This window comes from Coloeus monedula, assembly GCF_965178545.1.
Source record: "Coloeus monedula genome assembly, chromosome: 15".
Taxonomy (NCBI): domain Eukaryota; kingdom Metazoa; phylum Chordata; class Aves; order Passeriformes; family Corvidae; genus Coloeus; species Coloeus monedula.
Genome location: NC_138795.1, coordinates 964,247 through 1,086,957, shown reverse-complemented (window position 1 = coordinate 1,086,957; position 122,711 = coordinate 964,247). Strand labels below are relative to the sequence as shown.

Here is a 122,711-nt window from a genome sequence, read left to right as displayed (position 1 = left end):
CTATTTCCCAGTCTTTATTATTTTTTTTTAAAAAATGTATATTAAATATGTAAAACTATTAAATAAAATAATACTATTTATATTAAATATATATTTAATTTTTTTTATTCCTGCTTCCCATTAACCAGTTTTATGTGAAATAAAGAACTGATCTCTGGCACTTATTAAGTGCTCTCTTTTTGGGGGAATTCTCTCCAGGGCCAAAGCTTTCCTCTTGCAGTCTCTCCAAATTAGGGTGTTTACCATAACAAGGTGAATTTTGGCAACGAGAAACTCCTACAAAGCCACTTTTCCTCTTTGGAACAATCGCTGAAGAGGGAAGAGGGGGAAAAAGTGGCTCTATAAAGGTAAGAGAGGTTTCAATGAAGGAAAAGGTGAATAAAATGACGGAGCCGGGAAAATCCTGCAGGAGAGGGAGGCGCAGGGAGGCTCCGGGGCCGCCAGAGGGCGGCGCGGAACCGCAGCAGGCGCAGCTGGGCACAGCTGGATGGAGGGGGCACAGATGGATGGAGGGGGCACAGCTGGATGGAGGGGGCACAGATGGATGGAGGGGGCACAGCTGGATGGAGGGGGCACGGCTGGATGGAGGGGGCACAGCTGGGTGGAGGGGGCACGGCTGGGTGGAGGGGCACAGCTGGATGGAGTGGCACAGCTGGGTGGAGTGGCACGGCTGGGTGGAGGGGCACGGCTGGGTGGAGGGGCACGGCTGGGTGGCGGGGCACAGCTGGATGGAGGGGCACAGCTGGATGGAGTGGCACGGCTGGGGCGTAGGACAAAGGGCGATGGCACAGCCAGGAGCACAGCTGGACTGGGGCACAGCTGGTCTGGCTGTGGCACATCCAGCAGCCACGGGGCATCTGAGGTGCAGGTGAGAGTGCAGCATCCACAGCTGAGGCACGTCTGGGTGGCAGCAGAGCTGTGCGCTCTGGCCCAGTGGCAGTGGGCACAGCTGTCCCTGTGCACATCTGGCGCCACACCCACGTGCACATCTGGCAGCCCAGGGCACCTCTGGGGGCTCCTGAAAGCAGCTGCAGCTGCCCCAGGCGTGGGTTCTGTTCCTGCAGGAGCACGGGTGCAGTCGGGGCTCTGCCCCTGGAAGCCAGGCAGGAGCCTGGGCCTCATTAAGATCCTCTTGCGCTGATCTCTGCCAGAGCCTGTCACTCGCCCAGGCAGACACAGGACAGTAATTCTGTCTTTGCCGTGGTCTTGAATATGACTCTCAGTCCCGGCTCCTTCGCCAGGATCCTTTCGGTGTTTCCCAGTCCCCGTTTCCCCGGAGGGAGCCCCTCCTCCCGAGGAATGGCTCCCAGCCTTTGTATTTTAACAAATGACCTGAGACACTGAACCCAATGTTGTTTACTCGGCTGGGCATTAGCTCAGAGTCGAGAGGTGCCTCCCAAAGGGCTCTCCTGGATACGCTGACCCAACGAGGCCTCTGCTGTAATTACATTCCAGGGAAAACAGACATCTCCTGATTCATTTAATATGTGCCATGTTGTGTTTAGATACGTAACAGAAGCCCCATTACCTTAAAAGTCCTGCTGTTATCAAGTACTGACTTAATTACAGTTTTATCTAAAAATAGATCAAGTTAGCTTGACAGAACCCATTTGTCCTCCTTCCCTGCTTCCCAGCCATGTTTCCTCCCTGCAGTTCTTGCTCCATCCTGACCAGCATCAGTCCACTGCCACAGCCTTTTTCCAAGAGATGCTGAGATCCCACGGGCATGTTTGCTATTCCCTCACCACAGCCTTCCAAAACTTACCAAACACAGAATCACAGACTCATGGAATGGTTTGGATTGAAAGAAACCTTAAAGCCCAACTTGTTCCACCCCCTGCCATGGGCAGGGACGCCTCCCACTGTTCCAGGTTGCTCCAAGCCCATCCAACTTGGCCTTGAACACTTCCAGGGATGGTGCAGCAACAGCTTCTCTGGGCACCCTGTGCCACTTATATTAATACAAATATATAAAAATAAATATACATGTATAAATACCTAAACAAGGAGAGCCCAGGAGGCTCCTCAGGCTCAGGTTATCCAGCTCTGGCTGCTTTTGACCTTCCTGACCTTGGGAGCTGCTGCCACGCAGGGAATTCCTCCGGGCAGGATGTGCTGCATCGCCCGCTGCTCCTTTGCGACAGCTGCTGTTGTTCCCAGCTCCCACCCAAGGTGAGGCCTGGAGCCAGTGTCTGCTCATCAGCATCACTTTCCTCTTTCCTCTGATTGTTGTGTGGTTTTTTGTAGCTGCCCCACTTCCCTGGAAGCCAAGCCAAGGCAGCTTTCTTCCCACTTGGGAAGGAAAAGGCTCCGAGCGGTGTCTGTCAGCAGCAGTGGTGGCTCTGAAGGAAAGATGGCAAAGTCCCCTCTATGAACGGCCTCTCAGAGCTTTCCCAGCTGCTCCCTGGGCTGTCCTGGGCACTCTCTGGCTTTCATTTTATTTCCCATGTGCTTGACAGCAGTCACGGACTTTCCTCTCCTTGTTTTGGCACAAGCAGGACGGGGCCGTGCTCCGGCACTGCCGGGGCACTGCAGGTGCTGGTGCTGCAGGGCCACACCTGGCTGGGCCAAGGTCCCACAGATGGATGGACTTGGAGGATCCCGGCTGTCCTTGTGTGCCACTGGTGGATCTGTCTTTGCCTCGCTGCCTCAGAAGGCTTTTGCTCCCTTGCTGGGTCAGGGAGGGCAGGGAGGGCAGCCCAGGACCCGTCACCCAGGAATGTCAGCTCCGCTCATTGCAGCATTGGATTTTCTGATCTGAACCCATGAGGAAAACAGAACTGGGACTTCTGTGTCTGAAGGCTGCTCCAGGAGATACCTCACTGCCCAAAATCTCCAAGAATTCCTGATTTTGTCTTTGTCAGCTCAGCCGCTTGCGCGAACAGCGTCAGGCCAGGGCTGGGCACACAAAGCAAGGTCGGTTATAAGCCGTTCTCCTGGAACAGAGGCACTTGGAGCTGGCACAAAGGAATCTCTGTCTCTCCCCTGCACTGGCATCCTGGCAATTAACCCGGAAAATTGCAGCTTGGCCTTGTCCTGGGCGCTGAGTGTGGGGCTGTGCAGGGCAGGGGGCGGCTGGCCCGGCCGGGGTCTGGCTGTGCCGTGGCCTCGGCTGCACGGGGAGATGGAGCGGCCAGATGAACGGGAAACTCGCCTGCTTCCAGAAGAAGTGAGGGAAATCATTTGGGTTTCTACACTGGACTGGGTTTAAGGGATATATGTCCAGAAAAGAGCAGAATTAGGAGTCACCTGGATCAGAGCGCCATGGAAGAACCTGAGCTGGAAGGGACCCACAAGGACCATCGAGTCCAGCTCCTGGCCCTGCACGGGACATCCTCACGAATCACACCATGGATCAAACGTGGGCAACCTGACAGAAACACTGAGCTGGTCCCATCCCCATGGAGCAACGTGCCACCCTCCTGGGGACATGGCAGTGCCAGGCGGAAATCCAGCCCTGCCCTGCCAGGCTGCTGCTGGAAACAACAGCCATCAGAGCTAAACACGGCACCCTGGGAAGTGCTGGTGAGGCAGATAATCTGCAGGCAGAGGCTGTGACAGCCTGCTCGAGTATGTCACAGCACTGTCACCATCATTACAAACACGGTAATTGGGTGCCCAGGCTGGGCTCATGTATGTGCAGGGGAAGTACTCCTGAGTAATTAAGAAATATTCTGTGTTTGGTTTGCCATGGCACTTCCTACAGACGTGAGAGACAAAGCCAATTTCAAAGCAAATTTTAAAATTTTGGGGTTGTTATTTTGACTTGTTTTTGTTTAATTTTTTACTGTGTAAAGTCCCTGGCAAACCTCCCTGCAGCTGATAAAGGCACAAGGAATGGGGGAATGAAAGGTACAAAAGGGAGGCAATGAGGAAGAGCGTAAGTCATGCTAAAAGGGTATTGTAGAAACTACAGTTCACCCAAGTCCAACCCACTAGGAAACAAATATTTAATTGTACAGTAAATAACATATCCAAACCATATCTCAGAAGCCACATGAATATAAACAGGCGTGAGATCAGCTCAGGCCCCGGCCCTCCTGCATCTGCTATGGGATGGGGACAGCAAAGGGACAAGAACAGAAGGGGAGTGAATAGGGCCAGACCTGTTAACTGGAAATTGTGACTGGTGTTGGGGGACAGGTTTGTAGGGAAAGGGACCACCGCTCTGAGGAGCAGGATTGGAAAGTGTTGTGAGGGGATGGGCATTTTGATGCTGACCCTGGGAAGGTGACACGCAGCTGGGCACAGGCAGAGTGGGCAGCGGTGCCCATGGGGGTCCCCTGGCGCTGCTGTGGTGCTTGGGGCAGGCAGTGGACCCCTCGGGACCCCCTGGAACTGCTGCAGTGCCCGGCACGGGGGCAGTGCCCGTGGGACTCCCCGAGGCTCCGCGGTGCCCGGCGTGCCCTTGCAGCAGGTATCAGATGCGCAGCTCTCCAGGCGCTGGATGTTTTTAACAGCACATGGAATTGCTCCCCATCATCAGTATCTTATCTGCACGTTTCAAGGACACGTCCTCTGCCAGCAGCGCTGTGAAAGCAAACACGGAACCGTGCCCGAGCTGGCTTTGCTCAGCGAGGTGAGTGCGAGGGGCGGCTCTGTGCCCGCCCCGGGGGCTGCGTGTGCAGGGACGCAGGACACCTCACACCATAACCTTGAGCAGATGAAATGTGTCCCTGGACAATAATCGAGATGATGAGGATAATTTTGTTCCCCTGCTCCCACAGCTGCCACCTGACGTGCAGCTGCTGTCCCCTTGTCCCGGCACAGCGAGGCCACCGCGCTGGGCTGTGGGGACGGGCAGGTGTCCTGGCTGGGTGCTGCGCTGCGGGGCTGACACGGTGGAAGGGGGTTAGGGAAGGTGCCAGGATCTGGCCATGCCACCACCGCAGCATGGCTGGAGTGGCACCGTCCATCCTCATCCCCCTCCTTGGAGGGCTCTGCGCCATCGAGGGATGTCACACGGCCGAGCACTGCGATCTTCACACCCCCACAACCACCTTTACACCACCTGGTGTTTACTGGGGCTTTGTCCCACCCCACGGCGCTTCTCGGGGGCTGCTGTACCCCACAGCCCCCTCGCTTTTCAGGCGAAGCCAGTCCTGGGAGGGCGTTTGCATCCCCCCGTGCCTCAGCGAGGTCCCTGTGTCCCCCCCGAGGCTCTGCGGGACGTGGAGCGGGGAAGCCGAGCTCCGGTCTCTGATGATGCTCTCGGCTGGAAGGAGCCGCCTCCCTGGACAGGACAAAACTTCCTTGAATTCAAAGCTACAGCCGCACTCTGCCCGCGGTGTGGGCTGCCGGACACACGGACAGGCTGGCACAGCGACACACGGACAGGCTGGCACAGGGACACACAGGCTGGCACAGGGACACACGGACAGGCTGCCACAGCGACACACGGACAGGCTGCCACAGCGACACACGGACAGGCTGGCACAGCGACACACGGACAGGCTGGCACAGCTCCCTGCAGGGCAGCTCCTCGTTTTTCTTCTTGTAATCATTAACTTAAAAATGCAAATCTGTTTTCTTGTTTTTCTTCCCATTTCTTGTAAGTCAGCCGGGCTGCAGCCTCTCCGTTCCTGCCTTTCCGGCTCCTCCAGGCCGGCTGGCTCAGCCCTCCAGGGGTTTCCCCACTGCACCCAGCCCTTGGGGACCGTCACGGTCACCCGCTCACTCTGCCACCGTTCCCTGTCTTCCCCTGAGAGCTCAGAGCAGGGGACAAACGATGTGCAGAGCCCAGGACAGGCAGAGGCCACACGGGCACAGAGTGTGGTGACACCCGGGGGGTGCAGGGACAGCGGGGGGGGCAGTGACAGGGGGCTGCAGGGTCAGGCAGGGACCGGCTCCTTGAACCCCAGCCCCAGGAACAAACCCTTTGTCTGGGCTTCCGGGCACGGCTGGGATAGTTAGTGGGGATTTCCACAGGAATTTCGAGAAGCTGTTTGAAGATATTTTTATGCAGGAAAGGCAGTGGCCTTGCTTAATTAGGAGAATTAAAATGATTTGCACTGAAGCCGGCAGTAGGGAGTTGCTGTGAAGCGGCCCATGTGTAGGGCTGGTCACCGAGTGCTGGGGAGAGGAAAATCTCCCTCCAGATTCCAGGAGCAGAGACAGAAAAAGAGGGAACACTGAGGGCTGGGACCACGGAGCAGCACCAGGAGGAAATTACTATTTACACAGGGAGAGGCAGCGCTCACATCCCTCGTACGGGTCGTACCAGGGCTAATGCACAGCAGACATCTCTGGAGCCCCTCCAAAAGGAAACTAGAGTTTGGTTTGGGAACTTCTGGTTCTAATTCCTGGAAACACAGCTTCGGCTCAATTTCACAGTGGTTTGTGACATTTTCCCGGTGGTTATACAAATTTTAGGAAAACATTCCTCTCCTTGGAATTGTCTTATGATAATATAACCCCACTTAAGTGGTTGGAGGTTCCATATGGCTTCACACCCCTGCAGAGGTGCCTGTGAGAAGCAGCCCCCATCTGCCTGGCATGGATCCTGCCCCCTTAGGCACAGGAATCATGAGGGTGGGTTGCCCTTGAAACTTTTATGATGCAGGTGGGGAGGCCCTGGCACAGGGTGCCCAGAGCAGCTGTGGCTGCCCCTGGATCTCTGGAAGTGTCCAAGGCCAGGAGCAGCCTAGGACAGTGGAAGGTGTCCCTGCCCATGGTGAGGGGTTGGAATGAGGTGTTCTTGGATCCCTTTTGTGTCTCTGGGCTTCCAGGGGCTCTCTGGGAAGGGGTCCCCCTCCACAGGTGCTGCTGGGAGAGGGAGGAGTTGCAGGGTGTCAGCGCTGATGGGATCCAGGGTGGAGTGAGGTATAAATGCCCTAAATGCTGCTGCTCTGGCCACCTCCAGCTTTTGGGGGAGCTTTGCAGAACTCCTGGCTGGGGCAGCTGTGCTGGTCACCCAGCCTGGGAGCACTGGTGCCTGTTGGAATTCTCCCTGGAGGCACTGGGACTTGCCCCCAGCTCCTGTGCGGCCGGAGGCAGGGGGTGGTGGGTACTGGAATGGGACATGCGGGTGTTTAATGCAGGTGGTGGCCAAACCTCTCCTGCCCTGGGTTTGAGCTCGGTGCAGGTTACACCTCTGGGTGCTGCTGTTCCATCTCCAAGGGACACATCTGGGATTTTCTGGAACAGGATGAGGCACTCTTACGCCCCCAGCTCCCTGGGGTCCTGCTCCTCTGCCTAGTGCCCCCTCTCCTCCCCACACCCCCCTGTGCCACCCCTGTGGAAGAGTTTCTCCATGGAGCATTACGGGACCAAAGCTCCCATGTAGAACATGGACAGAGGCTGATCTTTTCTGTTTGGAGAGGAAATGAGTGGCAGCTGCTTGGCTGGGCCTTTGAGGGGATTTAGTATTTCCCCAAAAATGAGACTAAGAATAGGCAGACTGTTTAACCTTTCCTGACAATGAAACTTTGTCATCTTTATAATTAACCCTGTTATTTAAATACTTCTTCCATGGATATCATTGAAGATTTCATAGCCCTTGGTTCCTTTACTTTTCCATTTCAGCTTCCTGCACTGCAGTGACTCCCAGGGGCGTGACTAATTTCACTTTTCCATTTAATTGAGAGCTTATTTCTGACTTTGCCTTTGTGTGTTTAACTGTAGCTTGGGCAGCTGCTTGATGCCTTGTCGCTGCCCAAAATGCACCTGTCAGGCCTTTTCTTTTCCTCCCAGGGAATTTAGAGAACATCTATGACCAGCTCTTTCTTCAAAAACATTTCCATCACAGTGATGTGCTCTGGGTTTTCTGTACTGTGTGCTGTGTGTCCACCTCCCCTCTCAAGGAATTCACCCAAAAAATCCTAAGCTTGAAACTCTTCTTACTTATGTATCACTTCTACTTTTCTGACAGTAAGGACTTTCCTGAGGGCCTGTAGTGATGTTTCCTTTGCCACTTCTCTGGCAGCTACAGGGAGTACATTCCCTTCTTCCCCCCATTTGATAAATATCCACACCCTGCTCTGCAGAATCCCTGTGCAGGTGATGCCTGGATGAGAAAGGAACCCATGAAACTTTTGGACAGCACAGTGAAAGACCATGGATGAAGGGAATGATGATGCTGGAATCCACCCTCCTCTCAGGATGAGATGTAACCTGGACCATAAGCAAGGGGACAGTGATCTTCAGCACCACTGACGCTGTCTTTGCCTGGAAGGTAACTAAATATACTGATACACATGTGAAATCAGGGGGGTGGTGGCTGCCCCATCTCTGGAAGTGCTCAAGGCCAGGCTGGACCAGGCTTGGGGCAACCTGGGATGGTGAAAGGTGTCCATGCCCGTGGTTGGAACTGGATGATTTAAAGGTCCCTTCCAACCCACACTGTGCTATGAAGTTCCTTTGCATTCTTCCTGCATCATGTTAAATGTGCTAAATGCCTCCAGACATCCCAGCTCCCTGACCCAGCAATGTCCCACCCTCATCTTTGTGCCTGAGCAACCATCACATCTCCAGAAGTTGTGACCTTGCAGCCGCTGCCTGCCTGATGTGTAGCACAGACGGACTGGTGCCGCCCCAGCGGGTGATAATGCAGAGCTTTGTTCTGTCCCACATGTGTGCACAGCCCTGGTAACATTTACAGTGGGAATGCTGCTCCCAAAGGACACAGAGAAGGGTCATTGTGGCTTCAGTCAAACGGGGATTTGTGCTGCCGGGAAACCGAGCCTCTGCAATCTCCCCACGGAGGCATTACTCTTTAAAATGATGTTTCTGGTTCGTAAGTTATTCTGTGTCCTGTTCCTGGCCAGGAGAGGGTGAGCACAGACCCAAGCAGGGCAATTCTAAAAGCTGCTTCAACATAAGGCTCTCAGGGTGCCTTTGATCATTGGTCATCAATACCTCACTGAATTATGGGGACACAAAGCAGACACTGAGAGCAGAAGCCTGGCTCCGGAACCCTGAGGATCATCCTGGAAACAAAAGTCAAACTTGACACTGGGCTAGGAAAAGCCACAGGGGTTTATGAGTGTCCCCATGTTCTGAGGAGGATCCTGGCCGGGTTGGGGTCACACATTTGGACAGGAGGAGGGAGGTTTGCAGTTGGGCAGGTGTTGGAGTAGAGTTTAAACCTTAATGAAGCAGTAAAAATGTGAGTAAGCTGCCCCTGAAATTGGGGAAGAGAAGCTGCGCTCTGGGGAATTGTGCCAAAAATCGACAGAGTTGGGCAAAGCACCACCCGTGCAGTGTGAGAGGACTGGCCCAGCAAAGCTGAGGGCAGCTCAAGGGTCAGGGTGCACATGGCTGCTCAGCATCTCAGCTGAAGAGTACTGAGAAGTTTCCTTCTATTTTTAACAAGGAATCAAAGGAAACCTTCCTCACTGGCTAAAAGCACAAGCACCAGAAACCTCTCTCAAGCCTGAGGAGTGTCCCTGTGCTTCTGCTCTATCTGCTCTGACACCTGCCAGGGAGATGAAAGGGAGCAGGGCCTCTTCTGGAGACAGCTCCCCTCGGATGCACGGCCTGGGGGCTTTGTCCTGGAGATTCCTGCTCTCCATGGTGCTCCCAGGTCTCTGAGAGGCACGTGCCAGGCTTGGCAGAGGCGGCACTGTGAGGAGCTGGGCATGTCCAGGCGGGTGTGAGAGTGGCAGAGCACGAGCAGGAGGTGAAGCCAATTAGCTGAAATAGATGAGAGGCTCGTCAGCCACGGTTGCAGCAACGTGCTCTCTGTGGGGGAGAGGAACTCATGGCCCAAGGCACGAACTGGAAGGAGCTGGAGGTGGAGATCATTGTGGCACCACAGCCTGACTAACAGGAGATGGCATCGATATCTCCCTTCAAAGGGAAACCAGTTCCAAAACCAGTTAAGAACCTGTGGTGTCTGGGGAGACCTGGCAGCACAAGTGGCTGATGATGAGTATTGCAAAAAATCATTGGAGGTTAACAAGTGTGAGCTGGGAGCTGAAGAGGGTTTGGGAGCAGAGACCCCAGCCCAGCTTGCTTTTCATTTCAGGGGCCTCTGTCCCCCTGCAGAGGCTTGGCTGTGTCCCTGCTGTTCCCATCTTCTGCCTTGTCTCGCCCACCCCTGCAAAGCTGCCTGAGGGCCAGGAGGAGGGACTGCAAGGAGAAAAGTGAGCTGCAGAAGGGAAAAAAGGAATTGAGTAGGTGGAAATTCATGTGTGACTGTGAGAGGTGCGACTCAGTAAGGAAAAGTACTGTTCCACTCTGAAATATATATATATATATCTCTGAAATCATGTTGTATGGAAAGCTCATGAGTGCTCGGTGGAGGGAGCACTGTCATGGTGAAGGTGTCACTAAGGCTGTTTGCTGCAGTCACATGGAGAAGCATCAAACGAGAACACACCCACAGCACACTTCCAGGATAACATGGGAGAAGGGGAAGCCCTTGGTGTCTACCCTAGAGCTGTATTCACAGACAATGAAAGGTCCAAAGTCAAGGATCAGATCCCTTGGAGGGTTGTCAGTGCAACAGGTCAATGCATGCCCTTTGGTTTACAACAGGGAATTCAAGGAGATTAATTATGATGGTCTAATGTATTATCTGGAAAAGGGTTGTTTTATTTTATACAATGCCTCTTCTGTGTCTAGCCTGGTAAAGAGTCCTGGGAGCAAGGAGGATGTGTGTGTGATACACAGCCACATAATAAGTAGACCTTGAACATTGCTGCCTGAGGGCAATTCCAAGAAACCTCTCATGTAGCTCCTGGATTCTGGCAGTCAGGATGCCTGTTGTCTCCTGGGGTTTGATGAAATGCATTAGTGCCCCAGCCTCTGGTGCTGTGAGACCCGGATAGCGGGTGGTTTTCCGCCATCCCTCACCCTGCAACACAGGTTCTGATTTTCACAGCAGTGGGAATGCTGCTGGGACCGGGTCAGCTGCTGGGGGGAAGCTCCAAGATGCCCGAGGCAGGACAGGCACGGGATGAGGGGTTTAGCTCCCACGGCGAGGCCCGGGGTCCCTGTGTGGGTGCTGGGCTCAGCCCCAGCCTCCCTGCAGGGCTCTGTCACTCTGAGCTGCTGAGACAGAGCCGTGAGGTGCCGAGAGCTGACACGGGGCCCAGAGCTGCCGTGTGGGGACAGGACTGGCTCCTCACCTCCCGCTCCTGCTGTCACTCCGGCTTTCCCTAATTGGCAAACTTAACTGGCAGAAAGCCTTCCCAGGGGAGAAGGGGCTCCTTCCGCCGTGTTAGCAATGGATGTGTCATGGGCACCTGGTGACAACTGCAGCCGGTGTGAGGATGGGGCAGGAATGTGGAGGTGGGAAGATGCTGTGCTCAGATGAGGGAGCTGATGCAGCTGAAAGCTCACTCTGGAAAGAGCTGCTGTTTTTCTAACAAACCGGTTTAATCTGGCTGGTTGTGTGACCCACCCAGAGATAACGCTGGTGGCAAGAGAGGGCTGGGAAGAGCAGCTGGGGCTGCTCTGAGCTGATGCTGCTGCAGTCAGAAAAGCCCGGACTGGTTTGTGCTGGAAAGGGCCTTAAAGATCATCCAGTTCTAACCCCCTGCCATGGGTAGGGACACCTTCCACTGTCCCAGGTTGCTCCAAGCCCCAATGTCCAACCTGGCCTTGGCACTGCCAGGGATCCAGGGGCAGCCACAGCTGCTCTGGGCACCCTGTGCCAGGGCCTCCCCACCCTCACAGGGAAGGATTTCTTCCCAATATCCCATCTAACCCTGCCCTCTGGCAGTCTCCCTCTTCCTTCTGCTTGGCTGTGGCCCCCACCCCTGCACCAGCAGTTATTTGATCCCAGAGTCGCCTAATCTGGGTAGAAACTGCTCTTTTCAAAATTTTTATTTTAATGCTAGATTAGTTTCCTGCTGATGTTCCCTGAGTGATTGAGCTGTGGGATGTGGGTTGGTGAGTGAAGGAGAATGTGCTAATGTGTGGTCAAGGACGGCTCAGGGGTGGGAGTGCGGGATTAGGGCAGCCACAGCTTTCATCTGTGGGAAGGATGTGTGAGCACAGCCCTGCAGAGGCTCAGAGGAGGGCTGGCTGTGGCCAGTGGGATGAGCTCTCAGTGGCCAGGGTTGTGTCCAGCTGACCTGGCTCACTTGGGGTGAGACAACCCAGCTGCTTAAAAAAATAAATCAAAGCAGGCAAATGTGGCAGGGATTACAGAGGGAGGCAAGCTGTTGTTATCCACAGGCAGGAGGATGTGGAAGTGTGGGGGGTTTGTTTGCTTATTTTTCCCTTCAGTGATACACGTTCTCAGGAATGTGGTGGGATTCTTGGGGTGTCCCTGTGCAGGGCCATGAGCTGGGCTCGATGATTGCTGTTGGTTCCTTCCAACTCAGGATATTCTGTGATATTCTTTTACAGTTTGGATGCACAATCCTAGGAAAACAGGGCTGGAAGATGTCCAGGGCTGTTCCTCCCCAGTCCTGCTGCCCTGCTCTGCTCCCAAACTTGGAGCTCAAACACAACAAGTGTCTCCTGATGCATGAAGCCAGAAAAAGGAGAGAAGATTCCTCACTGCCTGCCAGAGGCCTCGATTCCAGTGGTATTGTACGGCCTCAAATCTGTCCTCATCAGAAAATGACAGCCTGAGCATCATCATTTTCTGTGGTTCTGGAAAAGTGCTGAAAAAAATTCAATTTCGAGCCCCAGATATTCGGATCCTCTAAGGCAGTGTCCTATAAATCTAGTTACAGGTTCTTCTCTATTAGCAGTAAGTGCTGGAACACTTTTAAACACGAACAATGGTGATGGATAAAACCAAAATAGTGCTCCCGTGGCTTTGTGCAGGGTAGAATTAGGGAGCATAATCCAAATAATAACATCTCATGCTTTTATGGGGCTGCGTGCATATGGCATAAATGACAGCTCATTAAACTTTATATCCTGCCTACAAGATAAGCGTGTAATTAGTATTACATCCTTTTTTTTTATAATTAGGAGGCCCCATCCAAAAAAATGTGGCTCGCAAACCACGTTTGAAGGCAGTGACTCAGCCTGAATTAGGCTGTGGTGTGAGGATGGAGAGAATCGTGCTTTAGAGGATAAAAAAAACCAGAGACAAAAGGTTGAGCTGGTGTCAGGTTCCTGTGCCCGCCCCCACCCGCTGGAAAACACAGGTGGATGAACTTTTTAACATCAGGCGTGGGCTGGAGCCCGTCCTGTGAGGGCTTTGTGCGGGACCATCCCCTCCCGCAGCTGCGAGAGCGGTGCTGGCCCGGGCCCCGGTGGCGTTTCACGGCTGAGCTGACAGGAATGCCCGGTGCGGGATGGCTGAGCTGGGGCAAACGGGGAATTCCAGCCACTCGGGGATTATCCGCAAATGTGTCTGCTTGTCACAGCCGGGGGGGAGAGGTCACCGCCGGCTCGTCCGTGCGCGTCTCTGCCGGGGGCGGCTTGGGGTGCTTCGTTCTTGACTTGGTGCCGGTGTTTGTGTTGGGGTTGGGTTCGCTCAGCTCCGTGGGGCTGGTGCTGATGGTCCCTCTCCCTTTCCTGGTGATCAGCTGCCACCATGCACCTTATGGCAGCCAGACGGAGCCACGAAGAGGAGCAGTGGTTTTGTGTGGCTGCAGTTTGCTCCTGGAAGCTCCCAGCTGAGGCAAGGAGGTGACGAGCCAGCTGCTACGCCCGGGCCAAATTCCTGGCGTGTTCCTGAAGGAAGCGGGCTGTGGGGAGAAGGCACCGGGTCTGCGTGTGCGGCGACAGCCATCGTCTGGGGGGAGAAGTGACGACATCCCGCATCTGTGGAGGGAAGCGGTGACAGCCATCGTCCGTGGGACGATGATCTTTTGGGGACACAGCGCTGGGACGGGGCCCCACAGCTTCTCGTTGGTGCCGGCGTCTCCCTCTGCCCCTCCACATCCAGCCCTTCCAGGAGATTACGGGTTTATTCTCTCAGATCACACCACTAAACCCGGGCAATAATCTCCTGCACAGATGTGCGATGGGAGGAGAAACGTGCGAGTCGCCACCGGGCCGGAGCGGCGCTCCCGCAGGCCGGGCGCGGGTTTGCCGGCAGGGTCGCGGGGCAGGGTCGCGGGGCAGGGCCGGGCGGCAGGGTCGCGGGGCAGGGCCGGGCAGCAGGGTCGCGGGGCAGGGCCGGGCAGGGTCGCGGGGCAGGGCCGGGCAGCAGGGTCGCGGGGCAGGGCCGGGCAGGGTCGCGGGCAGCCGGGCAGGGTCGCGGGGCAGGGCCGGGCGGCAGGGTCGCGGGGCAGGGCCGGGCGGCAGGGTCGCGGGGCAGGGCCGGGCAGGGTCGCGGGGCAGGGCCGGGCCCGGCGCCGCCGCTGCGGAGCCGCCTCTGCCCGGGGCGGGGCCGGCCCAGGTGCGGGAGCGGCGGGGAGGGCGCGGCCCCGCCCCGCCCCCACCCCCGCGGCTGATTGGCCGAGCGGACGGAGGGGGCGGGGAGAGGAGGCGGCGGGGCGCTCCCATTGGCTGGCGGCGCGGGGGGCGCGGCGGCGGCGGCGGTGCGGGCGGGCGGCGCGGGCGGGCCCGGCCCGGGCGGCGGCCCCAGAGCGGCGGCAGCTCCGCCCCCGGCGCGGCTCCTTTCCCCCGGCTCGGCTCGGCTCGGCTCGGCTCGGCCTGGCCCGGCACCGCGCTCCCGCCGCCCGCCCGCACAGGCGGCTGCGCGCCGCGCCCTGAAAGCCCTTCCGCTTTTCGTTTTCTCCGGATTTTTGCGTGCTCTCCCCCGCCGTGCCGGGCAGCATGGGGCTGCCGGCGCTGGAGTTCAGCGAGTGCTGCCTGGACAGTCCGCAGTTCCGGGAGCGGCTGCGCTCCCACGAGGCCGAGCTGGACAAAACCAACAAGTTCATCAAGGAGCTCATCAAGGACGGGAAGTCGCTCGTCGCCGCCCTCAAGAGTAAGTGCGGGGCTGGGGGCGGCCCTGCGGGACCCCGCGACCCCTGCCCGCCCCCCGGCCCCGGCCCGCCCGCTGAGTCCCGCCCGCCCCGCGCCGCCCCCGGGCCGGGGGCTCCTCCATCCGGGACCACCTGCGCCCACCCGTGTCCCCCCGGCGAGCTGTGGTGCGGCTGGGCCGTGGGGACGTACCTGGTCCTGGTTCTGGTCCAGCAGGACGTGCGTGGTCCATCAGGATGTGCCTGGCCGTGGTCCATGGGGACACGTGCGGTCCCGGTTCTGGCCCATCGGCACATGCACGGGCCTTGCCCCAGTCCATCTAAACATGTGTGGTCCATCAGGGTGGATCCATCGGGATGTGCAGGGTTCCGGTCCATCAAGGATGTGTGTGGCCGTGTCCATTGGGACGTGTGGGATTCTGGTCCTGGTCCAGCAGGTCCCGGTCCGTGGCCCTCGGGGGTCGCGTCCTTCGGGAGTGGTTTTCTGGGGTGATGGGTTAGTGCCGTGCCCCCTCCGGTTATCCTCTCTCCCCTCTCTGCTGAGGGTGGGCGATGCCCGGTGTCCCCGCTGTGGCTCTGCCCGAGCTGACCCCTCCAGTGCCGTCCTCTCCGCCTCAGTGGGGAAGTGGAGGTGGCGCAAAGCTGCAAAAACCAGTGTGGAGGGGTCTGGGTGGAAGGGGGATGCAGCGACGCAGGCTGCGGCTCCAGGGCTGGGGAGACCCTCACCTGTGGCTGGCAGCATCCCGGTCCCCCTTAATGCCCAGGCTGGGCTGGCTCCTGTCCCCACGGCTGGGGTTGGGGACACCTCAGCATGGCCACTCGCTGCCAGGGTTGGGGGGGGCTGTGCCCTCGGGGTGCTGTGCTGGGTGGACTGCTCCCTGAGCTGTGGCTCTGTTCCTGCTGTTCCTTTATGGGGTCATTTGGGTTTTTTCTGTTTTTAAGTTTCTTTGGCCCAAATCACAGGGCGCTTCCCCATCCAGGGGGGTTCCTGTACCCAGCACACTGGCAGCATGCATGGTCACCGGTCTGTGCCCTGGGATGACAGGCACGTAGTGAACACGGGTGCCGTGGAGCCCCTGCAGCATCGCCTGCCATGAACCAGCCTGGCCAGGGTCATTGTGGGGGCTGTGGGACAGGGAGGTCACCCCAGGGTGCACAGGCAGGTGATGCTCCATCCATTCCCACCATCCTGTCCATTCCCAGAAGGGCTGATTCCTGCTCCCTCCCCTTCTGATCTCACACCAAGCCCCATGGGTGTAGTTCCTCTGTGTTGAAGTAGCAGCTGGTAACATCTGGCTTACAGGGACTCCCATTGTGCCAATTCTTGGCATTTGGGGTTAAAAGAATCTCAAACCCGACAGCTGTGGGTGCGTTTATGGTTCTGCAGGTCTGAGCTGTGTTCTGCTGTGGAGCGTTTGCTGAAAGCAGCCAGTGCCTGGCCCTGCCTGGGGCATTCATTTTATCCCAGAACAAATCTGACAGCATTGTTCTTCACAGAAAATAAGAAAATACATTTTGGGAGTGAGCTGGTGGGTCCCGAGGTGTCTCTGGGCTTACTCAGTTAGCTCGTAGCAGTGCTGGCTGAAGTGACTGGCTGTGCCCTCGCCCTTGGGCACGCTGTGTGCAGGTATTTTGGGGTGTGCTGTGAGCCCCTGTGGGCTCGTGGCTGCCAGTGGGCTCCTGTCCCCCGGCCGTGGCTGTGCCACATGGCCCCACGCCCCAGGCTGCTCTCACCGGGCAGGAAGAACGCTCTCTGGCCTCTGGAGATAAGGATGTTTTTATGGCTGAATTGTTTTGTAGCTTCTATTGAATGTGTTCCTGGATTAGCCCTTAATTCCTGCACAGGGCCGGGGGGGAGTTCCAGTGGTGCCCAGGCTGCAGGGACAGGAATAACGCTGATTCTGCCAGAGCGTAAATCAGTGCCCAGGCGCCGCCACTGCCTGCCCTGCCGCCACCTCCCCTGCTCGTGTGGCACTGGGGTGATCCCCAGGGTACTCTGGGGGAGTGTTTGGGGGTGTGTGGGGCAGGGAGGCTGGGAAGGGGTGTCCCCTCCCTGGCTGGGATGCTCAGCCCTCTGTGCATCCTTCTCCTGCTGTAGGAGTGACTTCAGTGGCTGTGTGCCTGCTCCAAGCTGTGATCCCTCCGACTGATCCTGCAGAGCCCTGGTGCTGGATGGGATCTGGCCCAGCTCTTCCCACGTGTCACCCTCAGTGTGTGACGGGTCCGAGGTCTGATGTGTTGCATGAGCCCTTACAGACCATTCCAGTGTCCAGCAGCAGGGATGGAGATGCTCAGGGGTGAGGAGCTGCTGTGCTGCCTGTTGCTGGTTGTTGTACCTGTGTCACTGCTGCAGGGGCTGGGATGTCACCCCTGTGAGCCTGTGCAGGTGGTATCTGGGGGCCATTCCTGGCTGTAACTGGGCGCTTGCTTCTCTTAGCTGGCTTTTATTTTTTTCTGATGTTTCCAAGTGGTTTTGGTTTGTCTGCCCATGGCTGGGCATGGTGGCCTTATCTCACTGTCGTTGTCTCCATGCTGCTCCTCAGCTGTTGTTGTGGCACGTGGCTGTGGAGCTGGGCAGGCCTGGGGGCAGCAGACCCCTGGCTCAGGACATGCTGCCCACGGAGCGAGGGGTTCCGAGGGTGTCTGGGCCCTTGCACAGTGTGACAGCCTGCAGCCGGAGTTACGTGAGGTCTCGGCAATATCCTCTCTCATTTTCCTTCCTCTTGCCTTTTCTGCTGAATGTTTCACATCCTCTTTCTGTGAAGACAGGCGTGGGGGGAATGTGTAACTGTGTGTTGGTGAGGGGCCGCTTGGACGGGGCGGTGGAGGGGAGGAAGATGAAGAGAGAGGAAGAGCCCTCTGCAGAGCTGGGCAGGAGCAACACCACTGGCATGCAGGGTTGGTGAGACTGGAGTGAGGACACGTAACAAAGTCTCTGCCAGGGTTTGGTGAAGGGGCTGCTCTGCCCTTCTTTTGCCCTCAGTGTAGGTACAGAGAGAAATAGGAATGATTCACAGCATTTTCTCCTTCCCTTAGAAGAAAGAATAAATTCAGAAGGTTGAAAATGATCTCCATTTGCTGAAGGGCTGGTCTTGCTAAACATCCTCAGATGCCAAGGGCATCTCTGAAGTGTGTGTGTCTGTGTGTACATAAATGCTGTTGGATCTTTTTCCCCCAGTGAGTTTCTGTGCCCGTTTCCATTGTCTCCCTTGGCTGCTTGGCTGGTATTCAGTGACCTGGTTTTCAGCAAAACGTGTCCCTCTTCCTCCCTGATCCACCATCCATAAATTATTCAGAAAGTTTTGCAGATGCAGAGACTTCAAGTGTGACATAAATAATGAACTCAAAGCCTGGATGCCGTGAAGCTCATTCTCCAGCGCAGCAGCTGTGGTGACCATCAGGTCCAGGGATGCTGAAGGATTTTGTCCCTTTGCGTGTCCCTGTGCCCGTGTGAGGGGCAGGCAGGGAGCCAGAGGCTCGTCCCTGTGCTGGCATCGCCTCCAGCCCCTGTGCTCCATGGAGGGGAAGCTGGAGCCCAGGCGCCCAGACGGGGATGTGGGGATGCCCACAGCTTGCTTTGGGACGCAAGCAGCACATGTAGGGATAGAGGATGTGGGGGTGCAGGGGCTGCCAGCCATCGCCTCCCCTGTGCTGTGGCACAGGGCTGAGCCTGGCACCCTCCTCCTCCCTGTGCCCTTCTCCCTGTGCTGCCAGGCGCTGTGTCCCGGTGGCTGTGGGGCTGTTGTCCCCTTCAGGCACTGACTGCAGCCCGGTGCCCTGCCACGTTTCTGCTGGGTTATTTTCCTTCTTCCAACTCCCAGGCACTAATTTGAAGCCACCAAACCCGTCCACGCCCCGGCTGCTGCCGTGCTCCCACGGCACAGACTGCAATTTGTGTGCTGGGGCTGGGCTGGGGTGGCTCTGTGAACCCCCTCCCCACAAGGGGCACAGGGGCTGGGCCCCATGGTGCTGTGCCTTGCCCCAGGCTCCCACGGGAAAGGCAGAGGTGCCCATGCCCCAAAAGGCACAGCTGGGCTGGTTTGGTGTTTTGGATCACTTTTCCTTTAGCTGTTTTTTTGGCCGGGTCACAGCAGAGCTGTGAGGAGAGACAGGACCGAAGGGGTGCTGCTGGGGTGGACCTGGATCCTGCAGTGCCTGGGAGCTCCTCTGGCCCCGCCGGATTCCCGGGGCGGATGCTGTGGCACTGTCCCACAGGTCTCATGCCAGCTGTGCCCCCCAGCAGCGTGTCCCATGCTGGCTGTGCTGAGCAGCTGGGGCTGCCCCTGCTCCCAGCTGAGGTTCCCAGCCGGTGCGTGCGGCTGTCAGAGAGGTTCGGTCTCTCTTCTGTCTGTGCCTGCAGGGTGTGATTTTAATGAGTTGCCCCTTGGGCTGACCCCAGTGTGCCTGCTGTGGCCTGTGCTGCCACCACAGGTAATGCCAGCAGGGTTTTGGCTGCAGCTGTGGGGTTTTTCCTGGGACACATCCTGCTCCAAAGCTGCTGTGCAGCTTAAAATGTGAACTGGAGCGGTGGAGTGGTTCCTGGTGGTGCTGCTGGTGTTCCAGACTCTGGGATGTGCTTGCACACAGGTTCTGTTCCACATCTCAGGAGCGTCTTGCTGAAACCGAGCCTTTATGAAATGTCTGTGCCCATGGCTGTGGGGCAGCAGTGCCAGTCCCGGATGGAGCTGGCACTGGATCTGCAACAGTCTGGAAGCGAAAGTGAAACTTTTGCCCAGTGTTTACTTATTTCCCTTTTTACACAAACAAGGCTTAGGCAGGTGATAAGGAAACGTGACAGCCAATGCTGCCAACTGCCCGCTTTGTCATTGCCTTTCCCTTCCTGCTCCCCATGACCCCTGGTTCGGCACACTCGGTCCCCCTGGGAGTGGGTCTGGGGGAGCCCTGCCTCGGGTGGGCAAGGGGCAGGTACATAATAGGGTGCTGTGCACTCCAAGTGCCCTTGTGTGCCTCTGCAGGGAGAATGCCCTTGGGTGTGTTGGAGCATGATCCCAATCTGGGGCTGCTTTGTAACCTGGTGCCATCTGGGGTGACAGGTCCTTGTGTGTCCCAGGTGCCCCAGGTGTCTGCTGGTGCTGGGGAGGAGGAATCCAAAGCCCATCTCAGGTTATTTTCATCCTTTTTGTGCTTTTGGTCCCTGAAGAAAACAGTCACAGCGCAAACCTTCCCACCACCTTATCACAGAGGAGAGGAGCGATCAAGGTTCAGAGGTTTAGGTCTGGCCTTTCCAGGAACAGTCTCTGCTTGTGCAGGTGCAAACCTGAGTGCTCAGAGCTGTGCTCCTGCCCAGGAGAGTGCTGGACTTTGCAGGCTCCTGTTTGGAGGGAAAGGAGCGTTGTGCTTTCTGGAGGGTGCAAAAACAACAGTAACCACCTGGCTGGGTTGCTGTGACCGCTGGCACTCGGTTCTGTGGGGCTGTGCCATGAGAAATGGTGCATGGCTGCTGCCACCGAGCGCTGGGTGCCGGCTGCCCACGGGCTGTGAGGGTGCGGGGCAGCCCAGGTGAGCCACCTGCAGCGCTGCACAGCCTGGCTGTGCCTTCCCAGCGCCGGGGAATCGCTGCCTTGCGGCTGGAGAGGATTTCCTGTGGCATCCATGCGTTGCCCAAGGAGGTCACTCCGTGCTTGGAGGGGCGGGGGGTCCCTGCCTGCCCCCCCAGCAGCGCTGGGGCATGGCCAGGCCCCCCCGGGCTCTCCCTCCGCCTTGCAAACCACAGGGCTGGGCTGGGGAAAGCACGTGGGTTTGGGTTTGGCTGCTAAAATGATTTACTTTGATTTTTTCCTGCTTTGTTCACCCAGCCAAGGTGTAACATGGCTCTTCTGTGTCAGGGTGCATTTTTCCCCTCTTCATTCCTGTAGGAAACTTTTGGTGTAGGGAATACTTTGGGCTGTGGAGGAGGGACATGGTAATGGCTCAGCCAGTCCTGCACCAGCAGAGCCAGAGGCACCGAGGACCTTCTTTGCATGACCTGTGTGGCTTGTGCAGCCACATCTTTAATAACTTGTCTGGGATTTTATTCAAATGAGGGGTAGGACAGGTGATAATACTGTGTTTCATTTCTAGCACAAGTTGATCCTCCTCTTCCTCCCCAGTGGAAATTAGCAAGCGGAGCGTATTCCTTCCTGGGAGGTGCTCTTTGTGGTGGTGGGTCTGCACTGTGAGCCCTGGAGGGATCGTGGTGCTGGCAGGGCTGGCCCCAGAGGGCTGCACACTTATCCCACCTGTCTTTGCCTGGCTGTCAGAGGGAAACTTGCCGCGTGTGGATGCTGCAGCGGTTCCCCCGTGTGCACTGCCGTGCTTGTGATCCATGTGGGAGGATCCTCACAACATCCCCAGGGAGCATTCGCCCGTCTCCCAGGGGGATCCCACCCCAGCCACGACCCCGCAGTGCTGGCAGGTTTGGGGACTGATGGTGGGAGCCAGGGAGAGCGGGGTGGGCTCCTCGGGTCCTGCAGCAGGCACTGAGCAGGTGCTGTGAGAGGTGGGGCTGGGCTGGAGCCGAGTCTGGCTGTCGGCAGCACTGGCAGGGAAGCTGGTGAGCACGAGGGTTTGGGTGTGCAGAGGAGTCTGTGTCCGTGATTACATCTTTTACATTGTGCTGACAGAAGGCTCATGAACAGGGCTGGGAGATCTCAGTAACTGGGAGCGTGCCACAGAGCACCTCTGGGCACATGTCCCGATACGCTGGGGTGGGGACAGAGCCTGGAGGAGCTGCGGGGCCTGCACTGAGCACGTGTCCTTTGCCAGGTTAAACCCACCCTTTTGGGATGGCAGGCGATGGACTGGGATAAAGAGCAGCTCTGAGAGGCAGGGGCTGGCACTGCTGGAGCTGGTGGAGACAAGAATGCACACCTGTGTCCAGGGAGGGACTCTGAGCAGTGGGGGTGGACTGGGAAAGGGGATGCCAAGGGCCAGGTTGGATGTCCCAGTGTTCCTCCAGCACTGGGAGTCTACTACATGCTGTGTCCTGTTCATGCTTCCAGCATGGAGCAGATTTGCCTGATTTGGGTCAGGAGGCTGTTTTCCCCAGGCTGCAGATGTGCTGGCACAGCTTGAGTCATCTGTCTCCATTTGTTTCTGCAGTGCTGCCAGACCGAGAGGTGTGTGGCATCACCTGTGTGCCCTGGACACGAGCTGGGGGTGGTGGGCTCGTTAGGTTTCCTTTTTTTCCTTTCCTTTGCTGGCAGCAGCTCACAGTGACGTTGGGAATCCGTGTGAGGAGATGCCGTTCCCATGGTTGCTGAGGGGAGGGTGGGAGGCAGCGGCGGTGCCCGCGTGTCCCTGTGCTCTCTGCAGGTTGGCACACGTGGTGCCTCTCCGGCTGATTCAGTAGCAGGGGTGGGATGGGGTGAGTCGCTTCTGCCCTTGCTGTGCTGCCAGACCCCTCCCCGGCTGGCAGAGGAGGACCACCAACCCCTTTGTTTTCATCCTCTCCCCACAGGCACCCTAAAATCGTGGTGTGCTTCTCCCTGAACCCCAGGAGCAATGCCAAAGCCAGGACAGCATCCCTGCACAACCCGGGCAGGGCTGCTCAGGGGCTGGCATTCCTGCACCCTGGCAGAGGGGCTTCAGTCCCCGCACCGTATCCGAGGGGCAGCAGCGGTGCCAGTGTGCCCAAGCAAACCCTGCTCACGCTGTGGTTCTGGTTTGGGGCATTCTGGGGCCCTTCTGCAGCATCCAGGAGCAGTACAGCGGCAGGACGCGCTGTGCCAGGGATCCATCGCTGGGCTCGGGTTACTTCATCCCTCACTTCCCAGGAGCGCCGGGATGAGTAGCTGTAGCGTGACCGTGATGGGTGGGAGGGGAGGCAAAGCGAGGGGGAGATCGTACGAGAACCTGCACAGTTTGTTCGCTCTGGTGTGAATCATCCCCCTCGTCCTCCCCCGGGCACGCGAGCGGCTGTCACCGCGCCGGCGGGGACAGCGATGTTTTCCCCGTTTTCCTGGTGTGCTCCCCGCACCAAAGGTGCTTCCAGCCGGTGTCACCGCGCTGGTGGCCCTGGGCTCGTGGGCTCCTGACAGGGCGGGATCTTTAGGGCATCGCCCCAGCTGTTAATGGCAAGGATGGTCTCAAGTGTGGCGTGGAGGAAGCGGGAATTGCGCTCCTCTGCTCCCAGCTGCTGGTGGGAGCTGGGGAGTCACGGCCCTCCTGGGGCGCAGGGGGTGCGCTGGGGATGCTCTGTGGCGTGGGCACCGTGGCGCCGAGGGGGAAGGGGATGTCTGTGCCGCGATGCCAGGCGGGTTTCTAGCTGGAGCTGTGGGAAGCACACCAGCCTCCGGACCATCTGGCTCTGGCACGTGGAGCGGCGGGCGCAGCCGTGCGCCGGAGCCGCCTGTGCCAGCGCGGGGGCGACGGGACAGCCAAGGGCTGGGTGCTGCTTCCTCAGCCTTCCCTGCACTTTGGACCTCAGGCAGGGCTTGGAGCAGCCTGGGCTAGTGGAAGGTGTCCCTGCCTGTAGCAGGGGGTGGAATGAGATGAGCTTTAAGGTCCCTTCCGACCCAAACCAGTCTGGGATTCCATGATCCGCAATGAGGGAGGTGTGAAGGGTTCTCTGGGCCGAGTGACCTGTAAAAAGACTTGGCATGTGCCTTTTCCTGACACTGCCTGGTACAGCGTCCCTTTGCTGGCTTTTTATTCTTTTTCTCACTGAAGCAGCGTCTGTCCAGAGCGATGCCCTCGTTGAGTGCTGGTTGCTAAGCAATGCTTTACAAAAAGATCCAACCATTGCAGAGCATTGGGTGTCTCTCCCATGAATTCTGGGAGAAAGCCCAGGTTAAAGGCAATGATTTCTTGCTGGAAAGGATGGTCAGACACTGGCACAGTCTGCCCAGGGCAGTGGTGGAGTCACCGTCCCTGGAGGGGTTTTACACATGAGGACAATGCTCAGTGTTGGCTTTGGCAGTGCAGGGGGAGCAGTTGGACATGAGAATCTTAGAGGGCTTTTCCCACCTAAACTATTCCATGGTTCTGTGCCGCGCCCTGGGCTGTGCATCCCTGTTCTCACCCTGCGTGCCTCCCTAGGCTCCGCTGGAGATTTTAATTTATATTTCTCTTTTCCTGCTGAAGCAGGAAAAATTGACTCACTTCCACTGATGTTCCTGTGAGCGCAGTGGGATTTTTCCTGTTCTTACAGCTGAGGTGGAGGAGCACCGGCGACAAAAGGATTTCCGCAGCCTCCTTGGGAGGAGACGGAAGGAGGTTGTGCAGAACCTCTTCTGGAGGGTTGGGGAGCTGACCCCGCTTCCCTGCCCTGGCTGTGGGTGAGAGCTGCTGCCTCTGGGATGGGGATGAGAGAGGGGGCACAGAGGAGGCACTGCCCCATGCCATGGCCTGGCTGGGATGTGCCAGGAAGGCCTCCTGTCCTGCCCGCAGGGACAGGGCACTGGTCCCCTCCCCACCTGGGGCACGGGGGTCTCTGGGCCCATCATTCCCCTGGGGGCCCTGATGCTTTGGTGCCTGTCCCTTGAGAAATCAAGTGGGCTCCCTGTGGCCCACCTATTAACTGATGAGATTTAATAACAAAGTAATCCAGAAGCGGGGCCAGTGCCTGAGGCAATCTGCTCCCCCCCAGTGGTGTCTGGTGGGGGCTCTACCACAGCCCCCCCTGTGCAGGGACCCCCCTCCCTGCCAGACCCCCTTCTGCTCCACTAATGGGCATTGCCTGGGTCAGGAGCAAATTTCTTCTGGATTAGTGTCCTCTAAATCGATTAGCTGTCTCGGGCAGGGCATTCTGTCCTAATGAAATGTGATTCCAGGCTCCAGTCGATGAAATATTGTGGTAACAAGGGTAAAGTCATCTGCAGCCTTCCTGTGGGTCGTGCCAGGGTTTGGAGAGGAGAGGAATCACAGAATTGCACAATGACTGAGGATGGAAATGACTGCCAAGATTATCAAGTCCAACTTGTGACCCATCACCATCTTGTCCCCAGCCCAGAGCACTGAGTGCCACATCCAGGCCTTCCTTGGACACCTCCAGGGATGGGGACCCCAAACCTCCCTGGGCAGCTTCTTCCAATGCCTGAGCAGACTTTCCAGGAAGAAATTCCTGCTGATGCCCAACCTCCCCTGGCACTTGGAGGAAAAGGCTGGGAGGAGAAATTACAATTATCAGAGCAGTGCTAGGCTAATGGGGGCTGACCTGCACTCCCCAGTGAGGCAACTGGGGGAAATGGGGAGCTATGAGTACAACATGGCATTTCCATCCTGCCCTTGGAGGCTCTTTTCTCGCAGGTGTAAGGCTGGAGGCATTTACATGACCTGCCTGGAGCAGTGGCAGTGGGGCAGTGTGCAGGTGGAGGGGAAATGCGATGTTCAAAATCCTTGTTTTGGGAATAGCGGTCAGGGATTGGGGTTTGAAGGTCAGGCAGCTCCGTGCAGTGGGACAGCCGTGCTCAGCTGGTCTGACATCTCCCTCTCTGAGCCAGCACTGTGCCCAAATCCCTGGCTTGGTTGGGACACAGGGATTTTCACTGCTGCATCCTCACATTGTTCACTTGTGCAGTTGGCTGCCTGTGGAAGTGCCAGCCGGGGCAGTAATTTTCCATTTCATTACCATGTCCCTGATGTTTTCCAGGCACTTAAGCTGTTGCCTGTGTTTGCTGTTTGGATGCATCCCTCCTCTGTGCTGGAGTGGTGAATATTTACATTTGGTTTTACTTGGAGACCTTGCCTGCTCCCACCTGAGCTCCCGTTCTCTGACGCCTGGCTGCCTGCCCAGCAAACTCTGTGGCTGCAGGTTGGGACGGGCCGGGGGCTTCTGCCATAAAACAACACCAGGATGTGAACAAAAATAAGCACAGGGAGAAGTGCCAGACATGGGAGCTGGGTGGGGAAGTGGAGAAATCCCGTTTTATTTTGTTTTGCTGCTAAGTGCATGAAACACTCTGTGTCCAGTGCAGGAGAGTGGGGATGGCATCCGGGGAATGCTGCCTCGTGCTGGGGGGCAGATGGGCTGTGCCCCACCAGGAGCTGTGGGCAGCGATGCTCTGGGGGCTGTGGGAGGACTGGGATGTTGCCATGTTCATGCAGAGCACCAGAAGCCCCCTGGGCAGGGGGCAGCAAGGGCTCTGCTCAGTGCTGGGGGGTTGTGCTGGTTCTCTACATGGTGATGGTCAGCCTGGAAGCTGCCTGCCAGGATGGTGGTACCTGGCTTCGGGCCCTCTATCTTCCAGGACCATCCTGGGGGTACGTAGTGGTGTCCAGCACTGCCAGGAGGGCTCTGGCAGGCCCGTGTTTCTCTGAGCCCCACTGCTCCTTGCTGGGAGCGAGGCCTCCCTGCAGCTGCAGACATCTGTGTCCTCAGCCTCTCCAGGAATGGGAAGCCTTTCCGGGGATCGTTTACATCATTCCTGGGTTTTGTTTCCTCCGTGTCCTGGCTGCAGGCAGGGCGGGCTCGGCTGCCCCGGCACCTGCGGCGGCACTCGCAGGCAGCGCGCGGAGCTCCGGTCACTCCATCTGCCATCGCTGCCCTTCGTCCCCACCCCGCATCATCAGCTCTGTCCACTCTCCCCACAGGTGGTCTGTGAGTCCAGAGCTGCTGCAGCTCATTAAAATAACCTGATTAATGCAGAGCTGGGGCAGGGCCAGGCTGTGCCGCGCACAAGACAGAGCACTTCACTTCCGAATGGTTCCTGCTGAAAAATCCTGTTTGGCCAAGTGGAGACCATCATCCAGGGTTTCCCTGTGGGACAGGTGGGAGTCTCCAAAGTCTTCCTTTCCTGGTAGGATAGAGAGGTCATTGTTTAATTGTGCTGAAGTCCCTTCAGGTGGGACCCTTAGTGAGGGACACTTCATTAACTGCATTGTTAACCCATCCCTGCTGCCTGGACCAGTGTCTCTCCTGCCAGAGTCACAACCCTGGTGACACTGTGTGCAGGGAAGGGCAGAGCTCTTCACATGAGCTGGGCTTCTGCAGTGTCTCAGCCACTGTGAGATAAAGATCTGAGTCACAAAAGTGGCTTTGTTGCAATATGATTTGATGAGCAAGTGCTAAGGATAGCTGAACAGGAAGGATGGAGAGAGGCTGTGAGACCTTTGCCACTGTGGCAAAGCAGGCTCGGCGCTGGGCTCAGGGCTCCAGAGCCTGAGGAAGTCCAGGGCTGATGCAAGGTTGAGAAGTGCGGCAGAAGGGCAAGGGTTCCTTCCAATTGACCATCAACTTCCTCAAACCAGGGGAAAACAGGAGAGTGGCTGGAGCAGTGGGAGTTAAAGGAAGTGGCCTCTTGCCTTGGTGTTGCTGCAGGATGTCACACTGGACATGCCAGACTGGCAGCTTGGGCCCTGATGGTCCTTCTGGCTTCATTTCCCTTGGATCCCCAGTGCCTTCCATCAGGAATCTTGGGAAGCTTTGCAGAAGCGTCCTGGCCTGGCAAAGCTCCCAAGATACCTCCAAGCGTTATTGATTTGGGGGTGGCACGATGACGTGGCCGGGGTGCTGGGCTGGTGGGCAGCCGGGTATAATTTTAGCTGCGCACCCAGGCAGTCCTTCCAAGGGATAACTTTGTTTTTCACGAAGCGCAGAACCTTTATCTCTTAAAATACCATGGAAATAATTCATGTCTTCAGCATGTTGCTCCAGTCTGATCTGCTGCGTGAGCCTGGTCAATGGTGCCATTCAGCCCACAAAGGGTTCTCTGTCCCTGTGGCAAACGCTGCCGTACGGAGCCACGCTGGTGTGTGAATCCAGGCAGGCAGGGATGCCTCGGCTGGCAGCAGTGCCCAGCGCTCCCCTGGCTGCAGGGCAAGGCTGAGCCGGAGCTGTGGCACCTCCTGGACCTGCAGTCTTGGGGCATCTTGGGGTTTTTTTGTGCTTTAGCACATCTGAGCAGTTTTGGGTTTTTCGCTTGAAGCGTGGTTTGTAGGGAATGTGTGTTTGTAAACTTTCCATGGTAACAATGAAGTTTTGGGATTTGGTGAGGTGGGATGTGGCCTCCCTGGGTGTGCTGCCGAGACAAGGCTCGGCTGGAGGCTGTGTGTGTGGAAGAGGCACCAAAATGGGGTCTGGGATGCTCTCCCTGCCTTGGGGGTCCTGACTGGGGTGACTGCAGGGACTGTGCCCATGGCCCTTGGGGTCACCTCGCTGTCTTTGGCACCCTCTAACCTCCATCTCCGGTGTGTGCCAAGCCGTGGCAGCCTCTCCATGGCTTTTGTGTGGAACATGACGGCAGAAGCTGTGCTGGAGGTGGGGTGGGCTCTGCCCATCTGGTTTTGTGTATTTGCTCATGATGATTCAGAGGGGGAACCTGCCAGCAGCTGCCGTCCCATCCTCAATCACTGATTAACTCCAACCACCTGGTGGAGAAGTTGTTTAATAAACAAATCAGTGCTAATTCTGTATGGAAGTGTCTCTGGGACTGGGCCAGGCCCAGAGCACCGTGGTGCCTTACGGGAGCAGGGCTTTGCTGACCTTGCTGGGAAGCGCAGAGAGGGGATTTAAACCTTCTGGAGCAAATGAAGCGTTTCTTGATGCTTCCCTGACGCTTGATGCTGACCCCAGTGGTGCAAGGGCTGGGGCTGGGCAGGTAAAACTCCATCCTGGCAGCTGCAAATGCTGTTTTCAGGCAAGAGGTTCTTGCTGCTGGATTCCTGCACGAAGTGCGGGGCCAGGTTGGATGAGTGTCCCATGCAGAGTGCTCACATGCATCCATGGGCCAGGTCCAGCTGGCCATTCCCAAAACCTGTCCCAAACCCCCTTCCCGGGGTGTCCCTGAGCTGCAGGGGTGTTGTGTGACCCCACGAAGCGCTGTTGTGCTGCTGGCCGTGGGGACAGACACCATATTGCTGCTTTCTAAGCACCCTTGGCAGGCTGTAATCCGGCTGGTTTGGCCGCTGATTAGAGCGGCTGTTCCCTGGATTACCCATCCCGGCTGGCCCTGTGGGTGCTGGGGCTGTTCCCCGCTGGCTGCGTGGCTGGGGAGGTGCTGCCCGAGTGCTGTGTCCTGTTCCCTGCAGCCAAGTGAGGGGTGTGCAGGGGTGACCCCCCGGATCTGCCTTCTCGGGGCTGTGTCCCAGGGCAGCCCTGCTTGGGGCGCAGGGGCTGCTGGTGGGGACTGGCACTGCCCTCCTGTCCCTGTCTGGGGGCTTGCAGGGGACAGACAGCCCGAGCCTGCTGTTCTTTGCTGCGGGGGAAGGAAGGGGCAGGAGTCTCAGTTCCTGTTGTCCACTTGAACATTAAATACAGGCTGTTAAGCAGTTTTCTTTGCAGGAAGTGTAGAAATCCCGCTCTGTGTGAGCACAGCCTCTGGCAGAGCCCGGAGCTTGCTTTGCAGCAGCATCCTCTGCTCCCCTTTGTAGCAGCATTAACCCTTCATGGCCAGACTCAGCAGCAGGTTGGTCTTTAACCTGAACCACCCATCCTGCTGCTTCTGCCCCTGCCCTGGGTCCAGCTGAGCCAGAGTGTTTTGCTTTTTCCAGCTTATGTAGCAAACTGGCTGCAGAGTCAGCTCTGGGGGGAGCCCGCACCTCTGAGCCAGCAGTTTCCCTTTTCCATGGCTGACCTGACCTCCTGACATCTCACTTTGGTGTGTTGTGGTTCCCCTCAGTGTCCTACCCGTTGTGTCTGGGGTGCTGACTGCGGACCTGGCTGGAACGGGGTCACCCCCATGGTGCCCGGGGTGCTGCACTCGTGGAGGAGGCTTGGGAAATCATGACACTTCCTTCTATAAGTGGCCTTTTTCAGTAGTTCCAAATTCCTTTGGAAGAGGCTTTTTATGTGAAAAGCAACCACTTCCCAGAAAGACTGCACTCTCAGTAGTTGAGGAGGAGGAGGGACACAGGGAGGTGTTCCCTTGCTGCTGACCCTTTGCAGGATTCCTGGCGGCTGGAGAAGTGTCGCTTCAGCCAGGTTTGGAGGAAGCCCTGGAGCTGGAGGTGTGTGGCTGGGGTGGAATTCAGCCAGCAGTTGCCCGGCTCCCTGGCTGCAGAGGGAGGAGGAAAGTGGGGTGACCCCTGGGCTGGGTGGGAGGGGTTATCCAGAGGGACTGGCAGAGGGGTTATCCAGGGCTGCTTCCAGGAAAGGCTGCTGCCCTCTGTCCTGCTGGGAGCCGTCTCCCTTCCTGCTGTTCCTGTGCTGGATGTCGAGGATGCAGTGGATGGGGAGGAGGCATCACTTTTAAAAGGGCATTTTATTTAGGTCCTTGGTTGCTGTAGCTGTGCAGGTGGACTTGTGCATGCTGGTTTTCTGTCAAAGGGACTTTCCTGAAGGGATTGTCCCATCCCCACCAGCCCAGATGGGAATAGGGAGCCATGGGAGGTGATGATGAGGAGGAGGAGGAGAACTGCAGCCTGAGCTGGTTGTGTTGCTCAGGCAGAAGGATTTTTCAGGCTTTTTGTGGTGGTTTTCCCTCATGCTGTGGTTGACTGATCAAGCCGGCAGAGAACTTGGAAGAAAAACTTGCAGGCCCTTGGTGCAGCCCTGGTGTGATTCATGTGCAGTGTCTGGGTGGTTTTGTTCGTGTGTGAGAGGAAGCAGCAGATTCTGTTGAGCCTTTGTAGGATTTTGTGTTTGCTTGTTCACAGCCCTGGGGCAGGAGAATCCTCAGAAGCTGAGCTGGCCCGTGGAGGGGCTGCACTGCTCTCCCTGTGCCTTCCTGCTTCCACTGCAGGGGTATTGTCCCACAACGTAGTTCAGGGGTTCCAGCTTTTAGGAAAAGGGGATGCTGGGGTGTGGGTGGGTCTGACAGTGAACAGGGAGGACAGTGAGGCCCCACAGGGTGTCCCTCTCTCCTTTTCTGACTGAACCTGCTGCTAATTTTATCCTTTATTGCTGTCACTCCAGGAGTTATCTCCCTCTCCCTTGCCTATTTATAAGCACCGTGGGCCATTGCTGTCAGTGCTGCTGGCTCCAAAGGCTTCTTGGCTTTGCTCTGGCTTGTGCCTGGTCCCAGACCCGCTCCTCACTGGCAGTGGGAGGGATGGCCCTGGAGAGGGTGACCCTGCCTGGGCTGGGGAGCTCAGCTCCCCCCGGGTGTTCACCCCTGGGCTGCAGCAGCCTCCAGCTCTGTGGTGGGCACGAGGGGTGTCACATCAGGCCTGGTTCAGCTGGGGATGTGGCACATGGAATGTGGCCAAGGGCTCGGGGGGCTGGGGGTCAGCAGGGGCTGGGGGAGAGGAAATGGCTCCTCACGTCATCAATGTCATCCTCGAGGTTGTTCCAGGGGAGGCAGGAGGGACTGGCTGAGAGTCCCTGAGCCCTGTGGCTGCTCCAGCAAGCTCTGCTGAGGGAAGGAGGCTGCTCCGCTGCTGACACCAGCACGGGCTCATGGAAGGGAGCAGGGGGAGAGGTGCATGGGGCAGCCCTTCACTCAGCCCTGTGCTGAGCTGGAGCCAAGCCTCCCACCCTCCCGAGTCCATCTGCTCAACCCTGCCCAGGAGCACCTGGGAACTTTCCCCAAAAAACGTGTCTTGCTTCTGTAGGTGCCAGTGGAGACTTCTGGCAGCTCCAGGCAGGGGAAGCGTGTAAAAGCCATGCTCATTCCATCCTCCAGGGAGCAAAGTGCAAATCCTGTTACGTGTGAACCTCCTCCTTGAAGAAGCCCCCTCTGTACTTTTCCACTGGGAAAGCTCCCGGGGATCTGCCTCTCCCTGCCTGCCTTGGCTGGGTGATTTCCTGCTGCCTTAGGAAGCAGTTGTGCGAAGGCAGCCAGGACTGAGCTGGGCAGGATTAACCCCAGGGCTGTCAGCAGCGATACTGGGAAAACAGCTTTAATGCTTGGAGAAAGTTGCCAACTCCCTTATCCCATGGGGAAAGCAAAACACTTGGACTCTGGTGTGGTTATCTCTTGGCTGTTGGTGTCTGAGAGGAGGAAATGGTCTTTGCGTGCACACACATTTTCCACCGGTGCTTGGAAAGGGAAAAAAACCATAGGATTTTGGGCTTTGAGTGAAGAAATGCACAGGGGAGTGAACACTGTGTGTTTCTCACACCGGCAGTGCTGGCAGCCGCACGCTGCATTCGGAGCCGGTGGCCTCGAGGTGCCCGCGACCCTCTGCGTGTGCCAGGCTAACAGGGCTGGTTTGAAAAGCCAATCCTGGATCCCCTCAGGTCACTGCGAGTAAGAACTTAATAGGATCCAGATCTCGGAGAGAATCTGCAGCTTGGGAAGCAATAAACCTCTGTGCTACTGCCTTCCCTCAGCGGGACAGGAGCATGGCAGAAGTGCCACCTCTTGGGGGGCAGTGTCACTGTGTGTCACCATTTGCTGCTGCCCCGTGGCTCTGGGTCTGAGTTCTGTGTGGCTCTTCTGGTATTTTGAGGTTTCATCTCCTGTAGGGTATCTTGGGGGGTGCACCCCACAGAGCCCTGTCCCTGGGGTGGGTGCAGAAGGACGGCGCTCTGGGGCTTCCCTGGTGCCAGGGATCCCTTGCACAGATCCCTCTGTGGGTATTTCCTGGCTGGGATCATGTGTCTGCCTGCGTCCTGCTGTTGGGATGTTTCCCACTGGTAACATCCCTGTTTTCCCTGCTCCTGCCCTCCCAGACCTGTCGGCTGCCAAGCGCAAGTTCGCGGATTCCCTCAATGAGTTTAAATTTCGCTGCATCGGCGACGCTGAGACGGATGACGAGATCTGCATAGGTGAGTCCCGGTGCTCCTGGAGCCACAGCCCAGAGCCCTGAGCAGGCCACGGTGGGGAAACACCACAGGGACACCAAGGGGCTCAGGAATGTGTCTTGGTGCTCTCTGGAAGCACCATCAATAAAGCCTTCCCCAGGGAATCAGCTGTTGCTTCTCAGCCTAAGTCTGTCCTTGCCAGATAGGAAGGGAGAAGATTGCCTGTGTCTGAAAGCACCTCAGTTATCTGGATGTTTTGCACTGGAGAGGAGAATCTGCAGGTGGCTGTGGTTTTGGTACACAGCAAGGGGCTGTGCTCTGAAGCAGAGGAGCAGCAGCCTCGCTGCCAGAGCACAGGATCCTGTGCTAGAGGGAATCAGCAGTGCCGAGCCTGGCAACGCTCCCTGAACTGAGCCTGGCTCTGCCGCAGAGCTTCTCCTGGCGCAGGGCGGCAGCTTCAGCCTCTTCCCTCTCTCATCCTGCTCCTGCCCCAGCTGAACTTTTAGAGCTTATTGTGCACATCGTCTGGAGCCCGGAGAGCAAAGGAGCTTTAGCCCTGATTTAACTTTGCTTGTTTATTTGTGCCCAGTCTCTCAACAGAAATAGCTCCTCACCCAGGTCTCCCTGGTGCTGTGCCCGTGCTGGGGAGCTGCCCCTCGTGGGCTGGGCATGGTTGGAGGCCCGTGCTGTGCTGTGGGGCTGGTTGATGACTGACTGTTGGGTGGGGCATGTTTGGGCTGAGAATGTTGCTCTCTGGAGGAGGAAGACTTTTCCTGGGGATGCTCTGCTGCCAGCCGGTTCTGTAGGCAGGAGGAACCTTTCTAGATAGAGAGCAAAGATAATAAAAAAACCCAACCCCCCCCCCCCCCCCAAAACACAGACAGACAAAACCCCTCTGTTCAGTTTCTTTCTTTAAAAATGGAATGTTAAATGCTGACTGCGTCCCTTCCAGCCAAGTCTCTGCAGGAGTTCGCCACGGTGCTGCGGAACCTGGAGGACGAGCGGATGCGCATGGTACGGCCCCATCTGTCCTGGGAGCAGGGGGTGGTGGCACCCCGGGCACCGTGGTGACAGTGGCTGCCAGCCCCAGTGCTCCTTCCCTCGCCTGCAGGGGAGGGCAGAGGGAGAAGAGGGTGGGCTTGGCGGGGAAACCCCTGACAAGCATCAGGAATGGAGTCTTGCTGCTGGAGAGTGGTTGGTGCTGGGGGGGTCACAGGTTTGCAGAGACAAGGGGTGAGGCCTGTGAGTGTCTGGGGGCTGTGGGAGGTTTCTGTGGAAAGGCTGTGGAGCAGCACAGGTGAGCTGTGCCTGTCGTTGCCCCCAGATCGAGAACGCCAGCGAGGTGCTGATCACGCCGCTGGAGAAGTTCCGCAAGGAGCAGATCGGGGCTGCCAAGGTAACCCAGCCACTGTCCCCCTGGAGCTGCCAGGACCTGGCACACTGCAGGATGGGCTCAGGCATGGGAGGAGGCGGTGTGCTGCTGTGGGATGGACATGGGGACGATCCAGCTCCTGGGAAGTGCCTCAGTGTTCTGAGTTCACACACAACCAAGTAACCAATGCCAAGGGCAAAAAACTGCATGCCTGCTGAAGTGAACTTCTTTCCTTACTCCAAGGAAGAACTTGGATTTTCTTGGAGGGGTTCACGTTTTCCTGAGTCCCCCAGCATGTGCTCCCTACCCCAGAGTCTCTCTGGGGGCTGCACGGCAACTCTGATGCTTCTGCAGGACGGGGAACCGCCGGTGAGGCTGAAGGTGGCTGTGAGACAGCCTGGCCACCCCCCCCTTTCTTTCCTGCTTTTGTTCTGAAATGAAAACCACTGTTTGTGGCTCCCCTGTTGTTATAACAACCTGCTGCTGCCTGCAAGCAGCTCATGCCAGCGCCGGGGGCCGTGTTCGCATGGCAGCAGTGCCCAGCCCGGCAGAGAGGAGCCCTCCAGAACGGACCTGGGTATGAGCAGGTGCCAGCATGGATTTGGTCCTGGCATATTGGGGTGGCCAGGCTGGGATTAGAGGTGCAAAGGAAAGTGAAGTTGACATCCTTAATGCTCCTGCCACAAACAGCCAAGTGACTGTGTCATGGTCCTGTGTGACACGGAGGAGAAGCTCTCGCAAGGGGTGGCAAGGGTGGGATGTGGAGTTGTGACCATGTTCTGGTTAGAAAGCACTTTCCTCGCTCTGTTGTTTTTGGACCTGGATCTGGATGTTTTACCAAGCACTGGGCCCCAGGAACAGAGGAGGGGTTCCCTCATGCCTTGGGTTTTGGCAGCTAAGCTGTTTTCCTGCAGCTGCCTGATGCTGGCAGATAAAAGCAGCCTCACCTGCTTCCAGCTGCTGCCCCAGGTCCTGTCTCGTGTTAGCTCCCCCCTGGGACTGCCATCCTGCCTGGTGCCTTAGGGTGCTGTCACAGCTGCTCTGGGGCCGTTGTGTTCGGTGTCACACTTTCTGTTCTCTTTTGTAGGATGCTAAAAAGAAATATGACAAGGAGACGGAGAAATACTGTGGTGTCCTAGAAAAGCACTTGAACTTGTCTTCCAAGAAGAAAGAATCGCAGCTTCAGGAGGTGAGAGCAACTTCTGAGTTTCCATGTCTGGCTGTGACTGTGGAGAGCTTTTTGAATGCCTCACACAGCCTATAACAATGGTTCTCCTGGCTGTAAACTCATTTTTTCCCTCCGTCTGGGTGCAGGTGCCGGGTTTTCCCCTTTTCCTTGTAGCGAAAGGAGATGGAGCTGTTTTGGAGAGTAAATCAGAGAGATCCCAAAATGGATAGCAATCAAAAAGGAGAGAGGGTTTATAATTAAAGAGTGTAAGAGAAAGGAACTGGTTCTGCTGCAGGCTTCCCGTGTGGCAGCACAAATCATGGATGTCTGGTCTCCTCTGCAAGTGGCTGCTCTGCTTTGTGCTCCAGGGGAGGAGGGATCAGGCTTAGTGCCTCGAACTCTTAAAGAGCCATCAGTGACTCGGGGTGTGGTTAGCTGTGGTGACAAGTGCTCCTACTGGATGAGGATGCAGAGTTTTCAATCACTTCTTTCAAGTCTGGAATTCCCTGTGCTGGCCCAGAGCTGGGTTGGTCCTGCAGGATGTGTGTCCTTGCCTTTGGGCATGGTGCTGGTGTGCTGCTGATCCCTTACTGGGGGCACTGGTGGGCACGGGGCTCCTGTACCCAGGTGGTGGGACCGTGCCCAGCAGAGCTGGGGACTTGAGAGCAGAAATACCTGTGGCACAGGTGATCATCTTCCAGCACATCAGTGCTGAGGAGCGCTCAGAATCCAGCCTGCAAGCCAGCCTTGTTTGTAAATGACTTCCTGTGTGGAAGTGTCCTGCTGTCCCGGGGGATGGTGGCTTTTCCAGGACCCTCTGAGCCCTTGGTTTAGTCTGTGTTTGAGGTGCTGATGTGGGGCACGGGAGTGGAAGGGGTTTTGAGTGCGGAGGGAAGGATCTGCTCGTGGCTGTCAGGGTGCAGCAGTGGCTGTTAGAGGGGTGATCCTGTGCCCCAGACAGAGCACGGCCCTGTGGGGCTGCCCGGAGGTGCCGTGTGGGATACAGGTGGGACGTGTTCGGGATGTGTGCGGGATTCCGTGCAGGATTCCGTTCGGGATGTGCGCGGGATGCTGATGCTGTGCGGGTGCGTTGGAGCAGCGCTGGCTGCTGGTGCCATCTGGTGGCATCTCCCACCCGGGCCCTGGCTCGGGCCGCTGCCGGCGGGCAGGAGGAGCCTGGAGCCCGCTGGAAGCAGCTCCCAGTTCAGGTGCCGGTTTCTGTTCCCACTGCCACTGGGAAGCGTCCGTGGTTTGTGTGGCTCAGACCCCACCGAGGGAGGGGGTGTCTTTGAAAGAGGATTCAGTGTGGAGCTGTGAATCAGTGTGGATGTGGCACCCCTGGCGAGGGGAGTGCTTTCCAGAGAGGGGAGAGTTGCCTTTTCTTGTCAAATTCGTAGTGATTTCCATTTTTTTCGCCTCTACTGCATGTTTTTTACCCAGCTGTTGGGGAGGTGAGAACATGAGTCATCAAACCCATTTTTCCCAGCTGAAGGAAGAGCGTGCTCATGTGGATCAGGTTTATGTTTATTGCTGTGCCATCTGTGCAGCTGGGGCTGGGTTTGCTCTGGTGGGGGTGTTCCCATCAGAGCCAGGTGTGCTCTGGTCAGTCCTGAGCTCTGTTTCCTCTCCAACCCCTCTGCAGGCAGACAGCCAGGTGGACCTGGTTCGGCAGCACTTCTACGAGGTCTCCCTGGAATACGTCTTCAAGGTGCAGGAGGTCCAGGAGAGGAAGATGTTTGAGTTTGTGGAACCTGTAAGTGAGCTCTCAATCTGCCTCAGCCTGCACAAAACTGGGGGTGGGTGGTGAAACAGGGGGTCGTGGGGGCACTGGCAGTGGAGGGGCTGGGGGGTCCAGCCTCACCCCACAGCCCCTCTCACAGAGGGCGTTTGAGAGGGGGAAGCTCTGTGGGAGCCACGGGGCACAGAGCCATTGGCTCAGCGACCCTGTGTGTGCTGGAAACCTTTCAACATGTGACTTTTTTATTGTGGGGACAGTCTATCAGGGAGGGTGGGCTGAGGGGCCCGTGCAAGTAAAAGAAAACTGCTCTTGATTGGGGGGAACTCCCCAAATTTTAACCAACGTTCACAAAGGAAAGAGAGTGCAGGAGTGACAGAAATAAGGAAAAAAGTTTTTAAGATGTGCCTTTGCTCAGGTGCTAAGTCATTTAAAGCTGTTCTGGGAAGTGCCAGACCTCGCAACTCTTTGTAAAGGTGATTCCTGCTGAGCCAAGAATAACTTGGAGCTGGGAGAGGCACAGAGTGCTGCCTGCTCTGCCTGACACCTCCTGGCTCTGCTCCTGGTGACCCCGGGCCTGGGGAATGCAGGGAGGGGGACAGAGGTGTGGGGGGTCCTGGGGCTTGCCTTGGCTCCAGGGGAAGGAAACAGCCTCGACTTTGAGATCCATTCAGAGGAGGCTTGGCTGTGAAATGAGGAGCAGGGCATCTTCCCAGGGCCCACGAGGGAGCCCCTCCACCCTTGGGGGCTGCGGAGCCCCTTCCCCTCGGCAGTGGCGGCTCTGGGAGCAGCTCTGGGTCTCTTCTGACCATCTCCATTTGCTTTTTCCCAATGCAGCTGCTGGCCTTTCTGCAGGGGCTGTTCACATTCTACCACCACGGCTACGAGCTCGCTAAGGACTTCAGCGATTTCAAGACAGAGCTGACAATCAGCATCCAGAACGTGAGTGTGCCTGGGGTGTCCCCGTGCCTGAGGTGTCTCCATGCCTGGTGCCTGTCCCTGTCAGTGTCTGGCAGAGCCAATTCACCTGGTGGTGTATTTTAATCACAGAATCACAGTTTGGGTTGGAAGGGATCTTAAAGAGCATCTCATTCCACCCCCTGCCATGGGCAGGGACACCTTCCACTGTCCCAGGCTGCTCCAAGCCCCTTCCAACCTGGCCTTGGGCACTGCCAGGGCATCCCCACCTTCACAGGGAAGAATTTCTTCCTAATAGCCAATCTAAATCTCTCCTCTTCTAGTTTAAATCCATTCTCCTTGTCCTGTCACTATCTACCCGTGTAAAAAAATCACTCTCCCTCTTTTTGTAAGCCCTTTTAAAGTACTGGAAGGCATTTCCAGTTGTTGTAATATTTTTCCTTTAGCTTAAATTCAGGCCCAGGAAGCAAAGGTGCCCTGTGGCTGCCCCTGGGCTCCCCAGCCCCATTTCCCACCCAGCCTCACCCCACGTGCTGCAGAGCCAGGCACAGGTCCCTGCACTGGAGAAGACATTCCTGTTTTAATTTGCAGACAAGAAACCGCTTTGAAGGAACGAGGTCAGAGGTTGAAGCTTTGATGAAGAAGATGAAGGAGAATCCTCACGAGCACAAGAACATCAGCCCTTACACGATGGAGGGGTATCTCTACGTGCAGGAGAAGCGTAGGTGTCGGGGTGGGGAATGCAGGGTGGGGAGCCTGGGGAAGGGCTTTGTCAGGACAGGGACACAAAGGCTGATTCAGCAGGTGCAGAATCCCTGGAAGACAGGGATGGGCCCAGTGAGTGGGGTATTGGGGGGGAATGTGGCAGCCAGGAGAATCACTGCCAGTGCCTCATAAAACTCTTTCAGGTACAGGAGTCTGGCATGTGAAGTGATGGTTACACATAGCGGGCTCTAATGTGAGGGCACTGGAACTGTTCTGGGCGTGAACCCTGTGTTTGCTCTGCAGGTCACTTTGGGACCTCCTGGGTGAAGCATTACTGCACCTACCAGCGGGAATCCAAGCGCATCACAATGGTGCCCTTTGACCAGAAGTCAGGAGGAAAAGGGGTGAGTGCTGGCAGGAGCAGCACTGTGTCCTGCCAGGGAGCACGTGGCACTGCTGGCTGCAGGCTCTCCCGGGGCTCAAACTGTGTCACCTTTTTGGCAAGGTGACACACGTGCAGTTAAGTGGGTCACATTCATTCCAGGCTGAGTGGCTGCCACACGGGGAATGAACTTGGCACCTGCTTTGAGAAGAAAAAGACAGGAGGCCCTCAGAGCCCGCAGATCTTTGCCAGCCACCTGCCCCCACCACGCTCCAGCTCCATGGGTGCCTGCTCCTCAGTCCCTTGTTCCTGCTCCATGGCATGGACAGGAGAACCTGTTGATTATTTTGCTCCTTCCCTAATGCCTGTGACTTGTCCAAGGCAAGGTTGGACAGGGCTTGGAGCAACCTGGTCGAGTGGAAGTGCCCTTGCCCATGGCAGGAGAGTGGAGTAAGACGAGCTCTAAGTGCCCTTTCCACCCAAACCATTCTGTGAGTCTCTGATGATCCTGTGACTCAGCCAATGAAGTTGTTTTGTTTTGGACAGAGCCACAGGAGAGCCTGGAGCTCCCCTTGGCCCTGGGGGGGTGTGAGGAGCAGGGGGTGTGGGGTGTGGGGAGCCAGCACAGGCTGTGTCCCCAGTGCTCCCAGGGCTGTGTCCAGGGCTGGCTTTGCTCCTCTGTACAGCAGGAACAATAGACCCCTCCAGTGCTCCCAGCTGAGATGGTTTGCAAACACAATCCCCTTGCTGGGGAGTGCCTGGGGCAGCTGGACAGGCTCCCACACGGCTTCCTGCTGGCACAGGGAGCCAGCTGTGGGCAGGGAAGCTTCTAAAATTAATTTCCTCTTGCCTTGGAGCATCTTCATTATAGCTCAGGATTAACATACCCCAGCCCTGTAATCATCAGCGGCTGTGCTGGGTTTCATCTGGTCCCTTCCCATTTCAGGGCTCTCTCCACATCCAGGAGTGTGGGAGCTGCTGGCAGCATCCTGAGCCCCTCTCCAGGGCTGTGCTTGCACCTGTGGCTCGCACCACCCTGGCATGAAACGCTGCCTGTGCTGGGGCAGCTCTGGCTAGGGTTGGTCAGTGGTGACCGCCATGGACATCTGAGCATGGAGCAGCCTGGGGGCTTGGGGCTGCACTGCTGGGAATTTTGGGGTCTGGCTGGAGCAGGTGCCAAGGTGCTGCACGAGGAGACCCATCACTTATGGTGGTATCAGCCCCTCGTGGCCTTGGGCTGTGGCCAGACCTGGGTATTGGTGGGTTTGGAGCAGGGGCATTCCCTGAATTCTGGACAGGGAGCTGGGCAGAGTGGGAGCAGCCTTGTGCCGGCAGCGGGCCAGGCTGGGGAGCACCAGGGGCAGGTGGCCACTGCCAAACCCTGGGGAGAAACCCTGCAGGGAGCTCTCAGGTCTGTCTTGCTGGGTCTGTGCTGGGCCCCTTGTCTGGGACACGAGGGTTATTGGTGAGTTAGAAACCATGGAAGCACACGAGAACAGTCAGGTAGGAATTGGGGCTTCTCCCCCAAAATGTGGCAGGCTCAGAGACTCAACAGGAGAGCATCTACAGCAGTGCCTGTGATATGGGCAACAAGCAGGAGGGGCTGGAAGCCACCGTGCAGCAGGAAAAACACTGCCATCATGGGGACACGGTGGGATGACCAGGACTGTGTGTTAGGGAGTGCTTTGGTTGTCTGGAGCTGAATGATGGTGGCAGTGGGGAGGAGTTTATGGCTGAGAACCAGTAAATTTAGAATTTACACCTCCCTGTAGGGGTTTAATGGACATGTGGTTGTGGCACGTGAGGACGTGGATTAGTGGTGGGCTTGGCTGTTCTGGGGAACTTTTGGACTCTGTGATCTTAGAGGTCTTTTCCAATCTAAGTGATTCTAAATATGTTTCCTGGAAAAATGGTGATGTCAGGGAACAGGGTGGTCAGCCAGGGTGTCATCAGGAACAGCACAGAGAGCCCAGAAAAGTGTCTGTCTCCAGGAACTCCTTCAGAATTCATTTTCTCTTAAGTCATCAGTGGAATTTCACAGTTGCAGGAGAAGTGTCTGTGCTGGCAGGGGCTGAGGCAGGATTTCCTCCAGCAGAGGACAGCAATGCTCACAGATCCTGCTGGATTGCTGCTCAGCCCTGTGGAAATCCAGTACAACTTGGATGCAGAGAGGCATTCTCTGGATAGGAGAATGGTTTTGTCGTTGCTTTGTTATCTAATAAACATTTTAAGACATGTTTGCTCCTGTTAAGAGTCCTCGTGTGCACAGTGCTGCCAAAAACGCAGCGTGGAGTGCAAACTGCCAGCAGGTCTATGGAGTGTTGTTCAGCAATGGAAAACAAAGCTAACTTTGCCCAAAAGTTGTGGTCCAGCGCTCCCTGCCCACATGAAGAATGGGTTGTGGGGTGCTTAATGCACAGATTGAATCATGGGCATCCTGAAGGGAAGGCTCCTCCTGGAAGGTTTTGGCCTAAACAAGGGTGAAAAGACAAGTCCTTATGTCAGAGGTATAAACAGATGTTTTTAGCAGGGTGATGTTGCCAGATCCCCCCAGATTTGAACCCGCTCGTTGCCAGCAGTGGGTGCTGGGGGCAGGTCTCTGTTCTTGGCCTCAGCTGTGATTTTGTCTCTCCTCAGGGGGAAGATGAAGCTGTCACCCTGAAATCCTGCACACGGCGGAAGACAGACTCCATTGAGAAGAGGTTCTGCTTTGATGTGGAGGCTGTGGATCGGTGAGTGCTGACAGGAAGCTCCTGGAGCTGTGGTGACTGTGTTTGGGGAAGTGCTCCTGCACTGGCTTTGCGACAGTTCCTGTGCAGTTTCTGTGTTCCTCTCCTTTACTCACACGCTCTGTGAGTGGAAAGCATTAGTCCATGGAATCACACCTCTCCCAGCCAGGTGCTCTCTGCGTACTGAGCTGGTACTTTGGTTTACAAGTCTCTCTGACTCAAGTTTCTCTGACTTTAAGGGTTCTTTAGCACTTCAGCAGCCTCTGGCCACACAAGGTGAGCAGTCACCAGCCTGGAAAAGGTGCTCTGTGGGTGTTTTGGCAGGGATGTGCTGCCCCTTTCCAGCACTGGGTATCTGTTGGCATAGTGTCAGCTTTTCTGCTGGACTGGCAGTTGTTGGTTCACCGTGGATGGGTGATAATGGACCTCTGGCTCGTGCCTCCAGGCACTTTCACTCATTTTTCCTGCAGAAGTAAAACACTTCTGCTCTGATTTACCACACAGCAGCTGGACCAGAGGTACACGTGGATTCAATCTGTGGCACCCAGGAGTGAGAGCTGTTACCACATCAGTCAGCATCATGCATGGCACACACACATAAACAGGAAAGCCAGGCTGGCGTTGCTATTCCAAGAGGAATTAGTCACTGCCTTGGATCTCCCTCGCTGCGGGAAGTTCACATGGTTCAAAAAGCCTGCTCCAAAGGCACTCAGTGTGTTCTCCCAGTTGTGTGCCTGTCCATGGTCCAGCTGTCCTCTCCTCTGCAGGAATTCCCAGGAGGTCTCAGAAGAACCCCAGTCCATTAAAATCTGGGTGTTGAACAATGCTGGAATGACCCGTGGTGCCTCTCCCTGTCCAGCCTGTGCTTCGGCAGCGTTTCAGTGCCAGCCCATGGCAGGGAGGGGTTGGGGTGATGGAACTCTGCCTGTGTTGGCTGAGGGATGAGATAACCTGGGGCTGCCTCCCACTCTCTGGAGCTGTGCTTTTCTCCAGAAAGCTGCAGTATTTCTGCTGACACAGGAATTTTTTTTTTGCTGTGCCCTGAGGATATTTTTTTATAATGTGAAAATCAAACTAAGAGTGGGAGAAGGAGAATGGAGCCACAATAATTTTCTTCAGTGTGTTCAGAGGTAGCTGAAGCTTCCCTTGATGTTTGGAGCCTGCCAGGCATGGGATCAAGAGCTGCTCCAGAAATCTGCGTGCTCCATGTAAATCATGGCAGGGGAGTAGCACAGGAAGGGGAAACCTGAGGAAATTCTCCTTTCATGGGCATGTTCCTGCTGCAGGGATTTGCCTCTGTCCAAGAGGGCAGGAGAGCAGGACACACCTGAAGGAAAAGGCTGTTTTCTCCCAATATACAGGCAGTTCTGCATTCTCTTGGTATCAGAATTTGTCATTAGATGTCTAAAATACTGGGTATTCTGAAGATAAACTTAAGAGGAAGAGAAAACAGCAGCTTTTGCCACGGCTGAAAGAGACTGTGATGTGCCCAGCCTGTCTCCCTCTTCCTGGGGTGGATCTGGGCACCGTCAGGGCATCAGGTCCCGCTGTCAGTGCCAGGGTGTGCTGGACATCCCCTTCGCCTTGCCCGGCTCTCAGGGCTTGTGCTGTTCCACAGCTCCCGGGACAGCCTGGAGGTGGCAGCCTCGGCCGGTGCTTCCCAGCACTGCCATCGCTCAGAAATGGGCTTTTGTCAGCGTTGCGTTTTGGGGGCTCAGACAGCACGGGGTGCAGGGCGGGAGCTCAGCAATAACACCCTAAATAGCGCCAGCTAGGAGCTGTTCCTTCTTAGGTGGGAAAAAAAGTGGGTTTTTCTCCTGTAAAGATGATTCAGAACAACCGGGAGCCTGATCTGTTATTACAGCATTGCTTCCTTGTCACAGGATCCCAGAATAGTTTCTGTTGGACCCTAAAGCTCATCTCATTCTGGGCAGGGACACCTTCCACTAGACCAGGTTGCTCTGAGCCCTGTCTAACCTGGCCTTGGCATTTGAAAATAGTTCTGATGTTCAATGTAGCAAGTTAGAACTATTGTATTGCTTTGTTACAGCAAAATTAACCCCAGAATGGTGTTCTAGGTTCTGGCTGAAAATACACCCCAGTGGGATGGATACTGTGTTTTACTGTTAATGCTCTTTTATCATTAGCTAAACTTGTTTGTCGTCTCTGCACGTTAAGTCAGGTTGATAAACAAGGTGAACAGGGATGACAGCCAGTGTCTTACCAAATGAGCCAGAGGAGGAGTATCTCATTTGGCTGATGACAAAGGCTGTGTCATTTAGGACGATGTAGGTCATTGCTCTGGGCCAGAAGCGAAGTGCTGCTAAGTGCCAGCTGGCTCTTAGGGGAGTAGGGGGTTTTCAAATGCAGGGTTCAGCCTCTCGGTGGGTCACAAGGGCAGTGAACTCTGCAGGTACCACCACTGCCCTGGATTCTGCCTGGGTGCCCCCAGGGTGAGATGGCACCACACCTGGTGCACAGTGGGATTGTAGAACCAGAATCCCAGAGGCACTGAGGTGAAAAAAGACCCCCAACACCATCAAGTCCAAGCTGTGCCCCATCCCCACCTTGTCCCCAGCCCAGAGCCCTGAGTGCCACCTCCAGCCCTTCCTTGGGCACCTCCAGGGATGGGCACTCCAAACCTCCCTGGGCAGCCCCTTCAATGCCTGAGCACCCTTTCTGTGAAGGAATTCTTCCTGAAAGAGTTGGCACAGTGGCTGGGTGGTTGGCGTGGGGGAGCTGCCAGGCACCTGCTGAGCGCTGCCGTGAGCTGACAGCTTTCCCTAGGAAGGCTGTTGGCCTTGCTCTGGGAATGCTCTTGACAGACCCAGGGCTCTGACTGGGGCAGGACCTGCTCCCTGCTCCCCTGTGCCAGGTGACCCCACCTCTGCCGGTGTCCCCGTGCCCGGCAGCGCCTCTCAGTGCAGTTCAACCTGTACCCGTTCCTCTGCCGGTGTCGCCTTTCCAGCGACCTTTAAAACAAAGCCTCGGGGGTTGTCACAGGGGGGCGAGGGATGGGTTGTCACAGGGAGGGATGAGGAGCCCTGCAGGACATGCTGGTGGCTGTGCTGGTGGTGCTCTGAGCTCTAAGGGGATACCGAGACTTTCTGAGTTCAGGGTCAGTTTCCCCCTTAATTCCATCTTTGCTCATCGACATTTTGGGGCCACATCTGGCTGCTGGTGCCTGGCCCATGGCTGTGGGGTCCTGTCTGGGCTGCACTGCTCTGCTCAGGTTGGGACTGGGAACACCTCTGTGCACTCAGCCCCTGTTATTAACGCACTCTGGTTGTTTGCATCAGCAGTTTAGATTGTCTCGCTGTGATAAGCTGCTACAGCAGTTGGAAGTTCTTATCTGTTTCTATTGCTTTCCTTATTTGTTTGTTTTCCTGGAAGAAGGAAAAGCTATTGCAGTTTCTCATTTTCTCAGTGTGCTTAGTCACAGCTCCTTAAGGCCAGGCCATTTGTCACAAAAGCTGAGATATTGAGAAAATTCAAATTTCCTGTGTGGTCTCATATGGAAAAATCTTCCATTTTTAGATTGTAGCACATTGAAAATATTCTTTCTTATTAAGTGTTTGCCATGTTCTGCTCTGATCTCAGCCTCCTACACTCACTCCATTTAGAAATGGATTTCTTCTGATCTCAAAATGTCCCTTTCCCCTCCTTATGTCCCAGAAAAAGGCAAAGGGATTTGGTGCCTGCAGGTGGAAATGTGGGATGCAGAACCCAGGAGTGAATCAGCAGGTCCTTGGTCTTGTTTGCCACAGGTTTATGCATCCTGGATGGCAGATCCAGGAGGGTGTCCTGCTGTCCCAATGTCACGGCCATGGCTGGCTGGGGTGCACTGGTTCCACGTGGGTCCAGGTGCATCCCACGTTGGGAAGAGGTGGGAGCTGCCCCACAGCCAAATCTGTATTTACTGTACATTAGAAATAATTATCTGTATAAATGACCCCCAGTGTTCGGGGTCATTTGTTGGGTGAGGGGACAAGGACAGATCTGTTTGGTTTATCTTTTGGGAAAGGACGTCAGAGCAGGGTCTTTGCCAGGGCTGGATAATGGAGATAACCCCAGTAAGGAGCACGCTGTGGAAGGGGGTGATCCTGGAGGAGGCTCGGGGGATGGTGCTGTTTGCAGGCAGTGTTTCCAGCAGAGCTGGTGCTGGCAGCATTGGCAGGAGGCTGTTCCAGTGCCAGCCATCCGACCTGGCTGTGAGCACAGGAGCCCCGTGGGCATCGGCCACATCCATAATGAATGAGGCGTAATGTGTGGGTGCATTTTAAATTTATCACAGCCAGGAAGATGGTTCTGCTCAGGAAAGTGATGCAATGGGTGCCCTGGCAAATAAACACTGGGGGAGGAAACGCAGAGCTATTTGCAATGGAAATTGGGTTTGATTCAGTTTTGCAGCCCCTCCCATCATGCTGTTAAAGAAGTTTGACTTTGAAGTGAAGCCCGAGGAGTTGTTATCTGCCCAGAGGCAGAACAAACATTTGCTGTTATCACCTCTTTGCCCTGTGCTGAGGGAACCTGGCACTCCAGATACCAGCCCTGCCACTCTGGGACCGTGCTTTGCTGGGAGTCCAGTGTTCAACATACCATGAATGGAGGGTTTGAATTTCTCTGTTCTAATGTCTTGGCTAAAGAGACAGAAATCCCGGTATTTCCTTTCCTGTGTGTCCCTAGCTGAGCTAGAGCCCTTCCAGGGCTTTCTGACCGGGCTGTCAGTGCCTTCAGCAGCAGCTTGGCTTAAACTCAGACCTAAGCCCTGGCTTAAGCAGCCACTGCAGCTCCCCAGGTACCAGGGACTGCTCTCAAGTCACTTTGTACCTGCACAACAAGGAGCTTTGTGCAGTGTTTTGGACATACTTGCTGTTGGATGTGGAGCGTTTTCCCTCTCAGATGGGACGATGGTTAAGTGGTTTCCTCTTCCCTCCTAAGTGAGTAAACTTCCAAACCACTAAGCTGGTGAGTATTGACTGACTCACCAATGGGATTAGCAGAGATCAAGCACATTATGTCTGGTTTTTAGACCTGGGCACGGCTTCCACTGGTGGGATGGTGCTGAGCTGCTGTGCGTGTGCTGAAAGCTGGGCTGGTTGGATGGGGAGCGGAGTTAGGGAGAAGGGTTAATCCTCAGTTCCTGGCCTGTGCGTGCCACAAAGCAGCAGAAGATGGGCCAAACCCACCTCTTGAGAGCCCCTGCTGAAGTTTACTTTTCTTACAGGCTCTTATCAAGGACCAAAGGGTATCTGCAGTGTTGGTGCAGCTCACGTTTTCCTGCTGAACCACCCTTGGGAAGTTCAAGTTAGAAGTCACCCCTCTCCCAGGCTTTATCAGGTTTTGAGGACCGAGTACCGAGCAGAGCCTACGTGCTCTGTGGAGCACTCTGCGGGCGGTTGGCAGCTCCCGAGGTTTAACCCCCTTCCCACCGCGTGTCCCGGCAGCCCGGTGCTCAGAGCAGTGTTCCTGACTCCTGTGCCGTTCCAGAGCCCCGCGCTGCTGGGCGTGGGAAGAGCAGCATCAGAGGTTCTGTGCTGTCACAGTTCCCGTGTGTGAAACCCCATGGGCAGAGAGCACCAGCAGCCCCCCCTGTGTCTCCCGGTTGCCAGGAAATGTGCTGGCCGTGCTCCGGCGGGAATCGCCGCTGTGCTCCGCCGATCGTCTGGAAACAGCTGGGAGGGAGCAGCAGCACCAGAGCAGACACACGGACAGGTCTTGCTGTCTGACAGCCCGGGGGCTCTGCCTGGCTCCAGGAGCAGCGGTGGGAGGGGATGTGGCCACCCCCTGGGAGCTGCAGAGCCAGCCCAAAGGCACAGGGCTGTGGAGGTGCAGGGTTAGCCAGCTATGTGTGTCGGGATCCAGACTGCGGGGTGAACCGGGATGTGGAGGTGGAAATCGTGGTGCAGTGAGATGCCAGCCCCTGGTGTGGGATCACAGCTCCCACCCGCTGTGTCCCCCCGCACCTGAGGCTGTGCAAACACTCTGTCTTGTCAAATCCATCCTCACCTCGCTGGTCATGCTTAACAGAGCAGGTAATTGAGGTTAGACTCCTTGCATGGCAAGGGTGGTCCAGGAGCGCACGTAGCGTCCACTGAGGAGCATGGAGATGGCGTTGGCCCTTGGGCGAGGGCGGTGCCAGTGCTGTCCCCTGGCTCCTGTGCTGTGTGTGCAGCACCTGGGCCTGTCCTTTCCCCTTCTCATTACAGTAAATTAGCAGTCACAGGGCTGTTGTTGGAGGCTGGATTGACAGGGAGCTCAGGGCTGTTGTGTGTGTGACAGTGCTGGGGGCAGGACCAGCACCCTTGGGACCCTGTGAGGTAGCTGGAGAGGGACACGGACCAGCATCGTGTCACTGCCACTGCTGTTCTTACAGCAGGGCATGGACAGGGCCAGGGGACTCGCACAGCCATGAGGGCACAGACACCTCAGGGATGAACTGCTTCGCACAGCAGAAGGTCTCCTCCATGAGCCAGTGCTTGGGGTAGTGGTGAGACATGGGGGGCTGGGATGTGTGGGGCTCCTGCTTCCTTGGCTACCTTCCTTGGCTACCTTCCTTGGCTACCTTCCTTGGCTACCTTCCTTGGCTACCTTCCTTGCCTTCCCCTGCCGTTGCACGGACGTGCTTAGCCCAGTGCAGGTGAGCTGGCTGGCTGAGGGCCAGAAGAGGAATTTGGCACCCAGCTCTTGCACAAAACCACCAGAAAGGTGGGGGATTGTTGGAGATGTCCTCTGCTCGCTTGCTGATCCTGGTCAGGACCTGCAGGGATGTCCATGGAGGGGTCAGGCTGGGCTCAGTCCCTTGTGCTGGGGCTTGGCTAGGAAGGAGCTTGTCCTCCTTCCCTCTTCCTCTCATGGAAGATTTATCTTTGCCACCTTTGCAGTTCATTTACGGCGTCCCCTTTCTCTCGGCAGGCCCGGCGTCATCACCATGCAGGCGCTTTCAGAGGAGGACCGGAGGCTGTGGATGGAGGCGATGGACGGCCGGGAGCCGGTGAGCAGGAATATTGGCCAAAAAGCAGAGGAACTCGTGGCGAGCTCTGGCAGCCCCGGGCAGATTGCTGATTGCTCGCTGCGGAGCCGCTGTCACGCAGCGCCTGCCGGCCGGCGTGGGAGCTGTATCCGTGGGGCAGCTCCTGCCTCCTGCCAGGAGAATCCTTTAATCCCTTGGTTAAATATTTGAGGTGATACTGTATCTCCTGTGCTTGGATTGCTCGGAGGTGCGGTGGAGAGGAGGAGGGTAGGCTTGGCCAGCACAAACATGCTGCTGTGCTGTGCTGAAAGGAAAACATGGCAAAAAGAGCAGTGGAAGAAAATACGTTGTAGATTTCCAGGGCTGTTGGAGTCCTGCGACTCCTTGGCAGCCGCTCCTGGGTCTGGTAGAGAATTGCACGTTTCGTGTGAGCGGAGGAGTGTGGCCCCTGTTCCCCGTGTTTGCTCCTGCTGTGCCAAAGGCTTCCTCACCTCTGGAAGGGATTCTGAGGGTTTGCAGAAAACTCATTGTTGTTAGTTTTTATTTTGGAATGCGCTTGCAAACCTTGCTGCCAGCTTGACGAGAGTTGGCTGGTTCTGAGCAGGTCCCTCGGGGCGTGCTGGGGTCGCAGTGTGGCCCATCCCAGCTCAGCCTGGTGACTCTCCCGTGGCACTCATGGCACCACCAAACAGCCAAGACCAGTCTGTGGCTTCCGTGCCTGCACATGGCCAGCAGCGTTTTGGGATATGGAAAGAAGCCATGTGGAGAGGCAGAGCAGCCCAGGCTGTTCCGTGACAGCCCATGTGGTTTTGGAGTGGGTGTCTGCGTGCCGGGGTTAAGCTGGGCTCTGGCAGTCAGAGCAGAGTCCGTGCAGGGAGCAGAGTGTCCCATCCCAGCACAGCCTGCTGCCACAGACTGCTCCTGGTTTGAGCAGATCCCCCCAAATCTGTGGAAAGGTTCTTGTTTGTCAGGAGAGGTGTTCATTGAGGCCAGGTGAGGCGTGGACACATGAGGCTGTTCTGTGAGCGCTGCAAAGCACGTTCTGGACTTGGTCAAGCGCTTGCTTTTGGAGCGTGCAGCAGCTCGGAGATCCAGAGGCTGCGTGTGGGAGGTGCTGCCCTGCATTTCAGGGAAAGGATTGTGTGGTGGATTGCAGCCAGGTCCCAGCCTGGAGTCATAGATCCATCAGGTAATTCAGGTAGGACGGGAGCTCAGGAGGTTTCTGGTCCAACCTCCTGCTCAAAGCAGGTTTCTCAGGGTGTTACTGGTCGGGAGCTGAGAGCGTTGGAGGGAGGAGAGGGCACAGCCTGCCTGGGCTCCAGCCCAGCTGCTTTTCCGGCCTCCTGACCCCAAGGTCGAACCCCTCTTGTTTCAATTTACACCCGCCCAGAGAAACTGTTGCTGCCCCATCCCTGGTCCAGATCCAGGTTGGACGGGGCTTGGAGCAACCTGGTTTAATGGAAGGTGTCTCTGCCTATGGCAGGGGGTGGGACTGGATGAGCTTTAAGATCCCTTCCAATTTAAACCATTCCATGATTCTCTGGTTCTGTGACAGCCTCTGCTCCCTTTTTCTGTCATCTGTTGAAAAGGGGCCCTTGTTTGGGAGAACCAGCCTGCTCCTCCACCCTTGGCTCTTGACCCCTGGGGCAGCTGTAGTGGCACAACCCCCTCCAGCTCCAGGTGCCAGCTGTCTTGATCCCACCTAAATGAACCCCTGCCTTGGTTCTGGTGGCACCTGGAGACAGGATAATATTTTCTATTTCTTCAGAAACAAGATGTGCATTGTTGCTCCTAATCTGAGTGGAGTCTTGTGCTCCTCCAGCCTGCTCACCTGCCTCCCACTGCACACCTCTGCTGGGAGCTGCTGTGGCAGGGGTGGCCAAATCAGTCAGCTGCAAAGGAAGCTGCAGGAAGGCGGTCACTCAGTTGTGTGCTGAGCTGCTGATGTTACCAGGAGCAGAGCCAGTCTACAGAGGTGCAGACAGGGATTTTGGGCGCTTGCAAAGCACTGTGCATGCGAAAGGTGCTGTGGAGCAACCAGGACAGGACTGCCTGGATTATCCTGTTCCAGAATCTGGTTATGAGAACTCCTTCAAAACCACACAGGTCGTGGTGCTGCCTGCGTGCTGCTGTTCTCCCCTATCGTGCCCATCAGCTGAGGTGAGGGCAGCTGGCTCATCCAACACGTCAGGGGCTGTGGCTGTGCATTAATGCAATGCCTCGTGGCACTTAATTGCTAATGGCTTACACTGCCCTTCCAGGTGTGGAGTGGGAGCGATGGGAATGCAGCCTGCGTGGAAACAGATCCAAGAGGCACTTTGCTGCTGAAGGTGGTGTGTGTTGACACATGAGGCAGCTCCTTGTCCTCAGTTATCCTCCTCCATCCACCAGAAATGGAGCTGTGGGCTGTTTTGTTGGGGTTCTTATCTTGTAACGCCAGGGTGCAGCATGTTACCTTCTCCACAGGGATTTCCTTGTGCAAGAGATGAGGATTTAACCTTTGGACTCCTAGAAATATCCATCCTATGCTTTGACTGTGTTTCTGTAACCAAAGAGCCCTATTGGAAAGAATGTCTGGTTTTCCTTTGATTTGACTGTAGAGTGTGGGGAAGGATTGGCACGGTGGGGATGGTAATTCCATGTGCAAATTCAGGCTGTGGAGAGATTAACGCGGACTGGAGCTTGTTTCTTAATTATAATGAAAAAAGTAAACCCAAATGTCAAATTACATCTTAGTGAGATTTAAACATAGAATGTGGCTGCATTAGCCAAGACATTTGTCACAACTCGAGAAGATTTACGCTGTGTCTCACAGTCAGAGCAGCCTCCAGACAGCTCTCATCACGCCGTTAACTCTTACCACTTGTTATTCATTTGGATAAAGCCCCTGTGTTGACTTTGGGTTTTCTTCCATGTTACAGAGGCTGGAAACAGGAGAAACTGCTAACTCCATGACGGAGCAGTGGTGTTTGGTTTTGTTAAGATACTCAGGATCAGTTTCTTATGGATTTTCTCCTCTGCTGGTGCAGTTTGCAAATGTAGATGGTGGAGGCCAGAGCAATTCTGAAACTTCTTTGGAACCTGAGTCAGGAATAAAAGCTGTGTTGGCTGCTGGTGGCTGTGCTGGGCTGTGGGTTTAGGAGAGGCACAAATTAGGCTGTGTCTTGTGGGAAAGAACAAGGTAAGCATTTAGGTAAGGTTGTGGTGAGTGAGTGTAGAGCAAAGGAGGCTCAGGGGGGACCTTGTGGCTCTGCACAAGTCCCTGACAGGAGGGGGCAGCCGGGGGGGTCGGGCTCTGCTCGCAGGGAACAGGGACAGGAGGAGAGGGAACGGCCTCAGGCTGGGCCAGGGGAGGCTCAGGGTGGACAGCAGCAGGAATTTCCCCATGGAAAGGGTGCTCAGGCCTTGGCAGGGGCTGCCCAGGGAGGTTTGGAGTGCCCATCCCTGGAGGTGCCCAAGGAATTCCTGGAGGTGGCACTCAGTGCTCCGGGCTGGGGACAAGGTGGGGATGGGGCACACTGGACTCGGGGGTGTTGGGGGTCTTTTCCCACCTCAGCGATGGGAGCCGCGGGTGCCCTGTGGCCGCTCCCCACTAGATGGCAGCTGAGACCGGCCACTCACGGCACTTGTGCCCCGCGGGGCTGGCACAGGACCCCCCCCCGGCCCCGGGCTCTGCGGGGCCCCCGGGGCTGCCCCCCTGCCCTGGCTCCGGCGGGGCGATGTGAGCCCCGAGCCGCCCCCGCGGGTGTCGGCGCTGCTCGGAGCGGGGACAGCGCTCCCGTCCCGGCTGGTCCCAGACTCGGGGCGCAACCCCAAATCGGAGCCGCTTCCCTCCCCTGTCTGCATGGCTCCTGCAGCCCTCCGGCCGTGCTCCGAGCCCGCCTGCGATGGCTGGGATGGTGCCTCCGGAGCGCCCTGTGCCGCGGTCCTGTCCCAGTGCTCCTGGTGGGACACCTGGTCAGCGGTCCTGGAGCTCCTTCAGCCCTGCTGCCCGGAGATGCCGCCGCTGTTCGTGTGGCAGCGACAGCAGAGCCCAGCCCCACATTCCTGTCCAGCGCGCCTCCCGCCGCCTCCTCAGATACTGCTTCTGGGAATTCTTTCTGAAATTGTTTTTCTTTTTCCTTGTTTAATTATACAAAATGGTGAGAGATTTATTGCCCAGTGGAAACGTTGTCTTTTGAACTCACTCCAGTGCTTTCAACCTCGGCATTCCTGTTATCTTGGCTCATTCAAAAAGTAAATTCACTTGGAGGACTTCAGTCCCAGCGTGGCTGCGGAGGGACGGACAGGCACCCACTGCACCCCTTCCCAACCCCTCACACTGTGTTGGAACTCACTGGAGCTGCAGAGCTGCTTTATCACTTGAATTCGTTCCATCTCAGGTATCAGAGATGGGAGAAAAATCCTCAGCCAGAGCATCTTTGAGTACAGACGGTGTCTGTGGTCTGCTTCTCTCTGCACAGGGAGCCCGTGGGCGAGTGCCGGAGCGATTGCCGTGTTCTCTGCTCTGCTCTCCCCAGGGTCTGCTCCGTGTCTGTCTCTTCAGTGCCTTTCCTCACAGCCTTTTTCATGCTGAGCTTTGATAATGCTTTCAATCCCACAGACGTGTTTTTGTCAGCTTTCTGGAAAAGATATTTGTTTTGTGTACTCTGTCTTGCAGGTTTTCATGGCCTTCAGCCTGCCTGGGTTTGTTTGCTTGTAGCAGATTGTTGGTTTTTTTGTTGGTCTCTATGACCTGAGTCATTCCTGTTGCTGCTTCTTCATCTCCTTGTCTCTCTCTTTAGTGAACAGAACATTTTTTCCCCACTCTTAATGTCTAAGTTTCTATTGTTTGCTGCTTCTTTTTGTCTCTAATGTGTTCCCCAACCCAGACAACCCAGTGAACTTTCCCTGAACTGGAACTCAGTCTCTCCATGCTCTGGGACCATCCATGCCACCTCCCAGTGCGGGGAGCCATGGTGGTGGTGAGTCCCAGTGGGCCCCAAACTGGCCCAGGGGAGCTTCTGCTTGGCTTTTTTTTTGCATCCCCCAGTTCAGGATTATTGCCCAAAGAAATTCTCTGCCCTTTTTGGGGACAAGGTGGTGGTAGAGGATCCTCAGAGAATCATGTTCCATGTTAGTTCTCGTATCACGTGCTCTTGCTACTGCTCCCTCCTTCTCCCTCCCTTGTTTGGTAACCCATTTAAGCCTGTAATAGCAGTAACTTTACATGGAGTTTGTAAGCTTTTATTTTGCTTCTAAAGCACTTAAGCCAGTGAGGTCTTAAGCCTTGACTTCAGGCTTTTATTCTTGGTTCCAGCAACTGCCGCTTCAGTGGCTGACGGCTCACCCAGCTGGAGTCACTGCGGCTGCTGGGGTTTGTCCTCTGCTTAAGAAGCTGTTTGAGAGAAAAATACTTAGAGAAGCGTTGTAGATAATTTTTAAAAGAGAAAAGAGCTCTCTGGATTGCTTTTACACACCTAGAAGTGCTGTCCCACCCAGTTTTGGCAAGTTTGTGACCTCTTGTTCCAGCTGTGTTGTTGGGGATGTGCAGGAGCAGAGCAGGGGCTCCTGTCTCTGGTGTGAATACCTCACTGTTTCTGTAATGCATTCCTGGCTCTTCCTTGGGGCCTGTGCTGCAGAAGTTGTCTACAAAAGTTTGGCTTTGCCTGGACACTGGCGTGGTTGGTCCCAGGACACCCAGGTGGGTTTTGCTCTCCCTTTGGGAGATGTTGCCTCTGCTGGGGGCCCAGTGGCAGCCACTTTTCTCCTTCTGTGTTATGTCACTGCTGATACCCCTGAGGGGGACTCACAGGGGGTGAGGGCTGGGGATGCGAGTGTGGGTCCTGATCCACAGGACATGGCACAGGACATGTCTGCTGTGTGGGACACCCAGCAGCTCTGCTGCAGGTGTGTTCTTGGGTTTTGGGTTCAGGCCGGAGGTGAGGTGGTGCTGAGAGGTGGGTGGGGTCTGTGGGGTGCCTGGGGAACGGGGATAATCGAACCTGGATTGCAGCACAGATGTGGAACAGGATGGAGCAGCTGCTTGCAGCAACTTGTTTGTGAGCCTGGGCCCAGAGAGGTGATCCAGCCCCAGGGGAGGGTGCAGGGTGCTTGCATCCAGTGATTTCGTGTCGTGGTTTGGTGGGAACTTGCTGTCCACCCTTCAGCCGTGCTGGCAGCCTCGGCAGGGAGGCACAGAGCCTCAGCTGGAGTGACAGACCAAAGAGAGTGTACTCACTTTCCTTTCCTCTGTTTATCACCTCTGCTAAGAGTTATTTGATCAGGCAAAACGTAGAAATTCAGGGAATAGCTCCATGTTGGGAGAACAAATTTCCCTGCCAATTTAAATAGACTATTAGAGTATTGTTTCCTACTTTAAATTAAAAATTAAAGTAAATGGTTCATGCTACAATGACTCGCAACAGTAGCCTCTTCCATTATTTCCTCCTTTATTGAGTCTCAGATTTGGTTTTAAGCAGTGATTTACTGTCCTGCTGCTGCCCCCCCACCATCCCTCACCCAGGGGTTTTTCTTCTCCCAGCTGCAGCCCCAGAAGAAGGTCTTCAGACTCTGTTGTTTTAATAATTTGATTTCTGTATTCACCCTCGGTTTGTCACTCGTGGCAGATCTGTGTGTGGAGCTGGGCTGTGGCAGGATCAGGAGCAGGCAGGCTGCAGGCTCAGGCCATGGCAGGGTGCAGTGGACGTGTCCCACATGGACTCTGAACCAGTGTTTGTTGGGTGATGGAAATGGTGCTGGTGAGTGCTGGCAGCCCCTGGGGTGGGTACAGGCAGGGCTGAGGGTTTCCCAGGGAGGTTATGAGTGTTGCAGAATTTCAGGTCCTGTCTGGAAAGGGATAAACGTGCTGCTGCAGTTTTGGAGAGGAGCACCAGGAACCTTTAAATCTCCATCAGCCTGGCTCCCAGCTCCAGGGAAGAACCTTGTGCTGCATTCCAGGACTGGTCCAGGAAACCTCTGCAGCCCCCCCTGGGCTTACAGAAGTGTCTCTGGGAGAGGAGGGATGGGACTGTGTCCCCTTTCTGCTGCCTTCCCTGGACCCTCAGGTTCTGTGCTGCCCGACACCTGTCCCCGGGTGTGCAAACTGGGGATTGAAAGTGGTCTCCCCTCAGGGATATCCCAGTCTTTAAAGCACCAGGCAGTGGTGATTGAGCCAGTCCTGGCACTAAGCCACCACTGTTGTTCGGAACACCCGGGCAGTGTCAAAGCTCTTCCACAGAGGAGGAGCACCAGGCACGGCTATGTTGCAGTTATTTTAAAAATAAAGATGACACTGTCATTTAAAATTAGGCTGGGTTTGATGTGCTGAGAGCCCGTGTTTGTCAGCAGACGTTGGGAGGAGGAAGGGCGTGTGTGCTGGCTGGGGCTGGCCGGGCTCCAGGCAGAGCTGCCGCAGGAGGATGTGCAAGTTGTTGCTCAAGCATCCTAGAAAACTTGGGGGAAGCTTAGACCAGTAGAAGTTTTCACTCTAATCAGTGATTTGAGTGATCCCAGCATGTCTGCTTCGCTGGGTTTGCTTAAAAATGCTGCTCTGGGAAACTTTAAGCGCTTTAGTTATTCCAAAAATGTATTTTGTTGGAGCAGTTGACCTTTAGCTGCGTTATTCCGAGGCTGCCGCGTATCTGACACGCTCTGCTCCCCTCGCTCCCACACAACCCCAGAGTGGCTGCTGCTGCATTCCCTGTTCAGAGTGAGCCATGGGAAGTTGACAGCTTGACCCAGGTAATTTTTTGCCTTGTTCTGGCCCAGGTGATTGTTTCCTTGGGTGACAAACATGGTTATATAACTGCGCTGAGCTAAGCAGCCCAGCTGGCTGGCGGGGAGCCCGGCCAGACTCGGCTCCGAGGCCCTTGGGAATGCCTGCACTTGTAATAAAATGTGGGCTTGTTTTTAATTAGAACCATCCTTTAGTTCAGCTCCGAGAGACAGAAGAGCAAGACCCATGTAGAGGATTCAAGCCCCCCAGATGCTTCATTTATGATAGATTTTTCTGTTCTGTCTTTTAATCAGGGCCAGGGTATAAGTTTGAAGCTGAAATTTATGTTGGAAGGAAGGAGGAGAGGAGAGAAAGGGGGACACGAGGTGGGAGATGGCTCCGACTGTGATGAACAGTAGGTTGGGAGGGAAGGAAGGAAGGAAGGAAGGAGCTGCCAGGGTTCCTGGCCACCCTCTTCCAAACGAACAGCTTCGTCTGCATGACATAAACCAGCATTTCACAGTGGGTTTCTGCTGCCCTGCCAAGTTCTCCACTTGGGAAGCAAGGCAAAATTTTTCCCTCCCCTCCTGCTGCAGAGAGGTTTGCAGGGATGTAGCCTGGGAGAGAGATCATACTCCTATCTAAATCCTTCTGGCTCCCAGAGCAAGGAAGGTTATTTCTAACCACAACACAGTGTAGTCTAGCTATGAAAATCCTGCTTGTAGTATGAAAACCTGGCTCTAGGACAAAAATAGAACAGGGTTGATAAGGCAGAGCCAGAAACAAGGGCTGATTTCATCAAGGTTGCCAGATGTCCTGCTTTTAACAAGGAAATAGGATTCTTGTACATGAGCTTTGCTGGGATCCTGCTCTGGGGCCGTGTCCCAGCGGAGCAGCTCCTCAGTGCCGAGCTCAGGGGCAGGTCCAGAGGGTCCTGCCTGTGTGGCTCATGCCTATGATTCCTCCTCTCCTCTTCCTTCCTTCCATTCTTCCTCTGACCCCTTTCCTGTTGCTGCAGGGACAGGATACAGGGTGCCCCCCTGCCCCAGGCGTGTGCCACCTCTGAGGGATCCCTGGGTGCTGGAGCTCCAGCCCCGCTCTGGGCATGGCTGTGCCCATGGAGGGCCCTGCAGGACGCACTGGGGACTGCGGGGACACGATCAGGCACATCCCTGGTGTCCGAGTGAGGAAGACATTAGGAGGAAAGGCTTGTTCCTTCTGTTGCAGGGCAGTTAAGGTGTGGAGAAGGGATGTGTAGGATTCCCAGCTCTCCCGCTGCCGGGCTGAGCGAGGCTGGGGCAGGGCTCTCTGTGAGCTCCGGGGTGCTCGGGGTGCTGCAGACTCCCAGCAGCAGCTGAGTCAGTCGGGGTGGCCAGACTCCAGCTGGAACTCTGGTCTGCAGCCCGTTCTCCCTTATAAAATGGTTGCAAAACACCCATGTGGAATGTCTGTGCTCCTCCTGCCCATGGCTTTCCAGACCGTCCCAGCGTGGCTGGGAAGCCACTTGGGCTCCCAGTTGTGAAGGAATATCACATCTATTTATACCCTTTGGGCTGGGGCATCTTTTGAGCTGAAACTTGAAAGACTCGTTCCTGGCTGTTTTGAGGATTTCTGAATATGAATCACAAGGAAATTGCATAACACTGCAGCATTTCCTCCCATTGCTCCGGACCTTGCAAACACCACGCTCCCCCAGGGAGACCAGGGAATTCTGGCAGGACTGGCCCATTCTGACAGTCCACATGGAAAGTCTGGCTTGAAGGGAAGGTCCTGGAACCAGTGAAAGGAGCGTGAGGTGGAATCTTCCACGCCAGGGCATGGAGTTGAAATCCTTTTCTGATGGAGATCCCCCTCTCTGCAAACCAGGGCTGCTGGCCTCTTGGTCTCCAGTGCTTTCCTTAAACCCCTCTTCCCTCTGAGCAGCTGGACAATCCTGTCCTCTAGATTTTAGCTGTTGGGCAGAATTTCATGCCCATGTTGGAGTTTGAAGGATTTAGGGAACCGTGCTAAAAACTGCAGCCTCCAAGGGGTGCAGCTTAGGTTGGGCCGTTTTGGATTTTGAACTTTAAACAAAAATCTGCTTTTTGTCTGTGTGTTCATGGAAATGTGTGTTTGTGGCACACATAGGGAAGCACAGCCCCTGTCTTGTGGAGGTTAATAAGCACCATGGGCAACAGCATGACCGCTGAAATGAGGAAATAGAAATGAAATTACTCAACATCATCTTTTTGTAGTTCCCCTTCCAACTCCCAACTCCTTCCTTTTCTTTTCCCACAATCCAGTGTCATCCCAAACCACTCACATACCCATTTGTTCTTTGCATGTCATGGGTGCAGTTTGTTTAGGATCAGGTTGGAAAACTGATGGGTTGAATTCTTCTTGATTTATCTGTGCCCAAGCAGAAAGTGGCATCAGATGATGAATAGTGGCTGTAGGACTACTGTCAGGTCTGGATGGTGGCCATCGGTGGCTGTAGGACTATTTTAGGCTCTGGATGGTGACTCTTGGTGGCTGTAGGAGTGCTTTAGGCTCTCAGTGATGGCCAACAGTGGTTGTAGAGGTGTTTAGGCTCCAGATGGCAGCTGTCAGTGGCTGTAGGAATGTTTTAGGCTCCAGATGGTGTCTTTCAGAGGATTTCTGATTACGAAAATCCACAGCTGATGTTTCCATGATCCACATCTCTGGTGTTGGGGTGTGTGGCAATGGCAGGACTGAATTTGGAGGGGGCAGGAGCAGGTGCAGCACCTGCATTGCTGCTTCTGCCCAGGCTTTGGTCCATGTGAAGCTGGGGACGTGAATCCAGGAACAAACACTGGGCTGTGAGTGAGTGACCCCAGCTCATCCCTCCAGCTCCAGGGGAGCGGGGAGCTGCCTCCTGGGCTGTGTGTTCCTCTACCACACCCTCAAACATCACAGACCTCTTAATCATCCCTATAAAACCATTTCCTCTGCAAAGCACAACATGTATTTGGTGAAATGTCTCACCAAAGGGGATAACTGGTTCTTTGATGAATTATCTTAAATATCAAGTTCGTAACTGAGCATAGTACAAGTGTCAAAGTAGTCACAAGTTGTAACTGTTCTTATAAAATTTATCTTTCTGGATTACTTACAGATGTGTCTTGGAATTTTTCAATAATAGCTCGTAGTAAAAGCCTTCTTTAAGCTTCCAAACAGCAATTATCCTGCAGGAATGAAGCAGCAGTAGCTTCTGCTAAAAAAAAGATACAGTCTGGTTTTGTTGAGGATATTTGACCACCTACAGTAGGAGTTCGGAAAACTAAATAAAAGACACCAAGGTCTGTACATTTTATCCTATGTTAATATTTTTTTTTTTTCTATACACATCACTTCTGAAACTGCCTGGTAAGGATGTTTTGGCTCTGGAGATACAGTCAAATGGGAGTAATTAGTGAGAGCGAGATGCTAAAGCATCGCAGTGCTGCAGGGCAGGGATCTGTCTCCACGTTAGTCACTAGTCCCAATTCTGGAAGTTTTATAACCCAGCCTGTTCCCACACGTGTCCGTGGGCCAGAAGCCCTTCACCTCCCAGCAATGTTTCTTCTCTCAGATTTCCCACCCTTTGTCAGTGACTAATACTGGAAAGTGAAAGAAGCTTTTTATTTCACAAGAAACTCTCTGGGTTTAGGGCTGTTTTCTCCAGAGTGTGTTACAACAGGAAAAACAGCGTGTGAGCATAAAAATACACTCAATTAATGGTGTTTTATTGTCTGGCATGGTGCTGGGCAATGTGTGTGTCTGCAGAGCTCCTGCCCAGGCCCTGTCCTCGGCAGAGCTCCCACGAGCTGTGTGTTGGATGCTGTCACCCTGTGAGGTGTCACCGCACTGTCCCTTCGTGTTCCCCTGGCACAGGCGTCGGAGCCCCTGTCCCAGAGCTGTGTCTGGTGTGAGGCAGGCACAGCCAGCCTGGGCATGGGAATGGTGCAAAGACGTGTGAGAGAGAGGGTGAGAGTGGGGGGAAAATCAAATCCAGTACCTGGCAGTTGTTTGGAAGAGGGTTCAGAAGAGCTTTTCCAAGGTGCTCCCAGCCCGTCTCTCCCGGGACAGAGGTGCTGCAGTCCCGGGCTCGGTGCCATGTGTGTGGTGTGGGGAATAGCAAGAACCTCTTTAAAATTCTGCACCCTTTCACAGGGGGAGGTTGGTCCATGAACTGACTTGTGTGTGAGGCTTCATCTTCAAATGCATCCTTCTGCTTTAAGTCCTGCCTGTTATCAGAGGTGTTTTGGAAAGAGCAGAGTATCAACGTCCCTAGGGCCAGGCTGGGCAGGAGCGACCTTTGCCAAGGCAGGAGCCCGAGGGGTTTGCCAGCAGAGCAGAGGTGACCCTGGGGGCACTGGAGGAGTCTCACTCTTGGACCTCTTACACAGCAGCCCTTTCCTCAAACTTGGAAACTTCCTCTTATCCTGAAAAACCTCTCTCTAAAAGATTTGAGGCAGTATAGGAAAAGCATTTCTTGGAAAAGGAAAGGTGTATTACAGACTTGGGGCTTGGTTAAAACGCTGCTGGTGTAGAGTGGTGTTAGTGGAGTAACAGAGACAATGGATAAAAGGTTTGTCCTCGATCAGATGGGTGTAGGGTGGCAGTGTCTCTGTGTTTTATGGTTGCTGTTGACCTCTGTGTGAAACTTCCCTCTCATTGTGTGCATGCTTTGCAATTAATGGCATAAGCATATTGTGTTTCCTTGTCTGCCCTTTTCCCTTGTTTTAAGAGCAGTCTCTGGTGATTAACAGCCTCTGTTGTTTCATGGATCCAAACTGGAAGAGCAAATGTCTAGGCAGAGGATCTCCCTGGAGCTGCTGTGCTGTGCACCAGGACTCAGGGCGGTTTGTGTTGGAAGGGCCTTAAAGCTCCTGTCATTCCACCCACCATTCCACCATCCCACTATCCCGGGTTGCTCCAAGCCTGATCCTTTGCTGTATTTGGTGTTCCCTGTGTGTGTGGGGGGTGAGCCAGGGCACGAAGTCTGTGTGTGATCCCAAGGAAGGGCCTTGTGTCTCCCAGGCTTTGAGTAACAGGCTCCCTTCAGTGCTCCCTCAGCAGAGGCACTGCAGTTGGAGGGAAGAACTTCCTTAGGGAAGGCTGACTCCATGGTGGGGCTGCAGGGCAGCAGCGCTGTTGAGGGAGCTGCTTCCTTCCCTCTTTCCACTCATTGTCCTGATATAAACACTGTTCCTAGAGGAAAACTCACTTGCTGACTGCAGCTGGTTTTGCTGCTGAATCATCCCCCGCTCGCCAGATGTGGCTGATGGATTTTCTCCTGCAAACAATCACCTCTGCTTGGTCTTGTGTTACGTAGCCAGGTGTCCTGGGAGGGGGAGTGGGAAGGTGCTCCTTGGCAGGATCAGTCCCTGCCCAAACCCCAGTTTTGAGCTGCTCCCTCAGATTTGTGCTTCCCTGAGCGTGCCCTGGGTGGTGGAGCTGGTCCAAGGTGTCCTGCCGTGCTCCGGCTGGTGCCCGAACAGGAGAGCGCAGGAATGGCCCGTGTTTGGGTGACATCCAGGGAAGGAATCCGTTTATGTGCCCTGCTGGTGACATGCCCTGGGACACACGGCCCTGCTGGGGTGTTTTTGACCGTGGGGGTTGCTGGGGCACCCCCGGTGAGCAGCAAGGTGAGCTCTCCTGTGCCGGCAGCGTCCGGCTGCCGCTGGCTCTGATCCTCTGAGAACATCACAGGCAGCTTCCCAGCCTGTCCTTCTGCTGGAGCTCCTGGGGGAGATCCCCACGGCAGGGACCCCGTGGGAAGCACAGACCCTCCCTGTTAATGTCAGGGACTGGGATCCCGTGGAGGCAGAGCCCTGCCTGCAGCCCGGAGCCTCTCCCGTCCGGTTGCTGCCTGAGTGTTGCTATCAACATGGCCTTTGGAAGCTTGCCTTGCCCGCTGGCTATTTCGGGAGGCAGCATGTGATGCAGGCAGCTCCCTGCTCCCTTTGGAAGGGGGCTCCCAGCCCTGTTCCCAACAGCTTCACCAGCCTTTTGTCCTGTTCAGTGGACAGTGCCCACTCGGCCACATCCAGGATGCTGCTGGAGTGCTGGGATGTGTGTGTGTGTTCCTGGTGGGACTCTGAGCACTGGAGGATTATTTTAAACCGCTTTAACTCTGTTGAGCTGGGGAAATACAACCTGTCTGAGGGCTGATCTTCTTACAGCTGCTGTTGGCATTATCCTGGGCTTTTAAACTGCCCTCACATCGTGGTTAAAACCTTCTGCCAGTGTTTTCCCCTGTTATTGTATCCACTGAAATGTCACTTTAATCTCCGGCAGCCAAGCTGTGGTGGTGATCGGGGTGGGAGGAGGAGCATCAATATTTGAAGGCTGGAGAGGCTTGGGATGGAGTCCTGGTGGCGGCTCTGCTGTGAGCAGTGCTGGATGCATTCAGTGCCTCATCCTGCTGCGCTTCTTGTCCTCTCTACATTAATGACATTCCTTTTCCTCTCCTGCTTGTTTGCTCAGGCTGTACCTGAGGAGGGTGGTACCTGCTCTCTGCCCGGATCGGACCCGCCAGAGGTTCCTGTAATGCCCATAGGGGAACTGCCTGCTTTGCTCTAAGTTTATATCCTTTATGTGTGTCTTTCAGGAGAGGAGTCTCAGAATCATGGAATAGTTTGGCTTGGAAGGGACCTTTAGAGGTCATCTAGTCCAACCCTGCCTTCACTTGGTTTAGAAACCTCTGTAATTTCTGGTTTTACCTGGTCCATCCCATTTGCATTGTTTCATTTTAAGAGCTGTCCTAGTCAGTATTTTAACATAACTCCAGAGCTGGGGCAGCCCAACATTTGTGTGCAGAAGGTCACGGTGGTGTTTGAGGACCCGGCTGCTGGGGGAGGTCCTGGCAGCAGACACACTGGGGTGACACCAGCCATGCCAGCAGTTCCAGCCCAGCTGGAGCCAGGGTCTTCATAAGACTTTCTGCTTGTGTTTTCCAGGTGTACAACTCGAACAAGGACAGCCAGAGCGAAGGCAGTGAGTATTTCTTCTCAAGCCTGACCCCTGGGAGGTGGCTGAGCTGTGGGAGGGGTCAGCAGGGCATGCTGGTGACACTGGGCTGTGCTGGGCTCCCCGGGGCTGGGGGTGACAGAGCTCAGCATGGGGACCCCAGGGTGGCTCCAGGGAGAGCTGAGTGTGACACCCAGCAGGGACAAGGGGCAGAAACCTGCTGGTGGGACCTGGGGCCATGGAGAGCAGTGCCAGGCAGTTCCCTGCACCCCTCAGGGTGTGTCCCTTCCTACCCCACACCGTGTCCCCGTCCCAGTGGCACTGCAGGGGTCTGGTGGCCTCAGGATCTGCTCCTGAAGCTCAGCAAGAGGGTTCAGGTGATGCCTGGGACCAACCAGTTCTCCTCTCTGGGCCAGAATGTGCAGGGTGAATGTGTCTTTCCAAAGGGGAATTGGAGCAGAAATACAGGAGTAAGGAGGTCCTGCCTTATCAAGATTGTTAACAAGAGCCCTTAAAAATAAAAAAGCAGTTTTTATTGTAGTTCAGGCAATCAAAGCCTTGAGTCAAGAAAGCACTTATTTTTCTTCCTAGAGCAGCAGTTGCACCTGGTCCTGCCTCTTATGTCCTGTGTTTTAAAACCCCTAATTGAGCCATTTCCCAGTAGGTTGGATTTGCCATAATTGCAATACTCCAGCCCCTGATCCCTTCCCTCCTTCCCTCAAAGCCACTGGTCAGGTGGGGCCCAGCCTGGGCTGATGCTCAGTACTTGGTTCATTTTGGTGCTGCCTCAGACACCGCATTTTCATCTGGAGCTGAAGCATTTTTCTCTCAATAATTGGTGTAATTTGCAGCTAATTTTCCTCACATCCATTTCAGCCCTTGCACAGAGCTGTCTCTTCCCCCTCTCTGCTCTCTCCTCTGTGCTTTCTCCTTCCCTTTGGTCATCCCTGCACATCCATCTTGTCTTGCATGTATCACCTGGCTCTGTCCCTCCCAGGTGATCCTCACAGAGCTCAGTGCTGTGCCTCACACTGGGAAGGGTAGCATGGCCAGTGCCCTTGGGGTGGGAACTCTGCCAGAACAGCTCCTCTTGTCTCTTTTTTCCAGAGGGGCAAAAGGAGTCTGTGAGGTGCTGAGAGCAGGAGCAGCTCAGCTCCGTCCTGCCCGGCTGTGAGCTGTCACCGCTCCGTGTTCCCTGCACACAGCCCTGCCTCTGCCAGCTCCGTACCTGCTGGTTTGGCTCAAGACACCATTTTGGTGGTCTCTCTTAAAAATGAGACTGGTTCTCCTTGTCTGCTCCTTGTCTGTCCTTCCTGGTTCTGGGGGTGGCTTGGGACCCCTGGCTGAAGGTGCTTCAGAACCCTCTGCTTGGGCTGGGGCTGCCACTGCTGTGGGCAGAGGTCTGACTGCTTCAGCCTCATTAAATCCCAGTTTTAGAGCTCTGCCTGCCTCACCAGCCACTCTAAAATTGATTCAGCAACTGGCTTTCTGCCAGCAGCCCTTGATACAGGAGCTTCCTATAAGGACTTGAAATGAGTGTGGTGATTGAGTGGGTCCGGATGCAATTCCTGACCCCGGGAGCCTCTATACCTCTGCTTCCTGCCTGCACTTATGGAGGCTGAAAGTCCCTCACAGTGCTGTGGTGGCACTTTTGGGACACTGTAATTTTGCAGAGCTTCTGAGTTTTCTGTCCTGCTGTGTGGCCAGATGGCCGTGGGCCTGTGGGCGATTTGTCTTGATCTGCTGTGGAGGGGGAGGAAGCCGAGCAGAGGGGCTGAGTGGTGTCACTGAACCATGAGAGCCAGGGGAATTTAGCTGCTCTAGTTTGCCAACCAGAAGGACTTGCCCTGCTCTGTGGAAACAAATCCTCTAGGCCATTCGTGCTTATTGCATGGAACAGCACAAAATTCCTCCTTTCCCTTCCCTCCCACCATTTCTCTCTCTGTCTCCCACATCCACCTGGTTCCCCATTAGTAGGACTCCACTGAAAGCAGTCTTTTACAAGCTCTTCACAGACCTTGAGTCCCTTGGCTGCCCTGTCTGCTGCGCCCTTGTCTGGGTGCCCTGGCCCTTCCCAGCAATCACAGTCATGGAATCCCAGAATATTTTGGTTGGAAGGACTTTAAAGCTCCTCTTTTCCCCTCCCTGCCATGGGCAGGGACACCTTCCACTGTCCCAGGCTGCTCCAAGCCCCAATGTCCAGCCTGGCCTTGGGCACTGCCAGGGATCCAGGGGCAGCCCCAGCTGCTCTGGGCACCCTGTGCCAGGGCCTGCCCACCCTCATTGTATAAAACTTCTTGCATTTCTCTAACCTAATCTGACCCTCAACCTTCCTTTCCTGATCTTGGCACTCACTGGTAGGTAGACCCCTGAAAACTCATTTCTGGTAAGACTTGAAAGCTCATTCCTCTGGTCTCTGCTTCACGATTTACCCCCTCCTCTGTGGCTCTTATTTCCAAAATGTCTTTGAAAGAATTCAAACCAGTGATGGTTTCATGGCACAGAAATGTGTGGTGGGGAGGCAGAGGAGCTGCTTTGACCTTGCACTGCCCTGACACACAGCTGGAGGCAGCCAGGCTGACAGAGCTGATTCAGCCCTCCTGCCCCCTTCCCGATGCTCTGATATGTCACATCAGCATAAAGGAAAGGAATTAATGGATTATATAGAAATAATCTGCCAGGCAAAAATAGAACGAGATGAGCCCAATTCAGTAGCACTTGGAATGTGATGCTACTTGAAGGTCAGATGAGTGTGGGCGTGTGTGGGCAGCAGCTGCTGTACAGGTGATGTGTATCACCTTTGCTGACGTAAAATGCTTCTGGGATGGATTACAGCCTGGGCAGGGCATCTCCTTGGGCACTGAATGCTGCTGCTGGAGGGAAGAGCCTGTGACACGTGTGGTGGTCTGGAGCTGAGCCTCATACCCTTCCCTGAGGAAGGAGAGCCTCAAGGGAGGGAGGCTCTTCTGCTTGTCCTCAGAAAGGCAGGCAAGGACAGTTTAGATTGGAAGTCAGGGAAAATTTCTTCCCTGAAAGGGCTGTCCTGCCCTGGCACAGCTGCCCAGGTCAGGGGTGGGGTCCCCATCCCTGGAGGAGTTTTATGGACATGTGGCTCTTGGGGACATGGGTCAGTGGTGGCCTTGGCAGTGCTGGGGAAGTGCTTGGATTTGATGCCCTTAGGAGGATTTTCAAACCCAGATGATCCCATGGACCTGTGATCTGGACAGCAGCAGATCTAGATCTGCTTTTGATCTGACATTGCTGAACCAAATCATTTGGTAAAGGACTGAGATAAAGAGCAGATGCTCTGAGAGAGGGGAAATCAAGCTTTTACAATGCTCATTAAAAGTTAAATTTAAGGATGAGTAGAGGCACTTTGGATATTTAATCAGATATTATTTCTGGACATAACTACTGCAAATAAATCCCTGACCTTTCCTGATCTAGAGCTTGTCAGTGAGTGGGAGAGCTTATTCATCTGCTTAGGGGGATTATGCCAGGTCACTTCCATCCAGAGGCACTGCTGGGTTTCCTCCTCCTGCGATTGCTGCGGGGAGGTGGGATCCCAGCCCTGCCTGGCTGCGGGGTGGTGGCTCTGCAGGGTTATGGAGTCAGGGAATGCGTTGGACTGAAAAGGACCTTAAAGATCATCCGGTTCCACCTCTGCTGTGGGCAGGGACACCTTCCACTACTGCAGGTTGCTCCAAGCCCTGCCCAGCCTGGCCTTGGGGATCCAAACACGCAAGGGACTAAAGGATAACTGCTGGTCTGTGAATGGGTTGGCACCTCCAGTGCATGGCAGAGAGCCTGAAGCACTGACCCAGACTGACAGCACCACGCAGGGATATCCACAGGTCAGGGTCACACCAGTGCCAAGGCAGGGCTGATCAGACCTGCTGAACTGGGTTTGCTGGAGCAAGAGAGTTTCCACACCACGGTTTTGAGCTTCTCAGGTACCCCTGTGTTTATCGGTGGCCTGGGAATGGCAGCTGTTCCCTGCTGGTGGATGGCACGTTGGGTTTATGCTGCATCCATGCTGGGTGCCCAGCAAAGGGCCCTGCAGCTTCTGGATTATCCTCACGTCCTGTGGCACAGGCATCCTGCAGCTCGTGTGCTTGTGTTGGCTCGGCGCTTCAGCCTGCTTGCCCAGAAAAATATAATAGAGCTGTTTTACTTTGCACTGTTTTGGGTCCTTGTGCCATTCAGCAGACAAAACCCGTCCCCAGCAGAGGACTCAAAACAAGGGATTAGGAGGGGGCTGCTCCATGCGAGCGTGAGCTGGCAGCGGCTCACGGAGCTGCCGTGGATTGTGCGGGAATGAGCGGCGTGAGCAGGGGAATGCAGAGGAGGGAAGCTGCACGTGCCTTGCTGGGAGGCACTGCCAGCCCTGGGCTCTGCTCCCTTCCTGCCCTGCTCTGCACAGAGCAGAGAGCAGAGCTGTGCCTCTCTCTGAGCTGTGCCTCTCTCTGAGCTGTGCCTCTCTCCGAGCTGTGTCTCTCACATCACTGCATTCCCTGGGGTCTGGAGCTGTTCGTGACTTTGCCCACCCTTCTTCCTGCCCTGTGGAAGGTTTTCCAAACCTTTCTGTAGGGGGGAACTAATGTTCCATCACAAATAGCTGTTTGTGGGCAGTGTTTTCCAGCAGTGGTGGAAAGCTGTCTGTGGGATGTGTTCTTCCAGCAGGTGTTTGGATCCCTGTATTAGTAATTCCTTGAACTTAGAAGTGAAAACCTGCATTGGCATGAGTGAATTGAGTTGTACATCCCATTAACCCTCATGTTTTAGCTCTCACTCTCGGGCAGAGGCAGCTGCCTTTGGGATATCCTCATTTGCACCAAAAGAATATTTCATTGGTGCTAATAAAATAACTTGATCTGTGCTGGGTGAGGCTGAGTGTGGGGCTCACCAGACAATGTTGTTCAGCTGGACTTTGTCTTGCTGGGGGCAGGAGTGGCTGCCTGGGGGATGCAGGGGGCCGGGGTCAACCCTGACAGGCTCCCCAGGGACAGGTCCCCTCCCACGGAGCATAGGAGGTGCTTTGGACAGAGATTTGACCCCAAATTCATTCCCATCTCCCAGCCCCTGTTGCTCTTCCACTGCCATAAGCTGTCAGGTCTCTCCTTTTCAGGTGATGTTTTTACCTCCATACTTTCATAGAATCACTGAGCAGTTTGGTTTGGATGCTCTCCAGCCCATGGATGGCTTGGTTAGCTGGGTGCAGGATTTATAGGATCTCCCTGGAACTCATCAAGCAAGACATGAAAATGTGCCATTTTCAAGGACTTGTTGTGTCAAAATGTACGATTTCATTTCTTTCCAAGCAACCTGTTGTCAACTTTCCAGACAAGTTTGGGTTATCTCACCTTGATCCTAAATTAATTTTCGGCCATCTGCATGGGTAGATGCCTGGCAGAGGCCAGGGCAGGTGTGGAGGGCCTGGTTCAGAGGGCTGTGGAGGCTGGAATGATGATCAGTGTCTGTGCTTGCCCGGGTTACAGCTGGTACAAACTGCTGTACTTGTGTTTTTCTACCCCCATTTGTCTCCTGCTCGTCCGGGCAGTGGTGCAGCGTTGCTGGGATGGCAGGGATTCAGGAGGAGCCTGGTGCTCCCTGCGGGGCCCTGCCCTGCCAGCTGTTCACCACTGCTCTCCTCCCTTCCCCTGCAGCTGCCCAGCTGGACAGCATCGGCTTCAGCATCATCAAGAAGTGCATCCACGCTGTGGAAACAAGAGGTGGGGCAGCTCTCGGGCTGGGCTTGCTCTGGGGCAGCTCTTGGCAGTGGAGCAGTTGTTTTCCTGCCCTTCTCATGGACAGAATGATTCATGAACCCTCGGACCCACATCAGATGAACCCGTAACGTGCTTGGGCCAGTGCTGAGAAGCGTTTGCCCCACGGCTGGGCCAGCAGGGACTCTCAAACATGGGGCAGAGTTAGCAAAGGACACACTGGGTGTGCAAAAGGGGGGACAGGACCAAAGGGTGGGGGTTCACTTCAGCATCCTTCCTGCAGGAATGCTGCCAAGCACATCCTCTCACATGGGATTCCTTCCCCAAAACTTCCTGTGAATCTGCTTGTGTACAGGTGGGATTGTCCCAGCCCCGCAGGGAGAAGTCAGATGCAACAGGTTCAGACCTCAACCTGAAGGACTTGACACAGTAAAATTTTCCCAAATTGTCCTTGTTAAGTGCAGATCCTGCATGGGGCTGCCATGGCTGTGGGAAGGAGGAAAAGTGTTCTTAGACCCTTATTCCTGAGCTAACTGGGGGTAACATTTCTAATGGATACATGAAAACCTTGATATCAACCCCGAATTTTGCAATCTTCTATAGCTTTGTATTTAATTGGTGAGAAGGTTTAATTGGCTTTGCTATTTGAGAAGCCAAAGAAGTGAAAGAAATCTTCACAGCTCTTGTGACCTTCTCCTGATAAGCTCCTTGTTTTTCCTAGGGATCAATGAGCAGGGGCTCTACCGGATTGTCGGGGTGAACTCCAGAGTTCAAAAGCTGCTGAGTATATTAATGGGTGAGTATCTGGAATTTTGGTAAAGGCAAGTAGGATGTGCTGCTTTGAAGTCTTGCCAAGCAGGAGCAGAGGCTCTTGTCGGGGTCCCTAATGGTGGTGCTGTGCCCTTAGGACCATGCTGGTCGAGGCCGAGAGGTCCCGGGCACCATGGGCAGGTCTGAAGGTAGGACTCGTGTAGGACCTGGCTTCACCAGGTCCTGCTGCAGTCACTGGTGTCCTGCTCACACACGCTCCCAGTTCTGGCAGCCTTCCCAAATGCAAACCAAAATCTTCAAAGCTTTCAGCTATTTCTTTGGCTTTTCATCTCCTACCTGCCCCCTTGTTCCCAGCACCCTTTGAAGTGATTTTCTCCTGGATGTTGCATGCTGCCTGTGGCTGTTCTTGCTTTCCCCACCGACTTTCTTGTGCCTGTTTATCTCAGTCTTGCCCAGAGTTTTCCAGCACGTGTTTCCCTCGTGATTCTGGCATTGACTGAGGCATTGGATCCTGCAGTTCTGGATGCTCCATAGGGACAAGCTGCTGGGTCTTGCCACAGCAGAGCTTGGCTCTGGCTGTGTGGGACAGACCCATTTCAGCCCTGACCTCACAGGCAGCATTTCCATCCCACAGCTGCAGCCCTGGACCAGTCTGTCCATCTGTCCAGACACGCCTGAGACAACAGTGGAAGAGAGAACAGAACTGGGCTGGAGCAGGGCAGCTGCCCTTGGTCAGTCCTGTGTGATGCTGCTCAGGCTTGGCCAAACCACGGATGAAATAGCTGTAGGAATAGGGAAACAGATGCTTACTAATTTGTTAGTGCCCTCTTGAATGTGTCTGTTACTCCTTGGGGAAAATGAATGACATTTCTGGTCATCTTCTTCTTTCCCTTTACATATTTTCTTTCCTTTGTTACACGATTTCCTTTTCCTTGTCCTTGCAAAACTTCAGTGCTCCTTTCTCTGCATATTTCATCTTGCAGAGGGTTTTCATCTGTTGTGTTTGAACATCTTTTCCTTCTCCTTTTCCAATCCCTCCTTCTTTTCCCACCATTAAGGTGTTTGCTGAGCAAAGCCCATGGTGGCTGTTACAGCTGGCAGTGTTAACCTATGGAAAATTGGTAATCCAGGAGACTGGAGCAGAAGAGCACAGCTCTAAATCCGGGTGCAGGGGACCTCTTTGCTCTGGCATTTGGAAAGTTCACTGCAGTCATGAGAGCTGGTGGTTGATGCTGTTACTAGAGAAGTTTGGCGCAGGCTGGGGACATGTGAAGGTGCCCTGTGGTCCCAGGGCTGTGGGAGCCAGCGCTGGCCCATGGCACTCACGGTGGGCACGGGGAGAGCATCGATTGAAGAGCACTGCTGATAAAAACAGGCTGGGGTTGGTGCCCTGGGGCAGGTCCTGGCAGGTCCACAGCCAGGTCCTCTGGGATGCTCATCACCTCATCCGTCGTGACAGGGCCTTGGACCCTGTTCTGTCACAAAGGTGTCAGTCCTGGTGTCAGTCCTGGGGCTGTGGCAGGTGGCAGAACTTGCCTGGGTGAAGAGCTCTGTGGAGCTGGGAGGGATTCAGTTTTGGACACCATCCAGCATCCATTATCTCCTCAGCCACTGAAGCCACTCAGCTGCCGCCCTCGTGTCTCATAAGGCGGTGATGGATCGCTGGTGCTTTTCCTTTGTCCCAGCGTGTCCTTGCTGGTTGTTGATGCTGGAAGCCCCTTTGGAGGTGAGTCAGGGCTGGAAGTGGGACAGACTCCTGTTGGGAATCCCCCATGGTGTTGACCATTGGGATGCTTTGCAAACCCATGACTCCATAATTTCTCCAAATTGTGGGGGATTAAATCTTCATCAGCCCCGGTGTTCGGGCTGTCTGTGAAGTCAGTGTTACACGGAAACGTGTCCCTTGTCAAACCCCATCTGTTCTCGCTGCCCTCAGGGCTCCTTGTGAATGGAGGAGCCAAATTGTGCTTGCACTGTCAGGTTTCCCTTATATTTAGAAATGAATGTGGGCAGTGTTACTGCTTCACATACAGTTTAAATGGCAAAAAGATTGAGTTTCCCTGAGCTGGTGTCAGTGACACTGCCGGGAAGGGCTTTGGCACGAGGTGTCCCTGCAGGAGGTTGGCGTGGTGGCCTCAAGGCACTGGCTCCCTGTGGGCAGCAGCTGGGTCAGGGGCAGCCTCAGCCCATGGGTTGGGTTTCAGGGCAGATCTTGTCGGGGTCTGGACTGGGGTGAAGCAGTGGGGGGGTGCTCCCAGGGCTGGTGGGGGGCAGATCATCTCCCCAGCATTCACTGGCACCGTGTGCCATCACAATGGGGACAAAATCCAACAAATAACTGAACTTTCATCAGTGGGAGCTCCCATGAAAGGGTTCATTGTGGCACTGTGGGGGCCCCAGCAGGGCTGAACTCTGCAGAAGGTGAGTTACAGCATCTGATCTGCTCTTGCTCCTTTGCCACATGGGCCATGAGGGCTGGGAGTGGGGCTCCTGCCAGCCCCTCACTGCTGGGGTGTATCATCCCTGAGGCTGTTTTGGAAGTCTCTGGATGATAATCACATTGGGGTGATGAGGTGGTTCCCCAGGTTGTTCCACTCACCCTGGAGAAATTTGTGAGAAACATCAGATCAGCAGCAAAAAAGCAGCTCGAGGGTTAATGCTGACTGTGGGCTGTGGGTGCTTTTCCAGCCCCTGGTTCCCCACTGGCCCCAGCTGCTGTGGAAGTGTGTCCTTGTGGGAGGCAGGGCTGGTGTGGCGCTGGCCGCGGTGTCGCTGCCCAGGGAGGCAGATGCTGCAGCTGGAGCCCAAGGCAGCAACTTTTTGCAGACTCATAAATTTGAAGGTCAAGGGAAGCTGATTAACTGCTCTGAGCCTTTTCATGGGACCAACTGTGGAATTTCACCTCGTGTTCCTTGATCCTGCCTAGGAACTGCTGGGTGAGCTTTTGCGCAGACACAGTTTGGAGTTGTTTGTTCTACTTTGGTTAAAAAGTTGGGGTTTTTTTAAAAGATGGAACTTCTGAGGGACTTTGTTGGTTTTTTTACTATGCCAAACTTAACCTTGACTCCATTAAAATTCTCTCCTTGTAAAGGCACTGCCATAGGAAGTTCCTTGGGCATTGACTCAGGAGGATGGAGGTCATTTGTGTGGTTGCTGAGACACACATGATCTCAGTGTGCATATGCATTTCTTACGTGTTTATTTTTCCAAGTGCACCTCTTGATGGTTTTTTTTTAATTAAAATTAACTCTTTGCCCCAAGGGAAAGCTGAACTCTATTCAGGGCATTCTTTTAAGTAGGTTGAAGATTACCCAATGGTTACATGGGGCTTTAAAATTCAAAAGTGCATTATTTGTGTCTGTGAAAAGGCAAAAAACCCTGAGCTGAGCCTGTGGGAGCAGATGGTGTGAGCAGCTGTGGCTGTGGCACCCTGGGCCTTGGGGACAGTGAGAGCCTGCGCTGCTCCCCAGGGACACTTGGCACTGGTGGGACCCGAGGCCAGGGACCCCCACAGGGGCTTCCCTGGGATTCTGGTGGGAGCAGGATCCTGGCTGAGTTTCCAGGATGGAGTTAGCAGAGAGTGTTGGTGGAGCAGCATCCAGGCAGGAGGGATCAGCACTCGGGGCATTTCTGTGCCCGGCTTTTCCGTGGCCTCGGCTTGGTGCTCCTGGCCCCGGCTCGGAGCCGTCACTGTCTGGGACTCGGTGCTGTGCCTGAGCCCACTTCCTGCTGGCCTGGTGGTGGCTGTGCAGGTGGCTGTGGCTGTAATGGCCAGCTGAGAGCTGGCTGGGGAGGTGGCTGCAGGATGATGATGCTGGACATTGTCAGGAAGAGGGTCCCTGTCTGTGCCTGGCTGTCACCGCTGTCACTGAGCACCACGGGCTGCTGTGCCCCGTGTCCTGGCACACTGCAAGCCACTCTGCTCCTGTCCTTGCTCAGGATGGAGGATTCCCTTTTCTTTCTCTCGTCCCATGCTGTGAGTTTGGCCCATCCTGGGTGATGAACCCCATGCCCCTGCAGATGTGTCCTGAGCTGGGAACAGCAAATAGAATGGGATGTGGTGGTCTCCCCACACAGCTGAGCAGGCACGAGCTGGAATTGTCTTCAGTTTCTTTCACTTACTGCCTTTTCATCTTTTTCCACAGATCCCAAAACAGCCACAGAGGCAGACACAGAGATCTGTGCAGAGTGGGAGATCAAGACCATTACTAGTGCACTGAAAACGTACTTGAGGTAAGGAGAAAAGCCTCACCTGGCTTCAGGAAGGGTTTGGTGGGGGTCTGGGGTTTTACTGCCCGTTATTGCAGACCCTTAACAACAGCACTTTGATAGAAACAGAGCAGAAACTGCTCTTAGGGAATTTATTCTGGCTTTTCCCTGACTTTCCAGCATGTTTGAATAGGATCTGGGGAACACACTCAGATCTGAGAGATGCACACATTATACAGACATGATTTTAAAAGCTCATTCTTGCATCCCCTGCCTTGATTTAAGCTTTTCCTGGTGGACTTCCACCTTCTGAGCATGTGGCAGAAGGGGCAGGCTGTAGAGCTTTTCCAGACCTGGTGCTGAGCTTTATTATAGTCAGGATTTCTGTGTGTCAGATGAGCCAGTATCATCCTGGGGATCTTCCCAACAGGATTGGGTGTTGGCAGCCAGCAGCAGCTCATTATCCACAACGTGCTTCTACCTGTTGTGACCGCAGCTCCTTGCTCTCAGTGACTGTTGTGTGCTGGGTTGGGTTTGAGAGAGCAAGGGAGCACAAGAGAGAGCCTAAATCCAATTAGGGTGATAAGCGTAATTAGCCTGGTGGATCTCAGCCTAGAAAATCCACAGAATTTTGCATGATTGGCAACCTTTGCTCTGGAATCTGAACTGTTGGCAAAGCAAAGAGGAATGTGGGCAGCACCAGTGTGTCTCTCTGAAGGGATGCAGCAGTGAGAGGGGACAGTGGGAATGGGGATTGGGAAAGTTTTACAATTAGGCTTTGTTTATCTTTTTAATTTATTTTCAAGCTTACTTGAAAATCATGGGCTCAGTAATACACTGAAGCTGTGTTACTGAAGGAATGCTAAAATTAAAGATTAATTTAGTGGTGAATAAATCAAAGGTCCTTGCATAGATCTTATTCCTTCTGATGAGGGGAATTAGAGTTGGTGTTGCTTAATTCTGCACTTTTCAAAATGGAGCTGAGTTTATTGTAGGGGCAAAGCTTTCTTTGTGTGGATTGTGTTCCTCAGATGTGTTTTGTGCCTGTTGCCTTTTTATCTTCCAGAATGCTCCCAGGGCCCCTCATGATGTACCAGTTTCAAAGGAGCTTCATCAAAGCAGCGAGTGAGTTTGTTGATGTTTATGGCCCCGCTCCTGAGGAGGAGCCTCATTTGCCAGTGGCTGCGATCCCCCCTGCCCTGCTGCCTCCCCACCACCCTCCCAGGCTGCTGTCCTGGCAAGCAGAGCAGGGCTGGAGCCAGGGCAGGCTGTTGCTGGGAGGTGACCAGAGGTGGAAGAAGCGCAGATGGTGCCAGGAGCGTGGGGCTGGCAGCGGCTCCCGTGGCTGTGACCACTGGCTGTTGTTAAACAGCACCCACGGTGTTTGAGGGGCTCTCTGCTGGTTCAGATGTCTGTGCTGCTTTCCTTTCACTGCCATGGGGAGGGGGCTTTGCAGGGAGCAGGGCATTTTCCATTGGAAGCTGTGCAGCCTGTGGATGGGGGAGTGGGATGTCAGGAGAGCCCCATGGTCCATGGCCATGGCAGTGCTGGCCTCCTCCAGCAGCTCCCACTTAGTGCCATGGACCCAAGCAGCCTGTGGAGCACCAGAGGCTCCAGCCTGGCCTGCCCTGCCCTGGGCACACTGACCATGGGAATGTGCCCGTATTCCCTTTGCTGGAGTCGCTCTGGTTACAGCCAGCCTGCCCTGCTCACCATGCTGTTCACATGGCCTCTGCTCCCAGCTCACCGTTTCAGCCCATCCAGTGTCTCCCTTTGGAAACAGCTGCCTGGAGGTGGTAGGCAGGAGCAGCAGCATGGGGAGTATCTGCAGTGCCTGGGTGTGGGATGGAGCAGCTCCCTGGGATGTCTGTCAGGGACAGTGTTAGGCCTCTTCCCATAGCAACCCCCTGTGGAGATAAATCCTTTTCTGTCCCCATGCAGAACTGGAGAATCAGGAGTCCAGGGTGTCAGAGATCCACAGCCTCGTCCATCGGCTCCCGGAGAAAAACAGGCAGATGCTGCACTTGCTCATGAACCATTTGGCAAAGTACGTTTATGACTGATGTGTTTTTCTCTCCTTTTTCCACTTCCCCTGAAAGTTAATAGTGGTGGAAAAGTTTCCTTGTGTGTGGTGTTGAGTCATATCTGGTTGGCAACTGGAAACCTGCGTGTGAGTGAACCGAGGGCCGAGAGACCGAGGGGGGGATGAGAGGTGGGAGCTTCCCAGCCAGCCCCCAGCCCCAGGGCATGGAGCCCGTTAGCTCCTGGGAATCTCGTGTTGCTTTTAACAGCCTGCAATGGGTTTGGCTGCCCACGCTGTCCAGGAGGCAGAGTGGAGGTGAAGCTCCTCATGTGGTTTCGGAGCAAACCTGCCATTAAAGGACTAAAAGTGATTTCTTTGCTCAACAAACGACTACTCTGGGGCGTATTTTCTGCCTTTCTGCACCCTGATGAATCAATATTTTTGTGTTACCTTGAAACTTTGTGAGGGTGAAGGAATGGGATAATTTTTTTTCTTTCAGTGGTAGAGCTGACCTGTAATTTCCCATCTTCTTCCTGCCCCTGCAGGTTCCCATGGAAACCTTTGATTAGTGTTTTAGAAGTGAAAGCATCATCAGGTGTTTGTGCAGCCTCAAGGCTGTGGGGTTGGACCTGCCCTTGCCGTTCACAGCAGTGCTGCAGGAGCAGCAGGGATGAGGCAGGACTGGGAAACCTGGGGAATGACTTAATCGGGATAACTGCTTAGGAGGAGATCTGGAAGAACCCAAGTTAACTGTTTAGAAGAAAAAATAACAAATGACATTTGAAATAGGCCTAAACACAACTCCAGATGCTTTCTTGTGGCCTGAGGTTTGTGTCTGCTCCATGGGGTCCCTGGCAAGGCTGTTAAAAACCAAATTGCTGCTTTAGGTGTTGGTTTCAAACCTTCTGCATTTACAGCCTGAAGCCAAGGCCAAGTGGTTCCAGGTGCTCCCATCACCCAGAGGGGATTGCCCAGAGAAGCTGTGGCTGCCCCACCCCTGGAAGTGCCCAAGGCCAGGTTGGAGAGGGCTTGGAGCAGCCTGGGGTAGTGGAAGGTGTCCCTGCCCCTGGCGAAGAGTGGAACTGGACGAGCTTTAAGGTCCCTTCCCACCCAAACCATTCTGGGATTCTGTGATTTTGTATGTGCAGGGAATCTGTAATTGCTTAAGTGTTTTCCACCTAAAGGAAAAACCTGGTGATGGAGTAGAGATGTGGAGTCAGGTTTACAGTGGGGTTTGTGCTGCTTTAGTGGGGAAGGAATTCAAACAAAACAAACAGTGTGTGTGGTGGTGTGTGCTATTTTAGGAAGAGAAATAGCTCATAGTGTTATTTAATAGGAAAAAAATTATCTCAGAGCAAGGCAGGAGGCTGAGGGGAGAGAGCCTGCTGAGCTCTGCAGCCCTGGGGGGATCCTGGGCTGTGGGGACAGAGGCACAGCCAGCCCCAGGCATGGGCTCACAGCATCCCTCTGGGGTTGGTCCTGCAGCCCCTGCTCCGGGAGCAGCACCCTGATCCAGGAGCATCGCCCTGCTCTGGGAGCGCCCACAGGGCAGCCGGGGCCAGGGCTCGTTGCCATAACTCTTCTAAATGAGCTGGTTGAGGCTGCAGAGCCATTGAGCCGGATTAAAGACAAGAATGGAGAGAAATCTTCACATCTGCAGCAGATGTTTGGTGGGAGGGGCTGTGCTGCAGAAGGGATGGGGCCTGGCTACCTCGGGGGGATGCTCCGGACGGGTGGGACTGGCCGAGGTCTGGGTGCTGCTGAGAGCAGGGCACCCACAGCCAACATGGGCAAAGCCAAGGGCCTCTGGCTGGCCCTGCCAAACTGGGCTGCACTGCTTGGAGGGGATTATTGTCTCATCTGTTTCTGTCTGGGTTTTTTATTTTAAGTAATGTATGAATAATCAAGATTTGCATGTTTATCAGATGAGCTAAAAAAAATATTTCTCAGTCTTGCTGTGGAGATTTCTGACACTAAAACCAGAACCTGGGCTGAGTCGGTCAAGTAAAGAAAGCATGTCCTGGGTGGTTTCTGACTTCTGTGTTTTTGGGGTGTACGTGCTCTGCTGCACTGACAAGGGACGTGGGGCTCCTTATGTGATGAAGCTGCAGTTTTTATCAACAGTAATACAGCTGGTAAGAAAGCTGAAATGTTCAAAAAAGGCAGTTATTAACCCCAGTATTAGACAGGGTAAGTGCCTGGGAGGTGGTTCAGCAGTGCCCTTCGTCCTGTGCAGCAGAGGAGTGTGGTGGGTCCCATGGCAGCTGGAGGCCACAGAACTGGGGTGCAGTGAGAGGGGCCCACAGAGGAGGGAGAGGACAAATCTCAGGAACAAGCACAGACAGGGTGGACAGAGAGAAGCATTTTGATAGAAAATGAACTTGATTTCTGCCTCTTACTGCGTCTCCAAGCCCATTTGTGCTGCCTCCTACCTCATGTCCATATGTCCAGGCAGTTGTTCACTATGCCACAGAGAGCAGGAGCAGTCCCTATCCCTGCTCCTTCCAGCCTGAACCAGTCTGGGATTCTGTGATTAAACCAATTTTTTTAAATGCCAGGTAAGTTGAAGTGAAACGAGGTGCCTGTGGTGCTGCCGGGCTGGTGATGGCTGTGCCAGGGGTGCTGTTGGAGTGGAGCTGGTGGCAGAAAATTGCCATTTTTGTTAGTGGAGCTGCAGTATCATCCCTGTCTCTTTCTTCTTTTGTAATGTACTTTCTCACCCAGGAGTCAGTGCTGTGGAGGTGCAGAGCAGGGGGATTTCACTCTGATTATATTTCAAGCATTTAGGGAATTATTTTTCATGTATGGCCATATTTTGACACCTGAGCTTTGCTTTGTTCTCGTGGTAGTGAGTCCAGGTTCTCCAGCACAGATGGTGCCAGGCTCATGCCCCTTCTGTGGGGCTCCCAGCCCCTCCTGTGGTTGGCATCGCTGCCACTGCCCCACACAGCCCCTGATCCACGCACCCACTCCTCTGCTGCCAAGGTCAGGACCATGAGGAGGCTGCAGCCGAGCTGTGTGTACGTGTATTTAGCAGAATTAATTATCTCTAATCGCTCCCAGCTGGGACCTGGCCAACACCAACTGGTTCCCTTTGGTTTTGCTGTGGTGGTGTTTTCTAGTTTACGTGTTTTAACCAAGATGACAGTGATTGTTATCTCCTGCACAAATTGCTTGCTGTTTATCAGGGTGGTGGTTTCCATGGGCTCTGCAGGGCAGCTGCTAATGGGGACCCACCAAAACCCACAACGGGGCAGGGGCCGGACACGGAGCCCAGAGCGTTCCGCAGGGCTCGCTGCTCGACCGGGGCTTGCTGGCAAAGCAGAAGAAGAAAAAGTTCCTCCAGGTCTTCTGCCTAAAAATACAACCAGGCCTTGTTTTGCTCGGCGTGGAGCAGCCGCGGCCTTGGCAGCCCCGCGCCGCGCTGGGGCCGCGCTGCCCCGCAGAGCCCCCGGAGCTGCTCCCGGTGCTCACCACGGCGCCTCTGTGCCCCGCGGCTCCAGGACCCCACCGGGGCACCTGTGTGGGGCCGGGGGGGGCAGCTCCCCCAGGAATGTGCTTTTCCTTGGATTGTTTTGCCGGTTTCCCCCGAAGGTGCAGCCGGCGAGGAGGCTGACGCCTCTTGGCACAGCAGGTCTGATTTCATCCCCGTGGCAGCTGTTTATGCTGCTGTCTGGTAACTATTCATTTGCTTGATTTATGTATTGCTTCCAGTAAGTCATTCTTGTCCAGGACGTTCTGGAAATTTCCACTGGCCACTGAGGCCTCTGAGATGCTCCCATCTCGTGTGCTGCTCACCTCGTTTGGCTGCCAGAAGCAAAAAGGGAGCTGCCTTCGGCCCGGTGGTCTGGGCCAGGCAGTGATCCTCCTTGCTGCCTTTGGGAATGCCATTTTTATGCCCAGTACCTGTTTCTGCTCCTTTTGGATCATGGCAGTGCTGGATCCAGGCAAAGCCCCAGAGTTCAAGTGACCCAAAGGATCTGGGTGCTCTTATAGGTAGCAAAAGGGTGTTTTTGCTGGAAGGAGACATGGAAGGAGACATGGAAGGAGACTCCCTGTAGGCACGTGCTGCCTTGCAGGAGCTGGGAGAATCCTGCCTGGGGCTTGGCCTGGGTCAGGTTCAGCCTGTGCTCTTTTTTACACCTTTTCCTTTTTCCCTAGTTGGAATGAGTTGGGTTTTAAGGTCCCTTCCAACCTAGCCCATTCTGTGGTTCCATGATTCTGTGATTTGTGCTCTGGAGATGGAGGTGCCAGAGCCTTGTGGGGAGCAGCAGCAACTTTGGCTTCCCCTTTGCTCTCCTTTCCCTCACATGTTTTGGTGGAGGAGCCGGCGATGCTTCCGCAGAGGCGAGACAGCCCTGCAGTGCTCTGTGCCTGCCCTTGCCAGCTTTGCCTCCCTCTTACTCCTCTGCTTTTGTTTTTAATATGAGATTCTGCAGAATTAAAAACCACCACAAAAAGCCCTGTAGGTGTTCGCTGGGTTTTTTAGGCTTGGCTTCCTGTAATGTGTAAATTAGCAAAAGGTTTTGTTCTGCTTCTGCAAATGAACTTTTAACCCCCTCTGCCTGGGTTCTCCCTGGAGCAGCTGTGTGGGTGCTGGTAGCTTTTCCTTCCATGCTTCTCTAAAAACTCCTTATGTTTCATGCAGGCTCTCCAGTTTCTAGCTGGAGGGAAATGTGCTCCAGAGCCTGCAGTGTCCCTCATTGGGTTCTTTTGTACCCACATCCTGCACAAGACTCGAGTCTGGAGATAGGATAATGAGGGCCTTGGACTAAAGCTGGCATCACCACCCTGGCATGATGATTTAGCTTGTAACAAAGCAGCTGCTGGGTTTGCTGTGGAGTTTCTGTGGTTGAACATCTCTGCTGAGCTCCTGCTGGATCTCTGGGAGCAGCACCAGGCATTTTGCATTCCTCAAGTCTGAATTCTTGTGGGCTTGTGTCTCAACCTGGTGTTGTTGGGTAGAAGTTGTTGATAGCACATAATTATCTGGATTCTTCTTAATTGTTTATCACAGTGAAACTGAAACTGAGTATGAAAAGAGATTGAATCGAGAGTGAGCGAAAGATTTCCAATAGCTGGCTGGAGTCTCCCTGGTGGTGTCTGCACCATCCCTGCAGACAGAGTGGGATGGAGATGTCTTTGTGGGCACATCCCTCTGTAGGAACAGACCCAGCACTGAACCAAACTCAGAGAGATTTTAGTCAGCTTTTCAGCAGAAGAAAGCAGGCTGGAAATCACCACAGCTGAGATATCTTGGAGCTGCAGTTTTTGCCAGGATGCTTGTTTGATCCCTAGGCTGCAGAATCACAGACAGGTTGGGATTGGGAGGGATATTTAAAGGCCATCTCGTTCCAACCCACATGTGTGTGGCAGGGGGCACAGAAGTGGGGGAGTGAGGGGTGTTTCCAATCATTGGGCAAAACCTTGTCCTGCTGGTGAAGGTGAGACAGGCATTTTTCCTGCTGTTGTTCTCATCATTAATTCTGAAAGCTGGTTATTCCTATATTCCCTTTCTTCCACCACTGTCTTTTAGGAATTCAGTATTTTGGAGGGATGAGCTCTAATCTTGCATTTGTGAAGTGAATGAGGTCCAAAATATCTCTAAGGGGAAAAAAAGGTGAACCCCCCTCTGTTGCTCTTCCCCATGGCCGCTGCACTCATGTGAAGGTGCAGGTGTGCACCAGGCACCTCCTGCACGTGGCCCTGTGACCTGGCTCCCTGGGGAGACGTGGGAGCTGTGCTTGCTCAGCCCAGTGCTGCTGCTGCTGGGAGGCTCTCTGGGAGCCTGTTGACTTTGGCTGTTTTCCATGCAGCAGGTTGTAGACTCCGGCGCGGCGCTTGCCGTGGCGGCAGATCTTTCAAAGGATTCCTTGTTAACCCAGACCTGCTCCTTGGGGCTTTCCTTGCCCTGCTGGCCATGTGGGTTTGTTATTGCAGTGTGACAGCACCAGGGAGGTCTGGTTCTGGAGGAAAACCTGCCCATGCAGCAGGGCTTTGCCGAGGTGCCAGGGCAGTGGCACAGGGGTGGCAGTGGCACAGTTTGCAGCCGTGGCAGGCCCCGTTCCAGCCCCGTCCCCAGGGGTGTTTGAGGTGAGGCCTCTTTGCTGGCTGTGTTTGTGCAGGTGGAAGCCATGGTGACTTTTAACATCAGCTCTGGCCGTGCCTGCGGTTTTCACCAGGGTGTCAGGGGAAACCTGTAGTGCTGCCATGCCGGGCACAGGGAATGTGCCAGCCCGGTGCCACTCAGCCCTGGGCTGAGGGTTGGTGAGCAGGGCTGGGATCCCTCTGAGATCCCCCAGCAGACTCAGCTTGCCCAAAGCCAGAGAGGATGGAGAGGATGGCTTTGGAAGCCCCGCTGGCTCGGTCTGGGAAGCCTGAGCCGGAGCAGTGCTGAGCTGCCTGTGTGTTTCCCTACAAGTCACAGCACGCTTGGCATTCGCGCTGATCGGGCTCACAGATACTGAACCTCACATTTGGCCTCGGTGTCTTCTCAGTGCAACACGAGCCCCTTTTTTTTTCCCTGGGAGTGAACCCAAGCATCCAGCTGTGGCCAGATCCACCCGGGAGAAAAAGCGAGTCTTGTTGGAGCAAGTCAGAGCGCCCGGAATCAGTGCAGGCACAGGTTTGGTCCCAGCTGAGCAGGCTGCCCAAGAGCAGCAAGGGTTTTGCATTCAGCAAGTTTCCCCTTGCCTTCACTGGGAGGTTTTGTCATTCCCTGGTGATCTGTCCTCCTTCTGGATCCGCCGGCCTCCACGTGAATTCCTCAGGCTTGGCTCTCCTCGCCGGCGCGGCGGGGCTGGGGAGCTGTGAGCCCACGGCCTGGCTGCAGGCAGCGGGGTTTGTCCATATTCCCGATGTTCCCAGTTCTCACAGTGTGGCTGAGTGAGCCCAGTTTGCTCCTGCTGCTCTGGACTCCTCTGGTCCTTGCAGAGCTCTCTGTGTCCAGAGCAGCCTGAGGAGTGCAGGCATGTGTGGAGCCTTGATAAACAGGCAGGATAAAGGGATGGTTGTGCAATGTGGAAGTGTGGCGTTTCCGTGCATCTGCGCTCCGGCTTGGGAATCATGGAATCTTTAAAGTTGGAAAAACCCACTAAGATCATCATCTCCAGTCATTCCCCCAGCGCTGCCAAGGCCACCACTAGCCCATGTCCCCAGGTACATCCACGTGCCTTTTGAACACAGGATGAAGCAGAGCTGGTTGTGCTCCCTTCTTCTCCATGGCCATCTGCCAGCAGCCACTGCAGACCAGTGTCCCTGTCACCTCCTCTGACGCACGTGTGCCTTTTAGGAACAATTTAGGAATGTGTGATTGACCGATTTAGCTGCCTGGGACACCAGTGGGTGTTGCTGCAGCTGGAATTGCATCACTGGTTTCACCAGCTCTGTGCTGGGAGCCAGTCACAACATTCCTGCAATAAACACCTGCTTCATTCCAGCCATCAGACACATTCCCGAGGCTGGGAAACCCACCACGGGTTTGAGTGAGAAGTGAGTCATCCCCAGGGAGCTGCAGGGCCACCATCTCTGGGGACACAGCTCCACCAGCCCCTTGGAGAGGGGAGAAGCTGAGCCGCGTCCAGCCTAGCCCCTCTTCCCTCTCCTGCTCTGCGCTCATCAGCCGCAGCCCAATTAAACTCAATAATGTGCAGGGACGAGTTAAATGCACCCAGGAACATTTCCCAGAACTCATCAGATAAATGCCCCCAATTGTGAGTGCTCGAAGCCTCCGTGCCTGTCCGTCTGTTCAGGTGAGGCCCAGGTTAAAGGGCTGGGAGTGGGGGCTGCGGGGGCAGGGAGCTGCACAAAGCCCAGCCCTGGCACAGGCTGCCCAGGGAAGTGGTGGAGTCACCATTCCTGAAGGGATTTAAAACTGTGTAGGTGGGGCACCTGAGGATATTGTTTAGTGGTGGCCTTGGCCGTGCTGGGGGAATGGTTGGGCTCGGTGATCTTGGAGGGCTTTTCCCACCTAAATGATTCCATGATTCTTTGCCCGTAGTTTGTGGGAACAAGGCTGGTGGCCCTGGTGCCACAGATGCCTCTCCACCCAATGTGCTGCCTCTACTCCCTCTGCTTTTTACCTTCCATGTATGTCCAGAGTCAGAGGTGAGTGTTTAATTTCATTCAAACTACCCAGAGCAGCCTAAATAATTTTGGGGATTGCTGGCCTCTGCATGATTGGCTTTTCACGTTAAACAGAAGCTCTGCTGGTGGTGGCAGACGGGATGGATTTTTCCCTGTAGCAAGAAGAACAAGCTGCATTATTTTCCGTCCTATGAGGACTTGCTAGTCCAGCCACAACAAGCACTTTGATTTCAAAGGTTTGTCCCAGGCATGGAAATAGAAACACTACAGACTTGCCTTTTGTTCCCTTCAGATGGCTGTTTGCTCAGAGATTTTGTTCTGAATCAGGGAAGATATTTGAACTAATAATGGCACTTCTGGCTGAGATTCAGATACATGCATTCTATAAATAAAATATGTATTTATATATAAAATACACACACAACAGTGTATACACATATATAAATACATATATAAAATACATGCAGGAAGTAGTTCCAGACACGGGAAGCAGCAGTTCTGTGGGAGCAGAGCCAGGAGCCCTTGTGGCACCCACCGGAGCTCCGACCACACTGGAATATTTACTGTTCCCTGCTTCCCCTGCACTGAACCTTGGCTACCAATTACCCCGTATTAAATTGTGTTTGGTCATGGCAGTGACTATACAGTATCCAGGCAACCCGGGCATAATCTAATTTAACACCCAACATGGATTTACTCCACTCCTGTTCTCCTTTGTTTTGCTGAAAGGGAGTGAGAAATGAGCGGTGTCCAGGGACACCCTGGGAATGACCTGGGGGACGGTGCTCCCTGGGCTCCCGGCCTGGGCTGTCCCTGTGGGATGGCAGGGCTCGGTCCCAGTGGCATGGCTGGGTGCTGGCAGTGTCCAACACGGCTGCTGGGTCAGCACCAAGTGGGTCAGGACTTCGTGGAGCTGCTCGTTGGTGGGGCACTGCTGAGCACAGACACTCCCCTGGCTGAGGGGCTCTGCCTGTCCCACACCACCAGGCTGAGCTCCCGCTGATCCCCGAGGGAGGCACGTGGGAACTGTCGTGTGCTGCAAGGAGAAGGAGCAGCCCAGAGTCCGAGAGCCAGTGACAGCCTGGCCCACTGTGAGCCCCGAGCAGGAGTGAAGAGGTTCCGCACATTCCTCCATTGGTTGTTGCTGTCTCCTGTGCTGGAAGTGACTTCTGTGAAGTGGGGAGCAGAAAAAGGACCCATAGAAATTAATGACAGTGCAGTTCTCTCAGAGTGCATCAAGGGCCGGAAGGAAACAGCAGGTTAAAAGGAAAATACAGTGAATGCTTGGAAAACTTCTAAAGAGCAGCTCAGGAATGGCACTGACAGTCCCTGCCGAACAGCCCTGGCATTAAGCCCACTTTGGGCTGAGAACACTCATCTTTAGAAACTGCAGCGTTATTTCCTAGTACAAAGGATGATGAAGAGGTATAATTTAGAGTAAATTATCCTGTGGGTAATGGATGGGGAATTAGAAGGATGTGAAAGGTGAATCATGTTTTGGAGCACGACTGTGCTGACCCGGTACAGGGATGGCTACTGCTGGAAAAGTACCCGGGATGCAGAGCAGGAGTTCATGTGCCACTGAGGTTTATTCCAGAAAGGAGCCAGATTCCACAGCTGCAGAACAGCTCCCACACTTCCAGAGGCAAAATAAAGTACAGTGAGGAGGGGTGTGGTGCTGGAGGCAAGGGCCAGCACCCTATGGGTGAGTGAGCAGTGCCTGGGCAGGTCTGTGGCTGGTGCTGTGGGACCATGTCCTGCCTGGGAAGCCATTAATAGCCCAGTCTGAAATAATTACCAGGACCACGCTCAGCTGCCTCACTGTAATGAGCTGGTGACAGTGCAATTTATTAGTGATGTAGGACATGGTAACGGTAATGAGAAATGGAGGCACCTAATTTTGTGCGACTTAGATCAATTCAGTTGTTTTTTTATAAATGAACGTTGTTTTACTAACCACAGAAGATCATTAAAATTATTATTTTATTAGTGCTTTTCAAAGCCATTTGAACTGCAGCTGCGTTTTTCCATATCCAGTTAGGAGTACGTGAACGTGTGTCTGAAATGCAGTTTTGCAATGCAAAAATGTCATTGGGATTTGTGAGTGATGTGGATGGGAGTGGGGGGAAGGTTTGAATCCCCATATAAGTATTGTATAGTATATAATGGTTCTTATTGGACTTCTTCTGCCTTTCTTGCTGCTCCCTGAGGTTGTGACTTCCTAAGGAGAGTTTGTTTCCCCTCCCAGCTCGGCAGTGCTGGCGTGGCCATGAGCAGCTTGGCAAGCTCTTGGCTGTGGTGAGGATGAGGATGGGGGATGGTGATGGGAAGAGGCTCCGTGCCTGCCCAGGGGTGGGGATGGGGATGGCCAGCCTGGCCAGGTGGCAGTGTGGGCAGCACGTCACCTCTGGCAGGGCTGTGCTGGAGCCCGTCTCCCCCAGCCGTTTACTGACACCGGAGATTTCCCGCAGGCTGGTGATCAAATATTCAGAGCTTCCTGGCAGTGGGGGGAGTTACGGGTAAGAGGGAGGTCCCACCAGCTCCCGAGGGCTTTGGCCAGGACCTCCCCACTCTGAGGTTGGATCCCAAGCGCAGACTCGGTGGAGGGGACAGCTCTGCCTGTTCCCCAGGGATGTAACATGCACCAGGATGTGGCTTCTTGCTTGGCAGTGAGTAGGGCTGAAGTTGCTGTTGGGGGAGCTAAACCAGCAGCCCTGAGTCCCTGAGCCCCCCTTGTGATGAGGCTCCTGTCTGCTGCCTTAGGAGCTGATAGAGGGATGAGCTCTTTGCTGGTTCAGGTGAGATTTGGATGAAAAAGGATGGAAAGCATCTTTTCTTTTAAACCATCCTGGGCTTACAGTGTGCTGAAATATGCTGAGCTTGCACACGACTGTTTTGGCCCCAGAATCAATAGCAGAAACTCACAGCAATAAATTTTAGGGTCAGTCCAGCAAGTGAGTGGGAGCCTCACTCTGTGCTGGCCTGCTGCATTTGTCCAGAGAAACAGTAGAGAACGTGAAGGAAAAGACACTAAAACCACCTCAGGCTACAGCAGTGTGAGCACACGGCCTGAAGCCACCACATTTCCTGGTTGAAGAGGTCAGGAGCAAACCACAAGAAAAACTCCGGAGCTGGGGCCGCAGGGCTGCACCGCAGGGCCCGGCCACACACGTGTCCCCGTGTGACTCAGCAGCAGCATCCAGGGCAAGCTCCGTGCGGGCTCCAGCCTGGCGTTTGCCTGGAGCAGCCGGGCACCGGCAGCCCGACGTGGCCGAGGGGTGCCTGGCTGTGTCCCTGTTGCAGTGTCCCCGTGGGGTGAGGCAGAGCAGAGGGCACGTCCCATTAGGGCTGCTGGGGCTTTGCATGTCTAAGACCAGGTGCCAGCTGGAGCTGCTCCAGGGTAACCCCTCAAACACCATAACCAGGGTGCCACATGCTCAGTGTGTGCTGCTTCACTTTGCTGAGCTGGTCTTTGCCACCTTGAGAACAAGAAGAGATGGAGGGGGCAAGGAGGAAGGCTCAGATGTCCCTGTGTCCCTGGGTCCCCATCTTGGGGGGTTCACCGTGCCACAGAGAAGGGAACACGTGGGGCACAGGGATCTGGGGACAAAGCCCCATCTTGACCTCCCAGCTAGCCTGGCTGGGCTGGATGGGACTGACCTCTGGTGCTGGAATGGCTGGGAAGGAATTGGCCTTTGGAACATATGAGGTCACTCATTGAGTTGGAGAGCAGCGTGTGTCAGAGGTCCAACAATTTGTTTTCAGAAGGGTTTTAAGCATTAATGATTCAAGATGTTTTCCTGGGAGTGGTTTGCAGCATGAAGCCCAGTGGCTGGCGTGGGGTTGAGGTTTTATGGGATTAGTCAATTCATGGAGGCTGAAAGGTCTCCAGGAACACAACAGTTAAATTTGTACTTTTCCACATGGCTAAGCCTTCAAGGAGCTCACCAGGAGCGTGAAAAATGTAAACGGCGTTGTAATCCTTGTGCCAGCCACGAGGCAGGGAGGGGGTTCCCTGTGGATTACTTCCATCACCTACTTCATTTTCTTTCTCTTTTTTTTCCCAGAGTTGCAGATAATCACAAGCAGAACCTGATGACTGTTGCTAATCTGGGTGTGGTGTTTGGGCCAACACTGCTTCGACCTCAAGAGGAAACAGTCGCTGCCATTATGGACATCAAATTCCAGAACATTGTGATTGAAATTTTAATAGAAAACCATGAGAAGGTAATGGCTTCCCTTGCTTCTTTCATGCCAGTAGTTTATGGAAAGGAATTGGTCTCTCTTTGCCCATGGCAGCCCCCTCTCCCAGGCCCCACTCTCTCCCCATGGCCAGTGGCACCACGGTGGGGCTGTGCCGGGGAGGGGGCAGCTGGCATCTCGTTCTTGGGCTGTAGTTGTGTAACCAGTGCTGCTGGTAGCCAGCCTTGTTTATGGTCATCGCAGTGTGAGTCAGCATGGCTGAGTCTCCATCAGAGAAATTCCTTTTCTACCCCCTTCCCACTGTTAAATGGGAATTTGTCCTTGGTTTCAAGAGAGATGAGCACTAAACAAAACCAGTGTGAGATGCACACCTCAGCTGGCTCCTGCTTGGCTGATTAAATCTGGGTTTATCCAAGTACTGGCTTTATCCACAACGTTGATCTGAATCCTGATGCATTTGTATTTGTTGGCCATGGATGTTGTGGTCTGTCAGTGGAGCAGTGGTGGCCTGGTGGGGCCATGGTCCTGGCTGTCCCTCCCTGGCTGCATGTGCTAAAAAATACCATTTTCTTCTAAATTCAGCCAGTTCTCTGATTAGGATCTTTTGTTAGTCTGGATTTGGTTGGAAAGGAGTAATGAATTTGTGCATTTGGGCAGTGAAGGCAGAAGTAGAAACCATCTTGCCCTGACTTGCCCTGACCGGGGTGGCATCACAGCTCTAAGTCCACATCCAGTTATTTCTTCAGCAGAGAGCTGTGCCAGCATGTGCTTTTCCTATTGGGAAAGCCTGGCCATGCCAATTGTCTGTCTGGCAGGGGCAGGTAGAGCAGGAAAGACACTGAGGGTTGGGTTTAGTGGACTCTAGCAATGGAGGGAGACCTTGAGAGAGCTGGTCTGGAGGGATCACTGCCCTTGTCTGAGCCCGGAGGTCCAGAAGAAGAACAATACATAACCAAATATCAGCAACCAACAAGGCTGCTGCTCTTTGGGTTTGTGTGGTTTTAAAATTTCATCCTCTTGAGAAAAATGTGGTTACTCAGTTTTCTGACAGCTGTGGCTGGAAGTTGCAAAGACTTTCCCAAGCTGGTCTGCAGCCATGGGAGCGCGGGCGCCGGGGTCACAGGGGGGGCACAGGGGGGACACTGGTTGGTCCATCTGGGCTGCTCATCATCACCTGCACCCCCAAAAGTCAGCAGAGTGCTAGAGTGACAGGGTTCTTCACAGCTTGCAGTGTGCATCTTGGGTGAAAAATAGAGGAGTGCAGACAGAGTGGGAATGTGGAATTTAGGAATCTGTACCCAAAACGTTGCCCTGTTGAGTGCATGTCTTCCTCAGAGGCTGTGCTGTGCAGCAGTGCAGCCCAGGCAGGTGGGCAGCTGTCCTGTTCCACAGGGTGATGCCAAAGAACAACTTGTTTATTATTTTTAACAGATATTTAACACGGTGCCAGAGGCTCCGGCATCAAACTCGCAGCTGCTGTTATCCCGCAAGAAGAGCACGGAGTCGAAGCCTCCCTCGTGCAGCGAGCGGCCGCTGACGCTCTTCCACACGGCCCAGCCCAACGAGAAGCGTGAGTGCCCTCCCAGCCCTCCAGCTTTGCCCTAATCATGCCTAACAGACTGTCATTTCCATGCCATTCCCGTGCAGTTTTCCTGCTGTCAGTGAAAGGGGTGATTCCATAACAGGGTCAGGCTTCGGTTTCCTCCGCTGTTGTGTTGGTGGGGAGTGGAATCTCTCCTGGCATCCAAGCCCTTAACCAGGGCTCTACATGAGGCTGCCTCAGCACGGGTTAAAGTGTTGCTTTCCCCTCCCCACCTGATGGGCCCCTGTGTGTCCCCTTCTCTGTCCCCTTCTCATGTTCTGGGAGCCGTCATCGCTGCCATCAGCTGCCGGGCCAGGGTGCCACACCTGTGGCAAGGGAGGCCACCCGCCGGCGTCCCCTCAGGGTGGCCCTTTCGGGATGCCCTCAGGCACTTTGCCTTTTACAGACAGGAAAACTCAGCCAGGAGGTTCGGCATTTTCCTGAGGATTATGCACCATGGCAGTTTAAAAATGTTGGAGCTCATCTTTCCATTTCTGTCACTAATTGATGCTCCAGATATTTGGGTGAAGGAGCCAAGGCCCCAGCCCTGCTCATGGGGTGGCAGAAATGTGTCTGCGCAGGCTGTTGTTTCATGTTACAGAGTAAAGCCAGTTCCCAGCTCTCTGGTTCTTCCTGCCCCTGTGCTCCTGGAGCCAGCCAGCTGCACGCAGGGAGCTCTCCCAGTTTGGTAGAAAAGCAGGAGTCTCCTGGTGAGGAGGACAAGCACAAGTGGAGCAGGGGAGGTTGGGGATAGCCAGCTCCCCAGACAGAGTGGACAGAGTGGTCGCTGTGGACTTTGCTGACTCCCAAAACATGTGGGTTTGTCTGATTAAGTTACTGTTAATTACCAGGCACTCTCCTTTCAGAGGGTGTAGGAGAGATCTGCGTGGGTTTGAGGAAGCAGTGATGGCCCCAGAGCGTGCTCTGGAAATGGTGTGGGATGACTCTCAGTGAAGCCTCAAATATCAAATGCTGCTTTTGAAAACTTTCAGCCCCAGTAATTTATTTGCTGCTAACTACTCAGTGGCTTGTCAGCCTCCAGGCTCGCCGGGCTGCTGGAGCCTCCGTGTGCCATCCTCCCCGTGCCTGGGAGAGGAGCTGAGCTCATTTCTTTATTTCTGCATTTATTTATTCCCATGTGAAGCAACATTTTCTAAGTTTTCCTGCTGACAGTCTATAACCTCCTGTGTCTTTGGGAAGCCACCACTGTTTTATTCAGTGTTTGCCTTCCCTGCTGCACATCACTTGAGAAATATGTGAGGTTTCCTCTCTTCTTCTTTTCTTCTTCCTTTGCTTTCCTTTCTTACCGGTCTGGAGACAGACCAAGGCTCTAGGTCAGGGTGAAGCACAAGGGCTTAGGCAGCAGCTCAAGCCCAGTTGTGAAATTGAAAGTTGAAATTGAAGCTAGAAATGTTCAAAATGGGAGCAGGGTGCACATTTTTTAAGACTGGGAGCAGTTTGACATAAAAAGGAGTGACAGTGGATTTTCCATCACTTGAAATCTGTTCATCAAAGTCCAATACCTTTCTGATATTTTAGCTAGCATTCATCACACCAAGCTGTGTGTAAGTCAAAAATTGTTGTGTTCAACAGACAGGGAGCAGATTAGATAATTGTGATTAATCTATGATTATAGTGATTATTTTGTTGTTAAACATTTACATTTTCATCCACATCTGACCCAGGGAGTGGCTGTTGTGACACAAGTGGCACCAACACAGCAAACACCATTTTGTTCCTTATCAGTTCTCTTGTCATCCCCTCTCTGGTCCCTGGGGTCACTGTCACCAAAGCGCCCTGGATCAGCTATCAGGCAGGGCCCTGCCCCAGCACGGTGTGGCTTTCCTGGAGAGAAGGGTGCTGCTGAGGCTCCAGTGGCTCTGCCTGCCTGACTTCCCACTAAAGATACAAAGTTTGGGTAAGGGGTGAAAGGCTTTTCTGCCCTTTGCATGCTGGAAATGCCCTTGAGCTGATGGGCAGCTCTGCTCTTGGAGCTGTCAGACCAAATTAAATCTTCCAGCAAAGAATCCTTCACAGAAGCTTTCAAAAGCATGAAGCAAAGTACAGTTCCAGCCTTTTAAAAAGGAGGAAATAAAGTAAAAAAAAAAAAATAAAAAGGAGGAAATAAGAGTTTCAGATTCTGCCATTCATCTCCCTTCCCCTTCAGCTGAGGCACTTCCCGGTCTGTGGCTGTTGGCTGGTGGCTGCTGTGGAGATTACAGGGACAATCCACACTGATCTGCCCAGCTTATGGAGCTTATTCCCAGCCTTCAGCCTTGGGCAGAAGATGTTTGCAAATAATAAGCTAGTGTCAGTCCACACTCCGGGGGCTCAGGTCAGCTCCTCAGGGCTGGCCGGGCTCAGCACAGGCAGTCCCTGGGCTTGGCCAGCTGGGTATAGGTGGTCTGTCATGGGCTGCCTAAAACCTGCTCTGGCAGACACAAAACCAGAGAGATTTGGGGCTTTTAGGTCCTTAGCTTAATTTTTCTCTTATTTCATCTGCTGGCTCCCACATCTGCCTGTCAGTGTTTGTGGAGGTCAGCGCTCTGCTTTTCTTCACTTCTTCCTCTTTGTCTTTTGCATGGATCACCTTTTTCATCACAAGGTGCTGGTGCCCTCTGAGCCCAGAGGGTTCAACTTTTGCAGAGTGGGGACAGAGAAATGTCTGTGTTGCTTGTTCCCATGGTGGCTTATTGCAGATCAAGATTAATGAAATCCAATTTCAGGAACATGTTGATGTGTATCAACATCACACATCCCTGGCTTTGGCTCATCTCTGGAAGATAAGCTCAACCTGAGCTAAACCAAGCCCTGTCCTGCTGCCCTGTAAGTGCTGATGCTGTCCAGGTACCTGGGAAATGCAGCAGCTCCAGAGAAGGAGCAGGACAAGGAGCGGTGGACTCTGCTCTGGGCATCCACAATCCTTTGGCTACTGTGGCTTTTCCCTTTGGTGTGGTGGCAGAGCTGCCCCTACACCCCAAGACAGCCCTCCTGCTAGGCTGTTTTACAGGCAGTTCCTTTCTGCTGTGTGCTCAGGATTAACCTTTCACACAACCCAGCAGTTCCTCTTGCACTCTTTTACCCCCCCTTTAAATGTGCACAGGATACAAATTAATATCGTGCATTCACCTCACTCAAAAAGAGGTGGAATTTAAAGGGATTGAGAGGAAGGACTCTACCACTACATGCTTTGGGGTTGTAGTTTGACCATGTTATTGAACACTGGAAAAATAATTTTGGAAAGATGTATCATTGAAGTAGGACTCTGTGTTTTCCAGCTGGTGCCTGTCTTTCAGGAAAGCCACATCCCAGTAGCAGCCACTTTCTGCCTGGGGCTGCTCTCGTGCCATCAGTGTTGCTAATTGCTTCTCACAACTGCAATTACTGCTCCCGTGGCAAAGGCGTCTCCTGGAAATGAGTTAATGGGGTTGTGGGTGACCCGAGCAGAGCTGAGGAGGGGGCCCGTGCTGTGGTGGCTCTTTGAGATGCACAACATTGTCAGTGCTCCATGCTGAAGTTACACAAACAATGGGGAAATCTCTCAACACACGTGCTGGAGGGAAGCAGGGATCTCTGAGAAGCTCTGGCCGTCAGCAGAGCAATGGCAGCACTTCCCCAGCACTGGGGGATGCCCAGCACATCCCATTCCGCATCAGATCCAAAGGAAAACTTCTGCTCCGCCGCTGCTCCGCATTTCGGAAGAGCTGAGCCAAAATGGAGCAGAGACCCATTTTCCTTCCCCTTTAGACCTGGTCAGGAAAGAGAGACAGTAGTTGGTGTCAAATACAAGGCTGAAGCACCTTTAACTGGGTGATCTTCCCTGTTCCTGACCTAAGGTGTTGTCCTGCTCTGTCACCCAAACACTTGGTCCCTTCGGAGCTGATTTCAGTCACACAAATCCATTCCCATATGTAGTTTACATTTCAATTTCTTTCAGGTTGTGGCATTTTGGGTGCCTTTGGGGATGTAAAATATTAATACCTTGAGAAAAGTGTGTATTTTGCTGCTAAAAATGGTGTTCATTTAAATGTAGTTGCATCTTAAACCCAAAAGAGCCAAAGAATACCTGGTATTTCTTGTGGTGTCATGTATAATGTGTCTGTAACTAACTGAGCTCTGGGGAGATGTCCCTGTTTGCACTGGGACAGGATTTCCTGGGAACCCTCGATGCCTTTGTAGCCATTTGCTCTTCACTTTGTCTGCAGTGGCAGCTGATGATTCTTGGGTTTTGATGTTTTCTAGAGGAGAACAGGAACAGCATCATCAACTCCAGCCTGGAATCCGTCATCTCTTCAAACGTAAACAGCTTCCTCAACTCCAACAGTGCTCCCCAGCCCAGCCTGAACTCGAGTGATCTTGAACTAGAAGTAATTAAGCCCAACAGGCCAAATTCCCTGTAAGTACAGTGATAATTAGTGTTTTATAGACTCTCCATCCTTAATCTTTAATCAGAGTTGTCTCTTATTCTCAATCTCAGCAGTTTGCTGAAGAATACAATTTAACATTTTAATTTTTAATGGGCACCGAACACAAACACGTGCCCTGCATTTTTAACTTGGCCTAAGCAGTGCAGTTAGTTATTGTGGGTTACATCTGCCATCGGTTCCAGCTCTGATGGTTTTGCCCATGTGGAATATTTTTGAGCAGAACTCCCCAGTGCTGCCCGGCCCATCTGGTGATAACTCCAACACACACAAAGGACTTTTCTTCTGAGTTCAATCCTGTGACTGTTGTCAGTACAGTTGATCTGCGGCCAAATCTGTGCTGTTGCTTCTGCTATTGCTTCCTTCATCTGGAAAGTTCAAGGGAAAAAATAGTGACCTTAGCAATGCCTCCCTGGGGACGGCCCAGTTATTTATGAAGTCCCTGAACTTGCCACAGCGGAGCCCTCGCGCGATGGCGGCTCCGCTGGGGGAATTTCCTTCCTGCCAGGCCCTGCAGCATTTTCCCACAGAACCTCCCCTCCCGGCCATGTGAAGATCTGCTCGGATCTCCAGGAGGTGAAGCCCGTTCCCCCGGCGCTGCTGGGCACGCCCTGTGCATCCCTGCGGATGGGCAGCAGGAGCTCTGCTCCCCTCACGGCACCGCTGGCTGCGCGGCCCTCCCAGCGCAGGGACCCCGTCCTTCCACCCCTCCGGTCCTCCCGTGGCCCGACACTTCCAGTTCCCACTCACCCGAAGCACCCCCATGCCCTGAGGGCAGCCAGGGCCATTCCTGGTGTAGCTGGGTGCCCCTGGGAGCTCAGCATGGCCAGGGCCAGGTGCCAGGGCAGGTGCTGTGGACATGGTGACACTGTTGCTGCTGCCTTGGCTGGGTTGGGTTTGGGGTCTGGGGTGCAGCTCTCACTGCAGAGTGTGGGACGGCTCCAGGCCCTGCCAGGCTCTCGCAGGCAGGAAGGTAAGTGCGGAACAGACACAGGTTTCATCCAGCTTCACCATCTGCTCTGCTTCCATCATCATCCTTCTGCCACCAAACCCTGAGCTGCACCAGCACCACAGTGGCTTCTCCAGCATGCCCAGGAGCAGGGTTCGGAGGCCCAGCCCCTGCCAGGGGTGCCGTGGGGGCAGGACAGACCACCCAAAGGTAGGACACCTCCAAATCAAGGCTGTGCTTTACATATGGTACATACAGAGTAAAGATGCCTCTCTCTCATGCCTGGTTGAAGCTCTGGAGTCAGGCACATCCCATTCCCCCAACAGGATGGCTTTAGTTTATCATTCAAGGGGGAAAAAATGGTGTGGCTTATCACAGAATGAGGTTTGTAAGCCTGGATCTTGCTGGGACCTTACAGGGATTGATTGCCAAATTCACAGTTTTTCAGATTCTGAGAGTTACCTCTTCCTAATGATTTCTTTCTTAACAGAAGTTATAAAGAAATTCAGCAGAATAACTCAGTTCAAGCTGTGTGAGGCTCTGGGGAGCGGAGGCACCATGCTGTTCCTGAGGGATTAGGTGAGCAGGCTGGCACTGAACCAGGTGCTTGTGCCAGTTCAGGAGCCCTTAGTTCTGTGATGTGAAACAGGGCTGAGCAGGCCAGCACTGGCAGCTCGTGGCTCTGACAGTGCTGGTGGCATTTGGTGCTTTTCCACAAGTCCAGGGATTCTGGGGTAATTTCTGCACATGCAGGAACATACATTTGGTCTGTGTTGAGCTAAAGGTTGAAATATGGATCCTAAGGGGGCTAATACCACAGGGCAAATATTCTCTGTGACCCCAAGTATTTAAATCAATTGTCTTTAATGCAATCTTCCACTCAGAAATGAAGCATCTGACTTGATTTTATTCTGACTAAGTGTGTATGGATGTCACTCCCTCTGCTAGCCCAGGAGCAGGGGCTGTGCCAGTGATTTTGAGAGCTCCGTGGGGTTCTGCTCTCGGTGGGAATGGGGTTTGCAGTGGTGAGGGTGAGGAGGGCTGCCAGGAGCGGGTCTGTCCCCAGCCGTGCCCTGTGGCTGCGGGCTGGGTCGGGGCAGGGTGTCTGAATGGTGCCAGTGTCCGGCGGCTCCGTCCCGGCCGCTCCGCAGGGCTGCCCGAATCGTGTCTCCATAAAGGCACTTCTGTTTGTCCAGGCAGCTGAGCAGTGTGGGCTTTGCAGGCAGCCTCGGGCAGCCACGCACTCTGCCCCGGGCTGGGGCATCTGGTGCTGCCCTGCCAGGGGTTCTGCTGCTCCCCTGGAATTACCGGGCCCACAATTAGGATCTGTGGCCATGGGGAGGGTCTGGAGGTGCCTTGGGGTTTGCACTCCTTCAAATCCTCTACTGGTCAGGACTTTGGAGTTTTTTCTTGTGCTCTTCACAATTTCCTGCAATTTTTAGCTTTGGACCAGGGCCGTGGTTCTGGGGAGCTGTTCAGGAGGAGCTGACTTTCCTGGCAGCCCCCATGAGCGCAATGGCTGCTGAGCTGGGAGCCTGTACTCACCCAAACTGGGAAGCTGCAGGGAAAGGAGTTGGGTCATTCTGACCTTCTTCATTCCTACTAAAGAGTCCTACTGATATTCCTGTGGAAATTACTCCTGGGGATGTCAGCGGGAGGCTCCTTGGAGTGCCAATGTTGAGGCCTGCAGGCCTGGGGCGTTTCTTGTGTCCCCTTTGTGGCCGTGAGCACCAATGTGTCCAAGGTGGCTTTTAAATGTGCCAGCTGTAAATTGTGAGCACCATCTGTGAAATGAGAGATGTTTGTTTGAGCTTCTGTTTACAAAAGCCCTTGGCTCCCTGCTAAATGCTCGTGTATCCCCCAGGTCTGCTCTGCTGGGAGCTGCGCCAATTCCTAAATCCCCCTTGTGAGCGAGCGTCGCTTCTTCCCAGCCTCTGTTACAGCAGTGGCTGTGCTGGGGCTCAGGTCCTTCCACCTCAGTGCTGGTCCCCCTGTCCCCCTCCCCAGGGAAATGGGCTCCTTCTGACGTGCTTTCTCTGGAGCACAGTCCAAAGTCTCCAATCCAGAGGGAAATTGTTTTGCTGCAAGGCTCAGGCTCTTCCTTCCCAGCCACCAATCGGGCTTTTACGATGGGAATGCATTTATTTATTAGGGCTGGGTTTATTTTTATGGAAAAACTGCTCTGGGCAGGAGTTGTGCTGGGTGAGTCAGCGGGACTGCTGTCCCGTGCCAGGAGCTGTCACTGCAGCTGCAGCCGCCCGGGGACTGGGACCACCAAACTGTGGGCAGGGATTTGTGTCCAAAGCAGTGTTAGATTTCTGTGTCCCACCAGGTTTCTATGTCCCACTGGTTTCTGTATCCTGTTGAGTGTCTTTATCCTGCCCTTGTAGAAAGCATCTTCCTTAGAAAACGTGGCCAAGCACGAAGCAGAAAGCAGTGCGTTTCCAGCAGAGATGTGTACTTCAGCTGAGGTAGGGGAAGGACAAGGGAATGGCTTCATACTGATAGGGGAGGGTTAGATGGGATATTGGGAAGGAATTGCTCTCTGTGAGGGTGGGGAGGCCCTGGCACAGGGTGCCCAGAGCAGCTGTGGCTGCCCCTGGATCCCTGGCAGTGCCCAAGGCCAGGCTGGACATTGGGGCTTGGAGCAGCCTGGGACAGTGGAAGGTGTCCCTGCCCAGGGCAGGGGTGGCACTGGGTGGTTCCAGCCAAGGAGATAAACCAGTTTAACACCCTTCCCATGTCCATCCGTGCCTCCAGGCCTGTCAGTGTTCCCAGTGCTGGCGCCCATCCTCACCCTCAAGCTCAGGGTACTGGTGGCATGGGGGCCATGGGCCAGGCTGAGCCCCTACACTGCCAGCCCTGGCCCAGGCTGATGCTGCTCCTCCTTCACCCTGGGGACTTGGCATTTAGGGAAATAATAACCTTGGGAAACTTGTATTTAGTCAGTACATGTCTATTTGCATTTAATTTCATTTTCTCACTGACCAAGTATGGCTATTTCTTGCCCTCTGTGGGTATGGAAAGAAATGAGGAGCAGATCTAAGGTCTAGTGGTCATGAAAAAATAACCCAGTTACTCCAAGGAAGAGTGGTTATTTCCACATGCTTTTGATTTGCAGGACTGGAATAAATCTTCATTAGACATCCCAGTTAAAACTGAACATTCCTCTTTCCATGCCTGAAAATGAGAGAAATTTCAAATATTACTGAATTTGCAAAACAGTCTCCATCAGGGACTTCTCCGAGTGACTGGGAGGGAGCTGTGGGGCAGAGGGGCAGGGGACAGCACACCAGAGCTGTGGGACTGGGGTGATGCTGCACCTTCCTCCCATTGCTCCATCCCTGTGCTCTGCTCTGAAGGCCCTCACCATCCCAAATCCAAGTGCAGCATCCCAGAATCATGGAACCACAGACTGCTTTGGTTTGGAATGACCTTAAAGCTTCTCCATCCCATGGGCAGGGACACCTTCCACTAGCCCAGGCTGCTTCAAGCCCCGTCCATCCTGGCCATGGACACTTCCAGGGATGAGGCAATGGTTCAAACAGGAGAGGGTAGGATGTTTTTGGAAAAATGGTCTCTTAAAAATGCAGAGCTTCGACAGTTATCAGCTGGGACTCATGAAAGCAAAAGCATGTGAGGTGAAGCAAGCAGACCTTTAAATGCTGCTGGTTCCTGTCCAGGGGAGCTGGACAGAGCTGCAGGACAGACCAGGCTGTGCCTGCTGTACTGTGCCTGCCCATCTCTCCTCATCCAGAGGGGCTGTGGTGAGCCAGAAATGAGTCCTTAACCTGCCTGACCTCCAGTTCCTCTCCCTGTGCTCCCAGACCCTGGTTCTGCTGAGCTTTCATGGCTCTGTGCTCGGTGGCTGCTGTTGTTTATATTCCTGAAGAATAATGGCAATTAGAGGCGCAGGAGCGGGTCCCACCCTCATCCTGCCTTCCCGGCAGCCACCTTGGGAATGTCCCTTTGAAATGGCATCTCTGGGACTTCTGTTTAAGACATCTGCTCATAAATCAAGTGCTCCTGTCCCTGTGGAACCTGGATTCTCACCCACTCTCCTCACACCCTGATATTCAGCCCCACTTTAATTTGGAAAAAGGCCAGGAAAATGCACTGGTGTTTTGTTTTGCTGTGTGTCACTACAAGAACAGTGACTTGTTCTCAGAGGAGTCCAAATCAGGAGGAATTTCTTCCTGGAAAGGGTGGTCAGGCATGGGAAGGAGCTGCCCAGGGAGGTTTGGAGTCCCCATCCCTGGAGGTGTCAAAGGAGGGCCAAGATGTGGCACTCAGTGCTCTGGGCTGGGGACAAGATGGGGATCGGGCACAGCTTGGACTTGATAATCTTGGAGGTCATTTCCAGCCTAAATGACTCCAGGATTCCATGTGTTCCTTCTGGGTGGCAGAGCTGGTGCCCAGGAGGAGGTCCCAGGGGATGGTGCTGGCAGGGATGGGGCTGCCAGCCTGCTCCAGAGGCTCCATGTTGCACTGGACTCCCAGTGCCCTCAGTGGTTCTCACTGTAGCGAAGACGTTTCTATTTCACTTTAATTTCATTTTCTGTTTCTCTGTTCACATGAAATTCCAGAGCAAACCCTGTGCTCGGCGCGGGGACTCGGCCATGGCTGGGAGCTGCCTGGCGCATTTGGGGTGGGGAACGTGGAACTGCGAGGAAATAGGAACTTGATTAATTGCGAGGCTTTGGGCAAAACAAAGCTGTTTCTTCTTCCTTCCACTGCATTGTGGCCGCCTGGCCGGGAGCCACCGCGGCTCCAGAGCAAGCCAAGAGCTGGGAGAGGCGTGTTGGGGCCAGCAGAGCAGGGCTGGGGCTCCCTGGGGACCCTCCTCTGCTGCTGTGTCCCCTGCTGCCCTTCCTTGGGGGCATTGAACCCTGAGCACCCCGTGTGTGCTGGGCACCCTTGGGTGACCGCAGGGAACCCCAGCTGGAAACTGGAGCTGGGGGGAAGCATCTCCCTCCATCCTGCTCCCTGCAGCCACTCAAAGCTCAGCCCAGACCCCAAAACTCTGGTCTTCTGCCTAATCTGGGTTTGAATTGCCAAGGCCAGCCCCGAGGGGCGGATCTATGGGCTGCCAAACAATAAATGGCATTTTTGGGGGATTAAGTAAAATCTTGTAATCAGAGCAGCTCCAGAACAGCCTTATCTAAATTGCTCTTTAAGAGGAGCAGACCTATTCCCAGCTGTGATCCTAGGCTGGGACAGGGGGCTTTACACCCAGAATCTGTGGTCCCTGCGGGGTGGGATGGCCGGAGCTATGTAAGAGGTGCCCTGGGTGGCCCCCAACCCTGGGTCCCCAACCCGTGCTTTTGCTGCTTGAAGTGTTGCCTTCCAGGCAGGGTCAGGATCCTTGATTATTTCATCTGCCCTCGATACCTCCTCGTGTGGCTGCTCAGGGTTTGCATCTTCCGTGTCTCAGATGGAGGTTGGTTCGTGCTCAGGAGGAGCAGAGATCGCTGCCAGGTTAGAACAGAACCCGCCTATCTCCCAGCCCTCTTACTTGAGAAAAGCTCCTAAAATTTCCAGTCTGCTGCTTGGCTGATTCCAGATGACATAACATTCAAACTATCTTATGACTTATTTATTTTTTTTTGGTGCAGACTGTTGTGAGGGTGTCTGTGTGTTTGTTTCTTTTAGAGCAGTTTTAGCTTGGGAGTCCTAGATCATGCCTGTGGTGAGAAAGCTCTGTAAACCAGAGTGATTCAGGGCTCTGGCAAACATCCTTAAACCTGGCTCTTGGAAAACAGAAGCAGCAAACTCAGTAGACTCCACAGATAAATACACTTGAGGCTTAGTTGCTGATAGCCATATGCTCTTAAAAATTATATATATATATACACACATGTATATATACAGATTTCATATAGAAGGTTGAACTTGATGATCTTGGGGGTCTTTTCCAACCTTAGTGATTCTATGAATTCCTTCCCTTGTTGTGTTTAAATAATCCAGGATTTATTTTCTAAGCATCTGTATCCTTCCATGAGGTATTTTAAGATGTGTGGAAAAGAACGATGCTTGTGGGCCCCAGGAGCAGGGGTTGTTTGGGGAGGGCAGAGGGAAGTGACAAATTTCCATTTGAGGTGGGATATTTCAGGCTGTTTGGGTCAGAGAAGGCCCCAGCAGTGGGATCCTGCCTGCCCCAGCATCTCGGGCTCGCAGGAGGCAGAGGTGGGATCTGTTTTCCTGCTGTGTGGGCTCTCCACGGGCCCTGGAGTTTGGCACAACAACTGTGCAAAGCTTTAGCTCCTTCACTTTTCGGTTGGCTCTTGGTCTAGAAACTTTCCACAAATTGAGCTTGAAAATGAAGCCAAATATTCCCATAAAGCAAGTCTCCAGCCCTGTGGCCAACCCCATGTGACCCAGTGGTCATATATCAAAATATTTTCTCCCGGCTCATCCATTAAAACAAAGGTAATTTTTCAGGCTGGGAGCCCTCTGCTAACGGGGGCAGGCGCCCATCGCTCCTTCCCCAGCAGAGTTGGGGGTGGCTTTGTATCCTCTGCCGTGCCCTGGCCATGGCTGTGCTGCTCTGGGGGCTGGTGTCACTGGGGGCGTGTGGGTGGCTGCAGATGGATGGACAGATGGACAGACAGATGGACAGATGAATGGCCTCTTCAGAGGCTCCGCACTCCAGGCCACCCCGCAGCTCCTGCAGCCTGACTCCCACCAGCCACAGCTTTTCCCAGTGTTGCCCCTCAGGAGACTTCTTAGATGTTTCTGCCTTTGAAGAGCTCTGTTCTATTTGGGTGATGCTCTGGGAACATCTAAGGGTGCTTCTCGCAAGCTGAATTAAATTAGATTTCCCTGCAAGAGTTCTAAAAAAGCACCTTAAACTTCAGCAGCACATGATGCTTTAGAGGCAGCTTTCTGGAAAGCCTTGGGAAAAAAAAGAGATCTTGCACTCCATTGCTTTCCTAATTCCTGTAATTAGTGTGGAGATCGCTGCACAGCAGCATCTTCCTCAAAGAAACTGCCTCAGACAAATATTGGCTAATGGAAATTGTACTTTCAAATAGAGCAGGATTTGAAATCCATCCCAGTCACTGTGGGGGGATGGATGCAGGAATCAAAGATGCTCCACCAAAGCCTTTCCTGGGGCGGTCACAGGCACTCTGTGTGTGCTGAGTGGGTGTGTGGAGCTCAGGATCATCATCCTGCTGGCCAGGCTTCTCTTCTTACCTTTCTCCTCCCCTGCCTGCCTTCCCCCATTGGATTTTGGGGTCCTGGGGTGTTCTGCTTGCCCCAGCCTGCTCAGCCCCCATGTCCAGCTCTGCTCCCAGCACCTCTGCTCAGTCGCTGTCCGAGTTTCCTTTGGGCAGAGTCTCAAGTGTGAGCCCAGCCAAAACTTTTATTGAGCCCACTGAAAGCAAAATGATGGTACATTAGGTCTTCCTGCCACCTATAAATGTCACCTCAGATGAAATATAGCAGAGAAACGGCTGAGTGCATTCTTTGGTTCCTCTTTCTGCAGGGAGATCAAATTCTAAACCAGGGATGTAGCCCAGACTCTCCCTTGTAAAAGTCTTCTGGCAGCTCTGGGAGTGTTTCTGAGGCAGTGCCGGGCTCCAGCCGCACCACACAGGCACTGGGAGTGCTGAAAGCATCCCAAAGCTCCCCCGTGGCCTGGCAGCTCCAGCTGCCAGTGCTGGAAGGAGCTGGGGCGGCAGAGGGGACGTGAGCAGGGTTCAGATGGGGACCACCCCAGGGGCCACCCCCTCCCACACGATCCAATTTCCCAGCAGAAGGCTGACAATTCCCCCTGAAGGGGCCAAGGAGAACAGGGCTGCTGGCTCACAAAGACATCGTGTCTCCTCTGAAAGGAGATCCTCGTGCCTAATTAATCTCCTAAATTAGCTGGAGCTGTCAGGCCCCCGCTTTCCCCTCACCTGGGGGTAACCCAATCCCGAGGCCGCTGTGCAGACACTGGTGGCAGGGCAGTGCTAAGCTGGGACATTGTCAGCAGCACAGGAGCTGGCACCGCGCCGGGCCTGGGAGCGAGGGATCCGCGGGCTCCTGCAGGGAAGGTGTCCTGGCTGGGCAGTGGGAAGGGAACCGGTGGGAGAATGGAGCACTGATCCATCTTTTGGTGTTGTCTGCACCAGCACGTGGGGAAACATGAGTGCCAGCGGCTGTGTCACCTGTGGAGCTGAGGAAAATCCCTCTGGCTTCAGACCCTGCTGAGCTGAGGGTGGGAGAGGGGCGAGGGAAGGGAGATCAGGCATGGAAATGGCTCCCTGCTCCAAACAACGCCCAGGGCTCACGCTGGAGACCCTGGGGGAACCCTGAGGAGCAGGGAAAGTTTATCCCTTCCTTTTGCCACAAACACGCTCTGAGGGCTGGAGCCTCTCTGCTCTGGAGCCAGGCTGGGAGAGCTGGGGGGGTTCACCTGGAGAGGAGAAGGCTTCAGGGAGAGCTCAGAGCCCTTCCTAGGGCCTGAAGGAGAGCTGGAGAGGGACTGGGGATAAGGGTCTGGAGTGGAAATGGCTTCCCATTGCCAGAGGGCAGGGTTAGATGGGATGTTGGGCAGGAATTGTTCCCTGTGAGGGTGGGCAGGCCCTGGCACAGGGTGCCCAGAGCAGCTGTGGCTGCCCCTGGATCCCTGGCAGTGCCCAAGACCAGGTTGGACATTGGGGCTGGGAGCAGCCTGGGACAGTGGAAGGTGTCCCTGCCCGTGGCAGGGGTGGCACTGGATGGGCTTTAAGGCCCATTACAGCCCCTGCTTGAGCAGGAGGTTGGGTTGGAGGTGCTGGGTGGACAGCACAGCAGTGGGTGCAGCACAGGGAGATTTGGGAAAGCACAAGGAATAAGAAGTGGAAAAATACCCAACCAGAAAAAAAGTGAATTGAATGTATTAATCTTTGCTGTATTTGATTACTGGGAAGAGTTCTCCAAGGCTACATGTCCAGCTTGATGGCAGGGAGAGAAATTGAGGCTGGGCCAGTAAACTGGGAGGGTTGTTGTGCTCACACCTCCCAGCTGGGCTGCACTGGGAGGGGCTGTGCGACTGCCGGAGGAGAGTTTTGGGGGTTAGAGCTGCTGAGGCAAAAATGTTATTGCAAAGTCTGGTGGTTTGAAGTGAAAAAAAAAAGATGAAAAAAGAAAGAACAGAGCAAACATTGCATTTCTTTTGATATATATGATCAAGTTGGATTGTTTCAGTGTTGTGGTCTTCGGGGTTTGCAGTGAAATGCTCTGATCAGCTCTCGTAAATGATGTTTGCAGAATGCTGCAGAGCAAAGCAGCACGAGGCCAGATGGATAAAACTAAATCAGGGAAACCAAGAAAATGCAGAAAATTATTATGCAGTGGCTTTACTCATCCATTATTCTTAAATCACCTTCTCAGGCCCAAATAATCCCCATTGTTTTCCCCCCTGCATGTGCCCTCTGTGGGCAGTGTTGGCTCCTCATGCTGCAGGGAGGAGATTTACCTGCTAAAAAATGAGACTTTGAGCCCGTGGTGCTGATGAGGCTCAAAGAAGCTGTCTTAGTTTTCTGTTAGGATCTGAGCCTGGAAGTGGCCTCCTGTCAAGTTATGTGGGGAATATTCCTTAGCCAGGAATGAATTTTTTACGGTGGGGAGTAGCTGTTCTGCTTGTTTCAAGACACTGCTTAAAAAATGACAGGAACTTCTCTCCCTTTGGAGAGCTGGCAGTACCAGCTCCTGTGGGGAGGTTGCTGCTGCCATCCCAAAATCTGTGCCCTCCTTGGGTGTTGGCAGAGCCCTGCTTTTCTCCTGTGGGACCCTGGGAGCACGTGGGGCAGAGCAGGCGCATCCCCCATCGCCTTCCTTGCACCATCCGGGCGTCCCTCCCGGCTCCCTGCAGCAGAACAGCTCTGCCAGCCAGAGGAGGGCTTGGTCTGAGGGAATAAGGACCAAATGCCCTCACTTTGCACCCAAAGCCAGGCTTCCAGGGCAGTGGGTGCTGCAGGGCTGGTCCCCCTGGAGCCTTGGGCAGGGGTCAGGGCTGTCCTTCCCTGGAGCAGGTGACGGTGGCTGGCAGCAAGGACAGTGTCCTTCCATATCCCTCAGCTTCCCTGCAGCTCCGAGTTCCCAAAACGAGGTCACCCTCAGCCACATAGCTCAGGTTTAGCTGCTTGTGGCTGGCAGAGCCAGCTCGGCAGCGCCGTGGGGCCGCCTGGGGCACAGGATGTGTTTAGCTCAAATATTTGAGCCTCCTAAACCCCCCACAGCTGAGCTGGGAGCTGTGATCCCACAGGGACTTTAATTTCCTTCATTTTCCAAGGATCCCATATGGTTGTTGGGGTGGCAGATGGGAGAGTTTTCTTTTCTGGGGGATGTAAGATAGCAGTGCATTGAATGCCAGAGAGGAGTGAGAGATTTCTGGAGGGCTGTTGAGTTCTGCTTAATTGCAAACACAATTTGTTGGTGACTAATGCACCCAGCCTTACAGCATTACCCCATGTTCGAAGCTGTGGCACGATGGAGAAGCCATGACTAAGATGCTGGCTCCTGATTTACCAACACTTCCCTCCTAAACTGCCAGTTTGGCTCCCTGCTGCCACATTACAACTTTTCTATTAATAATTAAGAGCTTTAACACAGTTTGAAAGCAGTCAGTTCAACATAAAACCTTCCAGTCTGATTTTGAGTCTGCTGAGAGCCTTTTGGGCAGAGAGAAAGAGGGAGGGGGGTATTAATGGAGCAGAAAATGCAGCTGCTGAGCAAATGGTGGATTGGATTTTGGGGAGAAAATCACACCTGTGAGGGTGGGCAGGCCCTGGCACAGGGTGCCCAGAGCAGCTGTGGCTGCCCCTGGATCCCTGGCAGTGCCCACGGCCGGGTTGGATGGGGCTGGGAGCAGCCTGGGATAGTGGAAAGTGTCCCTGGCCGTGGCAGGGGTGGCACTGGATGAGCTTCAAGGTCCCTTCCAGCCCCAGGAACTGTGTCCTGTGACTCTGTGACTCTGTGTCCCGTCCAGGCTGGTTCGTGTGGACGCATCGCTGCCTCCATTTCCCTGTCTGTCCCAGTGTGAGAGCAGTCACTGGTGGGTCTGTACCTTGCTGGTGACACTGGTAATTCCATTACAAACAAGGTGTGCAGCTGTTACTGAAATGCTGTTCCCTGGTAAGGCGTCACGGTGCTCCCATCACCTGGAGCTCACCTGGTGGGGAACACACCTGTGCTGGCACCAGGCTGGTCCTGCAGCTTCCTTCCCTCAGTGCCTGCAGCGCTTGCTCATGCTGAGAACTCATCTACTGCTGACTCTCTGCTTACCACCTCACTGTCTCCAGCATTAACAGCTGGCTCTGAGCTCCGTGCCAGGATTCTGTGGCACACCAGCCCTGTCATCTCCTCCCTCTGCACCATCGAGCATCATCCGTCTGCGCTTGGAAATGGGAATGTGGGACAACAGCTCCAGCTCTCCTCCCCAGAGTCAGAACTCATCCTGGTCTCTCTCTTACTCAAGTGGAAAAGCTTTTAGATGGTTTATGAAATGACTAAAGCAGGGAAATATTCCCACACATGGGAAATCAGCCAAGCAGCAAAGTGACAAGACAAACCCATGTGCTGGGTGCCATCAGGATTACAGAGGGACATGTCCGTGTTGTTGGAAAGAAGATCCTGAAATCTGTGCTGATGGAGATGGGGAACTGGTAAATGGAGATGTGGGGAAGATCTGTGCTGAAGAATTTGAGATTTTTTTGGACCAGTTTGATCAAGTGATGCTGACCACAGGCCATTTTAGCTGCTTATTTCCCTAAATGTGTAATTTTTTCCACCCAAATGACCATGCAGCAACATTATTCCTGAGAGAGTAACACTGCAGAGAGTTTAACAGCATTTTTCTTGCATTAAAGTACCAAGCAGAGGAAGAACCCTGCCAGACTGGAGCCCTGAGAGCTGGTGGTCTGGTCTGGGGTGGTGCTGCCCGGGAGTTGCTTCCTCGAGCCCATCCATTGCTCCAGGCTTTGCTAGGACCTGCAGCACTGCTTGAGCTCCATGAGCTTCCCAAACCAAGGCTGCCTCCCATTTCATTTAGGCAACAGAGCCTGTCTGCTGGTGAGCTGCAGTCTTGTCCTTTTTTCAGCAGAGCTGAAGTGCTCTGGCATTACATAAAGCTGTAATTTTCTTTTTTCTTGTTACCTTTGAGAAGAACCTTATGTTCTGCAGCTTTGTTTTATAGGAACAGATCAGGGAGCAAAGGGCTGGGTGGCCCTTGATGTATTTTGCTGCAGTCAGGTACTGATCACGTCAGAATGGGAATATTGTTGTTTATTCTTAAGGTGATTTCATGAAAGGGCTGGAATCCATCAGTGGGCTCTGCCCATCCATAGCTGAGAGATGTTCTGTGGCAGAAATAGCCCCGAGTTCCACAAAAATAAACAAATTGTAAACATGTTTGAAGTGGAACTGATGTCCTCCCAGCCAGGAGAACAAAGCACAGGAGTTGTCTGGACACCTGCTGAGAAGGGCTCTGAGAGCTGCACATGCCTCGGGGGCCTGAGCCGGGTGAGGAGCACCAGAGGCAGCCTGGGTGGAGCAAGAGGAATGAAAGAAGCAGGTTAAGAGAAGGGATCACAAAAGAGATTTTTTAGCTCCAGCAGAGTCTTGAAATAAGAGTTACTGCTTTTTTTCACATGTTTGGGCAGCAAACTAAACATCTGCACGGGAAGGGCAGCATGTACGGCCAGCATGGGAAGCAGGGAGGAGGATTTAGCTCCTAAATTCATTTCCAAATACTCTGTTTGCTGGAAGAGTGGGATTGCCAGAGGGACACATGGAGTGGAAGGTGCAGGTGCCCCTGCAGGTGCTCTGGCACAGTGCCCTCCTCGCCCTGCCCAGCAGTGCTCCCTCCCTGCGGGATCACAGCCGCCGCTTCCGACGCGCAGTTGGACCAGCGGGAAAGGCAAGAGCCTCAGGATGCCTTGGGCTATGGACTCATGGAGTTCCCCCAGCTGCTTCTGCTGAGGAAAGGTCCACTCTCACCTTGGAAGACTCTAATTTGAGCCATTTCTTTGTTTCCTGCTTCTGATGGTTTTGGTTCTTAGCAATTTTCTCTGTTTTGTTTCCGCTGTGCACCCAACAGGAAGCGCCCCTCGCAAAGCCCTCCTGAGTAAGAAGAAGGAAAAAAACCATCCAGCTGACATTTGCTGCCTGCAGGCAGCAATGAGAACTTCCCCCAGCCTCTCACCACCACTGCTCTTTTTGTGAGAAACAAAGGAAATTGGATCCTACAAGAAAACTGTTTTCCAAAACACCAGAGACCTCGGGATAGCCTGTTCCCTCACGTGCACTGACATCTCCAGCGAGGCAGGACTCGGGTCTGGCAGTCACATAAGCTCAGGAAGGTGATACTCAAGCAGCAGCTTGAAAATAAATCCCTGTATTTCATGGAAGGGAGGTGAACCCTTCATACCCATCATACCCCAGGGTCTGCTGGTGCTGGGGGGAAGTTCAGGTGGGTCCTGAGCTATCCATGGGTTCTTCTTGAGGAGATGTTCTGGAAGGACTTGCAGAGCAGCTCAGTCACCGTAGGACCATGTTCATCCCCTCTGTGAGCACCAAGTGGGCACAGGGTGCTCTGCACACCCGACTGCACACGCTGGCACTAGCGAACTGTTCTCTCCGTGGATCTGCTGGGCATGGGGTGTGTTTTCTTTGACACCAAGGATCCTAAGACACCAAAATCCTGCTCCAAATCAGTGAAAACTTCTTAGGCAGAGGCTGGCCCAAGTGCTGGTTCTTTCTCTCAGGCTTTTTTCCCTGATAACTTCGAGAATCCTGCTGGTTGCATTCCCCACTGCCACTAGTGGAGCGGGTGTGCAGTTGTGGAGCAATGACAGAGTGACTTGAGGAGAAATGAGAGCTGCATTCTTTTGCCATGATTTCGTCTCAAAAAGAGCAGTAGCAATTTCTAGTCCCAGAGCCCTGTGCCATTGGATTTTCCTTCCTTCGTGCTGTGAAGAGGACCAGGATTGGTGGCAGAGATGGTGGCAGTCCCAACACTGGCACACCCAGTTCCATGTCACAGTGGCTGTCCCATCACTGGCACACCCAGTGCCATGTCCTCTTGCACCTCGAGCCTGCTGCCCACAGGCACGGTGGGAGCAGTGGTGGGAGGGCTGGTGGGTGTTGGTGGCCACTCTTCAGCAGGACAGGCTCAGCCACATTTTGGTCACCAGCTCATCACCCCTCCAAGTCCCACCTTGGAGAAAGGAATTGCTCTTTGAAAGAACTGGTGCTTAAAGGGTTAATTTTGGCAGTTTGGGATGACTTGGTGGCCTTGGTAGCACCTCCCATTTGGAGGTGGGGATAGATGGAGTATCTACCAGTGGCAGTCAGGTTTGTTAAAGACTAAGGAAAACTCATTTTTCAAAAGATGGACAATTTTGATGATAGAAATACAAAAGGATTTTTTTTAGATAGTGATGATTATTAGCAGAACATTTTGAGGATGTCGTTGATAGCCTGCCTGACAGCATTCCCTGTTTCCCAGCCTCTGGAGAAGTCATGCTGCACTGCTGTATCCCATTTCTCCATGTGTGTAATCTCTGACATAATAAAGGTGTTGCCTGTAATTTCAGAGGGAATCAATCCATGTCTGTTGAATCCAGTGACACGGCTTCTGCAAGGAGTCAAGCCAAGAGTTTGGCCTTAAGCAGAGATGGTCCAATTTCCAAGAGGAAAGCGTCCATGTCGTAAATATCCCCCCGTGGTGGCAGCCAGAGGACACTGTGGAAGGTTAAACGTTGGTCTGAACTCCTGCAGGGCTGAGGTTCTCCCACGTGTTCTGGAGCCACCATTCCCTGAATCCCTTCCCTCTACTTCAGCTGAGGGATAAGGACATCCCAGGGGTTGTGCCCTGTCCCCACCTCATCAGGGGTGTGATCAGAGTCCTGATGCTTTTACAAAACTTTTGTTTTTACAAAGGCATTTGCAGTGTGGAGAGGGATTTCTGGTGTTTTATCAGGGATGGAATTTCTAATCTGAATTGGACAGGGAATACCAGTGAATGCTAAGCAGAGAAGCAGTAAATGAATCAGAGTCAAACTGGTATTTTAGTACAATAATTGCTTTCTGGTGAGCCTGAGAATGACCTGAATCAAACAGTTTGGAAGGACCCAAAAACTTCTGTGTGCAATTACCAGTTCAGTAACTTGATTCAGCTTCAGTTGACAGCTGTGGCTTCAGGAATCAGCACGAGGGGAAAAAGGGATGGAAAACATGGAAAACAAAATCAGTGACATTTTTATACACTGAGTGTATGAGCACCACAAGTGACAGACAGAGGGGGTGGAGGCTGCTTGCAGGCATCATTAACGTCCAGAAATACCAGCAGCTATTTCTGGGAGCACTGGGGGAAGCACGAGGCAGGTAAGTGGCCGTGCTGCCAGCACAGACCCTTGGCACGCGGGGTGCCAGGCACGATGGACGGGGCAATGGAGCGGGGGTTAATTGGAAGATCCAGCTCTTGTTGTCCAGACAAATGCAGATCCAGCCTTGAAACACTTCCCAAGGCCTTGGCACTTCATTTCGTAGCTGTGTCTCATGCTCGGAATATTCCCAAGGCACTCGCTATCGTCGGCTGTCGTCTCTCTGTCTCTGGGTTGCTCTTTGTTGCTGTGGTTGCACGTTGATAAGGTCTCTGGTTATGTCTTGCAGCCCTCAGAATCCAAGCCCAACGTCACCCCTCTCACCGTCCTGGCCCATGTTCTCTGCGCCATCAAGTCCTATGCCCACCTCCTCTACGTCCAGCGACTCATCCCCCATCAGGTCTGTTGCACAATTCGCTTGGCTTTTTGTTGCTTTTGCTATTTCTGTTCAATTTCCCTGGTTTCCCCCACTTCACTTCCCTTTCCCTTGGCATCCTGCTCGAACCCTCCCAACACAGCTGTCTGCACTCAGCAAGAGGAGAGCTTTCAAACCCTCCTGCCCCAGGAGAGCCCCTGGAACACCCTGAGCCTGCAGCCCCCCGGGGCAGGGGAGCAGAGCTGTGCCTGTGGTGCTCGGTGTCACTGCTGGGCTCAGCTCAGCTCCTGCGTTGGCTTTGCTCTGCTCTGCAACAGGTAAGAAGTGTCCTGCGAGGAGTAAAGAGCCTTTGGAAAGCACTGCCATCCCTGGTGTTCTGGCCACAGCCTCGTCTGGGATCCCAGGAGGGTAATGGACACAGGGCAGCACAGGCTGCTCGGTGCCCAGGCCGCAGGGCTTGGGCATCGCTGGAGCAAATCATTCCTGGGAGCTGCAGATGAACCAGCACAGGATTCCCAGCCACTCCTGAGCAGTGGGTCAGGCTGAGCTGTGCCAGCCCCATGGAGTCCCCCTGTGCCCTGGGGTGCCTGGCACCGGAGCAGGCACTGCCCAGGGGTCCTGTGCCCTTGGCACTGGTGATGCCATCGTGCCATGAGTGCACCGTGAGCCTGAAAACACCTTTTGTTTTTCATCTGATGGTCTCAAGTGCTCCACTTGAGCAGTGCCTCCCCTGCAGTGAAGGACCCTCTGGAGTGGGAGGATTGTTTGCCTATCCTGGTCTTTAAGTGTTTGGGAGCTGCTCGTGTCAGGCAGCTGGAATTTGGAGAGGAGAGACCTCCATTTTGGGGCTCTCTTCACAGCAAAGCCAAAACATTCGCAGCTCCCTAGTTTGGAGTTTGGTGTGAAGGGGAACTGCTCTTGCCATGAAGTGTTGCAGCTTCCCTGGGCTCTTCCGAGGAACTCAGGGGAGCTTCAAGTCCTTGGAAAGATAAAAATCGGTAAAATCACTGATCTGAGAATGGTGACACCTTGTTTCCCATGCCAGCAGCTTCTGGGGGCACTTCATCACTTCCCTTGGCAGTGCCACAGCTGAGCAGCAGTGCAGGATGTGGCCTGCTGCTCGAGTGGCCCAGAGCCTGGCTAGGTTGGCACTGTCACTGTCACCACAGCCTGGCAGTGTCCCAGCTTTCCACCAGCCCTGCTCCAGCCTAAAGCTGGGAAGGATGGGTGGGGATTCCAGGTGCAGGGACAGCTCTGTGTGCCTGTGCTGTGCCTGAGGAGCCCTGAGGTCCCTCATTTTCCCCTCTCTGTTGGCAGTTTGCACCATTCCTGGCTCTCCCTGCTCCGATTCCCTCCCCTGCAGCGTGGGCACACTGACACTTCAGCAAAATCCAATGGCTGTTAAATCTTTGTTACCTTCAGGTACAGGCTCTGAAGAAGTGCAGCAAATTCTTCATGGACCTGCTTGGTTTTCTGTTTTGAAATAACCTTTCTCAAGTGCTAATTCTTCCTTGTGAAGTTCTTCTTGTGGTTGCAGCTGCACTTGGATGGGTTTGGCAGAGCGGGGCCGGTGGCAGTGGGTCACTGCCAGCACCTGCTGCCACCTTTACTCTGTGCCAACCTCTGGTCAGGGATGGCCCCTCAGATACAGAACATTCCAGCTCCAGCCTAGAGCCTGGAGCTGTCCTGGGGACCCCTGACTTGGGCTGGTGCTGTTCGGGCACCAGTGTGGGCTCCAGTCCAGGTGGTGCCAGCTGGGCTCAGAGTGGGATTTGCGTTGTGGTGAAACGTGGCTCATCCCCGAGAGCCTTCAGCCTCTGCCAGTGTCTCCCTCCCTCTCCCTGAGCAGCGTAGCCGTGGACCCCAGCAGAGCAGCAGCCCCCATCAGCCCGGGGCAGGGGTGTGTGGGTGGCTCTGTGCCCACACGTGGCCTCTCTTCCAGCTCCCCGCTGCGCAAGGCCCGCGCGCTCTACGCCTGCAAAGCCGAGCACGACTCCGAGCTCTCCTTCACGGCCGGCACCGTGTTCGACAACGGTGAGTGCTGGGGCTGGGGGCTCTTCTCAGGGCACAGCTCAGGCTGTGCTTCCAGCGTGCCCCACGGTGGGAGCTGCAGGGTGGTGGGACCGGGCAGACCCCGTGGGCTCCACGGACTCCTCCTCTAAGTTTAAGGGAGACCCTGGTGAGCTGTGCCTGCCCTGGTGTTCACCATACACAGAGCCATTCCCAGAGGGCTTCTGCGAAGGGGAGATTAGATTCTAGGTATCAGCACCAGAAATACTCTCTGTAGTTGCTGTAAAGTTTTGTGGAGGAGATGGGAAAGCAACGTGTGCTTTTTCCCTCTGGATATGAGTGCTGGAGCAGGGGGGCTTTGCTCAGTCAGAGACCACGTTAATGAACACAGATTTGGTGCTTCCTGCGCCCCGTGAAACTGAGCAGCTCTGACTTAGTTATAACCCCAGTGTCAAGAAAAGACTTTTTCTACTTTCCAAGTCATTCTTGGCTTTTAAATGTTAAGCATTGTCATTTGGGAAGCTGCTACCACAGGCATTGGTTTTGCCCTGGGACATAGAGGCGAATGCAGCAGAAAGGGAAGGAGAATGAATACATGTGAATTAAAGACAATCCTTCTCCGAAACAGCTCCATAGTCATAAATAAACATGGTCTCCCCTCTGAGGGCCCGTGGGAATCAGAGCAGCTAGGAGGGGAACAAGTTTGAATTAAATACATTACGTTTGCTGATAAAAATCAATAGATTATTCAAGGGAAAAAGTGCACAGCGTGTTCCAGTCAGCAGCACAGCCAGGGCTCACGCTGGCTGGAGGACGTGAGGTAGAACCAGGCTGGCTTGGTGGGAGCCTTGCTGTGATCAAGGGGCTTTGCAAACCCCAGCGAAGGCAAAGGGATCTTGGCAATGCTTGGAGACAGGTTCTAGTTTGAGCTTCTGTGAGGCTGCATGTGGCAGCTTGATCCAGCTGGGATTTGGGGATGCTGCTGCCCGCAGGGAGCAACACCCACATAGCAATAGTGGCACTTGGAGAGCTCCAGTTCAGCTGGCACCTCGTGCAGCTGATCCAGACACGGAGTGAGGGAGTGAGTGCCAGACCTGCAGGGTCACGGGAGCCCAGGGAGCTCCGGGAGCTCTGAACACCGACTTCCCACCATTATTGTGGGAGGGGGGATATTCCTCTGCCTGCAGGCGTAGCCGTGGCCTGGCTCCTGCAAAATCAGCAAATTTTTGGGAGTTGATTGAATAAAGAAAGGCTGATCAGGTTTCTGGTTGCACACAATCAGGTTGCAGGGTTTGCCTTCCTACCGGGATTGTTCCCTAATGCAGTTCCCCTCCCAGCCTGGGCCCAGGCCAAGCTGGGATGTGCGGGGTTACTGTGTGATGGAGTGAACCACATTCTCTCCAACTTCCAAGAGATCTTAGCCCAAATCTGGAGGAAGTTTTGAGCCCCTGTTTTTATCCCAAATACTTCACTTCCCTCAGCCCAGCAGCCCCAGGGAGCATTTGGAGCCTGCAGCTCACTTGGTCCTGCAGTGGGATTCACTTGGGGAAGCAAAGGCCAAGGAGTCCCATGGGGAGCAGGCAGGGACAGAGCACTTCAGCTGAGCCTCTGGGCGTGTTCAGAATCATGGAATGGTTGGGTCAGAAGGGACCTTGAGGACCATCTTTAACTCTGTTTGTTTCCTTTCTTTAAAATCGACACAACTTAAAGGTCTCACCTGCCCTTCCCTTCTCTCTGCAGTTCACCCATCCCAGGAGCCTGGCTGGCTGGAGGGGACCCTCAACGGCAAGACAGGACTGATCCCTGAGAACTACGTGGAGTTCCTATAACTGTGGGTGTGCACAGTGCCACTGCTGAGCATTCCATGGTATCCATGGGGAGTCCTGCAGGCCCCTGTGCCCTTTGCCACTGTGTGATGCGGGGTGAGGACGCCCCTGTGCCCGCTACTGGATGTTTGTGTGGATCAGATGTCACCTCTCCTCCCATCCTTCGGCGCTGCTGGGCTGAGGGGGAGCGGTCCTGGGGACATGGAGAGACTCCCCCAGCCCCGAGGTGGGGGTGCTTCAAGCCCACATCCCAGCGATGGAAAACCAGCCAAGCGACGGCCAAGTGCTCTGAGGGGCTGAGCTGAGACTGGGAATGGCACCCCCGAGCCGGCTGTTCCTGCACGGGGCCACTCACGGGCTGTGCGGGCCATCAGTGAGCCCAGGGCCCCGGCTCAGCAGGGTCCCACCGAGGAGGAGCCGAGCCCTGCGCTCCCAGAGCCTTCCCTGTGCTTCCTGCCTGCCCCAGGCAGAGCTCTGGGTGCTGCTGGGGAGCACACGGAGCTCCGGGGGCAGCAGAAGGGCTGAGCTCCGGGGGCAGCTCCGGGGGCAGCAGAAGGGCTGAGCTCCGGGGCTGAGCTCCGGGGGCAGCAGAAGGGCTGAGCTCCGGGGGCAGCAGAAGGGCTGAGCTCCGGGGCTGAGCTCCGGGGGCAGCAGAAGGGCTGAGCTCCGGGGCTGAGCTCCGGGGCGGCCCCGGGAGGTGACCGCTCCTTGTGCCGCCGGCTCTTGCAGGCGAGAGCGGGCCCCGGGTGGCTCCGCGGGGCTGGCAGGGCTCGGCAGGCACCTGCTCGGCGCACAGAGGGTGTTTTGGACCAAACCTCCCAAACTCTTCTTTTTTATTTTAAAGGTTTTGGTTTTGTGGGGTAAGCCTCGGTCTGTGCGAGGTGAGCAGCCCGCGCTGCCTTCCCGCTGCAGCCCCACACAAACCCCGCTCCTGTTGTTTGGCTCTTTGGTACCTTCCCTTCCCAAATCCCACTGTACAGACACATCTGCCAGCGCCCAGGCCGCTGATGCCCCGTGTTGGAGCTGCCTCTGCCTCTCTCCGGCATTGTTTTCCAGGCCCCCCCTTGCTTGCAGCCTCGTCCGTGCCAAGTCTGTGCAGTGCTGGTTGTGCCAGGTGAATTATTTCCATCCTCGCGGGGCATTTGCTGTTGCTGTGGCCAAGGTGGGGCTGTGCAGAGCCAAGGACGAGCCCTTCAGCTCCACCAGGCCGGCTCCTGCCTCCATGGACACGCCAGGAGGGCTCGGCAGGGCGAGTGTGCAAATCCCTCCTCGTTCCAGGTCATTTTGAAGGGGCAGGGTGGGAGAAGGAGCCGTTTGCAGAGCTGGGATTTTGAGAGCTGGAATCATATTTTATAAAAGTCTCAAAAGAGCCCCCAGCCAGCGGCGCTGGGGATGGATGTCGTGGCTTTTTGTAACAGTTTTAAAGACTCTGAGTGACTGAATTGCTCTATGTGTCACTTTTTATTTTTGAAAGAATTAATGTATAAATAGAGTATCTTAAAATATTATGAGGAAAAGATCTATATTTGATATTTTTAGAAGAGCCGTAATGAGAGAAGCAAAGGACATTTGAAGCCCGTCACCGAGAGGCTCCAAACCCCCCAACCCTGGCCTGGAGCTGCTGCTTCCTTCACTCCGTGGTGTCACTTAGAGAGAGGGGAGCTGAAATTTCAGCCCTCGTCACGTTTCGTCCACAGTAATTAAACTTCCTGGGCTTTTGTCTTGGGGAAAAAAGGAGGAAAAAGGTGATCATTTTTCTCCTGCTTTCCAGGGTGGGTGGCACAGCTCATTCCCATGGGATCACACCATCTCCATAACGCTCTGACTCCTTGGGGAACACTCTGGGCCCTTCCCCTGGCTGGTGTGGTTTGGGCAGGGGTGAAGTCCCCAGACAGCCCATGGTCTCTGCTCTGAGGTGTTGGTGAGAGGTTTGTAAGGATGGAATCTGGTGTTTCCCTAGCACGTTGCTGGTTCATTACCATCCTTGGATTTAATAGCCAACATTTGTGCTATTTCTTGGCTTTCCTGAAGCCAAGGATGAGGCCAGGCTTTATCCAGCCCTGGCATCAAATGGGGCTGGGCTGTATCCAGCCTTGGCTTAGGATGAGGCCAGGCTTTATCCAGCCCCGGCCTCGCTCCATGCCTGTGGCTGGTGCTGGGACCTTGGGGGCTGGTGCTGCCTGGGGCGGGGGTGTGAGGGCCCCTCCCTGGGGTGGGAGAGGGATGGGGAGGACTAATGGAAAGGATTTTTAAAAAACCCTTAGTATTTCATCTGTCAGCACTATTTGTTTGTGGCTGGGACTGTCCTGAGCCACTCCCTGCTGCCTTCACGGGATGCTGCCGGGGCAGAGTGCTGGGGATGAATGGGAATTGCAAACCTGCCAAAAGCCCTCCCAAAAGGCATTGTGTGGGGACATGGCATTTAGCATTTAGGGGCCTGCTTAGCAATGCTGTGTGAGCACCAGCACCACGCTGCTGCCGCCGTGTCCCCACAAAACCTTTCCGTGCAGGGTCCCCCTTTGGCTCCTTGGATACTCCAGTTACTCTGAGACCGGAGTAAATTCCTTTTCAGAGGCACTTAGGAGCTTTTGGATGTGCTACCTAGAGAGTTTCTGGGAACAAAAGTCCCACGCAGATGTATTTACGAGATGTCTCCTGGAGGAAAGGAAATCAAACTGAGGCAGGAGTTATTGCTCTTACAGGAGAGCCAGTGGAATATTTTTTTTTAATTAAAACTTTCCAAAAAGAAAAACTTGTCTGGAACGCTTACTAAATGTTCCCATTTTGGGCCAGCTTTAATACTGTAGTAAAACATTGGTTTATTCCAAGGGAAATTAGAGATAGGAAATACTTTTTAAACCAGCCTGACACAGCATTTGATGCTTAATATTAAATCATCATCAAAATGAAAGGAAAGCTGGGTGGTGACGCTGCTGATGGGCAGAGCCTCTCCCACAGGCCCTGGCTGGTCACTGTGGGCATTAAACCAAAAAAAAGAGATGGTGCAGTGCTGTCTGTTGGAACTGACATCAGAGGAGCCTCCTCGGGCAGCGCTGCTGTTTCACATCGATGGCTGATGTTCCACGAGTGTGCCGTGAGTCTGGGTTGGGTTTGGTGGCGGTTGGATTAGTTGGGTTGGGCTGGGTTTGGTGTTGGGTTGGGCTGGGTTTGGTGTTGGGTTGTGGCTGGATTTGGGATTGGGCTGGGTTGTGGTCGGATTAGTTGGGTTGGATTGGGTTGGATTTGGTTTGCAGTTGGATTGGGGTTGGCTTGGATGCTTGAGGCCATTTCTTCCTGTGCTGTCACCAGCTGCTTGGAGAAGAGGCAAAGCCCTGGTTCATGGACACCAGCTGAGCACAGGGATGGGTCAGGGGTAGCCCAGGGCAGAAGTCACCTGCACAGAGCCCGAGGATGCAGGGATGTGTTAGCAAGTGCATGGTGGCTTAATTATTCTAATGAACCAGAAACCTCAAAGCAATTATAGTTTGTACATTTGGGCTAATTCAGATTTTTAGCTTTTGGGAAATAAAGATTAAAAGCAAAGGTTTTAAAAGAAATAGCCATTTTAAGCTCTATTCTCTGGGTGAGGAGCTGATTGTTTGCAGATGGGCTCAGCTGGTAATTTAGCACGATGCTGACGGCTCACGAGGTAGCACCTACTTATTACTTATTGTAAATCCTCCCTTCTGCTAATGAAGCTTGTTCTGCTTCTAAACCTCAGACAAAAGGGTCTAGAAAATCACACCTGGGCTCTAAACTCACTGACGCAGGCAGGAAGGGGAAAAAGTCTGCAGCAGCCGGGTGCCCCGGAGACCAGCCTGGCTCGGATTAGGTGGGGATGGCAGAGCGGGGTCTGGAGCTGGAGTGTGGGGGAGTTTGAGCAAACCCATCTCCCCGGGGAGATTTCTGTGTCCCTTCTGTGTCCCCATCTCTTTGGGAGCCCCCCACAACCCCTGTCGCTTCCATTGGCTGCTCCCCCAGGCCTGCCCTGCCCCAGGACTGAGCTGTTACCCTGGACAATCAGATCATTAAATATCTGCAGATTGCTCAGAGCTTTAATTCACAGCCACCTGTGAGTGATGAGCAGAGCAGGAGAGATGGGTGATGGGAGAGGCTCCAGGGATGAGCCCCAGAAGGGCTGGAGTGTGGCTGGCAGTGAGGGTACCACTGGGGTGAGCATTTCCCTGGCACAGGGGGCTGGAAAGGGCTTAAAGCTCATCTCATCCCACCCCAGGCATGGGCAGGGACACCTTCCACTGTCCCAGGCTGCTCCCAGCCCCATCCAGCCTGGCCTCGGACACTTCCAGGGATCCAGGGGCAGCCCCAGCTGCTCTGGGCACCCTGTGCCAGGGCCTGCCCACCTTCATAGCCAAGAATTCCTTCCCAATATCTAACCCTGCCCTCGGTCAGTGGGAAGCCATTCCCTGTGTCCTGTCCTTGCTCTTGTCCAAAGCCCCTCTCCACGATCACACAAAGTTCAGTGCTCATTTCCAGCCGATGGCACCGTGTCCCCGCTGTCCTGGCAGCCAGCAAGGGGCTTTTCCCAAGGCTGCCAGCTTGGGAAAACCAGCTCTCGTTCTGAGCCGGTTACCTCAGCCAGCCGCAGCCGGGCCTGGCAGCACGGTGAGAGCACGGTGAGAGCACGGTGAGAGCACGGTGAGAGCACGGTGAGAGCACGGTGCCACCACCACCTCCGTGGGGAGCCATGGATGGGCCCACGCAGAGGACAGGGATGGAGCTACCCTCCCTCTCCCACTCCCAGGGATCCTGGAGACGGTTTGTTCCTTTTCAAAGCTCATTAATTTTGCTGCAGCCATTACCTATCATAAATATTTCTGAGTCTGGGAGCTGCACGTGCTGCTTCTGCCTCTGTTTTACTGCTGCTTATTTTTTGCTAAGTTTGGGTTTGGCTGGGTTTTTGTTCAGTCCCCGCTGTTGGGTTTTGATTCAGTTTTTGTTGCCCTGGGTGGTACCGGGAGCGCTGCAGCTCCGGCCCCGAGCAGAACCAATGACTCCCCGCCGTCCCCATCGCGCTGCTGTTTATTATTTATTTCCCCAGCAACGGGGATATATTTAGCCCGACAGCTTTGAGCTGTTTCAGCCCCATTATGCTCAGCAAATCCAGCAGCCCGGGGCAGCGAGCGGTGGCCGAGGGGCAGCGGCAGCAGGAGCCCCCCGGGACCCCAGGGGGGACCCCTGAGCTGTCCTTGCCCTGGGCAGGGGCTGCGGGACGGGAGGGTGTGAGAGCCACATCCCTCGGGTTCCCTTTGACTTGCCAAGGGTTGGGTTGGGCTGGGTGGATTTTTAAAAATTATTTTTAGTAATTGCTCTGTTCGAGGCTTGCAGGCCGGTCCTGTGTTTGTTTGGGGTAGGAACACGTGCAGCTCGGCTGCAGCCCAGCTGGAGAAATTCTGCCTGCCAGCCAAAAAGGGTAAAAAAAGAAAGGGTAGGAGAGAAATGAGGAATTAAAACCGCTGGGTTTTAATTTTGGATTTGTTCTTGCAGGAGCCCAGTTAGGGGAGTGCTGGGGCCAAGGCAGGAGCCCGGGGGGACCTGGGTCACTGCCTGTCCCCCCATTTCCCCTCTCAGCTCCTCAGGGATGCAGCTCCCCGTGTCCAGAGGAGGTGATTTCCCCTCCATGCTCTGCTCCCTGGGGACACAACCCCTGTGCCCCCTGCCCGGCCCTGGGCATACCAGGTCACTTTTCTCAGCAGGAAGTGTCACCCCGTCCTCCTTCATTAGCAGCACAATTAGTGCCCACATGTGGTGCTGCCTCGGCAGTTTTGCCCCAACCTTTTTATGTGGTTTGATCTCATATCAAGAGATCCCATAATTAGAACGATTCCACTTACTTGTTATTTTTTTTAACCTAAGGTTCCCTGTTGTGACCTCAGAGAATATTCTTAATTATGCTCTGGAGCTGTGCCAGGCCTGTGATGGATTGGATGAGGGTATTTACTGCCACCACCCCTACTCTAGGTTGGATTTTATCAGCTGATCCATGGGCTCAGGCACTGGACATCAATGAACTCCTTTCTGATGGTTCCTCTCCGTGCTGCTCCTCCAGCCAGACTGTGATAAGTTCAATATTTACACTTATTTTGAAATGTTTATGTTCTATATATGAAATATTTACATAATGTATCTTCAGGTTTACCAATAATTAAAATTATCAGTAACCCTGGTAAGAAAATGCACCAAACTTGCTGGTCCCTGGCAGGAGCCTGGCAAGAGCACTGAGAAAATCTGGGAGCCCCTTTGGGATAACCAGTAATGTACAGCCAAAGAGTCTTTTATTCTATAAAACCCCAGAATTTGTGTCTGACACAGCACAGTGCCGTGTGCCCAGAGCTCAACACGAGCTCATGCTGCAGAGGGGATGCAGCCAGGGACAAACCAGCCCATTGGGGACCATCCCAGGGGCAAACACGAACTCAAAAGCTCCAATCTTAAATGTCAAAACTGTAAAAATGGCCTCTTTTCCAAACCAGTCTGAAAGGCCATCATTTTACTGGGATGATGTGAACACAGCAGAAACCACGAATTGCAATCACATGCTGGGCTTCCTCCAAATTTCTTGGAAGCTGAGGGTAGAGCCCAAGAAAGCAAATAACAGCAAAACAAGGTGGCAGGTGAGGGAGAGCTACAGCCCGTGTCCCAGCCCACGGCCAGGGCCATGGAGCACAGCAGGGTGCAGAGGGAAGCGGCAGAAATCCTGCAAGGAATCGTCTCGTGGGCCGCAGATGCTTCTGCTATCAATGCTTCTGTAAATGGGATGGGACAAGGGGGATTTCGGGTGGGATGTGACCACACTGAGGACTTGCTGCACTTACCATGGGGCCAGAGCCCATGAGCCACTGAGCAGTTATTTATCTCGGTGTCTGATGGCTCTCCTTAAAGCATCTTTCCATAATTGTTGCACGGATAAACGCGGTTATCGTAAATCCCGTTCTTGTCTTGCCGCTGACCCCCATCTGCAGTCATCCAGCCTGGGAATTACCGAAGGGAAATTTATGTAAGCTTTGTTTTAATTGCAAACAATTCAAAGAAATCATTCCCTGCTGGGAACTCGTCCTTTTCTGCTGCAGTTAAATGAGATTTTATTACAGCACGACTCGCTCTGTGGCTCAGGGGGAAGGCTGAGCTGTGCTGTTCGGGGACTGAGGGGTTGGAAACGTCGAAAACTCCAATGGCCACATGGCAGGGAAGGAGCTTCATGGCAGCATCTTCTGTTCCAGAGCTGAGACTTTCTGAACCCAAGTGCAGCATCTTCACAGCCAGAGAGAGGCTCCTTCAGCACTGCTGATTTACCTTTTCCCTTTTTCCTGGGTTAAATTCTGTCTCTGCACAGGACCCTGGCTGGGCTCCCACCACCGGTCCCCTGCCTGGGACTCCTGTCCCAGCCCCCACCTGGGGAGCCCCAAGGTTTTTCAGAATACTTCCCTCTATCACTCATGTTTGTCAGCTGGCACCGCCTTGGGAGGGAGCTTTTATCACATTTGGGTGAGTATCAGACACTTGGGAACCACTGCAGTGACAGAACACATTCAAGATCATGGAATCAAAGAGGGATTTGGGTTGGAAGGGACCCAGCGACCCTTAAACTCATCCAGTCCTTCCCCTACCATGTCGGACCCAACCCTCTCCAGGACCACAGTAAAAACTCCACAAAAGCATTTTGGAGCCATTTAATGAAAAAAGCAGAATTTTATTATATGGTTTCTGTCCATTATTCGGCATTGCTGTAAATGGCTCACATTTACTGCAACTTCTGTACAGATGTGTGGCTTTGTATTACCAGAACAGCAAATTTAAATGAAAAAATAAATGTTCAACAATTCCACACAAGCTTTTACAGTCCAACATTTCACTGAGTAGGTGAAAACTACAGACTTGTTACTACAGAATTATTCAGCATGAATAAAAAACTACAACTTTTATTTTTAAACAGGAGTCACTGGTTTAATTTTTTCTTCTTTTTTTTTTTTTTTAATGCTGTTTAAAATTGCTGTGATAAAAATAATGATTTTTTAATAATGCCATACACTGGTATGATATAGGATTTGTCCCCAGTATATATTTTTTTGTTTAATATACAAAATAGAATAATGACCCATCGCTGCCTCTGCTGTTGGGCAGGGGGTTGGAGGTGGGGTGTTCCCACACACTCACAGCCTTCCCTCGGAC

The 122,711-nt window shown here is 54.2% G+C and overlaps 1 protein-coding gene across 3 annotated transcripts; it reads left to right on the top strand.

Annotated features, from left to right (window-relative positions):
- The first annotated feature begins 14,547 nt into the window (after positions 1-14,547).
- ARHGAP26 (Rho GTPase activating protein 26) lies at positions 14,548-117,598 on the top strand. Of its 3 annotated transcripts, XM_082291210.1 has the most exons (23): positions 14,548-14,791; positions 32,281-32,376; positions 33,305-33,366; positions 33,677-33,748; positions 34,812-34,913; positions 36,535-36,645; positions 37,465-37,569; positions 38,137-38,266; positions 38,554-38,654; positions 41,270-41,364; positions 48,277-48,355; positions 62,975-63,011; positions 68,651-68,716; positions 69,432-69,506; positions 73,627-73,714; positions 74,757-74,815; positions 75,632-75,737; positions 87,866-88,025; positions 89,433-89,571; positions 93,826-93,979; positions 110,602-110,712; positions 112,631-112,722; positions 114,439-117,598. In XM_082291210.1, the coding sequence occupies exons 1-23, from the start codon at positions 14,638-14,640 to the stop codon at positions 114,525-114,527; spliced, it is 2,283 nt and encodes a 760-aa protein (XP_082147336.1). In that variant the 5' UTR covers positions 14,548-14,637; the 3' UTR covers positions 114,528-117,598. The 3 variants fall into 3 exon arrangements, with proteins under 3 accessions (XP_082147336.1, XP_082147335.1, XP_082147337.1); XM_082291209.1 differs by lacking the exons at positions 112,631-112,722; positions 114,439-117,598 and having other exon boundaries at positions 110,602-111,372; XM_082291211.1 differs by lacking the exons at positions 110,602-110,712; positions 112,631-112,722; positions 114,439-117,598 and adding an exon at positions 108,026-110,582.
- Positions 117,599-122,711: the final 5,113 nt, after the last annotated feature.

Excerpts from the sequence above, each read along its gene's own strand:
- ARHGAP26 (XM_082291209.1), top strand. The coding sequence starts at position 14,638 with ATGGGGCTGCCGGCGCTGGAGTTCAGCGAGTGCTGCCTGGACAGTCCG. Across the intron at positions 37,570-38,136 it reads TGACAATCAGCATCCAGAAC|ACAAGAAACCGCTTTGAAGG; the intron begins GTGAGTGTGCCT and ends TTTAATTTGCAG. Across the intron at positions 69,507-73,626 it reads GCTGCTGAGTATATTAATGG|ATCCCAAAACAGCCACAGAG; the intron begins GTGAGTATCTGG and ends CTTTTTCCACAG.